Source organism: Bos grunniens, chromosome 18 (assembly GCF_055505025.1).
Source record: "Bos grunniens cultivar Pamir isolate PY7600 chromosome 18, Bosgru_T2T1.0, whole genome shotgun sequence".
NCBI classification, from domain to species: Eukaryota; Metazoa; Chordata; class Mammalia; order Artiodactyla; family Bovidae; genus Bos; species Bos grunniens.
This window is the reverse complement of record NC_141182.1, coordinates 56,844,075-56,977,703: the sequence shown is the minus strand read 5'-3', so window position 1 is coordinate 56,977,703 and position 133,629 is coordinate 56,844,075. Positions and strand designations below refer to the sequence as shown.

At 56.8% G+C, this 133,629-nt stretch overlaps 11 protein-coding genes and 2 long non-coding RNA genes across 39 annotated transcripts in view; 7 read left to right on the top strand and 6 right to left on the bottom strand.

The window, feature by feature from the left end:
- LRRC4B (leucine rich repeat containing 4B) overlaps positions 1-23,021 on the top strand; it is a 43,053-nt gene extending 20,032 nt beyond the window's left edge. For both annotated transcript variants that reach the window (XM_086353779.1, XM_086353778.1), the window contains exon 3: positions 20,459-23,021. In XM_086353779.1, coding sequence (XP_086209905.1) covers positions 20,459-22,309 — 1,851 coding nt within the window. In that variant the 3' untranslated portion in view covers positions 22,310-23,021. The remainder of the gene's footprint in view (positions 1-20,458) is intronic.
- A 2,722-nt stretch (positions 23,022-25,743) lies between these two features.
- Positions 25,744-28,530, top strand: ASPDH (aspartate dehydrogenase domain containing). 3 transcript variants are annotated; one of them, XM_086353911.1, is made up of 7 exons: positions 26,187-26,302; positions 26,678-26,822; positions 27,077-27,161; positions 27,250-27,399; positions 27,482-27,702; positions 27,772-27,926; positions 28,358-28,530. In XM_086353911.1, exons 1-7 carry the CDS (start codon positions 26,248-26,250, stop codon positions 28,399-28,401), a joined length of 855 nt encoding a protein of 284 aa, XP_086210037.1. In that variant the 5' UTR covers positions 26,187-26,247; the 3' UTR covers positions 28,402-28,530. The 3 variants fall into 3 exon arrangements, 2 of the variants coding, with proteins under 2 accessions (XP_086210036.1, XP_086210037.1); XM_086353910.1 differs by lacking the exon at positions 28,358-28,530 and having other exon boundaries at positions 25,744-26,302; positions 27,772-27,988; XR_015146343.1 differs by lacking the exon at positions 27,482-27,702 and having other exon boundaries at positions 27,703-27,926.
- A 353-nt stretch (positions 28,531-28,883) lies between these two features.
- On the top strand, positions 28,884-33,149 carry JOSD2 (Josephin domain containing 2). Of its 4 annotated transcripts, none has more exons than XM_086354042.1 (5): positions 28,884-29,020; positions 29,665-29,824; positions 31,367-31,492; positions 32,562-32,756; positions 32,867-33,149. In XM_086354042.1, the coding sequence occupies exons 2-5, from the start codon at positions 29,679-29,681 to the stop codon at positions 32,964-32,966; spliced, it is 567 nt and encodes a 188-aa protein (XP_086210168.1). In that variant the 5' UTR covers positions 28,884-29,020; positions 29,665-29,678; the 3' UTR covers positions 32,967-33,149. The 4 variants fall into 4 exon arrangements, with proteins under 4 accessions (XP_086210168.1, XP_086210171.1, XP_086210169.1 ...); XM_086354045.1 differs by having other exon boundaries at positions 29,665-29,901; XM_086354043.1 differs by having other exon boundaries at positions 29,662-29,824.
- LOC147354291 (uncharacterized) lies at positions 32,968-43,721 on the top strand. Its single transcript, XM_086353919.1, has 3 exons — positions 32,968-33,481; positions 41,257-43,135; positions 43,278-43,721. The coding sequence occupies exons 1-2, from the start codon at positions 33,300-33,302 to the stop codon at positions 42,629-42,631; spliced, it is 1,557 nt and encodes a 518-aa protein (XP_086210045.1). The 5' UTR covers positions 32,968-33,299; the 3' UTR covers positions 42,632-43,135; positions 43,278-43,721.
- A 3,275-nt stretch (positions 43,722-46,996) lies between these two features.
- EMC10 (ER membrane protein complex subunit 10) lies at positions 46,997-53,301 on the bottom strand. 6 transcript variants are annotated; one of them, XM_086353990.1, is made up of 8 exons: positions 53,149-53,301; positions 51,964-52,036; positions 50,955-51,064; positions 50,036-50,140; positions 49,471-49,673; positions 49,223-49,316; positions 48,384-48,470; positions 46,997-48,170 (listed from the first exon to the last, which is right to left on the bottom strand). In XM_086353990.1, the coding sequence occupies exons 1-7, from the start codon at positions 53,260-53,262 to the stop codon at positions 48,384-48,386; spliced, it is 786 nt and encodes a 261-aa protein (XP_086210116.1). In that variant the 5' UTR covers positions 53,263-53,301; the 3' UTR covers positions 46,997-48,170. The 6 variants fall into 6 exon arrangements, with proteins under 6 accessions (XP_086210116.1, XP_086210117.1, XP_086210118.1 ...); XM_086353991.1 differs by having other exon boundaries at positions 48,384-48,433; XM_086353992.1 differs by having other exon boundaries at positions 49,471-49,652.
- A 274-nt stretch (positions 53,302-53,575) lies between these two features.
- Positions 53,576-59,054, top strand: GARIN5A (golgi associated RAB2 interactor 5A). 9 transcript variants are annotated; one of them, XM_086354033.1, is made up of 5 exons: positions 53,576-53,663; positions 53,848-53,966; positions 54,322-54,452; positions 58,123-58,377; positions 58,877-59,054. In XM_086354033.1, exons 1-5 carry the CDS (start codon positions 53,594-53,596, stop codon positions 58,950-58,952), a joined length of 651 nt encoding a protein of 216 aa, XP_086210159.1. In that variant the 5' UTR covers positions 53,576-53,593; the 3' UTR covers positions 58,953-59,054. The 9 variants fall into 9 exon arrangements, with proteins under 9 accessions (XP_086210159.1, XP_086210160.1, XP_086210157.1 ...); XM_086354034.1 differs by having other exon boundaries at positions 58,107-58,377; XM_086354031.1 differs by having other exon boundaries at positions 54,286-54,452.
- Positions 59,055-59,706: 652 nt separating this feature from the next.
- On the bottom strand, positions 59,707-85,311 carry MYBPC2 (myosin binding protein C2). Of its 2 annotated transcripts, XM_086353744.1 has the most exons (28): positions 85,231-85,311; positions 84,022-84,114; positions 83,388-83,474; positions 83,097-83,245; positions 82,687-82,804; positions 81,599-81,647; positions 81,354-81,413; positions 78,911-79,104; positions 78,531-78,663; positions 76,873-76,997; positions 76,344-76,449; positions 75,042-75,214; positions 72,875-73,040; positions 71,563-71,669; positions 71,295-71,324; positions 70,404-70,543; positions 69,159-69,318; positions 68,952-69,056; positions 68,351-68,539; positions 67,765-67,899; positions 66,043-66,210; positions 65,796-65,884; positions 65,472-65,667; positions 65,094-65,233; positions 63,715-63,874; positions 63,193-63,329; positions 61,118-61,304; positions 59,707-59,829 (listed from the first exon to the last, which is right to left on the bottom strand). In XM_086353744.1, exons 1-28 carry the CDS (start codon positions 85,247-85,249, stop codon positions 59,819-59,821), a joined length of 3,426 nt encoding a protein of 1,141 aa, XP_086209870.1. In that variant the 5' UTR covers positions 85,250-85,311; the 3' UTR covers positions 59,707-59,818. The 2 variants fall into 2 exon arrangements, with proteins under 2 accessions (XP_086209870.1, XP_086209871.1); XM_086353745.1 differs by lacking the exons at positions 59,707-59,829; positions 61,118-61,304; positions 63,193-63,329; positions 63,715-63,874 and adding an exon at positions 64,233-64,460.
- Positions 85,312-86,975: 1,664 nt separating this feature from the next.
- Positions 86,976-94,700, bottom strand: SPIB (Spi-B transcription factor). Of its 2 annotated transcripts, XM_086353938.1 has the most exons (6): positions 93,826-94,700; positions 92,804-92,831; positions 91,221-91,293; positions 90,721-90,932; positions 90,209-90,359; positions 86,976-88,954 (listed from the first exon to the last, which is right to left on the bottom strand). In XM_086353938.1, exons 1-6 carry the CDS (start codon positions 93,846-93,848, stop codon positions 88,656-88,658), a joined length of 786 nt encoding a protein of 261 aa, XP_086210064.1. In that variant the 5' UTR covers positions 93,849-94,700; the 3' UTR covers positions 86,976-88,655. The 2 variants fall into 2 exon arrangements, with proteins under 2 accessions (XP_086210064.1, XP_086210063.1); XM_086353937.1 differs by lacking the exon at positions 93,826-94,700 and having other exon boundaries at positions 92,804-93,437.
- LOC147354287 (uncharacterized) lies at positions 88,641-89,608 on the top strand. The gene is made up of 2 exons (XR_015146374.1): positions 88,641-88,928; positions 89,195-89,608. It is a non-coding gene; the product is annotated as an uncharacterized LOC147354287 (long non-coding RNA).
- On the bottom strand, positions 94,688-116,480 carry POLD1 (DNA polymerase delta 1, catalytic subunit). Of its 5 annotated transcripts, none has more exons than XR_015146306.1 (27): positions 116,427-116,480; positions 109,683-109,882; positions 109,207-109,320; positions 107,064-107,210; positions 106,852-106,977; positions 106,590-106,758; positions 106,433-106,514; positions 106,219-106,348; positions 105,616-105,782; positions 105,141-105,245; positions 103,292-103,432; positions 103,103-103,213; positions 102,371-102,562; positions 102,185-102,273; positions 101,982-102,098; positions 101,703-101,816; positions 101,252-101,399; positions 98,851-98,946; positions 98,593-98,730; positions 97,577-97,752; positions 97,208-97,360; positions 96,708-97,064; positions 96,114-96,246; positions 95,911-96,024; positions 95,538-95,590; positions 95,361-95,458; positions 94,688-94,873 (listed from the first exon to the last, which is right to left on the bottom strand). XR_015146306.1 is itself a non-coding variant. In XM_086353748.1 (27 exons), exons 2-27 carry the CDS (start codon positions 109,879-109,881, stop codon positions 94,768-94,770), a joined length of 3,321 nt encoding a protein of 1,106 aa, XP_086209874.1. In that variant the 5' UTR covers positions 109,882-109,894; positions 116,427-116,480; the 3' UTR covers positions 94,688-94,767. The 5 variants fall into 5 exon arrangements, 3 of the variants coding, with proteins under 3 accessions (XP_086209874.1, XP_086209872.1, XP_086209873.1); XR_015146305.1 differs by having other exon boundaries at positions 96,106-96,246; positions 96,962-97,064; XM_086353748.1 differs by having other exon boundaries at positions 96,962-97,064; positions 109,683-109,894.
- Positions 116,481-119,167: 2,687 nt separating this feature from the next.
- On the bottom strand, positions 119,168-125,828 carry NR1H2 (nuclear receptor subfamily 1 group H member 2). Of its 2 annotated transcripts, XM_086353909.1 has the most exons (10): positions 125,712-125,828; positions 125,454-125,599; positions 124,810-124,871; positions 124,607-124,729; positions 124,004-124,294; positions 123,650-123,921; positions 123,283-123,462; positions 122,471-122,570; positions 119,987-120,195; positions 119,168-119,733 (listed from the first exon to the last, which is right to left on the bottom strand). In XM_086353909.1, exons 2-10 carry the CDS (start codon positions 125,504-125,506, stop codon positions 119,587-119,589), a joined length of 1,437 nt encoding a protein of 478 aa, XP_086210035.1. In that variant the 5' UTR covers positions 125,507-125,599; positions 125,712-125,828; the 3' UTR covers positions 119,168-119,586. The 2 variants fall into 2 exon arrangements, with proteins under 2 accessions (XP_086210035.1, XP_086210034.1); XM_086353908.1 differs by lacking the exon at positions 125,712-125,828 and having other exon boundaries at positions 125,456-125,598.
- A 25-nt stretch (positions 125,829-125,853) lies between these two features.
- On the top strand, positions 125,854-127,103 carry LOC147354283 (uncharacterized). Its single transcript, XR_015146388.1, has 2 exons — positions 125,854-125,946; positions 126,839-127,103. It is a non-coding gene; the product is annotated as an uncharacterized LOC147354283 (long non-coding RNA).
- Positions 127,104-127,406: 303 nt separating this feature from the next.
- LOC147354282 (aurora kinase C-like) lies at positions 127,407-130,576 on the bottom strand. The gene is made up of 6 exons (XM_086349402.1): positions 130,566-130,576; positions 129,694-129,873; positions 129,376-129,514; positions 128,456-128,580; positions 127,738-127,912; positions 127,407-127,427 (listed from the first exon to the last, which is right to left on the bottom strand). The coding sequence occupies exons 1-6, from the start codon at positions 130,574-130,576 to the stop codon at positions 127,407-127,409; spliced, it is 651 nt and encodes a 216-aa protein (XP_086205528.1).
- Positions 130,577-133,629: the final 3,053 nt, after the last annotated feature.

Sequence of the window (133,629 nt, the reverse complement as noted above, 5' to 3'; positions counted from 1 at the left end):
TGGCGCACCGATGCTGCCAGGCCCTTCCCTCTCCCTGGGCGGCTTCCACTCCAGGAGGGAAGGAAGGCACAGTCGACTGATGGCAGGCTGGGGGAGCTGGGAACTGGGAGCCTGAAGTGGGGAGGTGAGCACGTCAGGGATCCTGTCTGTGATGGAGCCACGGAGTACACGCCACAGAGGCCTCCCTGTGGTGGGAGCAGATTGCCATGGGGAGCTCGATGAAAAATTCCACCCCTCTAGCAGCTGCTGAGGGCATGTCCCCACCCAGGTGCCCCTACCCCCACCCCGCACAGGGCACTGACCTAGGACAGCCACCGAGCAGCACCATGCCCCAGCCTTGCCAGCTGCTAACTCCGCACACCCCGCCCATCCTCCCAGCAGCCTCCACGCAGGCCTGGCAGTGCCCTCTGCCTGCTGTTCAGTTGCTGAGCCGTATCTGACTCTCTGCAACCCTGTGGACTTCAGCACACCAGGCCTCCCTGGCCATCACCAGCTCCCGGAGCATGCTCAAACTCATGTCCATGGAGGCGGTGATGCCATCCAACCATCTCATCTTCTGTCATCCCCTTCTCCTTCCACCTTCAAGTCTTTCCCAGCATCAGGGTCTTTTCTAGTGAGTCGGCTCTCCGCATCAGGTGGCCACAGTCTTGGAGCCCTCTGCCTAAAATGCTCCAAAACCCCCTGGTCTCTGGAAAGAGTCCAGGCTCTTCTGCAACAACCGGTCACTCTCCCAGCCCTGAGAGGCTGCTCAGACCATCCCCTCGCCTGAACATGCCTCTCTTTGGGCCCTGAGGTCCCCCAGGCGAGCCTTCCCTCTGGATCCACAGCCCCTCAACATCCCTGGCCTTCCCCCTTAACGCTTCCATCATTGACTATCACCTGGTCGTCTTCCACGAGGGAGGCTGTAGTGTAGGTACTTGGGACACATCAGTGAGCAAAACCGACAGCCAGATGCTCCCTCCTAGCACCCGCATTCCAGGCCTCTGTCTAAAAGGAAATGTGTGTGCGTGCGAAGTAGCTTCAGGCATGTCTGATTCTTTGCGACGCCATGGACTGCAGCCTGCCAGGCTCCTCTGTCCATGGGATTCTCCAGGCACAAATACTGGAGTGGGTTGCCAAGCCCTCCTCCAGGGGATCTTCTCAACCCAGGAATCAAACCCACATCTCTTACATCTTCTGCATTGGCAGGCGGTTCTTTACCACTAGTACCACCTAGGAAGCCCAGGAGGAAATGTGCTTTGTGTTAAAGATGTTAAGGGCTGTGGGTAAGGAGGCTGGATGGGGGTGAGGGGGTGGTGGCTGCAGCTTTATAGGCACAGGGGTCAGGGCGGCCTCATGGAGAAGGTGACATTTGAGCAAATGTTTGTTTTCAGTTGTTTTGTTTGGCTGAGCTGTAGGGCTTGTGGGATCTTAGTTCTCTGACCAGGGATGGAACCTGAGCCCCCTCCAGTGGAAGCGTGGTGTCCTAACTGCTGAACCGGCAGGGAATTCCTTGAGCACATGTTTGGAGGAGGTGATGGTGGGAGCCTTGCGGGGGCGTTCTGGGCAGGGAGCAGCAGGTGCAAAGGCCCTGGGGTGGAGCCTGCCTGGTGTGTAGGAAAAACAGCCAGGAGACTGGCGTGGCCAGAGCGGAGTGAGCCACAAGAAGAGGGCGGGGGGTGAGGACAGAGAGCGGACAAAGGGGTCGCGTGGTCATGGTGAGCGCTTGGCTCTTCTCTGCCGGAGACAGGAGCCAGGGGAGGCTCTGAGCAGAGGACGTATGGGCCCTGACTTGGGTTTCTCTCTGGCCAAGGTGTGGGGACCCCAGAGGCAAGAGTGATGGCAGGCAGGCCTGTTCCAAGGCTGGTGCAGAGCTCAGGAGAGACAGGTTGGTGGCCCAGCACACTCCTGGACTGGTTGTGGTGGTAGTAGAGAGAAGCGGACAGATGCTGGGTCTGCTTGGAAGGTGGAGACCACAGAATTTTTCAGCCAAGTGGATCTGGGAAAAGCGGGGGAGAGGATGACTTTGTAGGTTTGAGTGGATCCCTTGGTTGGACTTGCCTGCTCACGTGTCTGTCACCCCCTCTCCCAGGCCCTGGCCACCAAACCATGTAACTCACACCCCTGTCAGATTATACATATATGAATTTATTACAAAAGTCATGCAAAGGTCTACAGCATCCATGGATTGCATATATTATAAAGCTTACACAAAAATGGCTACCGTTAAAGGATGGTGTTCATGTGTGCTCAGTCACATCCAACTCTTTTGTGACCCTAGCATGGACTGCAGCCCACCAGGCTCCTCTGTGCATGGGATTCTCCATGCAAGAATACTGGAGTGGGTTGCCATTTCCTTCTCCAGGGGGATCTTCCCAACCCAGGGCTCGAACCCTCACCTCCTGCATTGGCAGGTGGATTCTTTACCACACAGCCACCTGAGAAGCCCATTAAAGGATGGAAGGCATGTCTGTTTTTTTTTTTTTTTTTGGCTGAGCCATGTGTCATGTGGGATCTTAGTTCCCTGACCAGGGATCGAACCCACACCCCCTGCAGTGGAAGCTTGGAGTCGTAACCACTGACCACTAGGGAAGTCCCCAAGAATGGCAGGCATGTCTTGAAATCCTAACACTTTCATGTCTCACCCCTGGAGGTTCTTGTACCCCCTGCTCTGAAGAGCACTAACCCCTGACCCCAAACCACATGTTCCCTGAGGTCAGGGAATGTCCAGTCCACAAAAGCAGACGATTTGAAATGTTTGGTGGAATTGTACACCCTCGGTGGACACAGGCAGATAGCAGGAGAAGTGAGATCACCTTAATTACCAAATAGCTTTTTAATTATTCAGATTTTAAAAACTGAAATAACTCACCCTTAGTCCCACCACCTAGATATAAATAACTACTGTTTACATTTTATTTTAAAGCCGTCCTGGGTCTTTTCTGTGTCTATGTAAATGTGGTTTTAAATTATTTATTCTAGAAGAAACACAAATTAATTTAGGAAAACTAGGAAAGATATCTAAGTAAGAACACAGGGACAAAAGTCAAGTGTCATCCGACAACCACAGGTAACTGCCATTAACACGTGGTGTCTTTTCATTCAGAGGCTCAGCACGTGCCCCTCCGTGCGTAGGACAGGTTCAGGTCTCTAAAGAGAGATTTTGCTCTTATTTTTTAAAAGGAAAAATGGAATCACCCCATTTCATACTGGTTTGCAACTGACTTTGGGCACCTAGGAGTCTAACCATGAACATCTTTCTCCCTGATTCTGATACTTGTCTACTGTACGTTTGTGTCACGTCCGATTCTGCGACCCCGTGGACTGTAGCCCTCCTGGCTCCTCTGTCTATTATTTGTATTTTAACCACCATATTGGATTCCCATTCGTGGGCACCGGGTTGATTAACTCGTCCCTTCTTATTTCCAATGTTTTAACTGATGTAAGCAACACTGCAGTGAACATCCTCAGTGCTTGCTCTTTGTACCATTCTGGATTCTGCCTTGGGGATAAATCCCTAGAAGTGGGATGGTCAGGTCGGAGGCTGTGACCTCCCCAAACACACATGCACACACCCGAGGCCTGGCCCCCTAGAGGTGGCCGGGGTTGGGAGATTCAAGAGCCACCCCCTACCCCCGCTTGTCCGTGGTCACCTGCTTGTCATCTGGGCTCCCAGCCAGATGGTCACCTCCCTGAGGGCAGGGACTTCCCCGGCTCCCTTCTGCTTCCCCAGCACCCAGATCAGAGCCTGGCACACACTAGGTGCTCAGCAGGTGTTTGTCTGAGGATAGAAGGCCAGCCCCAGGGGACCCTCTGTGAGCTGTAGCAAGTCAGTCCTGCAGCCCCCTGCCCTGAGAACTGGGCGCAGCCCTCAGGTCCAGTTACCCGTTCCCACTTGCCCCAGCCTGCGGTCCAGTGAGGGCGAGAACCACACCGGGAGCGCAGTGCTCATGTAGCCAGGCCCTCGGAGATGCTTTTTGGCAAAGCCCTAGGGACTCACCTTCCCTCAGCCCCGATGCCACTCAGGCCGGGCGCATGCCCACCCTGGCCGGCTCAGGGATACCTCTGCTCCCCCGGATCCTCTTCCAGGTAGAAGCCATGCCTCTGAGTGGAGCTCAGCCAGCTCACCCCTTCCCAGCCCCAGCCGGCGGGGCGGGGGTCCTCCCTGGAACCACTCCCTCAGTCACAGCCTCGACCTCCTCTCCTCATCCCCTCTCTGCTCCCCTCCCCACCCCCACCAGAGCCGACCATCCGCGTGTGTTTACTCTGGATCTTTCTGCTTGTGTACGTTCTTGCAAAATGCTTATTGTTGCTTTGTGTGCATGCGTTGTTAATTTATGTAAATGAAGCTGCGTTATAGACGGCTTCCTTTGTCTCACTGTTTTCACCAGGCCTGGGTGGTTAAGAGCCTTCCACGTCGCTCTGTGTGTGTGTGTGTGTCTCTGTGTGTATACTCGGTTGCTTTAACTGCTGCAGAATTCCCTTGGTGGCCCCCCCAACCATTCCCCCCAGCCCCCAGGAAGCTTCAAGCTGTCCCCACCACAAGCCCTCCCTCAGGAGTCCCTTGGGGGCTGTGGCGGGATCATGTCTTCGGAATGCACGCCAGGGGGATTCAGAGGACATGATGCACTTGACCTCACAAAGTACGCTGACCCGCTCAGGCTTCTGGGGGCTGCCCTGGTCCCTCTGGGGGCCCACCATGAGGTCCTCTGGGCAACGTGTTTGGAGTCACTTGCCTGGGAAATACGCTTCCATCCTAAGGAGACACTCAGAGTTGTGCTGAAGGCTGGGTGGCCCAACAGCCAAAACACAGAAGCAGCCTGGGCTCCCGGTGATCAGACATCAGTTCAGTGAATCACTGAGCATCCTAACGACGGAATATCCACGCACCGATTTAAAATGGAGTTTCAGGGGCTTCCCTGGTGGCCCAGCAGTAAAGAATCCGCCTTGCAAGGCAGAGGACGTGGGTTCGATCCCTGTTCGGGGAACTAAGATCGCATATGCAGTGGAGCAACTAAACGCAAGCGTTGCCACTACTAAAGCCTGCACACTCCAGAGCCTTCACACAACTGCATAGTCCATGTGCCATATCAGAAGATCCTTCATGCGCAACTAAGACCCAACAGTGAGCTCCTGGAGCTGGTGATGGACAGGGAGGCCCGGCGTGCTGCTACCCATGGGGTCGCAAAGAGTCGGACACGACTGAGCGACTGAACTGAACTGAAGACCCAACAGAGCCACATAAATTAATAAAAGTTTAAAATGGAGTTTCGAAGACTACTGAAGGACACTGGGAAATGCTCAGAAGATCATATTGAACTTTTCAAAGAATGCAAGTAGTATGTCCAACGTGTCTTTAAAATTTAATTTAAAATTAAAACAAAATCCAGGGACCACCCAGATGTATTAACAGTGCCTGTTTTTTTTTTTTTTTGGCCATGCTGCAGCTTGTGAGATCTCAGCTCCCCAAACAGGGAGCGGCCCTGGGCTCACAACTGTAAAAGCACTGAGTCTTAACCACTGGATTGCCAGGGAATCCCTTTAATTTCTTCTTGATGTCTTCTTCATTCTCTAAATTTTCTACAGTGAGGGCATTTAATACTTTTTGTATCCGGGAAAAAAATGAACTTAAAAAATAACAAGTACAGGGCTTTCCTGGTGGTTCAGTGGTTAAGAATCCGCCTGCCCATGCAGGAGACTCGGGTTCGATCCCTGGTCCGGGAAGATCCCACACGCCTTGGAGCAACTAAGCCGGTGCGCCACAACTACTGAGCCTGTGCTCTAGATCCCGGGAGCTGCAACTACTGAGCCCTTCTGCCTAGAGCCCGTGCTCCGCAACAAGAGAAGTCACCGCAAGGAGAAGCCCAAGCACCGCACCTGGAATGTAGCCCCCGCTGCCAGCAACTAGAGAAGAATCCAGGCAGCAACCAAGACCCAGCAGAGCCCAAAATATATACAGCTGTTAAAAACAAAAATAAGTAGAAAATGTTGCACGAGCCGAAGGAAAAAGTCTACACTGGGATTTTCTCACCTTTCCCTGGAGAAGGGAGAAAGAACTAGAGTTTGTGGAAGATTTGCCCCAACTTGTTTGTTCCTGTAACAGTGGGATTGCGCCCATCTGATGGGTGCGGGAGCAGGGGCGCGGGCGGCTTGTGCCCCTGCTCGTCCAAGGTCACCCAAATTGTGGTGACCCCGACAGCTTGTCCCGGGTCCCAGGAGTCAGCCCAGAAAAGTGAGGCCCTGCCAGCCAGGCTTTGGTTTCAAGAAAGTCAGTCTGTTGCAAAGAAGAACCCACCGTGGCACGTGACCGAGGCGAGCACCAGAAATGGCTTTGCAGTTACGCACCAGTTTGCAATTTTCTGGGCAGTCAAGTCCTTACCAGCATCAGGAAACACAGGGGGTTTTTGACTGGATGGACTTTTCCCAGCCAGAGCTCTTGAAGGAAGGGAATGGTGAGCAGAGTGGGTGCAGAAGGACCCTCTCTGGAGGTCAGCAAGGGCAGGCTGGTGGGACTCCCCAACCTGGGTCACCGAGGCAGGAAGGGACAGCCAGCCTCAGGGGCCATGCCCAGGCTCCCAGGACTGCATGCCTAACTCAACCTCCCCAGCTTCCATCCTGACTCTCGTTTCCTCCTTCCTTCCCTTGGAAGCGCCCCCCAGAACCCTGGGTCATCCCATCGCCCCCCAGAACCCTGGGTCATCCCGTCGCCCCCCAGAACCCTGGGTCATCCCGTCACCCCCCCAGAACCCTGGGTCATCCCGTCGCCCCCCAGAACCCTGGGTCATCCCGTCGCCCCCCAGAACCCTGGGTGTTCCCATCACCCCCAAGAACCCTGGGTCTTCCCGTCGCCCCCCAGAACCCTAGGTCTTCCTGTCGCCCCCCAGAACCCTGGGTCTTCCCGTTGCCCCCAGAACCCTGGATCACCGCCCGAACCTGGGTCACCCTGTCGCCCCCCAGCACCCTGGGTCTTCCCGTCGCCCTCTCTGACACTTAGTTTCTGCATCTGTCAAGACAGGACTCTGGAAGCCTTGGAAGTCAGGAAGACTCTTCCTGACTTATTTTCATTTTGACATGTAACACCCACACAAGAAGAACATGGACGTGAATGTCCAGCTCAAAACGATCATCAGAAAGGGAAGGGCTGGGACTTCCCTGGTGGTCCAGTAGCTAAGAATCTGCCTGCCAACGCAGGGGACACGGGTTAGATCCCTGGTCTGGGAAGATCCCACGTGCCTCCGGACAACTAAGCCTGTGTGCCCCAACTACTGGGCCTGAGCTCTGGAGCCCGGGAGCCACAACTACCGAGGCCCGAGTGCCCTAGAGCCCGTGGTCCCAAAAAGAGAAGCCCGAGTACCTGCATCGGAGAGTAACCACCACTCTCTGCAGCTAGAGAGAGCCCGCATGTAGTAATGAAGACCCAGTGCAGCCAGAAATAAATAGATAAGTGGGAAAAAAAAAAAGGCTCCTTGCTTCCACTGCATGGGGTGAGGGTTTGATCCCTGGTCGGGGAATGAAGATCCCACACGCTGTGTGGCAGGCCAAAAAGTGAACGTTTTAAAAAAGAGAGAGAGAAGGGCCACATCAATGCCACCAGGACAAGAAACGGAACATAAAAAACCTCTGAATCCTCCCCCAGAGTCCTCACTCCGGGCAGCTACCCTCCTGCACGTCTGGCTGCTTCTGCTCCGCCAACCTGCTGAGATGCATCCCTGGGGTTTCCTGTGGCCATGGCTGCTCCCCTTTCCCTTCTGTATTGTTGGGTCATGTTCTATCCATTGCAGATACTTCAGTTCCGCTTTGCATTTCTGTTGATGGGCATTTGGCCACGCCAAGCAGCATGTGGGATCTTAGTTCCCAGACCAGGGATCGAACCCACACCCCCTGCATTGGCAGTGCAGACTCTTAACCACTGGACCACCAGGGAAGTCCTGTTAACGGGCATTTGGATTGTCTCCAGGTTAAGGCTCTCACAGGCTTCCTTGCTGGCTCAGCAGGTAAAGAATCAGCCCGCCAGTGCAGGAGTCATGAGGGGTATGGGTTCACTCCCTGGGTTGAGAAGATCCCTTGGAGGAGGGCATAGCAACCCACTCCTGTATTCTTGCCTAGAGAATCCCATGGACGGGGGAGCTTGGTGGGGTCCATGGGGTCGCACAGAGTCGGACACAGCTGAAGCCACTGAGCACACACGCAGAGTGAGAACTCTGCCTGCTTTTAAATTTAGTTTTTCCGAGTGGGTGGATGTGTGGGTGGAGCCCCTTCCCCATTTATCCCTTGAGAGTGGGCTGCCTGCCTCAGGCTGGGGTGGGAGGGGCGGCAAAGCTCTCTCAGACTCAGGTGTGTAGGTGAGCAGGCCCAGGAAATGATGCCACACACCTCGGGCCTCACGGGGCAAGTCCTGTGCCAGCGAGCTGGTCCACTTCTTTGAACATCGGATGCCCCGGTGTTCCCTCTGGTACCCACCCTGATGGAGGCAGAATCCTTCAGGACTCGGCCCCCACCCATCTCTCCCCTCTCCAGCCTCCTGCATCCTGGGCAGGACACTGGCCCTTCCTGCTCCCTCCTAGCTCAGCACCTTCACATGCGCTGTTCCCTTTCTCTGGAATGCTGTTCCACTCTGCCACTCACTTGGGCAACCCTGGCACTTAGGATGGTGGGGGACTGTTGAGATTTGACTCACGAGTCCTCTGACACATTGTGGAACCCACTGGAGCCTCAGTTTTGTCGTCAGCAAAATGGGGATAATGGTCCATCTTACAGCTGCCAAGAAATTCCATGTCTCTAACCTTTGGACCAGCACGTACTGAGCGCCTCTGTGTGCCGTGCGGTCTTGGGGGCCCTGGACTCAGTGCCTCAGCAGGTCTGATGAGGGAAGAGCGCCTGGTGCCTTAGTATGCACGCACACAGCCGATGAACAGTGTTGTGGTAGTTAGAGGTGAACGGCGAAGGGGCTCAGCCATACATACACGTGTCCATTCTCCCCCAAGCCCCCCGCCTCCCTTCCAGGCTTGGCTCCCTGTGTTCTACAGGAGGTCCCTGATCGACCCCAGAGCTTTATCCACCAGGCTGCAGGGTCGGCCTGTAAGATGGCTGGGCGGGGTCTGTCTGAGCACAGTGGCTGTCCGGGGAGCCGACACGTGGACGTCAGGCTGTCTCCTCTCCCGCCCTGGCCTGAGCACCCCCTGCTGCCCCATGTAGCCGTGGAGGGCCAGCCCAGGGAGCATGTTGAGAGGTTGGTTTCAGCTGCCCTCTCCCATGATGGTTCCTGGGGAACGGCAGGGGAGAGCTGCCCCTGCCTCCCTGGAGCCTCTCGGAGCCCCCGTTAGAGCAGTGCCTGGTACGGCCTGGAACCTCCTAGCAGGGACACACTGGTTGGATTTGTCGCTGGCAGTGAGGGAGTGGTGATGGAGAGGATGTTGCGTTCTGGGTGGCCCCTGGGCTGGGCCGTGTTGTTGTGATACGTGTCTGTTCTCGGTCCTCAGGGCCCGTGTCCCCATGTTCCAGAGGGGACTCGGGCCCCAGAAGGCTGAGTCTTAGGCCTGGGGGCGCTCAGTGAGCAAGATGAGAGCCCTCAGCGGCCCACACGCTTGCCCAGCTCTGGCCACATCCTCGCAGTCAGACAAATCCACACTGAAAATGGGAAGCGTGAGTCCCTGACCTCAGAGAGGTTGTCATAAAAGCAGTGGATACAGGAAAAAAGAAACAATTGGAAAAAAAAAAAAAAAAAAAACCCTGTGAATGTGGACTTCCCGGGCAGTCCAGTGGTTAAGACTCTGCGCTTCCGACACAGAGGGGTTCGAGTTCGATCCCTGGTTGGGAAACTAAGATCCCCCATGCCATGGGACAACTAGGCTCAAGTGCCCCAGCTACTGAGCCCGAGGGCCTCAAGTAAGACCCAACGCAGCCCGGGGCGGGGGGGGGGGGGAAGTGAACCTAAAATAATTAACGAGAAAAAAAAAACGGGAAGCTTACTAAATTTTTGTTTGCAGTTCATTACGTTCAAAACCTATAAAAGCGATTTATCTTCATAGTGTTCAGATGAACAATTCGTCTCATGATTCTCCAACCACAGTTAAATTTTTAATAAGGGATTTCTTGACAGTTTATTTTCTTAAAAATCCCAAAAGAATATGGTGGTTTTTTTTTTTTCTCCCCAACGTTAATAGCATTTATCTACCACTACTGAAGTGGAAAGTCCCCTAATTTATAGGCAAGGTTACAGGATGGAAGAAGCCGGGGGGAAAGTCCCCGGCGGGGAGGGAGGTGGTCAGGGATGAGACCACGTTCCCAGGCCGGCCTGACCGATGTTTGCATCCGTGACAGTTAGCACAGAGCCAGGATCATGGGTTGTGAGGTGGGGGGCGGGGGGCGGGAGGGCTTGGCAGGATGTCAGCGTTCCCTCGAGCCAGAGACGTCAGGCTCGGAGAGCAGGGGGATTTGCCTGCTGCGAGAAGCCAGTCCCCACCTTGTTCATCCCACTGTGTGTCAGTGGACACAAGGGTGAGCCGGCCCTTAGCATCAGAGAGGGTTTGGGGAGGGGTTTCAGATGGTGCTGGGTGAAGGGGCTGCAGGCCTGCCTCTCCCCTGCGGCCAGGGCGCCTCCCAAGATCTGTTTACACCATCACCACTTAAATGATCATTTGCATAATTAGTATGTTGGGTGTCTCAGGTCCCCTCTCAAGGTCGGGCTCTGGGAAGTCGGCTGTGGCTGTGTCTTCTCCCTGCTGGATTCCCAGAGCCCTGCACGGTGCTTGACACACAGCAGGCACTCAAAGAGTATCTTCCAAATGAGCAAGTTAGCATGTGGGTAACGTGAACAATGGATGGGCTCTGCAGCTCAGCGAATTGCGTTGGAACCCACAGAAGCCCAGCCCTCTCGGTTTAGGTGTGGGTGTGGCGGAGACCCGGTGTTTCCATTCAGGAGAAGCAGACACTGAGTCCTTGTTCTGCTACTCTGGAGCTGTGAGACTGAAGGCAAATGACTTTACCCTCGATGAACCTCCATGTCCTTAGCTGTAAACCGCCAAATGTGCAGAGAGAAGGCAAGGGCATGTGGTTGGTCATCTCCACGTGACAAGATTTCCACAAGGATCAAAGCAGATGACAACCTGAGTGCTTAGCACAGGGTCTGCTAAATGCAAAAGTGAAAGTGAAGTTGCTCAGTTGTGTCCGACTCTTTGCGACCCCATGGACTGTATCCCACCAGGCTCCTCCCTCCATGGGATTCTCCAGGCAAGAGTACTGGAGTGGGTTGCCATTTTCCTTCTCCAGGGGATCTTCCTGACTCAGGGATCGAACCTGGGTCTCCCGCATTCCAGGAGACACTTTACCTCTAAAGCCACTCAACAAATACTAGTTTCTCCGTTTGACTTGTTAGGAACCTGCTTTGGATGGTCCTTTGTTAGAGTCAGAGATGGGGTGAGCCTTGTATTCTCTGGAAGAAGAGGAGAGGAGTTGACTGGCTTTGATCTTTAGGTGGTTGTTCAGTCGCTCAGCTGTGTCTGACTCTGTGCCCCATGGACTGCAGCATGCCAGGCTTCCCTGTCTTTCACTATCTCTGGGAGTTTGCTCAAACTCATATCCATTGAATTGGTGATGCCATCCAACCATCTCATCCTCTGTTGTTCCCTTCTCCTGCACTCAATCTTTCCCAGCATCAGGGCCTTTTCCAATGAGTTGGCTCTTCCTATCAGGTGGCCAAAGTATTGCAGCTTCAGCTTTAGCTTCAGTCCTTCCAATGAATATTCAGGGTTGATTTCTTTAGGATTGACTGGTTTGCTCTCCTTGCTGTCCAAGGGACTCTCAAGAGTCTTCTCCAGCACCACAATTTGAAGGCATCAATTCTTCGACGCTCAGCCTTCTTTATGGTCCAACTCCCACATCCATTCATGACTACTGGAAAAACCATAGCTTTGACTCACACCATGGATGCTCTCCAAATGAGCCTTGTCCATTCTAAGCCTTGACTAAGGCTTGAACTGGGTGCAGAGAAGGCAGAAATGATTCAGATGGAGTCTACTCATGAAGACTCACAGCCCAGACAAGGAGACACATGCACTGAACCAGCATGATAAGGGTCTGCTAAGAGAATGCCTGTGATGAGTCAGTGAGCACAAGCCAAAGAGAGACTCCTGGCAGAAGGCGATTGGAATGTCCCAGGGAACTAGAAGCCCAGGTGGCGTTAATGGTAAAGAACCTGCCTGCCAGTGCAGGAGACATAAGAGACATAGATAGGTTCGATCCCTGGATCAGGAAGATGCCCTGGAAGAGGGCACGGCAACCCACTGCAGTATTCTTGCCTGGAGAATTCCACGGACAGAGGAGCCTGGCAGGCTGCAGTCCTTGGGGTCGCCAAGAGTTGGACATGACTGAAGCGACTGAGCAACCGTGGCAGGCATACCAGGTGGAGGGCACAGCCTGTGCGAAGGCAAAGAGGCCGGGCAAAGCATGGTGAGCATATAGAACCCCATATGTCTCCCTGTGGCCAGAGCAGGGGGGAGGCCAGTGGGGCAGGTCCAGAGCCTCTGATAGCAGGCTGAGGGTCACAGGGAGCCGTGGGAGGGCTGTGAGCAGGGATGTGGCAGGATGTGAACTGCACTTTAGACAGTTCTGGCAGCAGATGTAGAGAAAACGGACAGGGAAGAAGCCGGAAGCCCGGAGGTATGACAGTTGTTAACGGTCATCATCAGCCCATCAACAATTTAAAAATATGTATTACTGCCTGCTTGCCATGTCCCGGGCACTCCCTATCTTGTCCGAGCCTCACAACGCTGCAGGACCTGCAAGGAAAATGGTCTCAGAGACGTTAGGACACCTGGGCAATCGCGTACCGCTGCTGCTGCTGCTAGGTCTCGTCAGTTGTGTCCAACTCTGTGCGACCCCATAAACGGCAGCCCAACAGGCTCCTCTGTCCCTGGGATTCTCCAGGCAAGAACACTGGAGTGGGTTGCCATTTCCTTCTCCAATAGCACGCACCGCTGGTCAGCAGCAAAGCCAAGATTCGAACCAGCCAGCGCTGACTCCCACCCACAGCCCCCAGTCACCCTGCAGAGAAGAGGAGGGAGAAAAGACTGGAATCCCGTTACAAATAAAGGGACTCACTATTTAAAGCAAGCCTACAGTGCCTCCTCAGTAAACCCGGGCTTCCCTTCTCTGCCACACCCCCAGCCTGCAGCCTGCTTATTCCCGATGCTGCTGCTGAGTCGCTTCAGTCGTGTCCGACTCTGTGCGACCCCATAGACGGCAGCCCACTAGGCTCCTCTGTCCCTGGGATTCTCCAGGCAAGAACACTGGAGTGGGTTGCCATTTCCTTCTCCAATGCATGAAAGTGAAAAGTGAAAGTGAAGTCGCTCAGTCGTGCCCGACTCTTAGCGACTCCATGGACTGCAGCCCACCAGGCCCCTCCGTCCATGGGATTTTCCAGCCAAGAGTACTGGAGCGGGTTGCCCTTGAGTGCATCATTAAAGGGACTGGCGGGGAGACCCCCCCCAGCCCCGCCTGGGGAGTGCCCCTGCAGCTCCCGTCACACACCCCCTTCCCAGCACGAAGGGGACAAAGCACGTGGACCCGGAGCAGCCGCAGCCCTGGGCGGAGCCGGACGCACCTTTTGGACATGATGTGGTTTCAGTTGCTTTGTGCAGAGAACCAGGGAAACCTGGGCACACCTACCAGCTGTGGGCTTCCCCCAGGCCTGGTGAGCAGCCCTGCTGAGTCACTCGACCTTGCTGCGCTAACAGCATCGGCCCCACCGGGCTGGGCAGGACAAGCCGGGCTGGTGGTTGGGGGTGCCCAGCCCAGAGCCTGGCACTCATCACTGCAGCTCAGATGCTGCCTGCGCGTGCCAAGCCTTGTACTGAGCGAATCTCACCGAGCACCTCATGTCCTCCAGCCAGCTCTGCAGGCCTAGTGTTGAAGGTGCCCTTCCATGGAGAATGGTCCTCCTCCATTTGCTCCTTCAGAATTGCCCTATCCTGGCTCAATAAATAGGCAAAGGATGGATGAATGAATGAGAGACATTTGGGCTGGGTTCAAGAGGGTGGACCAGAAAGAGGGCTGATGAATGTGGAAGAATTGATGCTTTTGAACTGTGGTGCTGGAGAAGACATTGGAGAGTCCCTTGGACTGCAAGGAGATCAAACCAGTCCATCCTAAAGGAAACCAATCATTGGAAGGACTGATGCTGAAACTGAAGCTCCAGTCCTTTGGCTACCTGATGGGAAGAGCCAACTCATTGGAAGAGACCCTGATGCTGGGAAAGATTGAGGGCAAGTGGAGAAGGGGACGACAGAGGATGAGGTGGTTGGATGGCATCACCAATTCAATGGACATGAACTTGGGTGAACTCGGGGAGATGGTGAGGAACAGGGAGGCCTGGCATGCTGCAGTCCATTGGGGTCGCAAAGAGTCAGACACGACTGAGTGACTGAACAAGAAGAACAAGAGGGTCAGTTCAGTTCAGTCACTCAGTCGTGTATGACTCTTTGTGACCCCATGGACTGTAGCACAAGAGGGTGGGCAGGAGTTTTCTAGGTGGATGAAAAGGGAAGGGCATTCTGAGCAGGGTAAGAGTGTATGCAAAGGTGGAGTGCCTGTGAGATAGTTTTAGAAGTTGATACTGGCTGAAATGCAGCTGGAGTGATGGCTGCAGGTGAGGGGGCCAAGCCAGGCTTCCAAGGCAGGCTGAATCTCCCGGAGGGCACTGGGGAGCCATGGAGGGCTCTAGAGGAAGGCAGAGGCTGGGTCAGGTCCAGGTGTCGCAAGGCCCTGCAGATGGACTCAAGGGGAAGAGATTGGAGGCTGGGAAGGTTGAGACATAAGCTGGGCCATGGGAACAGAGGAGGCAAGAGACATTCAAAAGGGACAGAACTGGCTGGCTTGCTGGTTGACCAGCCCTAACATGGGAGGCTGTGGGCAATGCGGGGTGCAAAGCTACATTCCTGCTTTTGACTGGGAAGGCGGGCTGGAGGGGCCCTGCTGAGGACGGGGACCCCGGAAGGAATGGGGACAGGGTGGGGCATGTGGACAGATTTGCTGGGAACTAGGGAGGACCACAGGGCGTTGTGTGACTCAGACAGGGTGAGGGGGCGATGGGGCGGCTCCTAGAAATTCTTTTCATATACTTACTGGTTGGTTTGGTTGGCTGCACCTGGTCTTAGCTTCGGCACACGAACTCTTAGTTACGGCGTGAGGGATCTAGTTCCCCGAGCAGGGGTGGAACCCGGCCCCCGGCACTGGGAGCGTGGAGTCTTCGCCCCTGGACCACCGGGGAAGGCCTCCCAGGGGATCTTGCCGGCACCTGGGCCAGCAACCCGTGTTCTCAGTTTCTCAGTCTAAGCCCTCAAGTCTGACCTTTGACGAGTCCACCTCATTCTCTGCCTAGTGATTAGTAATGACTGCATATTACTGTTATTATTATTGTTGCTATTAATGGAAACAGCGACTAAAAGGCCTGCTTGGGGCTTTGCCAGCGTTTCCCAGGGCGATGAGGAAAGACAGCCTGTGAGAAGGGTTCTGTGGCTTTTATATTTGGGAAACTCAGAGTCGTTGAGCAAAGCAAAGGGCCAGCCAGTTTGATCGGGAAAGCTTTTTGTCATGCTGCTGTTTGGAAGCTCGCAGGATGGGCGGGTGAGAGAACACACTGGGCTCTTTCTGGGATCGCTTAGGGAAGGAAACCCAGGCTCCCGCGGCCCAAGTAGCAGGGCTGGGGCTCCAGGGCCCCCGAGAGCTGCCAGGCCAAGGCTTTCGGGCCCCCCTTCTTCTCAGCCCCGACTGCAGACACAGACCTGGCGGGCTGCAGGGTCCCCAGGCCAGCCCTCCCTAGCTGAGTCCAGGTCTAAAGGTGAGCCTGTTCACTGCAGGAAATGAGACGAGGCAGGAGCAGACGAGGCAGGAAAAGAAAAAACTGACCTTGTCAATTCTATCTCTGAAAGCAGGCGTAGCCCCAGGAAGAGATTCTAGGTGGGCACAGAAGTCAGGTTTTAGAAGCATATTCATGACGTGGGGAAGGCTCACGATATCCTATTATTGAGGGGAAAGGCAGGAACCAGCTGCTAAGGGCGTGACCTGTCAAACACACATCAGACCTCAAAGACTTAGTGTGGAAAGAGTGTAAAATAGGGGCTTCCCTGGTGGGTCAGTGGTAAAAGACCCCACCTGCCAATGCCGGAGACACAAGTTCGATCCCTGGTCCTGGAAGATCCCACATGTGGCGGAACAGCTAAGCCCATGGGCCACAACCATTGAGCCCGTGACCTAGAGCCTGTGCTCAACACCGAGAGACGCTACCACAATGAGAAGCTGGAGCATCGCAACTAGAGAGTAGCCCCCACTTTCTGCAACTAGAGAAAAAGCCCATGCAGCAATGAAGACCCAGCTCAGTAACAATAAATTTTAAAAAAAGATTGTAAAACATCTCATGTGTAAGTTCTCCCCTGGATTACATGTTGAAATCATAACGTTGCTGTTCAGTCACCAGTGAGTGTACGAAAGTTGCTCAGCCGTGTCCAACTCTTTGAGACCCTGTGGACTATACAGTCCATGGAATTCCCCAGGCCACAATACTGGAGTGGGTGGCCGTTCCCTTCTCCAGGGGATCTTCCCAACCCAGGGATCGAACCCAGGTCTCCTGCATTGCAAGCAGATTCCTTACCAGCTGAGCTACCAGGGAATCCACTTCAGTTGCTAAGTCGTGTCCAACTCTTTGCGACCCCATGGACTGCAGCACGCCAGGCTTCCTTGTCCTTCACCATCTCCAGGAGCTTGCTCAAACTCATGTCCATTGAGTCAGTTATGCCATCCAACCATCTCATCCTCCATTGTCCCCTTCTATCTTGGAACTATCAAGCTAATCAATCATTAAAATTGATTTCATCTGTCTTGGGTTTGTGGGTTTTTTTTTTAATGTGGCCTCTAGGAAACTGACAATTAAACATGTAGCAGGCATCATGTTTTTGTTGGGTCATGCCAGCAGGAATGGTGGCTCTTGTTTTATGATGATACCTGCACCAGGAATGACATTGTTCCTTATACTGGGGTGCCTCCCAGGTTAGAGTCTCTTTTTTTAAGTTTTTAAAGTGTTTTTCTACTTAAAAATAATTTTTCTTCATTAAAGAGAAAGCATAACTTAAGAAAAATAACTTAAGCCCATAATCCCCAGCTGCTGGAGTTCACCACTAAGAAATGGCTAGGGCATGTCCTTTGCAGCCTTTTCCTGCTGTGTATATGCACACACCCGGTCCCTTGGCTGCTTTTTTTTAAGTTCTATGAAGACATAAGCACACTGTCTGCTATTTAGGGTTCTCCATTATCCCCTTAGTATTCAAATGCAAGCATCTCCATGGCAAAACTAGGCTGCAGAAAAGCTGTCTGATGGCTGCGCAGTCTCCCATGCCTTGGTGTAACCAGCACGGTGATTGATGAGGAGAATCTGGTAAGATTAGATTGTGCGTCCCAAGCCCAGCCCTGCACTGCCCTTTCTGTGGTCCATCAACCTCCACCCTAACAGGTGGCAGCCGAGTGCAGGGGTGAAGAGCTGGGACTCTGGAGCCAGACAACCTCAGTCAGATCCCAGATCTGCCAGCCCCTCCTGTGCATCCCTGGGCCAGTCGCTGCGTCTCTCTGTGCTTCCACTTCCTCCCACTTTGCCCTTGTTTTGTCGCTCAATCGTTCCCACACTCTGCTACCCCACTGTGGCACACCAGGCCTCCCTGTCCATCACCAGCTCCTGGAGCCTGCTCAAACTCACATCCATCGAGTCGGTGATGCCACCCAACCATCTCATCCTCTGTCGTCCCCTTCTTGTCCTGCCTTCAATCTTTGTCAGCATTGGGGTCTTTTCCAAAGAGTCAGGTAGCCAAAGTATTGGAGCTTTAGCTTCAGCATCAGTCCTTCCAATGAATATTCAGGATTGATTTCCTTTAGGATTGACTGGTTTGATCTCCTTGCAGTCCAAAGGACTCTCAAGAGTCTTCTCCAGCGCCACAGTTCGAAAGCATCAATTCTTCAGCGCTCAGCCTTCTTTAGGGTCCAACTCTCACATCTGCACATGACTACTGGAAAAAATCCATGGCTTTGACTACATGAACCTTTGTGGGCAAAGTGATGTCTCTGCTTTTGAATACTCTGTCTAGGTTAGTCATAGCTTTCTTCCAAGGAACAAGCATCCTTTAATTTCATGGCTGCAGTCACTGTCCACAGTGATTTTGGAGCCCAAGAAAAGAAAATTTGTCACTGTTACCACTTTTTCCCCATCAATTTGCCATGAAGTGATGGGACTGGATGCCATGATCTTAGTTTTTTGCATGTTGGGTTTTAAGCCAGCTTTCCCACTCTCCTCTTTCACCCTCATCTTCCCACTTAGATGGAGATAATTCATAACCCCTCCTGTGACACCCTTGAGGCTGAATGTGTTTGGCCATCTGATATTAGAAAGGTATTCATATACAGCATATAGGTTTACAGCACCGCCAACGATCTCATACTTCTTAAATCTGGAATGTTTCTAGAGTGGAATGTTTGACTAGTCACAAGAAGGGGATCAATAAAAGCTTTAAACAGCTTCACATGAGTTCTGATCAGGTTTTGCCACCAAATGGGGTTTGGTGCCAAAGTTATTGAGAAACCTGGCTTTTGGAGCTCTATGGATTTCATAGTTGTTCTGTGGATTTCAGGGCGATTTGTTGGATTAACTGAGTTGTTGGCTGTAAAGCATTTAGAATAGCTTCTGGCACCCAAGAAGTATCTGATGCATGTTAGCTGCTGGCATAACTTTTTTTTTTTTTAATCTTTTGGCCATGCCATGCATCATGTGGAATCTTAGTCCCCCAACCAGAGACTGAACCCATGCCCCCTGCCTTGGCAGCACAGAGTCAACAACTGGACCACTAGGGAAGTCCCTAACTTCTTTTAACCTTTACTTTTTAGGCCATGCCACAAAGCTTGTGAAATTTTAGTTCCTTGACCAGGGACCAAACTGGAGCCCTTGGCAGTGAGAGCTTGGAGTTCTAATCACTGGACCACCAGGGAATTTCCTATATTTAATCTTTTTGATTAAATACTTTATATGGGATAAAATGCCTCCCATGTTACGGGTGGGCTTCCCTGGTGGCTAAGCTGGTAAAGAATCCGCCTGCAATGCTGGGGACCTGGGTTCAGTCCCTGGGTAGGGAAGATCCCCTGGAGAAGGAAATGGCAACCCACTTCAGTACTCTTGCCTGGAAAATTCCATGGACAGAGGAGCCTGGTAGGCTACAGTCCATGGGGTCACAGAGAGTCGGACACGACTGAGCGACTTCACTATGTTATGGGTACAGTTTGGGAACTTTTGCCAGTTTCATTCACCTTTGTAGCCCCCACCCCAACTAGGGACATTTCTATCAGCCCAGGAATCCTGTTCCCTCGTGGCCCTTGGCAGACTGTCCTCGCCCTGCCCAGGAACTTACACACACACGTGGAATGAACAGGGTTCTGTGGCACATGCTCCTTTGGGTCTGGCTGCTTTCACCCAACCTGATGCCCATGAAATCCATCCAAGTTGTGTCCAAAGTTTGTTATTTTTCCTTGCTGAGCCATCATGTCCCATCCTGCAGACACAGAGCATGGCTCCATCACCAGGTGATGGGCCCTGGTTCATTTCCAGCTTGGGCTGTAATGAACACAGATGCTGTGAGCACCCATCACAGGCTTTTGGATGGACATCTGCTGTCCTTTCTCATGGGGAAATACTTGGGAACTGGAGGGGCTGGGTCCCAGGTAACTAACTCTCTGTTTCACTTTATAAGAAGAAAGCCTCAAACTACTTTCCCCAGCGACCTCATGGTCTTACAGAAAAGATGGAGACATGGGGAGTCGTCGCCCGCGCCAGCACTCAGAGCTCTTTGATCCAGACATAGAGAACAGACTCCTGGTTGCCAAGGGGGAGGTGATGCATTGGGAGTTTGGGATTAGAAGATGCAAACGATTATATATAGAATGGATAAACAATGTTTTACTGTATAGCACAGGGAACTATATTCAATATCCTGTGATAAACCATCATGGAAAAGAATAGAAAAAGAATGTGTGTTGTATATATATGTGTATATATTTTCATATATATGAATATATACATGTATTTTTCATGTATATATAACTGAATCACTTTGGTTTACAACAGAAATAAACCAACCATGAAAAGTGTTAGTCATTCAGGGTGTTTGACTCTCAGCAACCCCCTGGACTATGTAGCCCACCAGGCTCCTCTGCCCATGGGCTTCTCCAGGCAAGAATACTGGACTGGGTTGCCATGCCCTTCTCCAGGGGATCTTCCCAACCCCGGGATCCAACCCAGGTCTCCAGCATTACAGGCAGATTGTTTACTGTCTGAGCCACCAAGGAAGCCCAAACCAACCATACTTCAATAAAATTAAAAAAAAAAAAAAAATCCTCTGTGGTCCACCCGGTTAGTGTCAGTATCACCGATGGTGTTTCCCCTCCCCCACCTCAGGTGATCCGGACGGACACGTTCAAGCACCTTCGGCACCTAGAGATCCTACAGCTGAGCAAGAACCTGGTTCGCAAGATCGAGGTGGGCGCCTTCAACGGGCTGCCCAGCCTCAACACCCTGGAACTGTTCGACAACCGGCTGACGACGGTGCCCACGCAGGCCTTCGAGTACCTGTCCAAGCTGCGTGAGCTCTGGCTGCGGAACAACCCCATCGAGAGCATCCCGTCGTACGCCTTCAACCGCGTGCCCTCGCTCCGCCGCCTCGACCTGGGCGAGCTCAAGCGGCTGGAGTACATCTCGGAGGCGGCCTTCGAAGGCCTGGTGAACCTGCGCTACCTCAACCTGGGCATGTGCAACCTCAAGGACATCCCCAACCTGACGGCCCTGGTGCGCCTGGAGGAGCTGGAGCTGTCTGGCAACCGGCTGGACCTCATCCGCCCGGGCTCCTTCCAGGGCCTGACCAGCCTGCGCAAGCTGTGGCTGATGCACGCCCAGGTGGCCACCATCGAGCGCAACGCCTTCGACGACCTCAAGTCGCTGGAGGAGCTCAACCTGTCCCACAACAACCTGATGTCGCTGCCCCACGACCTCTTCACGCCCCTGCACCGCCTGGAGCGCGTCCACCTCAACCACAACCCCTGGCACTGCAACTGCGACGTGCTGTGGCTCAGCTGGTGGCTCAAGGAGACGGTGCCCAGCAACACGACGTGCTGCGCGCGCTGCCACGCGCCCGCCGGCCTCAAAGGGCGCTACATCGGTGAGCTGGACCAGTCGCACTTCACCTGCTACGCGCCGGTCATCGTGGAGCCGCCCACGGACCTCAACGTCACCGAGGGCATGGCCGCCGAGCTCAAGTGCCGCACGGGCACGTCCATGACCTCCGTCAACTGGCTGACGCCCAACGGCACCCTCATGACCCACGGCTCGTACCGCGTGCGCATCTCCGTCCTCCACGACGGCACGCTCAACTTCACCAACGTCACTGTGCAGGACACGGGCCAGTATACCTGCATGGTGACGAACTCGGCCGGCAACACCACAGCCTCGGCCACACTCAACGTCTCGGCCGTGGACCCCGTGGCGGCTGGAAGTGCCGGCAGCGCGGGCGGCGGCGGTGGGGGCGGCCCCGGGGGCGGCCCCGGAGGCGGAGGCGGCGGCTATACCTACTTCACCACCGTGACGGTGGAGACCCTGGAGACGCAGCCTGGAGAGGAGGCTCTGCAGCCGCGCGGGACCGAGAAGGAGCCGCCGGGGCCCACGACAGATGGCGTCTGGGGCGGGGGCCGGCCCGGGGAGGGGGCAGGCCAGGCCTCCTCGTCCACCACGGCGCCCGCCCCGCGCTCCTCGAGGCCCACGGAGAAGGCGTTCACCGTGCCCATCACGGACGTGACGGAGAACGCCCTCAAGGACCTGGATGACGTCATGAAGACCACCAAGATCATCATCGGCTGCTTCGTGGCCATCACGTTCATGGCCGCCGTGATGCTCGTGGCCTTCTACAAGCTGCGCAGGCAGCACCAGCTGCACAAGCACCACGGGCCCACGCGCACGGTGGAGATCATCAACGTGGAGGACGAGCTGCCCGCCGCCTCCGCCGTGTCCGTGGCCGCCGCCGCCGCCGTGGCGGGCGGGGGCGGCGTGGGCGGGGACAGCCACCTGGCCCTGCCCGCGCTGGAGCGCGACCACCTCAACCACCACCACTACGTGGCGGCCGCCTTCAAGGCGCACTACAGCAGCAACCCCAGCGGCGGGGGCTGCGGGGGCAAGGGCCCGCCCGGCCTCAACTCCATCCACGAACCTCTGCTCTTCAAGAGCGGCTCCAAGGAGAACGTGCAAGAGACGCAGATCTGAAGCCGGGGTTGGGGGGTTGTGGGGGTTGCGGGGGTGGGCCCCTCCTAGGGGGGAGGGGCTGGGGCCGGACCGGGACCCTCCCCACAGCCCCAGCCCCGCACAGGGGAGGTTGGGGCAGGCAGCTCAAGGCCCCCCCCCCCGCGTCCGGACCCCAGGGCGGCTCTCCAAGCGAGGACACGGTGGGGCCCCGAAAATGGAGCCCCCCAGCGGTTCCGAGCCTCGCCCCACTCCCTGGCGATGGGAGGGGACGCAGGAGGGGAGTGGCCGGAAGCCTCCGCCTTTCCTCCTCGCTCTCCCGACCAACTGCTCCCGGCCCTCCGCCTTCCAGGGGAGAGAGGAGCTTTTTTGAAGGGCGTCCTCTCCTCGCCCCCAACAGCCCTCCTTTTACGGTTCATTTTTTGCAGTTTGACGCCTGTCCCCCACCCCCAGCCCTGCCCTGTCCTACCCCTAACCCCCTGGAAACTGAAGAGACAGCCACGCGGTCAGAGCCTCCGGACACCCTGGCCCTGCCCCGGGGGAGTCCACTCCCGGCCCTGGCCTCAGTGGGCCGGGGATGGGGCGGCGTCAGCCCGCCCCCCACCGTTATCCCCAACCCTCTCCTGCCCCACAGACTCTTTTGATACTGAAGGGAGGTTTGCGTCAACGACTACCTGCTCTGTAATTACTTTAAAAAAAAAAAAAAAACACGGAAAAAGTAAAAAATTTTTTGGTCATGGAAGCATGGAGGAGAGAGAGAAAAGGGAACATGGGTGGGCAGCTGAATGAGGAGATGGAAAACTCCGGGCCCCATCGGGAAGGTCAGCGGGGAGCTGGCGCCTCCAGGCGCTCTTAGACCCTTGCCCTTTCACCCCTACGGCCCCAGAGAAGGGCTGGGTCGCCCAGCGCACCTGGCATTGCGTCTAATCTCCTTGCACCTCTTAGGAGGCATGTTCTGGGGTCCTCTCCCCTCACCTCCCACCTCACAGCAGGAATCCGGGGGGGGGGGGGGGCGTGTTTCCTGCGGCTGCCCTTTCAAGGTACCACAGAGTGGGTGGCTCAGAACTACAGCAATTTAGTGTCTCAGTTCGGAGTCCAAAGTCAAGATAGGGGCAGAGCCATGCTCCCTCGTAGGGAAGGGTCCTTCTCCGCCCCTTCTGGCTTCTGGTGGCCCCAGATGTTCCTTGACTGGTGGCCAGTCTCCACAGGGCATTCTTCCCATTTCTCCACGTCACCTTTCCTCTATATCTGTGCCCAACTCCCCCCCTTCTATGAGGTTGTTGTTGTTTAGTCCCTGTGTCATGTCCAACTGTTTTGTGATCCCATGGACTGTAGCCCTCCAGGCTCCTCTGTCCGTGGGACTTCCCAGGCAAGAATACTGGAATGGGTTGCCACACGCTCCTGCAGGGGATCTTCCCGACTCAGGGATGGAGCCGGCATCTCCTGCTTGGCAGGCAGGTTCTTTACCACTGAGCCACTTGGGAACCCCTCTTTATGAAGACAGCAGCCAGACTGGATTGGGGACCACAGACTCCAGCATGATCAAGATCATCTGCAAAGATCCTATTTCCTGCTAAGGTCATATTCACAGCTCCTGGAGGCAAGGACACAATTCAGCTCATCACAGAGCCAAACCTGAGAGGGTCCATCTCCACTGCAAACCCATTGGAGACACTGCCTCCGGAGAAAGCCGGCAGGGGAGGGAAGGAGGGGCATGAAGGGTGCTCAAACTGCAGCTGGGGCCTGCTGGGCATGAGGGGTCTGCACTTCTGCCTGGTTAACTCAGAGGCACGAGGCAGAGTCCAGGCCGGGGGAGTAGGCGGGAGCTATGCTGTAGCTTCCCAGGTGGCACTAGTGGTAAAGAATCCGCCTGCCAGTGCAGGAGATGCAAGAGACGTGGGTTGGATCCCTGGTTGAAGAAGATCCCCTGGAGGAGGGCATGGCAACCCACTCCAGTATTCTTGTCTGGAGAAGCCCATGGACAGAGGAGCCTGGCCCGCCAGAACGCATGGGGTCACGAAGAGTCAGACACGATTGAAGTGATTTAGCAGGCTCGGACGCACGCTGTAGCTCAGGAGGGCAGAGGCCGCACACAGAGTCCTCGGAGAGATGAGAGCCAGCCAGTGGGAGCAAACGACAGAGGTTGGCCAGGCCAGCGGGCAGATGCTGGTGGGGCTGGAGGAGGCCAAGGTGCCAGCGTTTCAACCTCCAGTGGGTCCCTCAGGGCAGCTTTTGCATGCTGTGCAGATGAGCAGAGGCCAGTGGAAGCAGGATGAGGCACTGCTCCGGACAGACGTCGCTGCGCTCACACGGGGCTCGGCTCCAGCACTGGCTCGGGTCTCAGGCGCCTTTCTCCCCTGCGCCCACCCTGGTCCGCGAACAGGACAGGCCTGGCGCATGTGCAAAACGGCCGGGCCCCCGTGGCGTCCACGACTGCACCTGCGGCGCGAGGAGGGCTGGAAGCCCCCGAGACCCCACCCGGGCCCTGTGTGCTCCCAGAGGGCCTGGACTGGGGCCATGCTCTTGGCCCTCCGCCTCCTCCCTGCCTGTTTCTGAGCTACAGAATCTTATCTCTCCCCCACCTTGGGCTCTTAGGGCAAATTCTTCCCTTATCATCTGTGGCAGCCGCCTCTGCTGCAACGTGTCTGGGGTCCCCGGCCCTATTTGTCTAGCCTGTCTGCTGGGTACTCTCCTCTCGAGCGACGCCTGGCTCCCTCGCTCCCTCTTTCAGGCTCTCTTTTTCTCTCCTCTTTCTCTCTCTCTCCTCTTTCGGGGCCCTATCCTGGTTGCTATGGCAACACTGCAGCGGGTACCAGGTGGTGGTTGGGGGCAGGGAGCCGAGAGTGCCGCAGCCTCCGCCATTTCTGATGCCAGGCACCCTCGAGGCGCAGTGGCGGGGGCTCATGGTAGGGGGGCACTCGGGGCCTCCCCAGGCCTCGCAGGTTTCTCCTTGGCCATGGGAGGTGGCGACAGGGGAGGGGTGGGCATGAGAGTGAGGATATAAGGGCATCGTGGCTGGGGGTGGGGAGGATAAAAGGTGAGAAGTCAAGGTGAACAGAAGGATGAGCAGACTGGCAGGAGGCAGGTTTGTAGAGAGCCTGCGGGAATGGACCCCTTCCATGGGAGCTGGGAGTGGGTTGCGGGGTGGGGGTGAGGGGGGGTCGCTGAGGCTAAGACGAACGCAACTCCAGCTCCTGCTGCCTTGTAGAGAGATGGGCATGACCAGGCCAGGCCTCCCTCAGACTTTGCAGGAGATGAGGGCCTAGCCTAGCTGGGGACAGAATGGTAGCCAGCCCAGAGGAGGCAGGAGTGGGAGCTGGAGGGATGGCGATCCAGGAAAAGGTGGAGAGAGCGATAGGACAGAGAGAGACACGAGATGGAGACAGAGAACCAAGGGAGGAAAATGCTGAGGAGGAACGTTGACAAGAAACCCGGGTGCCAAGGCACCGGTGGTGGCTGGGTTTGGGGCAAGGATGGTGACTAGAAATACAGGAGAAGCAGCAAGGGGACAGACAGAGCCCAGAGTCCAGCGTCACCATCTCCTCTCCCCTGCTCCCAACCCTCTCTACCCCCAACCCAACCAGGATGCAGTTTCCATGACAACCTGGCTGGCCAGAAAGGGGGGCGGGGGACTGCAGAGGAAATTTTCCACATCAGCAGGAAGACAGGAGGATGTGAGGCAGAGAAAGAACAGGCTAGATGGGGGGGGGGGGGGGGGGGTGGCACGCACAACGCAGGGTCCTAGAACCCCAAACCATCTTGCCCACTGTCCCCAGGATCCTCCTTCTGCCCCCACGCAGCACCCCCTCACCCCCACCTTTGGGCCACTGCAGGGAAGGGGGAAGGTTCGGGAGAGGACCGAGGGTCAGAGTCCAAAGATCAGCCGCTGCCCAAACCTCTTGTGTGTGGTGAGAGGGGCAGCAGGCAGCAGAGTTCAGACGCAGACCACTGAATTCAAGGGCATGGCCCTCGACAGGGTCCCGAGGAAGGTGGGGATAGTGGGCTACGGCCGCCTCGGTGAGTCCTTGACTGTCTGGGGCCTCTCCCCCAGGTCTCTTTCTGGAGCCTCAAAAGCCTGTGTCCTCCACCAACATTCCTTTCATCTCTGTCTTGATCTGTGGCCTGGCTGATTCTGCCTAAGCATGTTCCACTCCCCACCATGGGGCTCCGGTCCCTCAGGGTCTCTGTCCTCCGACTCTTGATTCTCTGCCCTCCACCTGTTTTTGTGTACCCCCACCCCGGGTCCCTGTCCTCCTCTCTGGGTCCCTGTCCCCCTCTCTCTGGGTCCCTGTCCCCATCTCTCTGGGTCTCTGTCCCCTCTCCCTGAGTCCCTGTCCCCCTCTCTCTGGGTAGGTACATGTGCCCCCTCTGAGTCTCTTTGCTTCTCCCCAGGACAGTCCTTGGTCTCCCACTTGCTGACTCAGGGATCAGAACTGGGCCTAGAACTTGTTTTTGTCTGGAACCGTGACCCAGGACGAATGGCGGGGAGCATACCCCCTTCCCTCCAGCTCCAGAACCTTGCTGCTCTCGGGGAGAGGTCAGTGACCTCGCCAGCAGGACTCTCTTAAACTCTTATTCTGGCCTCCTTTAGGTGCTGTGTGCTCTCAGGCAAGGCCCTTACCCTCTCTGGTCCTCGCTCACCCAAACGTGAAACAGGACAAGCCTCCATCCTACTTCCCCTCCCAGGCCAGAGTGAAACATGACAGGCCTCCACAGACTCAGGGAACCTGGGGACTAGGGGGAGGTCCAATACCTCTTCAAGGCCTTCCCCGCCTCTCTCCTGTCTCCCAGGCACCCTGACCTTGTGGTGGAAGTGGCCCATCCGAAAATAATCCAGGAATCTGGGGCAGAAATCCTGCGCTATGCCAATCTCCTGGTGAGCCCCGCCTCTTCCGCCTTGACGCCACCCAACCCTAAAGTGGGATCCATCTCCTGACCTCAGCTCCCCACTTCATCTGCCCCAGGTGGGGTCCCCCTCAGCCCTGGCTGACCAGGCCACAGAGCGGCAGCTCCTGGAAGCCTCATATCGCTGGGGCCACGCTGTGTTCGTGGCCCGGGGGGCTCTGTGGGGCGCGGAGGACATCACCAGGTTGGACGAAGCCGGGGGCCTCCAGGTGAGTGCCCGGGGCACTCCCCGGGAATGAGAGGCGGCCAACAGGCACACCCAGGCTCCCTGACCCCAGCTCTCACTTCCAGAGCCTCCGTGTCACCATGGCCACACACCCTGATGGCTTCCGGCTCGAGGGACCCCTGGCTACAATGCGCAGTACCGGGCCTCGCGCTGTGCTCTATGAAGGCCCTGTTCGCGGGCTCTGCCCCCACGCCCCCCGAAACTCCAACACCATGGCGGCGGCTGCCCTGGCCGCCCCCAGCCTGGGCTTCGACCGTGTGATCGGGGTGCTTGTGGCTGATTTCAGGTGAGCGGAGCTGAGTAGAGGTCTGGGCTGGGGCCAGGCCAGCTAGACTGACCACCCTGCTTGCCCCAGCCTCAAGAACATGCACGTGGTGGATGTGGAGCTGAGCGGACCCCCGGGACCCACAGGCCAAAGCTTCGCTGTGCACACACACAGAGAGAACCCCGCAGAACCTGGCGCTGTCACCGGCTCTGCCACCGTCACCACCTTCTGGCGCAGCCTCGTGGGTACGGCCAGGCTCCTCCTGGGCACTAGCGGCCCCTCTCCCCAAGCCCCAGGCGGAGCTTGAGTCTCAGGCTTTCTGAGTCTGCAGTTCTGATTCCGTCTCTGTCGACTGATCTTTATTTCTGAGTCTCCTGAACCTTCTTCTCCACGACGTTGTCTTTATAGATCTCTCTCTCTCTCCAAGTCTCCTCTCCCAGACTCCGTGTCCCTGTCTCTCGGGGACTCTAGCATATATGTGAGTCTCTCCACCTGCCAGGTGTCTATCCCTCTTCCTCTAGGTTTTGGCCCCCCTCTGGGTCTCTGTTCCCCTCTGAGTCTCAGTCCCTCCCTCTAGGTCTTTCTCCGTCCCCACAGTGGTCTGTTCCTTCTTCCAGGTGTCTGTCACTCCTCATCTCTCTGTCTTAGCCTTTCATTCCCCGTATCTCCCTCGCAGGCTGCTGCCAGCTCCCCTCCAAGCCGGGGATCCATCTCTGCTGAGAAGCCTCCCCCTTCCCAAGAGGACTTCCTCATCTCATTATTTACCTCCCACCACCACCGACCCACTGCTGCCCTGGCCTCAGTGTCCCCAGACATCCCTCTGGTCTCAGTAAACATTGGAGGCTGTTCTCCCTGCGTGGTCTGGTGTTTGATCACTTTCCCTTCCGTGACATCACGCTGCGTCGTCACGCTAGGCATGACGCCAGCCCAGGGAACGGACGTACAGGGAAGTAACACCCCTAGAAGCTGTCGCGAGAGCCTCCTCACTACGTTTCCCAGAAGCTTCGGAGCGGCAGGAGGCGTGGAACCGTGAGAAGGAGAGGACCGATTTAGGGCACATTTCCGGGACTCTTCGAAGGGCCGACGGAAGTTGTAGTCCTGGGTTCTCGGGGCGACAGCGGACTTCCGGGCCACGCTTCCCGGACGTTCCACGAGGAGCTCTCGCTCTCGCCGGAGTCGCCGGGAATCGTAGTCCGGCTCGCGGGGGCCGCCGGGAGCTGTAGTCCGTCCCACCTGCCCAGTCAGCGCGGTGCCGCCCGCCCTGCGCTCTCGGAGCCCGGAGCCGCCGCCCAGGGGGATGCGGGAGCCCCCGGTTTGGGGGAACAGAGAGGCAGGCGGGGTGAGGGGCATTTCCAGGCAGCGGAGCGGGCGAGCGCCATGGTTGGGGTACAGGTCGGGGAGACAGCTCTGTTACTCGGTGTCCGGGGAGGGGGCCCTGTTGCCAGGTGACAGGAGGAGAGAACTCTGTTGGTTGGTGACAGGGGAGGGGGAGTCTTCTGTTGCTAGGCGACCAGAAGAGACCCTGTTACCTAGAGACGGGGAGGAGGCTTCCTCTATTGCTAAGTAACCAGAGGAGAGCCTGGTTACCTAGTAGGGGCCTTGGGGGGCGGGGGGAGAGGAGGCTCCTCTGTTGCTAGGTAACCAGAGAGGAAGCCTGTTACCTAGGGACAGGGGAGGGGAGTTCTCTGTTGCTAGGTGACCACCACAGGGACCCATTCACTTAGGGATGTGGCGGGGGCCGGGGCGGGGGTGGGGCGTGGGGGGCGGGGGGAGTGGTCCTCTGTTGCTAAGCGAGAGAAGAGAGAGCTTTTTTCCTAGAAATAGGGAATGGAGGTACTCTGTTGCCAGGAGATCGCCAGAGTCAGGGGCCCCTCAGGCTGCCCGAGCCCCGACTCAATGACGGTGGCCCCGAGGGCCTGCTGGCAGGTTGGGCTTCCAGATCCCAGACTCCTAAGCACCTTCTCCCCCCACCCCTCCAAGCAGGAGCCGAGGACGGCATGTCCCAGGCCCCAGGAGCTCAGCCAAGCCGGCCCTCCGTGTACCACGAACGGCAACGCCTGGAGCTCTGTGCCGTGCACGCCCTCAACAACGTCCTGCAGCAGCAGCTCTTCAGCCAGGAGGCTGCCGATGAGATCTGCAAGAGGTGACCATCACCCACCCCAACCCCTGGAGAAGCAGGGCTCATGGAGGCGGGGACACCCACCTGGGTCTCGGAGCAAAGCAAGGCCCGGGGCACAGCCCTGCGGCTTTCTGCTGCCCCATCCCCTGCCCGGCTGGACTCCGGGACTCAGAAACCAAGATGTTACCCAGGCGTCTGCTCACCCCGCTGACCTCAGCCCCTGACCAGGCCTCAGCCTTTTACCTAGGCCCCTATCCTCACTCTCTTCCCACCTCCCAGCTTCTGGTTTATCTCCTTCAGTCCCGGCTACACAAGGCTCCAACACTGCACCTGCCCCTCCCCAACTCCCAGGGCTCCCCCAGCACCCCTGGCAGAAGCCGCAGGCTCCGCCCCCAGCCTGATAACCAAAACCCTGTGTGCTGTGGTCCCCACCCGTCTCTGCAGCTTCTTATCTCACTGCTTGCTTCCAGACAAATGCCCTCTAGTCTCTGAATGAGCCCCACATGGTGCCTCTGGGCCTTTGCACAGGCTGTTCTTTCTGCCTGGCACGGCTCTCTCTTCTTGGCAGCCTGGAGTGTGCTGCCTCACTATTCAGTATTTCAAACATCACTTCTTTGTTATCTCTCTGCCTGAGCCCCTCCTCTCTGGCCCCACTGCCTTCTGGGCCCTCCCCTCAGCCTTCAGTCTCTCCCCTCCAGTCAGTCCCCCGTGTGATCCTACGCCCCGAGACGACCCTTTCTCCCCATCTCTTGCTCACAGCCCTCCCATGCCTCCGCCCCTGCCATCCTCAGGCCAGTCCCAGGCCCTCAGACTGATTATTTTAGAATGTATTCATCCCCTCCCATCATTCAGAACAGGAATCAATCAACTCTTTCATAGCTCAGCCATGCTGGAGACTCAGAGATGAGTCCACTGTGAGCCCCTGCCCTAAGGGAAGCCAGGGAAACAGATACACAGAGAAAGAATACACAGCTTTCCCCCTCTCCGGCCCCTCCCCCTGCCTTGCCCCCCAAAGGCCCGGAGACATAACAAAGTTGCCTTTGTCTCAAGGAGGCGGGGCCCAGAGACAAGTGGGCTGGGGGACAGCTGGAGAGAAGGCGGGGGGCAGGAGCACAGGAGATGTGCTGGGTCAGGTGGCTGCAAGGAATGGGGTGGGCATGGAGCCAGGAGGCCAGCAGGGCCCAGATCCTGCCAGGGACGCCTGGGGGCTGGGGTTCTCTCCTGGGGTGACGAGGGTGCCAGGGACGGCTGGGGCAAGGGCAGTGCTGGGTGTAGAAGGAGCCCCCAGGAGGGGTGAGATTGGAAGCTGGTGAGGGTCCAGGAGGAGGGCAAGGCCTGAGCAGAGCTGTGGGTGGGGGACAGGGTCTACTTCGCTGAAGACAGGATGAGAGAGTCGGGGGACAGGAGGAACATGGCTGGGGGTAATGAGTCGGCAAAGGGTTGAAGAGAGGGAAGAGTCCCATGGTGGGGTGACTCACGGACCCTGGGACGCTATGGCCCTGTGGTGGAGGGGGAGGCCTTCTCAGGAACCCCCAACTCAGGAGGCCCTGACCACCTCCCACTCAGGTTGGCCCCAGACTCCCGGCTGAACCCCCATCGCAGCCTCCTGGGCACCGGCAACTACGACGTCAACGTGATCATGGCTGCCCTGCAGGGGCAGGGCCTGGCTGCCGTGTGGTGGGACCGAAGGAGGTGCGGCCATAATGCTGCGTCATTATGGGGGTGGGTGCGGGGGGACGGTGGCTGCTGGGGCACGAAGCAGGGGGAGGGGACGGTGGATGGGAAGGAGGAAGAAGGGGCAGATGGGTGGAGGGTTTGCAGCGGTCGATAACGGGTGGCTGGCCCACTGAGGGCTCAGGAGGTAGTAGAGGGACAGTCAGGGCGTGAGCTGATGGATAGATGATAGGCAGATTGATGGGTAAGTGGACGGTGAATGGGTAGGTTGGGTGATGGGATATATGAATGGGTGGGTGGTTGAGTGAATGAAAGATAGATAAAGGATGGATCATTGATACGTGTGACGTGCTCAGTCAGCCGTATCCAACTCTGCGACCCCATGGACTGTAGCCTGCCATGCTCCTCTGTTCGTGGAATGTTCCAGGCAAGAGTAATGGAGTGGGTTGCCATTTCCTGCTCCAGGCCAACCCAGGGATCGAACCCGCATCTCTTGCGTCCCCTGCATTGGCAGGCAGATTCTTTACCCCTGAGCCACCTGGGAAGCCCTCAGTTGATAGGCAGTGGATACCAAACATCCAAGATGGTTGGTTGGATGGACGGATGGAAAGAGCAGATGAAGAGTTGGGTGGGTGGTGGAGGAGATGTTGGGCTGCCAGCTGGCTGGCTGCAGGTTGATTGCATTGGTAGGTGAATGAGTGGGTCAAGGAAGAGCATGGATGGTGGGTGACTGTTCTATGGCTAGGAGGCTTGGATGGGTGGGTGGTGCATAATGAATAGATGATGGGTAGAATCAGCGGTAGATGTGTCAGGAGTGGATGCGGAGAGTGGATGGTAGAGTTGTTGGGCAGGTGGTGCTTGGGGCTTGGCTGGGTGGGTGCATGACGCATGGGTAACAAATGGTCAGGCGGATGAGGGTGAAGGGTGACTTGTTGGGTGGGTGGCTGACTGGGAGGTCTGGGTGAGTGGCAGCAGGTAAGTGGAAGGAAGCAAAGGGTGGGCTGATGGAGGCGAGTCCCTGGGTGGGCTCCGGCGGGCACCCGCCCAGGCTCGGGGCTCTGATGGCGCGTCCCCGCCCGGCCCGCAGGCCCCTGTCCCAGCTGGCGCTGCCCCGGGTACTGGGGCTGATCCTGAACCTGCCCTCGCCCGTCTCGCTGGGGCTGCTGTCCCTGCCCCTGCGCCGGCGGCACTGGGTGGCCCTGCGCCAGGTGGACGGCGTCTACTACAACCTGGACTCCAAGCTGCGGGCGCCCGAGGTGCTGGGCGACGAGGACGGCGTCAGGTGAGGGGTGGGGGGCGCGGCTCCAGGGCCGGGGGCCATGGGGATGCGGCCTGTCCCCCGCTCCACACCCAACCCACCCCAGGCCTCAGCCTCCCCGTGTCTGCGCACAGGGCCTTCCTGGCGGCCGCGCTGGCTCAAGGTTTGTGCGAGGTGCTGCTGGTGGTAACCAAGGAGGTGGAGGAGCAGGGCTCCTGGCTGCAGGCAGACTGACCCCAGGAGGAGGGGCCCACGGCTGCCCGCCCGGAGCGGTCCCCGAGACCAGCCTTCCGAGCAAGCGCCGGGGCCGGGGCAGTACACCTCGTGGACTCAGCGGAGGCCCCGCCCCCTGCCCCGTACGCCCCGCCCCCTGCCCGGCCTCCTGCCGCTGCTGCCTCAATAAACCCGGTAATTTGCTCCCGGCCTGGCCCGTGTCTCACCTGGGACCCCTCTCCTTCAGTTTATCAGAGAGACCTAAGCGGGTTAGGCTACCTCCTGCGACGCACTCACCTCTCAGGACGTCGGTTTCCTCATGTGGGTGGGGCGGGGAAGCACAGGGGGAAAGCAATGCAATCCTTACCCTCTGAAGGCCCGAGGGGGAGACTAGGAACAAACAAATCGGTGCAGGCCAGAGAGTACGGGGAGATGAGCCCCACGAAGAAGGCGAGGGTTGACTTCTCAACGCCCAGCTTGTCCACCAACTGGCAGTCGTGGCCCCAAAAGACATCTCCGACCTCATCCAGGAACCTGTGAGTCTGGCTAATCCGCAGATCTCAAAGGCGGGAAATTGTCCTGCGTGGTCTGGGTCAGCCCAATATGATCCCGAGCATCCTTAAAAGTGAAGGAGGCAGTGGGACTTTCCTGGTGGTGGTGAAGTATGGTTAAGACTCTGCGCTTCCACTGCGGGGTTGGGGTTGGTTCAGTACCTAGTTGGGGAACTAAGATTCCACACACGGTGCAGTGCAGCCAAAAAAATTAAAAAAAAAAAAAAATGGAAGAGAGGCAGGAGAGGAGAATCACAGAAAGACGGGTGATGAAGATGCTATATGGGAGGCTTGCGGTGGGGGCTGGGGGTGTCTGAAGACAAGGGGGGGTCACGAGCCAGGAAACAGGCAGCCTCTAGGAGCTGGAAGTGTGAAAATAAAAGTGTTAGTCATGTCCCATGGACTGCAGCCTGCTGGGCTCCTCTGTCCCTAGAATTCTCCAGGCAAGAAAACTGGAGTGGGTTGCTGGTTCCTCCGCCAGGGGATCTCCCCGGCCCAGGGATCGAACCTGGGTCTCCCTCATTGCGGGCAGATTCTTAACTGATTGAGCTGAGGGGTCTTGGGCAAGGCTGGCTCTAGGAGGCTGGGGGTGGGGGGCTCTCCAGGGAGCCAGTGGGAAGGGGCCATTCCAGAATTAGAAACAGCCCCCAAGGAGACCTGGAATGTTAAGGGAGGAGATTTCTCCTGTATCTGTCTGAGGAGGTGATTAGAGATAAGGGTAGATCCTGGCAGGCCCACTGCCCACAGGGCCTCCAAGAGCAGCTGGACTTGACCCAGGGCGAGGCTGTGAGCAGGGGTTGGGCAGATCGGTCCTGGATTCAGAAAGACTTCTCTGGGGCCACATGGGGGCAGGCTGGAGGCCCAGGAGGAGGCTCCTCCCCGTGGGAGGAGACGAGGCTGAGCCAGGACCCTGAGGGCAGAACAGAAGTGACAAGAGGGTCAGGGCACCCTCTGGGGGTGAGGGAGCAGGCAGGGAAGGAGGGACCCCGGGGTCTGGCCCTGGGGGACCATGGGGCCACTCCAACAGACAGGACCCTGGGGTAGAGCGGCTGCGGGGGGCACACTGCCCTCGATGGGATGCAAGGGGTATGACAGGCTGGGTGACATCAGAAGAGGACCAGGGTCAGGGACTCAGGAGATGGCTCTAGGGGTCACGGGCCTGACCCAGGAGGCGTGAGCATAACGGCAAGAAGGAGGCAAATGTGGGGCACCTCATTAGGTGCCAAGCAGAAATGGGGGACCCAGAGGCACAGGGAGGCTGTGGGCAGGGAGAGGCAGGCAGGGCCCCAACTTGGGGTGTCTCCCTGCCCCTGCCTCAGGCTGCGCTCCACCCACGCAGTAGATTCATCCAAGGGGGTGGGGGGATACGAGGAGGAATGCGGGGAGCAAATGCTGGCAGGATGCAATGGCCCATGGTGATGGGGAGACTCGGGCTTGGTGGATTCTGGCTCCCAAGGCTTCAGAGGTCAAAGGGTAACTGGTAAAAGTGAAAGGTCAAGCTGCACAAGGAACCTCCCTGGTGGTCCAGTGGCTAAGACTCCAGGCTCCCAATGCCAGTGGGGGTGTGGGGGGCAGTGGAGGGGTGGGGTGGGGGTCAAGGTTCAATCCCTGGTCTCCTAGCAACTAAGAGTTCATATTCCACAGCTGAGACCTGGAGCAGCCAAACATATAAAACACGGTCAAGCAGCACATGCAGGAAAACTGCCAGGTTCCCAGGACACCCCAACTCTGGGGGTGCCCCCTGGGCCCCCACACTGCCCCCAAGTCTCTGATCTGGCCCCCCCTTGGTGCCCCTGTCTTGGGCTCTCTTTCCAGATGTCTCTCTCTCAGCCTCTGTCTGTCTGTCTCCCTGGGCCCTCTGTGACCCACTCCTCCGCCCCCTGCCTGTCGCCTGTCCCATCAGGTCCCAGACAGCCTGGCGGGGCTCCCTGAGTGTTTCTATTCCTGGGCCTGAGTGATCTTCCCAGGTGCCTTCTCCGCGGTGGCCTAATATGGTCTGAGGAGTGGGAGCCTTCAGGGCAGGGGGGTGGGATTCCCAGGGTGGGGACGGGTGGGGGCGTGGGGGTCCGGGCAGCCACCCTTCTCCTACTCCCAGCCCCACCTCAGGTGCTAACCCTTCCTGCTCTGCACAGGCTAGAGCACCAGCAGGCCAGGCCGGTGCATGTATTGAGCGCCTACTGTTTGCCCCTTAGGGTCGATGCAGGACCACCCAACACAGCCTCTCTGGCCCCCTCCTGCTGACCCCGCCACCCACCCTCACCCCCCGCCCCCGCTTCTCACAAGCCTGTTCCTTGTCCCCAGGATGCCCAGCCACGCTGGTCCCAGAGCTTCAAGTGCTCCTGGGGATCCCTGATGGCCCGTTAGGAGCGGCCCAGGCAGACCCACCGGGAGTCTCAGTGCCTACAGGGCTTCAGGAGAGGGGGAGGGGGCGGCAGGTGCAGGGGGAGGTGACAGCTGTCCCGCGCCCCCCCGAGCGCCGGGTGCCGACAGCTGAGGCTCGATTTAGCTCTCTGATCCCGGGTCTGGCCAGATAAGGCCTTGGTGGGTGCGGCCCCGCCCCCTGGGGCGCCCCTTAAATCACGGTCGGGCTGGGCCGGGGCGGCCGCCAGCGATGCCAGGTGAGAGGGACCGCGCTCCTTCCTGCCTCCCCACGTCCCACCCGCTCGGCGCTGCCCCTCTCTCCAGCTCTCTCCTCTCTCCCTGCGGCGCCCAGCTCTCTCCCTCTGCCTTTCTCTGTCTCTTCGCATCTCGGACCCCCGCTCCCGCTGCTATTTCTCCCCATCCCGTCCCCGACTACACCTCTGTCCTTCTCTTTCTCTCTACCCCGTCATCTCTCTGGGCTTTGTCTTCCCACGTCTCTCTCCTCTCTCTTCATCTCTCTCTCTCCCCCTCTCGCTCCCTTTGCACCGCGCAGCCGGCGGGTTCTCAGTTCCCTGACCAGGAATCCAGCCGGCACGCCCTGCCGCCCTGCCGTGGGATCCCGGAGTCTTAGCCCCTGGACCACCGGGGAAGTGCCCTCCCAGTCTCTTTCTTTCCGTTTCTTTGTCTCCGTGGCTTTCCCCTCTCTCTCTCGCTTTCTCTTTCTGTCCCCCGCCCAGCCCTTCTCTCTGCACCTCCGACCCTTCTGCCCATCCCTCTCCTGTCTCCCCGTCTGTCTCCCTCTCTCTCCTCGCTTCTCTCTTCGTCTCTCTCCATCTCTCCCTGCCTCTCCCCGTCTCTCTCCCTCCTCTCTCTGACCTCCCCTCTCCAGCGCCCCGATGGAGCCGCCCTGGGCCTCTGCCACAGTTTCTGCTGAATAAAGCTGTGTCTATCCTCACCTCTCCAACTCCTCTCGCCTCCTTTCCTTTCTCACCCCTCTGCCTCTGAGCTCAGCAACACCGCCCTGGGCCCTGATCCCGGGTACGGGTACCGGGGGCTGGGGTCGGGGTTCTTGCCTCCCAGAGAGACCACCAGAAACAGGGGCTGAGAGCCAGATGGAAGAGATGGGGAGAAAGGCAGAGAGATGTGTGCAGAGGGAGACCCAGAGACAGCAGGGGACGGACTCAGAGACAGAGGCAGACCGGCTGGGCGCCATGGACTCAGAGATGGGGAGGGCTGGTGAGGGTGCAAGACCCAGAGGCTCAGACAGTGAGACCCGGAGCGGCAGACACAGAGACTCAGAGGCTGACAGACCGCAGGCAATGCCCGCGTCTCCCAGACACAGCAGACGGGGCTGGTAGCCACCACCACCCCCACCTCCACCAGGCGGTGCCAGGCCCCAAACAATGGGCCCTTGTCTGACTGCATGGTCCTGGGGCAGCTGGGGCGGGGGCCACCAAAAGCCTGACTTCAGCCTCTACCTTCAGACCCCGCTACACTGCCTTCTGGCCTCTTCCTGCTGGGGTCTCCACCCCCTTGAGCCTGCTTTCTGCTCTGCAGGGGAAGGAGCCAGGCATTTATGGAGCATCTGCTGGATGCACCCGGAATGCCTCTGTGCCTGTCCTGACACCCTCTCGTCTCCTGACCCCTCCCCTTCCTCGGTGCCCTCTGCTTGTTCTTCCTGAACTTCCAGCTTTCTTCCTGGGAAGAGATGGGCATTTATTAAGTTCCTAGTGTTTGCCAGGCAGTTTCCACACACTGTCTCTGAACCCTCTACTCTCTTTGTTCTCCCATCCCTTCCACCCAGTTTCCTTTCCCTTCTTCCTGAATTGCCTGGTCTCTCCTGCAAGGAAATGGGCATGTATTGAGCACTTACTGTATGCTAGGGAATTTACAAACCCTGTCTCTTCTTACACTCTTTTCTTCCCCAATTCCTTTCTTCTCTCTCTATTCATTTCCTCTCCTTTCTGACTCTGCTTCCTCCTTGGGGAGGGAATGAACATATGCTGAGCACCTGCTGTGTGCCAGGCAGTTTACACACTTTCTCTCCCTTCCTCACACTCTCTTCCTCCCCTGTTTTTCCTCTATCCTCTCCTTGTCTTTCTGGGCTCTCTGCTCTCTTCCAAGGCAAGGGACACACATTTATTGAGCACCTATGGTATACCAAGCAATTGCTTGTTCTTTCTCCACTCTCCTCTCGCCCTCTCTTCTCCACTGACCTGTGGGCTTTGCTGTCCTGTGCTTCTTTCCGCTCTCTGCCAGGAGAGGAAATGGGCATTTATGGAGCACCGACTGTGTGCCTGGCAGTTTCCCTCCACTCCCCCTGCCCCTTGACTCTCCCTGTTCCTTCATCTCTGACTTCCCCTTTTTTCTGCTCTGTCTGCCCTTTCTTGGGGATGAAAAAGCAATATGAAGCACATATTGTATACCAGGGCTTCCCTTGTGGCTCAGCTGGTAAAGAATCTGCCTGCAATGCAGGAGACCTGGGTTCGATCCCTGGGTTGGGAAGATCCCCTGGAGAAGGGAAAGGCTACCCACTCCAGTATTCTGGCCTGGAGAATTCCATGGACTGTGTATCCATGGAGTCATGTATACCAGGCAATTAACACCACCCCCCCAGCTCATCTTCTCTTGCTTCTTTCTTCCTGCTCCTCTCCTTTTGCCACCTTCTCCCTTCCTGTGCTCTCTAAGCCCTCTCTGGGGAAGGGAACAGCATTCATTGAGCGCCTCCTCTTTGCCCCATGATTCGCCTGCGCTGCCTCCTCTGACATTGCCTCCACCCTTCTGCTCCATCCTGTCGCCTCCTTGGCCAGGCTTGCTTTACATGTGTCTTCTCTTTCCTCTTGCTGTCTCTCTCCTCCAAGAAAGAAAACGTGCATTTATTGAGCACCTCCTGTGTACATCACCTGCACAATAGCATGTCCTCTTCCTCATTTTCTCTCTTCTCCCCAGCTTCTTGCTCCAGCTTCTCCCCATCCTCTCTGCCCTGCTGCCTCTCTCCTGGGGCAGAACTGGGCATGTATGAGTGCCTGCTGTGTGCCACTGCTCCTATCAGCTGTCTGTCTGTGCTGGCTTGCCTCACAAGCCCTGCTCTCTCTTCTCTCACCCTCTTGGCTTGCTTTCCTCCTCCTGGTTGCCTCCTCTGTCCCTGCAGCCAGGGAGGGGAGTGGGTATTTATTAAGTGCCTACTGTATTCCCACTGCTTTACCTACACTGTCTCCTTCCATCACAGCTTCCATTTTCTCTGCTGGAGCTTCCTCTCTCCTCTCCTTTTCCTCCAGTCTTCATTCTCTTGGGAAGAGAACGAACACTTAAGAGCACCCACTATATGCCTGGCTCTTGCCACCCCTGGCCCTCTCTCCTCAGGCTGTGTTTCTTGCTCTCTTTTTCCTCCGTGGTGGTGGTTCCTTCATTTCTTTTCTGACCTGGCTTCTCTCTCCTGAAGAAGGGAATGAATGGGCATTAATTGAGCACCAACTGTGTGCCAGGCTTTTCATAAAGCACACTATCCCACCCCCCAACACTTGGCTGCCTCTTCTCTCCTCTCCTGCTCTTACTCTCCCCCAGAAAAGGGAAGGGGCACTAATTATGCACCAACTGTGTGCTGGGCTGCTGGGCGACTCACACTGCCACCTCTCCTTAGATCCTGTGTTCTCCCCCTCCCCCCTCCTCTCCTGTTCCTCTTCCTTCTCAGCAGTGGAAGCTCTCAATTTTCCAGACACAAGGGGTCTGGGCGCTGTAGAAAGGGCCCATCGTCTTCGCCTAGTGGTGCTGGGTGAGGCCAACTGATGAAAGATGGGGCTCCAACTGGATTTCCTCATTGGGGGAGGATGTATGGGTCATAACAGCCACTACCTGGGCTGGGGGTGGGGCTGAAGGAGACCAGGAGGGAAAAGCAGGGTAGAAAGTGCTCATTCTTCCCCTGGTGGTGAAGCTAGGTGGTTAGATCCCCGAGGTGCTACCTTCTTGGCGCCCACCCCCACCCCCGCCCTTGCCCTTCGGCTTCCTCCCCCTCCCCCACCCCAGGAAGCAGCTGAGGAAACTGAGGCTCTGAAGAGGGTGAAGCGGGTGGGCGAGAGAACTCTTGATTCTCTGAGTCCTGACTCACTGGGGGCCTGTGTCTCCTGCCACCGTGAGCCTGGCTGAGGGCCCTTCTCTCCTGGGGTCTGTCTCTCCTCTCTGCCTCTCCCTCTGACCTCTGTCTCTCTCTCCTCCCTGCCATTCTGTGTCTCATGCTCTCTGCCCCCCATCTTTTTTCTCCTTCTCGCCTGCTCCTCTGCCTCACAGTTTCTCAGCCTCGGTTTCTCTGACACACACACCTTCCTGCGTGAATCTCCCCCACGCTGGTTTCCTTTGCTCACACCCTCTTGATGAGGCCTTTCTCTTCAACCTCTCTTCCTTCTGCCTCTCCTCCCCTTTTACCCGTCTCTACCTCCCGTCCATTTGTCCGTCTCTCCACACAGGCCCGCCCCCAGGTCCCTCTCACCGCCATCTTTCACCCTGATCCTCAGTTTCCTCTTGAATTCACACACACACACACTGCTTCCCCCGCCCGCCCCCATCTCTCTTCCTTAAACCGTGTTCCTGTTCCCCTTTGGGCTCCCCTGGTGGTTCCGATGGTAAAGAGTCGGCCTGCAGTGCAGGAGACCAGGGTTCAACCCCTGGGTAGGAAAGATCCCCTGGAGGGGGGCACAGCAAGAACCCCAGGGACAGAGGAACCTGGCGGGCTAAGTCTGTAGGGTCACTAAGAGTCGGACACGACTGAGCGGCCAACACCCTCACTCTCGCCTCTTGCTGCAGCCTCTCCTGCTCTCGCCTCTCTCCCCACCATCTCTCCCCACGAGGCTCCCGCTGCCTTCCCGTCCTGTCCTCTCTTGCTCCCACTCGGTCTTCCCTGCATCTTCTTGTTTATTTGGCTGTGCCAGTCTTAGCTGCGGCACACGTGGGAACTCAGCTGCAGCAGGTGGGATTGGTTCCCTGACCGGGGATTGAGCCTGCGCCGCCCGCACAGGGCGCTCGGAGTCTCAGCCACTGGACGCTCGGGGAGGTCCCTCCCCGTGTCCTCTCTTCACTGGTCTCGTCCTCTCTTTCCTCCCCGCCTCCCCACCCCACCCCCACCTTCACCCCCCCCACTCCCTCCTGGCACTGCCCTGCTTTCCCTGGGGACAGCTGCCCACCACCCCCTCCCCTCAGCTGCCTCTCCCGCTCTCTCCCTCCCACACCTGCTCCCGCACAGCGGGTTGGCAGCCCCGCCGACTCCCACAGTGGGGAGGCCCCTCTGCTGACCCATGGGGCCGGACCGCGTGTCCCCGCGTGCTGGTGGTATTTTTATCCTGTCTCGGAACACACGGTCCTGTGATGAATGTTTCACAGTTTACGGAATTCATTTCATGTCCTGCCAGGTCCGGGACCATCAGCTGCACGTGTTCATCCGTCTGCAGCTCATCGTTACCCAGGCTGCGGGACACGGCCCCTGACCTGGCGCCTTATCCTTCGGGAGGTGGCAAAGCTTCCCTTCCTCCCTGTCCCTCTCTCTCTCTGTCTCTCCCTTTCCCTGTCTCTCTCTCTCCTTGTCTCTCTCCCCCTCTCTCTGTTTCTCTGTCTCTCTCTCTCTCTCTGTGTCTCTCCTTTTCCCTATCTCTCTCTCCCTCCCCCTCTCTCTGTCTCTCCCCATCTCTTTCTCTCCCTGTTTCTCTGTCTCCCTCTCTGTCTCTCCCTCTCTCCCTGTCTTTCTCTCTGCCTGTCTCTCTCTGTCTCTCCCTTTCCCTCTCTCTCTCTCTCCCTGTCTCTCTCCCCCTCTCTCTGTCTCTCCCCCTCTCTCTGTCTCTCCCTGTTTGTCTCTCTCTCTGTCCCTCTGTCTCTTTCTCAGTCTCTCCCTCTCTCCCTGTCTCCCTCTCTCTCTCTGTCTCTCTCTCCCTCTCTCTCTCTCTCCCCCCCACCCTGTCTCTCTCTCTGCCTGTCTCTCTCCCTCTTTCTCCCTGTCTCTCTCTCTCCCTCTGTCTCTCTCTCCCCATCTCTCTCTCTCCCTCTCTCCCTCTGTCTCTCTCTCCCTCTCTCCCTGTCTCTCTCTCTCCTTCTTTCTCTCTGCTCCATCTCTCTCTCCCTGTCTCTGTCTCTCTCCCCCACCCTCTCTCCCTGTCTCTCCCTGTCTCTGTCTCTCTCCCTGTCTCTCCACACACACCCACCCCCCGTCTCTTTCTCTCTGCCTCTCTCCCCACCCCACCCCCGTCTCTCTCTCTCCTCCCTCTGTCTCTGTCTCCCTGTCTCTCTCCCCACCCCCCGTCCCATCTCTCCCTCTCTCTCTCTCTCCCTGTCTCTCTCTCTCTCCCCCTGTCTCCCAGTCTCTCTCTGTCTCCCTGTCTCTCTCCCCGCCCTGTCTCTTACCCCTTCTCTCCCGGCCTCCTCCTAGGGTCTCCGCTCCATCCCCTCCTGCCCCGCTGGCCTCTCCTCTACTCACAGCCTCCTCCCTCCCCGCTCCGTCTCTCCCTCACCCCTCCTCTGCTCTCCGCTGGCTTCTCTCCCTGCCGGCTCCCCCTCCCGCCCGGGCTGCCCCTGCCCCGTCCCCTTCACCGGTCTCTCGAGGCTCTGCCGCAGCTCTCCCCCTGCCTGCCCCTCCTCTCCCTCTCCCCCTTCCCCGGGCTGCTCCTCCCCCTACCCCCTCCCCGCCCCCCACGGCTCCCTCCCCACCTGGCTTCTCCTTTCTCTCTTACTCCCCTCTTCCCTCGGGGCCTCCCTCGGGGTCTCCGTTCCCCGTTTCCACGCCGCTGTCCCCTCTGAGCTGCCCCTCTCCTGCATTTTCTCGCCTCCTCTCCCCTCTCCTCCTGCCCTCCCGCCTCCATCTCCCTTCTCCTCGCTCAGTCGCCTTCCTCACCTTCCTCTTTCCCTCTCTCCCCAGTGGCTCTTTCCTACCCCTCCCACCTTCCTGCCTCCTTCCTCTCTCCCCTCTCTGGATCTGTCATTTCTCTCTCCGTCTTGGGAGGCCCCTGCCCAGCGCCGCGTCCTCACCCCGCGGGCTCCTAGGGCTCCTCTCCCGCCCTTGGGACTCTCAGGTTGCCAAGTTCTGAGCTGATGGCCAAGTCGCCACCCCAGGGATCCCGGGGCAGGGCTGTCGAGCCGGAGTCCCCCCGAGCTGGAAGCACCTATGTGACACCCATTTTTTCTCTCTTTCCTTTCTGCCCCGGACTCTGCACGCTGCCTGGAGGGATCGAATCGGGCCCCCGCGCAGGGGAGCGAGGAACGGGCTCAGAGGAAGGAAGCAAGTTGCCTAAAGACGCACAGCACGTAGGTGGCGGGGCAGTTGACGAGGAAATCGGCCCCTTGACTCTGCTTAGCCCTGCATTCGGGTCTGAGCCTGGTGAGGAGGGGGCTGCCTCCCTCCCGCGCCGTTCTCCTCCCCAACCCTCCGCCGTCTTCCCCTCCTCAGGCGGCGTGGAGCACATGGGCAGCTGGGAGGACTTCACCCACCGCCGACTCCACCGACGAGGAAACAGGCGCCAGGTGTGCCTGAAGACCGGCATCCGCCATAACCGAGACCTTAAGGGAGCCTCGACGGCGTTGCCAGAGGACCGACGGCGCCCCCCGCAGGGCCCTCCCCTCCGCCAAGATGGCCCACGCTTGGCAGCGAGAGGTCCCAGGATCGATCACCGGAGAGGCTCTCTCGGACTGCGGTCGTCCATCGCCACCTACCGGCGGAAGACAAAACTGCAACGCAGCTCTAAAAGACACTAGGAATGGCGGCCCCAAAGGAAGACAGTGCCTGGGGGCGAGGCGGGGGCTGGAGCGGGCGGAGAGGAGAGGATTTGAAAAATTCTGTAAAAATTAAAAACTTTTCTACGCCTAACCAATATATAAACATCATACTCAGCAAGCTTCTTGGTATGCCAGCTTAGAGCTCCAACTGCATGCGTGTTTTCTTCATGGGTGGGTGGGTACTCTCCTGCGTGGTCATGGAGACGCACGTGTCAGTGCTTTCGGAAACGCAGGGGAGTGGGATTCAGTTTACACAATGTGCTGGGAAGCCTATTTCTAGGAATTGAGCCAATTGAGTTTCATTCCTCTACCATGACCTCGCTGAACGCAAGGTGGGTGCAAGCAAAGGTGAACGGCTGACAGACAGCCAAACATTGGTCCCTGGTCCTCACCTGGGGTCTCTCTGACTGGCTAAAGAAAGAAGCCTCTAGAGTTGTTTCCAGAAGCCACCTGATTCAATGCACAACTTGGGGTGGCAAACATTCTTTAAAAATATTAAAATCAACCTTATATGAATATATTTTAAAAGAATACTTGCCAAAGAACTATCTTGTGTGTGTTCTCAGTCATGTCCAATTGTTTCCAACTCCATGGAGCCCGCTGGGCTCCTCTGTCCATGGGATTTCCCAGGTAAGAATACTGGAGTGGGTTGCCATTTCCTTCTCCAAGGGATCTTCCTGACCCAGGGATCAAACCCATGTCTCTTTCATCTCCTGCACTGGCAGGCAGGCTCTTTATGGCTGAGCCAGCTGTTCTCAATAAGCCAGACGACAGTATGAAGGCATAGGTGCGGGGAGGGGTTTCCCCAGTACCAGGGAACAGGTGGCATTCTGTGGGGTAGGAAATTGGGGAGGGGCCTTCCCTCCACTGAGTATTTGCCTCATGGGTGCTCGTGCCTGTCTTAGACCAGACGTCAGGAGGCTGGGGTGAGGAAGCGGGAGGGAGAGAGGGAGGGCTGAGCTCGGTGGGGACAGAGAGGAAGGCGTGAGACAGGACAAGGAGGGGTGGGGTGTGGGGGTGGGAGAGGAGGGAAGGTGTCTGCAGTCTGGCCTGGGGACATCTAAGTAAATCAGGAACCAAGGCTGGGGTAGTGATTCACGAGGCAGAAGAGGAAGAGGAGACCAGAGGGCCTCACAGGCCAGGCTGAAGGCTGGGACTCTGTCCTGAGGGTGCTGGGAAGCCAAGGAGCAGGGGTGGCTCTGGGTCGGAAAGCCCTCCATGACGGGGAGGGCCTGGATGGGGCACAGTGGAGGCTGGGGAGGGGGTCTGGCTGCAGGAGAAGGGAGAAAGCAGGGAAGAACAATGGGCAGGCGGCCCAGCCCTCTGGTCTGAGGCTGGGGCTGAGGGCTGGCACCACTCACTGTGCATGTCCAACTCTGTGTGCATGCTAAGTCGCTTCAGTCGTGTCCAACGCTGTGTGACCTATGGACTGAAGCCTGCCAGGCTCCCCTGTCCATGGGATTCTCCAGGCAAGAAGACTGGAATGGGTTGCCGTGCCCTCCTCCAAGGGATCTTCCCAATCCAGGAATCGAACTCGTGTCTCTTATGTCTCCTGCATCTGCAGGTGGATTCTTTTACCTCTAGCGCCACCCAGATTCCTGGGTGACACAGACTCCCTCACCGGTCCCTGAGGCACAAGGGGAAGGAACCTGGGGTCTGGAGAACCTGGAGGGGAGTTGGGACTGGAGACGGGCTTGGGAGCCATCAGGAAGGGTTGCTCCCAACCTCCAATGTGAACGGGCAGCTGGTCTATGGAGGTGGGGGTGGGGGGTCCCACACACGAGTGGGGAGTCAAGCAGGAACATGGGGATCCCTGCAGCACCCAAAGGTCCATCGACAGACCAGTAGGATCTACTCAGAGCCAGGCACGAGGTGCAATGAGAACCACTCAGTATCAGACATGGAAACCTCCCTGACTTTTGTTGGGTGGTGGGGTGGGGGTGGGGAGCTGGGGTAACATATTTTTGCAAAAACTGTGTATTGTGACTGTGACTGTGTACACAGACTTGTGTACACAGACTTGCTTATTTCTGGAAGGAGTTTCTAAAGTCAGACGCAGGAGACTGAAAGCTCGGCTGCCCCCCATTGCAGGGAAGAGGTGCCAGGCTGGGCTGAGCAGAAGGTTCTAGGCATTGGATGCTGCAGAATCCTTTGGGTTTCGTTTGGTATCCCCAGATACCCTGATCAATCCAAAGAAAACAGTGACTGTGCTCTCCAGGGACGGGCAAGATTGAGAAGAGAGGTTTAACCAGGACAGATACCCAGGGAGCCAGCACCAGCTCGGATACTGACTAGAAAATGCCACAGAGTAACTCTGCCAGCTTGAGAGTGGCTGAAAAAGTCTAAGAAGAAAGTAATCAGATAAAGACCTTAGATCTCAGGTTACTAAAAAAAAAAAAATAACAAAATGGTCCAGCAAATGACTGGCAGGAGATCACAGCTGCGAATTATGCGAATTAAAGGATCAAGAGCAGTTTTGTGAACACTGCCCACGAAAGCATCAGTGACAGATGCGTCACATGGAGCAGGAGGGGAGAGTGCGGGTCAGTGTCTCCTACGGCCGAGAAAGAAACGCCAGTTAGAGCAACTCGGGGACCCTCTCAGCTCTTAAAGCTACCAAAAAAATGGGTAAACCAATAACCCCCAATGCTGGCAGGCGTGCGACAAAAGTCACACTTGAAAACACAGAGGCAGTGTTTCCCAGGCCTCTTGTCACTGGCCAGAGGGGTGGGCTCTGAGCTCCTGGAGCCGGGGGGAGCTGCAGCAGGATCAGAATCCAAGGGCATCAGAAGACAGAAGGCACATGGAGGTCTCAGCATCATCAGACGAGTCACAAGAGGAACTCAGAAACATAAACACCGCTGTGGAGCAAAGGACGCGAGCAGCTCTCAAAAACACCGACTGCGCCACCACGGTCTGCAGTCGTGTGTTTCGGTCAAGTGTGAGTTTTGTGAAAAAAGTAGGTGGAGGGTGGGCTGAATGAGCTCGGTGTCCCTTTTCTGGTGGCACACGGGGCACAAGGCCACTCTCTGGACATGGCAGAGGACAAAACCGCAGAAGACACTGACCTGGAGCACAACGGTGAGTGCAGCTCAGTGTACAATGCCCAACTTACTACTCTGGTTACAGAGGGCGGCGAACAGCCTTCCCGCTGGCTGGTGCTGGCAGTCACTCCAGGAGGGAAAATTACCTGATCGAGTCATCAGGGAGACTCCACCAAGCACCTTCCTTGGCCATTTGGTCTGCTCGTAAAAATGTCTCTAACCTGCCGTAGTAATTCTTTGAGTCACGCGTCTGCGGGAAGTCAAACTCACACCAGGGACAGGCAGGTGACAACCTTCGTCATCCCGCTATTTATAACCACATGAAGCAGGAGGCAAACTGAACGCTGAATATTTAGGGGACGCTTTAATAAACTGCTATACACACACCGTGGAGCCTGATGTCGCCGTTACCATGACAATGGCAGCCTTTTTTTTTTTTTGTGGCGTTTCTAAATCACATACCCAGCCACCGGCAGAATTCAGTAGCACCTGTACATCCTGACAGTCTCTTAGCCTAGTTAACAGCTGCGTTTGCCTGTTAAGTTGCAAGCTGCAACTTTCCCAAACGTTTACCTATTTCATTTATGTTGTCGATGTTTTTAAACAGACAGAAGGAGGAAGGGAGATAAATGGCAAGGACCCAGCAAAGTCCCAGGGCAACGACCAGCCGGGAAAGGGATTCTATACATCCACTGGCCCCTGACTCCACTGCTGGGTAGATCGCTCTGCTTTGACTTCCAACATCACTGGTTCAAGCCCCAGAGCCTCTGGAGGACCTGGCGTCCTAACAGCAGGAATTCTCAACTTCCACTAGAGCCGTGGGCAGATACAGGCCAGAGCAGGGGGAGCAAGGCTGTGCAGATGTGAAAAGGGGGGGCCCCAGGCCGGCCTACCCCTTCTCTGTGCCAGCTCTGGGCTTCGGGGAGCCCCAGGGTGCCCTCAAGACCACAGACAGAAGGCTGGTGTCCCAATCCAGTGTCAGACAAGGGGCATCCCCTGGCCTGGTGGGGTGACGAGACTAGACAAAGGCACGAAGGCCGGAGAGAATGAGGCATGTTCCCACCCCGCAGGGCTTGGGAGGGCGGGGTGAGGGGGCCGGACGTGAGGTCAGAGCCGGACCGGGAGCGTGGGCTCTACCCTGCGGCAAAGGGATACCGCAGGGGCTGCAGTGGGGCCATGGGGGAAGGTGGGGTGCAGCAGGGCCCAGAACCCAGCCACCCCCACACCCACAGTTAACTCCAAGCACAAGAGGGGAGGGACTCCTGGGGAGGAGGCGCCCTCTGACCCCCACGGGATGCAGAGATGGACGGTCCGGAGAGTCCCTCCTAAGATGATCAAGGGTGCGGGCATGCTGGGCAGGAAGGGCGTGCTCCGGGTGAAAGAGGGCAGGCAGCACCCCGGCCCCGTGCCCCTCATCGGCCGCTGCCTCCGCCGCCACCGCCGCCGCCGCCCCCGCCCTGGCCCCCGGCATCCGGCGCTCCCGACATCATGAGGAAGAGGACGACTGGGACGATGTACATCCACTGTGAGCCGGCGGCACGGGGGCGGATGGGCAGATGGACAGAGAGACAGAGAAGAGAGGTGAGGTAAGCGGTGGCCCAGCCAGCGTGGGGGAGGTGGGCGCGGCGTGAGGGGAGGCGTGGGGGGAGTGGGCCCGGGTCCCCTACTGCACTACGGGCTGGGGGAGGGCTGGGGGGCTGCGGGGAGCGGGGAGACGGGAGGGGGCAGGTCCTCACTCAGGCCTCGTGCGGCGGCGGTGCGGGCCCGGGGGCGGCAGGACGCAGGGCTGTGAGCAACACGGCCCCCCCCAGGATGAGATGCCACTGAGGGGGGCGGGGGCGCAGGTCAGGGCCAGCGGTGGCTGCGGTGTCCGGCGGCCGTCAGGGAGAGCGGGCCGGGCCGGGCGCGCCCTCGGCCTCTCCGGGCCGCGTTTCCAGCGACCAGCACGCTAACCGAGGCCTCGCTGGCTTCCGCGACCCCTGCCCTGGCCCGGGTGGGACGGCCTCCTCCAGCCCCAGCGTCACCAGCACCAACGACCCTCGGCTCCCAGGATCCTCCCCAGACCCTGCCACCCACCTCCCCAGCCTGACGGGTGGACCCCCCGCCCCAACTCCCTCCTTTCTAAACCTGTCCCTATGGGGGGACAGGGATCTCTCCCTTCCACCCCGCAGCCCCAGCGCAGCTCAGGCCCCCTCTCCTGTCCTCGGTTGGCATGGACCCCGCCCCTCCCTGACCACGCCCGCCCCGCCCCCGCACTCCCTCCAAACTGGACAGACACTGCCTGTGCTTGGTCTGACCCCGGCCAGGCACCCAGGGGGCTGGTCCCGGCTCCCCTCAGTGCCCAGCTCCGGGGCGGGCTGTTTTCTGAGACCGGATGCCCCGTGACCACCGCCAAGAGCAGACACCGGCGGGGGAGGGCCAGGGCGCGGGGCTCCAGCACTCAGCCCAGGGGCCAGGGAGACGAGCACAGAGACCTGCATACAGGAGGGGAGCCGAGCAGGACGGAGCAGGGCTCAGGATGGGAGGGAGAGGGCTGGTGGGAAAGGGCCCCAGGGGCGCGCAGAACCCCACTCACATATTTAGCGAAGAAGGACTTCTGCTCCTGGGGGTTCTTGGCCTTCTGGGCCTGCTCCATCTCCAGGCGCTCGATGAAAGCCGCTGTCTCAGGCCTGGGAAGGTAGGGGTAGAAGGAGGAGATGGGATGAGGGGCCCCTCCCTGCCCAGAGCCCCAGGCAGCCCAGAAGGGTCGTGGGAGGGGTGGGGTGGGAGGCTGGCCCGGCCTGGGGGGCCTGGCTCTGTCCCCTTCCCACACCCCCTGCTCACCCGGGTGCTGTGACTGGTGGCTGCAACTGCACAGAGGTGTTGAACAGCTCCAGGTCCACGTCCTCCACCTCGTGGCCCCGGCAGCCCCCGGGGTACGTCACCACCGACACGCCCACCACATTGCCGGCCACATCCACGTGCAGGGTCAGCTGGTCCGAGAGGTGAGACTCTACCAGGGAGCACTGGGGGAGGAGGGGAGGGGGCTGAGAGGAGGAGGGCCAGCAGGGGCTGCTGCCCAGGCTTCGCCCACACCAGCACCCCCTCACAACCCACGGGGCCTCTGAAGCATCTTTCAAAGCCCTCCACGAGACCCCCTCTCACCCCACCAATCTCAGGTGGAATCAGCAGCCTCTCCAGCGCCCACAAGGCCCTGAGCTGCCCCATCGGAGCCCCCGCCAACCGGACTGTCCCTCTCCAGCCCAGGAGACCCTCGAAGGCAGGACCAGGTCCAAGCCTTTCCCATCCTTAAACGCTGGGCCACGGACAATGGAGGCCGAACGGAAGGACCCGGGCTGGAGCGGTTCGGCAAAGCAAGGATGGGGCCGGGTCCTCGTCGCTGACTCACCGCAGGGACAAAGGAGGAGACGTAGCCACCGGCTTCTGGGCCATCAGGGGCCCCAGGCCGCCGCGGGACCCGGACACGGTACAGGCCGTTCAGTGCTGCCACGTCCTGCAAGGGCAGAGAGGAGGGGGTGGCAGTGAGCGAGGCAGCACCCAGCCCCCACCAAGTCTGCACCCCCATGGGGCCCCCCAGCCAGGAAAGCCCCTCCCCACTCCCTGGCCCAGCCAAGCCCAAGACTCCTCCCACTGGCCTGCCCCACTGGGCAAGGGGGGAGGGGGAGGGAAGACCACCAGGAGGAGAGCAGAGCCCGGCCCAGCGACGGAACAAGTCCCTGAGAACGCTGCCCCCAGATTTGGGTCCAGTCCCACACCCAGACTGTTATTCCTTTAGTTTTTTCTTTCTTTCTTGGGGTTGCCCCAAGTGGCTTCTGGGATCTTAGTTCCTGGCTGCGCATGGAACCTGGGCCCACTGCAGTGAAAGCGTGTAGTCTTAACCACCGAGGCACCAGGGAAGGCCCGGGACTCCCCAGTTCTATGAGCAGCAAATTTTCTCTGGGGGTGACAGGAATCACGTGGGCACCATACTGGTCCAGGTGGACCTCACCCTGCTATCTCCCACAGGGAGGGCACCCAGGGGCCCGCAGCTGCCCAGAATGAAGCCTGTGTCCCCAGCCTCCCCTACAGCTCCATCTGGCCAAAGGGACAGAGCAGCAGTGGACTGTGGCAGCTTTTGTGAGGTTCCCCCCAAAGTCAGCTAGCTGGTCCCTCCGCCTCGCCTTCCTCCCTTTCTCCACCCTGCTGTCCAGAGCCCCACCTGAGCCCAGTACCTCCCTGCACCCTCCCTAAGGAGGACCCGGAAGTACGCCCGCTGTGCTCCGAGGCACATGCCCCCCACTCCAGCAAAGCCAGGGTCCCCTCCTCACCCGGAGCCGGCCCCGCTCCTCCTCGTTGAGCTGCCGCTGCGATAAAGACAAGGTGCCGTCTTGCTGGTTCCAGAGCAGCGAGCCCCGCTTCCGGAAGTGGGCACTGTCATCTGGAGGGGGCAGGGGCACACCCGGACTCAGCGGGCCACCACGCCTGTCAGCCCTCGCAGTGACCAAGTCACCTCCCCACCTGAGCCCTCATTGTTCCACCTAAAAACTGGGGACACCACCACCGTGTCTTGCCCACGATAGGTGCCCGGACTCCAGAGCTCCTAAACCTGGCCTCCAACTTGCCAGGTGACCCAGGGTCGCTCACATAACCTATCTGGCCCTCAGCTTCCCCAGCTGCAGATCATGGTGTACAGAGCTTGGGCACTCCCAAGGCCAGGCTTTCTTGGGCAGATGCCAGGCTCTGACTGGAGAGGTCTGCAGAGGGTCCCAGCTTCAGTGGTTATCATGAATGCCCCCCCCGCCCCACCAGAGTCTGGGTCCTCAGACTGCATTATGAACCCCTGGGCTGCACTGACATCTATGGGAGTCTGGATGCCTGCATTAGCGCAGTTTAAGCTGGGCTTTAGAGCAGGTACTGGCTCTGTTATTCACTTGTAAAAGGACCTTGTCTGATGTCCCTCTGCACCTCGGTTTGCTCTTCTGGAAAATGGAGCTATCCCTAACCCCTCCTATTTGCATGACTAGTCTGAAGATGTCTGAGTTAATACAGGAGGAGCATTTACCCACAAGGGCAGGGCACGGGACAACTGGTCAGGAAAGGCTGCTCTGAGCTTATTACCACCACAGTGACCTTTCTGACACTGGCATTTTTCTTACCAGTATAGGGGTATTCAAAGACAGAGCTTCTATTCTTCCCCCATCCAACTCCCCCGTGTTAATGCAAACACACTCCCAAGTGCAAAGCTGTGAGTGAATGGACGACGTGTTTCACATGGGGAGGCACCTGAATTCACAGGGCAGTGGATAAGTGTCCAGGTCAGGACGTTGTTGGACTCACCGATCTCAAATGAGTGCTCCAGTAGCAGCCCCACGGTGCCGCAGCCCTCACCTTCTCGACCTTCCACCCCCACCTGCGAGTGATAAAAAGGGACCCACTTAAGGACCATCAGAGTCCTCAGACCGGCAGGATCCAGGAACCCCAGGACAGACAGACCCGTAGGCTGCTTGCTGGAAGAGCCTTATTTTCATACCCATATCCAAACACTGATGCATGCTCACGATTCCACCGGAATCTGACCATTTCATGAAAATTTATGATCTGGACGGGCCCCAGAAAACCAGAGCCTGCAAACCAGTTGCCTCATTTTCAAGGCAACTACCTCCAGGTCACTTTCACGCCTAGCATCATAAATATTCATGAGTTAAAGGATAGCCTTCCCAACCTAATATTCAAGTGACCTCGATGTCACCTTAAGCCTCAACAGTCACGATGCCGCCATCAAGCAAATTCAAGATTTCAGACCTTCCTTTTCTCCAGCTCTCCAAATTTCTCCTACCTCTGCATACTCAACTCTCCACCCTCAAGCCTGCGCTACCTAGTTCCAGATTTTAATCCTTGAGCTCAACACTCCGCCCACCCCACGCGTATGCGGGAGACGGAACTCCTGCATTCTCTCGAGAGCCCCCTCGCCATTTTCATTTTAGCCGCCCCGACGTCTGATTTGCCAAGATTCCACCCGGGCCACACCTCCTCAAGCATATTCATGACTGCGGATCCCAAGCGTTCGAAACTTAAAGTCTTGCCCCGATCTCCTCTTTGGGTGAAGCCGAGTTTTCACCGCACCAAGAGCCCTCGTGCCAAAATCCCAACCGAGCCCCGCCCCCTTATGCATATTCACGAGCTAGAGCCTTCCTATGGAGAGGGAAATGGCAACCCACTCCAGTGTTCTTGCCTGGAGAATCCCAAGGATGGGGGAGCCTGGTGGGCTGCCGTCTATGGGGTCGCACAGAGTCGGACACGACTGAAGCGACTTAGCAGCAGCAGCAGCAGCAGAACCTTCCTAACCTCTTGCTTTCTCCCAGGCCTCATGCATGCGCAGGACTGCAGCCTCGCTTTGAACGGTTTTCATCTCGCCTTCCCTCCCGGCCCTGCGCAGCCTCGTTCCCACCTTAACCGACCTAAAGACCCAAGACCACGATCGCCGGCGGCCCTGCCCTCTATGCAAAGCGAATAAGTACTCACTCCCCGCACAGCGGCTCCGGACCGGCAGCCACTACCCCGCGCCCGGCTGGGGGTTGCTGCCGCCACCAGCAAGAGGAGGAGCAGTCGAGTCGCCCCAGCGGCAGGGACGGACATCTCTGCCCCTTCCCTCCAGCCCAGAGGCTGGAGTCAGGCGGGCGCCGCGGAGCACGCCGGGAGAAACGGGCCGCATCCCGTCGCCCGTGCGCCTGCGCCGGCTCCTTGCGTCTGCGCACTAGCGCCCACCGGTTACCGGGGCCTGACGTCACTGGACGACCGCGGCTCCCTCCGGGCGTCCGGGTACCGCCCCCTCTGGTGACGTCACAACCGTGGACTTCCGACGTATCGGCGCCATCCGCCGCCCTATGACGTCACAGAGCCCGCGGCCCCGCCCCCGTTTTCTCCCTGGGCACCGCCCTCCGCTCCTCCCAAGGGGCGGGGCGTTGCGATGAAACGGGGCCACGAGCCTAAGCCGGCCTTCGGTGGAGCAGGTGAGGCGGGACCAGGCGTGATGGCAGGTGAGAAGTGGAACCGGGCCTGGAGGGGTTGGATTAGGTGTGGGAACCAGGTGAGGGATGGGGCCTGCGATGCGGAGACCGGTAGCCGGGAACCGCCTACCCTCCGCGCGGGGCTGTCCGCCCTGGTTAGGGGACACCTACCCAGCCTCTTGGAATAGATCTGAGAACTTCGCCGCTTCTGTAGAACGCCCCCTGGTTCCAGCCTGTCCCACGGGCCGGCCCGGACGGCTCCAGCGCCATCTCCTGAGCGGCGAATTCGACCAGCTGCGAGACTTCCCCATCTTTGAGAGCAACTTCGTGCAGGTGTGGAGCCCCAGGACCCTCTGAGCCCAAGCCTGGGCCCCGACCTCCAGACCTAGGGAACCTCTCCTCGCCTTACCGCCCATCTCCTGACCTCCACACCCCACGCCCGCCAATACCTCCAAACCTTTAGTTTCTCTATGACTGCTAACCGTTGATTCCCTCAGTCCATGTCCCTGACTTCATACCCAGGTGACTCGACCTTTGACCCCAAGATATCTGATCCTCTTCTTGATGGTTAATTTTATTGGTTCATGCCCCTTAATCCTACCAAAATTCCTGACCTCTGATCCCTCCCCAACCTTGCTCTCCGTTTATCCAGCTTCTAACCTCTGATGCCACCCCTCCCCCGGCCCAGGTGACCCGGTTAGGAGAAGTTGCCAACAAGGTCACCATGGGAGTGGCAGCCTCCAGTCCAGCCCTGGAACTCCCAGACCTGTTGCTTCTGGCGGGCCCTGCCAAGGAGAATGGACACCTGCAGCTCTTCGGGTGACTGCCCCCGCTCCCAGCCTACACTGTGTTCCTCCTCAGCTCTGGGCACCCTAGATTCCCTGAAACACCTCCTTTCACCCGGAAGACCCCCAGGGCCAGGAGCCATGGATGGCTGCCAGCCCTCTGTGGGCTACTGGTCCACCCAGGAGAACAACACAGGGCCATCCACAGGGATCAGCAGTCAGGGATAGATGGACATGAGGCGAACCCCATGGCCACATCCTGGTAGGGGTCAGGAGAGCGGCCATTTATGCAGCACCTACTGCATGGGTTTCCTTGGTGGCTCAGACGGTAAAGTGTCTGCCTGCAATGCGGGAGACCCGGGTCTGATCCCTGGGTTGGGAAGATCCTCTGGAGAAGGAAATGGCAACCCACTCCAGTACTCTTGCCTGGGAAATCCCGTGGATAGAGGAGCCTGGTAGGCTACAGTCCATGGAGTTGCAGAGTCAGACACAACTGAGCGACTTCACTTTCACTGAATGGCAGTTGTCCCATGGACCATGCACATTGTCTCGTCTCTGACCCCATACTCTCATAACCCCATCCTCAAAAAGAAAAACCGAGGCCCAGAGAGGCGAGCCACTTGGCCAGGGTCCTAGAGTGAGTCAGGGGTGGCCTGGATTGGAACTGCCTGCTCCTCACGACTGGCCCCCTGGATTCTGGAGCCTCAGGCCACTCTCTCCAAGCTGCCCCTGCAGGTCTTTGTGTTTTGTTTTGTTTTTTTCATTGAAAAAGTAATGCAAATACACTCTAAGGTACAAAACACACAGCACAAAATGCACCCTTCTCCTATCCTAGGCTCCTGCCTCCAGCTCCAGCTGCAAATACCAAAGCATTTACATGAGTAGAGTATATTTACAGAAACATTCTGCCAGTGGCTTTCTTTTGTTTTTTGACTGCATGTGTGCTAAGTCGTTTCAGTAATGTCTGACTCTGCAACGCTGTGGACTGTAGCCCACCAGGTTCCTCTGTCCATGGGATTCTCCAGGCAAGAATACTGAAGTGGATGGCCATGCCCTCCTTCAGGGTATCTTCCCAACACAGGAATCGAACGTGTGACTCTTAGGTCTCCTGCATTGGCAAGGGGGTTTTTTTACCACTAGCGCCACCTGCATTTCATAGTTAATGAAAGAAAGGGGGAAGGGAGGGAAGGAAGGAAGGAAGAATGGAGTCACATTGTCACATACACACAAACACACACACAGACACACAATCCTTTGTTTCCAGTTCTGAAATCCAAAAAGTTTTTTTTTTTTTTTCAACTCATTCAGTGATATAATCTGATTCTGACCCAAACGAACTTGAAGCTACTTACAGCCTTTATTTATCCGCCCTGGATAAGTTGAAAACATTTCACAAAGCAGTATTCTGATGCCAGAACCCTGTACTGAGACATTCTCTACCACCTCCCTTTACTTTTCAATATTAATTGTATCCCACCACTTGAGTCACGACTTGCAGTTGGAAGAATATCAGGGATGGTGCTGAGAAGGGCTCTTTGATCTCCTGGTAATCTCCTTCTGCACTCTCCCTTCTCCCACCATAAAACATACCACAGAAGTAAAATCATTGAGCTTGCTCTGCCAACTCAGTCTCCAGACTCACCCCCCTGCCCCTCATTTCTAACCAGCTCCCAGCCCTGGGTGATTCTGTGCGGGGATGGACAGGTCCTCTTTTGGACACACCATTCAACAAACTCCACCCCCTTGGACATCAAGCTTGCATCTGCCTCTTGCTGTGATTACCTAATAGGGAATGTCCTTGAATGAATGGCTGCCTTCAGACAGCTTGGGTTCATATCCTGGCTTCACCTCTTCTCTGCCTTTGGCTAAGTTTCCTACCCGTCTGGGTCTCAGTTTCCTCACCTGCAACATGGGGATAAGAGGAGAACCCACTTTCCAGGGCTGTCGGGGGATAAACTGAGTAAATGTTTGTGAAACACTTGGAACAGCACCTGGCACACAGTATGAGCTGTGAAAAAGTCAGCTGCTTTTCTTCCATTTGGGGACCATAATAACAGATCGAGTCGCCTACTGAGGGACACTGATGTGTCCTGTGCCTGGGGGTGACCACCAGTGCAGCAGGCAGGGCACATCCATGCACAGCCGGGAGGGTGTCAAGTCAGTTTCTGGAGATACATTGCTGGGCCTGAGGGGGCTGGTGTGTAGCTACCCAGTGTTGCTAAGAACCTTGGTACGACTTGGGTTCAAATTCCTGCTGTGTGATCTCTGCCAAATTATCCATCCTGTCCGGATTGTTTCCTCTGCTGCCTTTTTTGGACCTTGAGTTAGGCTGGGGGCCTGAGCGATTCATATATTCAAATACTCAGTGAGCATTCATTGAGCATGGACCGTGGGTCAGCTGCGGATACTAAGGAAACAGCAGTGAAAAAAATCACACCAAACCCTCTGCCCTCAAGCTCACCTTCTACTAGGAAGGCAGACAAAATAGATGTCAGTTTGTCCAGTGGCTGAGGTCTGTGGAGACAGATCAGAAGGGGGTGAAGGGTGGGCATGGGGAGGTCAGTGAGGGCAGATGTGGTTGTAAATAAGCAGGAGGTTGTAAACAGATCTTCTGAGAAGGTGCCTCTTGAGAAAACTATGAGATGAAGGGGCTGAGCCATGGGGATGGTTGGAGGAGGAAGATTTCGGGCAGAGGAAACAGCCTGTGCAAAGGTCCTGGGGTAGGACCAAGCCTGGCAGGTTTATGGAACAGTAAGACCAGTATGGCTGGAGACAGTAAACCAGGAGAAAGGGCGGGAGGGGAGGACGGAGAAGGCACAAAACAGCGCAGATCTTGCAGAGCCTAGCGGTCAAGACCAGGACTCCGTTTCCTCTGAGCCCTGGGAGCGATTTGAGCTAACTCTCCTGTTGATTTGGCTCCGAGGTAAAGAATCCACCTGTAATGCAGGAGACGCAGGAAACGCGGGTTCGATCCCTGTGTCGGGAAGATCCCCTGGAGGAGGAAATGGCAATCCATTCCAGTGTTCTTGCCTGGACAACCCTATGGACCAAGGAACCTGGCGGGCTACAGTTCATGGGTCCCAAAGAGTCGCACACGACTGAGTGCAGGCACCCATTTCACCCGGGTGCTGATTGGCGCCCTCTGGCGGCAGTGTGGGAAAAGACTGGGGTGAAAGCGGGAAATTGTGGAGAGACTTAGAAATGGTTGGATTTGGAGTATTAATATTAGTACATTTTAACGGTGGAGCCATCAGGACTTGGTAAGATCGGTTAAGGATGTCAAAAAGACGGATCAGGAGCGATTCGCACAATTTCTGGCTGAGCAAGTGGGAGGATATAGCGAAGACGAAGAAGAAGAGGAGCAGGTTTGGGGTTGGGCTTAGGTCAAGAATTGGGCTGTTGGATGTTACATGTGTCTGATGTCGATCCAACATCCAAATGTTAAATTCAAGCAAGCAGCTATCTATTCGAGTCTTGCGTTCAGGAGGGGGAAGACCAGCGGGAGACAAAGATGGGCTCCGTGTCTGGACGAAAGTTTGGGATAGATAAAATGCAAGAGGCAGAGAAAGTGACAAGACTCCTAAAAAAAAAAAAAAGACTCCTTCCGGGGGCGGAGAGGGGCGCTGGGGTGGGCACTGCTGGCGCCTGGGAGGGTCAGATGCTGAGGCTGCCCCTTCCGCCCACCCAGGCTGTTCCCCTTGCAGTTCGTCCAGCTCTTCGTCCACGACGAAAGCCGCTGGCAGCTCAAGGTCAAGTTCCGCACTGGCCGTGCCTTCTACCTGCAGTTGCGGGCCCCGCCCGAGAGCCGCGACCGCGAGTTCGGCCAGTGGGTGCGCCTGCTCTACCGCCTGCGCTTCCACTCGGCCCAGGGAGCCGTGCCTTTCACGCAGGACTACTCGGCGCTGGAGGACGACGAGGACGATGACGAAGACGAGGACCGCGATCTGCCAGCGGGAGAGGCGAGGAGGGGGAGGGGGGTGGGCGAGGCTCCTGGGTCGGAGGGAAGAGGGAGTTGAGGGCCTGGATCCCGGATCTGAGAGTGGAGGTGACCCAGAGCCCAGACTCCTGAGTCCTGAAAGGGTGTTCTGTCTCTGCTCAGAGTTCAGGAGGCTCTCAAAGCAGAGCAAGGTCCGCAGGGCCTTGATGCGCCAACAGAGATGGCAATGGTTTCCTAATGGGGCATCACCTACCCAGCCTCCCTCCGCTTGACCTAGCACGCTGGGATCTGGAGAGGGAATACCTAGGCCTTGAAGAGTCGGCCAGGCCAGTTCCCCCGAATGCCTGGGGAGGGGAAAGACACCAGTCTTCAAAGGGGACAGTGGAACCTAAGGGGCCTCTTCCTTGAGAACCCCCCTGCTCCCCACGCCTTCCCAGGAAGTACAAAGCGCCCACTCACCCATCCCCCAAACAGCAGATACATCCACAAAGCGTCTGAGACCAACTCTCTCTTGTACCCAGCTTCAAGCCATGGAAGCCAGACTTGACCCACAGATGTCTGAACTCTGGGGACTCTGACTCCTCCAACGTTCTTTGAGGTCACCAAAAGACCAGAGATCAAAGTGTCCCCTACCTTGGGGCCAGACAGATGAATTAATATTAAAGTTACTAAAGATTGGGCACTTAAGAACTAAGAAAACCGGGTCACGAGCACTTTCCCCATCGTCACCAATTCAACGTGGCGGAAGCAGCTCTTTCAGTAATGGCTCCTTGGGCCCCCGCAGGCACCATTCCAGCATGTCTACGCCCTAAGGGTAGCCCCTCCGAGTCAGTCCTTGGGTTCCTCTTTGACCTACTATGGCTGCCACTGTAGCCAGCCCGCCTCCTCCCCGCTCACAGTGGGTCCTCCCAAGAGGGCTGCCTCCAGAGGGTCTTGGGTCCCCCTGTGACTGTGCAGTTGCCATGGCAACATGGTGAAAGCGAAAGTTGCTAAGTCGTGTCAGACTCTTTGCGACCCCATGGACTTAGTCCATGGAATTCTCCAGGCCAGAATACTGGAGTGGGTAGCCTTTCCCTTCTCCAGGGGATCTTCCCAACCCAGGGTTCGAACCCAGGTCTCCCATATCGCAGGCAGGTTCTTTACCAGCTGAGCCACAAGGGAAGCAACATGGTAGCCTCCCTAAAGTAGCTGTTCCAAGATGGCGGCCTCAACATGGTCTGCTTCACCAGGGCTGCCTCGCGGTGGTGGTTGCCATTCCAACCTGGCTGCCCCACCGCCCACAATCAGGTGACTAAACCTCCGGGAGGAGGAAGGCCGGGCCACAGACTCAAGAAGGACAGACACACGGGTGTCAAGACAAGACTATTTCTCACTTATAATTCGGGAAAGGGAAACGTGTCTGGGAAGGTCTGGGTTAGGGCTCAGCAGCCAGTCAGTCATCTTGTTAGGTGGAGGACAGAGCTTCACTGTGGCACTGTTGGGGGGAAAGAGAAGAGGGTGGTAAGAATTCCTGTGCCCCCCGCCCCTGCCTAGCCTCTGCCCTTTAGATTCGCTTGGCCAGCGGGGGGGGGGGGTCAAGTTTTCCCTTCCCCACCCAGCTGGACACCAGGTTAACCCAACTTCATCCAGCCCTTGATTCCTGTAGTTTTAAACCCCAAGCTGGCATGTTCTGACTTCTGAGCAGCTGCTAGAGGCCAGCCCTCACTGGAATCCTGAAGAAGGCATATTTCTGAGCGGATTCAATAGTTGATAAGGGGACAGCAGAACCCTAGGAACTGGGTCGGCTGGGCAGGGCGGTGCTTTAAAATGACAGGCAGGAGGTGCGTGGAGAGTGGTCCCTTGTCTGCTGGGCTGTCATCAGAGCCGGGGGCGTCACGGCCGGGGAGGTACCCTGGAGGCCCATGTGAAAGTCGGCCGCCTCTGAGGGGACTTGGTGAGCGGCCTCCCCATCAAGTCTTGACTGGGGGATGTCTGTTGGATGGAAGCCCGAGGTGGGAGAGGCAATGGCATGTGCAAAGTCCCAGGGGCAGGAGAAAGCACAGCTGGTTTGTCCAACCCCCATGTTCAGTGTGGCTGGAAAACGGGGGGCGCCAGGAGGGGGGACCTGAGGCTGGAGAGGGGCTGGGGTGGCAGATTCAGGACTCTGACACCAGGCTGAAGGGTCCCAGGGCCGCTGGGGGAGCCCTAGGAGGGCTGTGCGCAGGTCAGCCGTGGGTACAGAGCGCCCTCTAGGGCCTGGAGGTGGAACTGGAAAGAGACGAGGCGGGGTAGGAGGCTGGGGTGGAATTCAGCAGGAAGAGGACAAAGGAGGCTGAGGCTGTGGGGCAGAGAGGCAGGGACGGGAGGCACAGAGCTTGGGGACAGGCCGTGGAAGGGGGCTGTCTTCCGGGCTCTCCCGGCCACCCCTCGCCCCGGTCCTCTGCCACTGCCCATGACGGTTTCGATGCTGTGTCCACACACCTCCCCAGCTACACCGGAAGCCTTAGTGATCATTTGCTAAGCTCTTCGCATCCTCATTCACCTCTTATTTGTCCTTCAGCTCCTCTGGAGAACCTCAGACTCCTGCCCAGGCGGGGTCAGGTGCCACCCCACCCCCAACACCCTGTGCTGCCTCTGTCCCCCCTACCTGGCAGTGTCCCTGCTGGGGCCTGAATCAGCTTCCCAATCGTACTCCTAGAGGGCGCAGGTCTGCCCCGCACCATCAGCTTTGTGGATGAGGGTCAGGTGGGTGGAGCATAAGGCCCCCCCACCCCCAGGCTCACCTCGGACTTCCAGCTTGCACTCGGCCAGGGCCTCCCCCAGCTCGTTGACAGCCCGACACGAGTAAGTCCCCGAGTCGAAGGGGGAGGGACGGCGGATGTTCAGCGTCAGGACCCCCTGCTGGTTAGTCATCAGGAACTTGGGATCTTCGCGGATCTCCATCTTGTTCTTCATCCAGACCACCTTGGGCTGTTGAGTGGAGCAGACAAGGAAGCCGCATGATGGAGGGTCCCCTGCGCGTTGGCACAACGGGGCCTTGGGAGGCAGTGTGGAGTCTCCTTTTGGCTCTCCCACCCCCTTATTTTGACTGGCTGATCATGGCTGGGTCACTTCTCTCTGACCCCCAGTCTCCTCTTCTGTAAGAGCAAGAGCTCCCCGTTGTGGTGGCCCACAGGGCCTATGTGATTTGGCCCCATCGGTCCTCTTCCCTCACCTCCCGCCCCCTCCCTCTCTCTGTCCAACCCATGGGCAGCCTTGCAGTTCCTCCGACCGGTCAGGCCCCGGAACAGCACCTGCCTGCCTTTGAGGTCTCCGCTCCCACGTCACTTCCGGGCCCTAGACTGGAACAGGAATGCCTACTTTACACTCTCACGACTGCCTGCGTTTCCCTAGCAGACCCTCCACGCTTTCTAATTTTCTTAAGTAATTGATTGATTTGGCTGCCTTGGGTCTTAGTTGCATCATGCGGGATCTTTTGCTGTGATACGCGGACTCTTGTTTCGGAGCGCAGGCTCAGTTCCTCCTTGGCAGGTGGGACCTTAGTCCCCCAACCAGGGATCGAATCCTCCTACCCTGAATTGTAAGGTGGATTCTTAGCCCATTGGACCACCAGGGAAGTCCCCACCCTTTGTCATTTCATTGTCAACCAGGTGGCACTAGTGGTAAAGAACCTGCCAGCCAACCCAGGAGATGTAAGAGATCTGGGTTCAGAGCCTGGGTTGGGAAAATCCCCTGGGAGAGGGCATGGGAACCCACTCCGGTATTCTTTACCATCCAAGCCCCCAGGGAAGCCCCCATTCCCATATTCTTGCTTGGAGAATCCCATGGACAGAGGAACTTAGCAGGCTACAGTCCATAAGGTTGCAAAGAGTCAGAAATGACTAAAGTGACTTAGCACGCACGCACATGTGACTTCAAAGGAATGGCCATCTTCCCCAATATAGAGGAACTCCTTGTTCAATTCACCAGCACATAGAAAGTCTCTGAAATATGTGTGTTGAAAGAATGAATGATGTAAATAAGCAAATGAAGTGAATGAATGAACTGAATAAATAAATGAATCAGTAGGGGAATGAATGAATAAATGGAGTTAGTGAATAAAACAGTAAACAGCAGTGATGAAATCCATGGTAGGCCTACTGGGGCTGATGCTAAAAACTGGAGTTAGACCAGGAGACGGCAAAATGTGTCAAAAGGGTCAGGCAGTCAATGATTTAGGCTTCCTGAGCTCTATGGTCTCTGGGCCAGAGACAACACACAAACCAGTGTGAACAGCCATGTTCCAATAACAAAAGGAAAAGAAAAAGGATTAAAAAATCTTATTTCAAGAAAGCAGTGGCAGGCAGATTTGGCCTGAGGGCCATAGTTTGCAGCCCCTGGTCTAGGTGGGCCCTTGGGAGTTAAAGACTGCAAGTATCAGCATTCCCAGACAGCAGCCTGGAAACTGGACAGGGCCTTGAAGTGTTAGAACCCCTCCACCCCAAAATTCCTGTTTTTGAGGGAAGTCGGAGTGTAACGAGCTGAGATTTGTGCTCTGGCTAGAGGAGAGAGACAGGAAGCGGGTGAAAAGCAAGCAAATCCTGGGGCTTCCCTGGTGGTCCAGTGGTTCAGACTCCGCACTACCACTGCAAGGGGCACAGGTTCAATTCCTGGTTTGGGAAGCTAGGATCCCCCCCATGCCATGTGGCACAGACGAAATTAACAAATACAAACAAAGGAAACACTTTTCACTAAAAGTAAATCCCATGAGCAGACGAGAGAGAACTCAGGGAGGAGAAGCCCATCGGTGGGAAGGCAAGGAGGCTTCACCTTGGAAGGTGAAGATGTTCCTCCAGGGTTACACACACACACACAGCACCTTCGGGTGGCCTCTCACGGCACAGTTGAGAGCTGCAGCATAACCAGCCACCACCACCCGGTCAGGTAGAGGCGTCAGGAACTTGGGGGGCGTTCGGAAGTCGTGCTCCTTGTACTCGGGCAATTTGAGGGTCATACCTGGGGGAGGGGAGATGCACCTGTGAGGGGACTAACCCTGACTGTCTCCGACCACCTCTCCTCCAGCACCAGGTGCCATCAACTCTGAGTCCAGGAGGGGGATGATCAGAGGAGTCAAGTGCAAACCCCAGAGAGGCTATGTATATGACAGATAACCAACAAGGCCCTATTGTATAGTATAGAGAATGCTACTCAATATTCTGTAATAACCTGCGTAGGAAAAGACTCTGAAAAATGATGAATATGTGTATATGTAGAACGGAATCACTTGGCTCTACACCTGAAACAAACACACCATATGTCAACTATACTCCAAAAAAAAAAAACAAACCCAGAGAGAGATGGGGGACCAGGACTGGCCCTGAGCCGGTGGGGGTGGCCAGACCTGTCTTGACGATCCGGGCTGTGTTCTTGGAAACGCCAGGCAAGTCGCTGAGCCCACAGACGTTTTCGCTGTAAACTCGGAAATAGTACTCGTTGCCCATGATGAGATCGGACACGGTGCAGGAGGTGTGCCGGTTGCGCTCATAAACTGTGAACCACTCCTGCAGCGTGGGGGACAGGGAGGGACCGGGAGGGTCAGGGACACGGACCCAGGAAGAGCGTCAGGAAAGCAGACGCCTCGCTCACAGAACCTGCCCTTCCCAGCAGCCCTGTTCACAGCCAGAGGGAGGCGGGAGCAACCCGGGTGCCCCTCAGCGGCTGAACGGACAAGCAAAACACGGTCCGTTCCAGCCAGGGACTGGTAGGGGAATTCCCTGGCGGTCCAGTGGTTAGGACTCTATGCTTCCACTGCAGCGGGGAACAGGTTCCATCCCTGGTTGGGGAACCAAGATTCCGCAAGCCAAGTGGTATGGCCAAAACTAACCAAATGAACATGGCACTCAGCCACGAAAAGCACTGAAGCACAGATACCAGCTACAACATGGATGAACCTGGAAAACATGATGTTGAGTTGAAAGGAGCCAGACACAAGGGCTCACAGCGTGTGACCATGTCCAGATGCGATGTCCGGGATGGGCAAATCCACAGAGACAGGATGCAGATGGGGGGCTGCCAGGGGCTGTGTGGGGGGGAAGAGGAGGGACTGCTTGATGGACACGGGGTTTCTGTTCCAGGTGATGGAAATGTCTTGGAATGAAATAGAGGGGGTGGTTGCACAACATTGGGAAGATGGGAAATCCCACTTAAAAATGTATGCATGCTAAGTTGTTTCAGGCATGTCCGATTCTTTGCGACCCCATCCATGGACTGTAGCCCGCCAGGCTCCTCTGTCCATGGGGATTCTCCAGGCAAGAATACTGGAGTGGGTTGTCATGCCCTTCTCCAGGGGATCTTCCCAACCCAGGGATCGAACTGGAGTCTCTTACATCTCCTGCCTTGGCAGGTGGGTTCTTTACTATTAGCACCACCTGGGAATTTTCGTTAGGTGAATTTTACCTCAATAGAAAGAAAAAGAAAACCTATTAGAGTTCCCCTGGTGGCCTAGTGGTTAAGACTCAACGATTTCACTGCTGTGGCCCAAGTTCAATCTCTGGTCAGGAAAATAAGATCCCACAAGCCACATGGTGCGGCCAAAAAAAAAAAAAAAAAACTATTATGCACTAAATCTCAGCTAAAAAGTCTTTCCTCGCGGCCTCCGGCCCATTCTCCCGGATCTCTCAGTGCCTCAGTTTTCCGCAGCTGGGAAATGGGAAGTCTGCTGTAACAATCTCCCTAGCTTTTCTCCCCTTACCCTCACACCGCCCCTGGCCCCTCGCTCACCATGGTTTTCTTGTCGGCTTTCTGGACAAAATACCCGGTGATCTCACTGTTGCCGTCATCCTTGGGGGGCTGCCACTCCACCAGCGCGTTGGTACCCCACACCTCCTTCACCATCACATTCTGCGGGGGCCCTGCCTTTTCTGGAGGATGGGTGGGCTGTTAGAAGTCAGCCCAAGCATCTCTAAATGTCCGGCGCCTCACTCCTCTGGGCCGCCCGCCCACCCCACCCTTGGCGGGTCTCAGGTTCCCCTCCCCCGGCATCCCGCAGGCATTTCCTCCCCTTCTGTCCCACCCTCCTCCGGTCCAACTTCTCCACTTTCCCGCGTCCGGGCTCATTCTCCTCTCCTCCCCTCCCCTCCCCGCCCGCGGGCCGCGCACCCACAACCCGGATGCAGACGGTGGCCGTGTCCTTCATATTCTCGATCTGCACCGTGAGCTCGTACTCCCCGGAGTCGGAGCGGGCCGCCTGGCGCACGAAGAACACCGTGTCGAAGTCGCTGGTGCGCACGTGCACGTGCGAGGTGTCTATGGGCGCCCCGCCCTTGGTCCACACCACCTGCGGCCGCGGCTTTCCCTGCCCGGGGAGGGGCGGGGTGGGGCGCGTGGGTCAGCCTGGGTCTGACCCGCAGGAGCTGACCCCTCCTCACCCCTGCGCCCCGCTCCGCGCCCCCCCCCACACCACCCACCCGCAGCTCGACGTACCTGGAAGGGGATGACCAGGTTGAGATGCTCCCCGACTTTGCGGACATAAGTCTGGCGGAGGTGGCGGGGTAGCCGGATTTTGGGTTGCTCTGAGGGTACAAACCCAGGGAGGGGCTCAGTGCCAGAGGAGGGTGCGGGGGGACGTCCCACGGAGGCACAGAGACCAGGGGAGACGAGCGGGTGGCCCTAGTGACCACACCAGCTTGGTCTTTCGGAGCGCAGGGTCGAGGGGTCAGGAGGTGCTCACCCACAATCTCCCGGATGGTGACCGGCTGGGCCAGGGTGGCCGGCTGGCTGCGGCCTGCGATGTTGACCCCAACCACGCGGAAGGTGATTTTGGCTCCTGTGGGGAGATTCTTCACAGTGAAGCCGCAGCGCTCCACGGGTTCTGTGTTAGCAGGGATCCACTCATCAGCTATGAGAGAGGAGCCAGGCTGGGGAGCCTCCTTCAGGACCTTCCTAGGGGCCCCCTCTGGTCTGTGTCCCTTCAGTGCCTCGGGGCCCCACCGCAATGCCTAACTGCAGCTGACATTTCTTGAGCTTGTCTCAGGACCAAGTCGGAGCTGATTACTGTTAGTTCATTAATTACTGCCTCCGCAGTTATCCCCATTTTAGAGGTGAGGAAACTGAGGGTCAGAGAGGGTAAAGACTTGGGAGTGGTAGTTAGAGAGGGCCCCCTCGGATTTCCTGCCTCTGTAATAGGTGACTTTCCATCTTGGTTTCTTTGCCATGGGTTGGTGAGCTAATATGGATCAGACCAAGAGTTGACAGGGTGAACTCTAACAAAGTAGATTCTGAAACACAGATGGGGAAGGGGAGGCCAAGGGGAGAGTGGAGCAAAGAGCACTGGAAAGAGAAAGGGAAGAAACTGACCAGAGTCCAAGCATCCATCATTCACGTGCATCCCCGGATGCGGTCATCACTGCATCCCATCAAGGTGGGAACTGGCTTTGCCATTTTTAGATGAGGAAGCAGAGGCTGAGATTTGCCCAAGGTCACACAGTTAAAAAGTGTAGGGTAGGGCCAGGACTGGAACCTACATCTGTCTGACTTAAGGTCTGGGATATGGCGTCACTGTCTTCCCTGTGAGAGGACCACGTTGGAGACATCCCCAGAGCCCAAGCACTGGGCCTGTCGTGGAGTCACGGAGCCATTGACGCCAAAGACGGCTCAGTTTGTTCAGTGAAGGTTGGAGGGCGAGATGTGTGGAAATATGGATGGATGCATGGATGGATAGATGGATGGACATATAGACAATAGATTGTTAGACGGTTAAATGGTCCTGTAGGCAAACAGAGGGATGGAAAGCAGGGAGGGAGAGAAGAAAGTGGCGAAGAGATAGATATAAGGATGAAAAATATGTAACTGGTTGGGTAGATAGCTGGATGATCCAAACAGTTTTCAGATAGATAGAGAGATGGCTGGATGGATGACTGGGTAGTGAAGAGGAAGGAAAGAAGGGAGGAGAGAAGGAAGGGAGAGGGAGAGAGAGAAGGAAAGGAAGGAGGGAGAAATAAGGGAGGAAAAGAAGAAAGGAAGGATGAAAGATTGGTGGGATGGGCAGATGAATGGATAAATAGATAGAACAGAGGAGAAGGGGGTGTAGGGAGCAGATAAGTACTTGGATGGATGGATGGATGGATGGAAGGTTGGGTGGGTGGGTAGATGAATGGATAAATAGAATTGAGGAAGGACAATAAACATTTGGAGGATGCGTAAAAGGTATTGCTGTACAGAGAATGTGTGTAGGAGAGGAAGAAAGGAAGTGGGTAAGGAGAGAGGGAGGGACAGAGGACAAGCTGGTCACTGGGGGCCTGGCTTGACCCATCCCATCCGGGACTGGAGCAAGCACAGACAGAAGGGTGGCTCACGACGCCAGAGATCTGCCCCATGAGCAGTCCCAGCCTGGACGCCCACTGGGGCTCTGCCTGCGTCACTGCCCCCCACCAGGCCAGACAGGGTGACTCACAGCCCTCCACGCAGTACTCGATCAGGTACCCATCGATGCCGCCCGCCCCGATCTTATCTGGGGGCCGCCACTTGAGGGTGGTGGTGGTGTCGGTCACGTCCTCCACAGTCAGGTGTTGCGGTTCACTCGTGGGCGCTGTAAGATTTCAGGGAAAGGGGGTGGCGTCAATGAGGACTCAGGGGTCAGAGCTGGAGTCTCTGGTCAGGAAAGGGGTCCATATGGTGACTCAGAGGTCAGCAAGCAAGGATGTGGCATTGCTGGTCTCGAAAACCAGGGATCCAGGGATCGTGAGGTCTCCAAGGGCAGGGATAAGTATTAGCGTGGTAGATCAGAGGTCAAGGACACATTCGGGAGACAGCATGGAGTCCAGGATCATAAACGTGAGTGGAGAATGTACTGGGTGGGGAAGAGGTCAGAAGGGTGCGTGGGGCTGGGGGGTCAAAGTCTTGAGTTGTTGGATGAGATGGGGCAGAAGTCAGCAGAGTTGAGAGACTGCAAGGCCTGGATGTAGGGTCCGAGATCAGTGACAGGTGGGGCATGGGTCAGGGGTGGGCAGGGACTCGGGGAGGGTGCAGAGAGGCATCACCAATAGGCATGAAGGGCTTGGTGTTCATGCTGGGCTGGGAGACCCCGATGACGTTGACGGCAAAGACTCGCATCTCGTAGAGGATGCCCTCGATCATGTTGGTGGACTCGTAGGTGGTCTCCGTGAAGACCTCGAAGTTCAGCTTCATCCAGCGCTGGGAGCCTTTCTTCTTCCGCTCCAGGAGGTATCCTGGAAGCCCCCCAAGGCAGAGAGAAGTGTAGGCAGTCATGGGGAGGCCTGGGGTCACAGGTCAGTCGGGGGGCAATCAAGGGCGCAGCAGAAGGTCACATGACCCAGAGAGGTCTGAGGCCATGAATGTTAGGGTCACAGAGCAGTTAGAGGTCACCCACGTAGGGCCAGGGATTGAGAAGGGTCACAGGTCATGAATCAGGGAGTCAGGAGTCACGGAAAATCCTCGGCTGTTAGCGAAAGCCAGGAGGAAAGGACGACGGGAAGGCAAAGGGGATGGTGAGATGCTGAAGACGGAAAACCACGTCTCCAAGGGTGGTCACTGAGGCTGCTGAGGACTCTTGGAGGTCAAGGAGAAGTCGGGGAGCGGGGGAGGTCAGCGGTCATGGACCTTTGGAAGACAGGCACTCACCAGTGACCGGCCGTCCCCCGTCGTACTTGGGGGGCTCCCAGACCAGGACGGCCCAGTCCTCTCCAACCGACGTGACACGCACCGCCTCCGGGGGGTCTGGGACATCTGGGCAGGGCAGGGGGCGGGGTCCAGGCAGGATGGTCAGAGGACCCCTCGGGGCCTTGGGGGACCACCCCCTGGCTCAGCCCCTGGGACCCCCGCGCTTACCCACAACCTTCAGTAAGATGGAGGCCACGTCCTCGCCCACGGGATTGGTGACCTTGATGGTGTAGCGACCCTCGTCGCCTCGCTCTGCGCTCTCGATCACGAAGCTGCTGATGTCGCCTCGCTGCTCGATGCGGACCCTGCCCTCGGTGCCTGTGAACACCTGAACACAACCGCCAGGTGGCCTCCGTCCACTTCTCTCCAGACCCAGATCGGCCTCTGCCCCTGCGCTGCTCAGCAGTCTGCAGGGGCTCCCCGTGGACCCAGCCGCAGAGGACCCGGTGGGCCCGCCCCCAGCCTCATCACCACCCCCTCGCCCTCCTCTCCCTCCAGCAAACACCACCCTTCATTAAACACACCAGACCGTCTCATCTCCAAGATGTTACAAAGCTGATCCCTGGGGCGTGCAATGCCCTGACCCACTTCTCGACCTGCTATATCATTACCCATCCTCTAGAACCCACCCAGAAGTCACCTCTCCTGGGAAGCCCTCTTGGATACCCTCAGCTTGGACACCCTCAGGAAGGGGTGCCCCAGCCCCTGAATCCTCATAGTTTCCAGTACCTCCCTTTATCTCAGCCCTAATCACCCTGGACTGTGACTCGCTGGGCACCGGTCTGCCTCTCTCCTCAAGTGAAGGCTCCAGGAAGGCAGGGGTTACGTGTGATTCCTGGTTGTATCCTCAGTGCCTGAGCACAGAACCTGGCATAGAGGGAACCTCGGGGCGGGGGAAGGGGGGGAACTTTGCTGAGTGAAGGAATGAATGAAGACTGAGTCAAGTCTCTCCATTTTACAGAAGAGGAAACTGAAGCCCAGAGGCGAGAAGAAAAACTGAACTGTCTCAGGGCCTGGAACATACAAGATGAAAATATTCATATGCACGCATAGATGGATGGGTGGATAGATGGATAAGTGGACTAATTCATGGATAAGTGGACAAATGAGTTGATTGTTGAATGAATTAATCAATTAATGAAAGATAGTTAGATGGATGAGTTGATGAATGGCTGGATTGACTGATGGATTAACGGGTTAATGGATGGGTGGATAGATGGAGTACCCATCATGTGCTGGGCCAGTACCATGTGATGAACAAATATAATCTCCAGTCTTCATCTCTCTGAAGAAGGAATCGTACTCATTTTACAGACAATGAGAGCGAAGCTCAGAGAGGGGAACCAGCTTGCCTAAAGCCACCCAGCAGGGCTGAGAGGGAGAGGTCAAGGCACTGGGGAGGCCGCACCACACCTCATCCTCCTTCATCCAGGTGGCAACAGGCCGGGGCTCCCCTGTGATGGACACGTCCATCCTCAGCTTGTTTCCGGCCACGACCACGATAGCATTTTCCGAGGTCTGCCCAGAGCAGTCCAGGTGGATTTTGGGTGGCTCTGGTGGCAGAGGAGAGAGTCTGGGCAACTTGGGAGTGGACAGCTAGGCCTCCTAACCCCTCCAGAGGACCTCCTGGGAAGCTGGGTTCCAACAGCCATAGAGAACCAGCGGTCCAGGCCCCCAGCTCCCTCTTCCCTCAGACCCAGGATCCAGACCCCCAGCCCCTCCCCGCTCAGACCTGGGGGTCAGGACCCCCAGCTCCCTCTTCCCTCAGACCCAGGATCCAGACCCCCAGCCCCTCCCCGCTCAGACCTGGGGGTCAGGACCCCCAGCCCCTCCCCCCTCAGACCCAGGGGTCCAGGCCCCCAGCCCCTCCCCCCTCAGACCCAGGGGTCCAGGCCCCCAGCCCCTCCTCCCTCAGACCCAGGAGTCCAGGCCCCCAGCCCCTCCTCCCTCTGACCCAGGAGTCCAGCCCCCAGCCCCTCCTCCCTCAGACCCAGGATCCAGACCCCAGCCCCTCCTGACTCAGACCCAGGGGTCCAGCCCCCAGCCCCTCCTCTCTCAGACCCAGGATCCAGACCCCAGCCCTTCCTCCTGAAGACCCAGGAGTCTAGCCCCTGGCCCCTCCTCCCTCAGACCCAGGATCCAGCCCCCGGCCCCTCCTCCCTCAGACCCAGGGGTCCAGCCCCCAGCCCCTCCTCCCTCTGACCCAGGGGTCCAGCCCCCAGCCCCTCCTCCCTCTGACCCAGGGGTCCAGCCCCCAGCCCCTCCTCCTCCTGCTTAAAGACCATAGCAGCCCCTGGTCCTTACCTTGCTTGGGGACATACTCCACCTTGATTTCTGGAGGATGAAGAAGACCAGATGGTTAGGTCTATGGGGCCCCTCATCCCCCCATCACACCCTGGAGGCAGAGGGGAGAGCCTGGCGTCACCCTGGGACCTGGGGGTGGGGGTGGATTCAGGCCCACGACATCCCACCTACCCTCTACCACCCCCCAATGTACAGTTAGGGCAACTCAATCCTGAAGAGGGGCATCTGAGATCCCCAGGGGAGGTGGGAAACCCAGAGGCACCCGCACCCAGGAATTTGAGCTTGGCCGAGAGGGACAGGGCATAGCCATCGGGCACAAACGTGTAGTCTCCCTCATCCTCGGGCCGGACGTCATCAATCACCAGCTTGTGGAACCTAGGGGAGGGCAGGGCAGAGGTCAGCCTAGGTCGTCCTGGGGACCACCGCGGAGAAACACGCTCCACGGCACAATCCACGTGCCCAACGCAACGCTAGTAACTGGAACCCAATCCCACTCTGCTCCTTACTAGCTGTGTGACCTTGGGCAAGTCACTTAGCCTCTCCCTGCCCCTGATTCTTCACCTATGAAGCAGGGGTAATGTTGACAGTCTACGAGGGGGTTGCTGTAAAGCATTCAGAAGACTCTCCAGCACTCCGTAACGCGTTAGCGTTGACTCTCGCCCTTGCTGACACCACCAGCACGCAGCAGTCCTTACACAGAACCCAGAGAAAGGCTACGTTCTGCCCAAAGCTGCTGTCGGGAGACCCACAGGGACACAGTGTTCCGCGGGCGGCACGGCGGCACTCGGCACCCGGCACCCTACAGATTACCAGGTGTCGATGTCAGGCATCCACATGCTATGTTTTGAATTCCCGTCCCGTTTCCCTAGCTAGACACCCTCCCCTCCAAAGTAGTTCCCCCCCTTTTTTTTTCTTTTAATGTTTTTGCTGCATCACATGGCATGTGGGATCTTAGTTCCCCAACCAGGGATCGAACCTGTGTCTCCTGCATTGAAAGCACAGAGTCTTAATCACTGGGAAGTGATTAATCACCAGGGAAATCCCTTCCCTGCCAAAGCCGACTGCAAACACGGCCACAGATTTCCCTCCCTGGAGTGGTAACCCCTGCAAGGAGAGCTCGCAGGTTGTGACCTCTTTTGTCCCATAGGACATGGTAGAAGCGACACAGGGACAGCGCAAGGCACTCAGAGGCCCTGTTCGCTTCTGCTCTCTCGTGGGACACCTGTGTCGGCCACAGGAATATGCCAGGACCAGCCTCCTGGGGGATGAGAGGTGCCACGGACCAGACGGGAGCAGCCCAGCTATCCTAGCTGAGACCCTGAGCGAGTCCAGGATGATGGCTATCCGAGATCAGCCAGCCTCCAGCCATGCCTGAGACTCACAATGAAATAAACTCCTGTTCTTTTTCTTTTGGCCGCACCACACAGCCTGTGGGATATCAGTACCCCAACCAGGGACTGAATCCAAGCCACTGCAGGGAAAGCACCGGGTCCTAACCACTGGACCACCAGGGAATTCCCTAAACCCTTGTTCTTTGAAACCGCAGGGTCTGCGGGCCACGTGCACAGCGCACTCCGTACCTCCCCGTGTGGGAGATGGTGATCCGTTTGCTGGGCCGCACCTCCACCCCGTTCTTGTACCACTTGCCCGTGACCTTCTCATCGGACACCTCACATTTGAACACGGCCTGTTCCGAGGCCTTCACCGTCAGGTCCGCAATGTCCTGCAGGACTTCCAGCTGTTTCTCTGGACGGGGAGGGAAGGAGATGGGGTCATCAAGGTCCAGTCTGTCCACGCAGGGATTCGCCAGCACCCACTATGGGCCAAGCACAGTCCCCGGCTCCGGGGACCCAGCCATGAAACAACCCAGAAAAAAAACCTGTAGGTTTCACGAGCTCACGTTCTAGTGGGGAAACAGATACTGAACGGAAAACACATAAACCAAAAACTGGAGGGAGTGACGGTTGCTTGGATGGCATCATCGACTCAGTGGACCTGAATTTGAGCAAACCCCAGGAGATACCGGAGGACAGGGAAGCCTGGCATGCTGCAGGTCAGACGTGACTTAACGACTGAACAATAACAACAAGAGGGAGAGACGAGGCCTGGGGGAAGGCAGGGAGGCTGCAGAAGGCCCCCAGGAAAGCAGGCACAAGAAAGCAGGCTTATCAACTTGGAAAATAGCCAGCAGGCTGGCGCGGAGTGAGGGAGGCAGACAAGGGAGATGAAGCAGGCAGGGTCAGACCCTGAGGGCCACAGACAAGGCTCTGCATTGACTCTGAGGGAGGTGGAAAGTGTTGCCAAGATGGCTGGGGTCTGACTTACTTTTTTTTTTTTTTAGTTTTAATTTTTTAAATAAAACAATGCATTTGTATGGCTTAAAAATAAAATGATAGGGGCTTCCCTGGTGGCTCAGTGGTGGGGAGGCTGCCTGCCAATGCGAGGACACAGGTTCAATCCCTGGTCTGGGAGGATCCTGCATGCCGTGGAGCAACCAAGCCCATGCCCCACGACTACTGAGCCTGTGCTCTAGAGCCCGGGAGCCACGACTACTGAGGCCCTTACATCCTCGAGCCTGTGCTCTGCAACAGGAGAAGCCACCACAGTGAGAAGCCCGCGCACTGCAAGTAGAGAAGAGCCCACGCAGCAGTGAAGACCCGCACAGCCCAAAAAATATAAATAAATACAGTTATGAAAAAAATAAAATGATAAGAGGATGTAAATATAGAGGGGGAGATTGCTCACCTCCCCACCGCCAACTGTACAGGGCTCTATGCAATCTCCAAATACATTATAGCCAGCTCACAGCCGTAAAAGCAAAGATGTGCATACAGTTTCTTTCCTCCTTCCTTCCCTTCCCTCTTTTCTTTCTTCCTTCCTTTCCTTCTTTCTTTTCTTTCCTCCCTCCTTCCCTCTCTCCCTTCCTTCCTCTTTCCCTTCCATACAAATAGCGGCATATTTGCTTCTTCACCTAACAATATATGTTGGAAACCCTTCCAAATCAACAGAGTTCTTTTTATGGCTACAGATGGATATATCATCTTTTATCTGGCCTATCAATGACTCAAGGTTTTTTGGTTTTAAGAATTACAGGGGACTCCCCTGGTGACTCAGTGGCTAAGACTCCATGCTTCCAATTCAGGGGCCCCATGTTCGATCCCTGGTCAGGAAACTAGATCCCACATGCTGCAACTAGAGTTCACACGCCACAACTAAAGATCCCGCATGTGACCATGAAGACCCAGTGCAGCAGGATAAATAAAATAAAAATATTTAAAAAAAAAAAAAAAAGAATTACAGGCTCACAGGAGTCGGGGTGGGGGTGGTGACATCTCTTGTAAATGTAGTCATCTGCACCAGAAATTGACATGGGTCCTATCCCGTGAGCTAGACCACAGAATGTGTCCCGTTTCCATCCTCTGACATTTTACAAGGATTGCTCTGGCTGGCATGGAGGTGGGGGCACAAGTGAACAAACAGAACGAACAATGTAGAGACTACTGCACCAGTCCAGGCATAAAGGGATGGAGACCTGGGCCAGGTGTGGGCAACGGAAGTGGAAGGAAATTGTCAGATTCAAAATATCCTTTGAAGGTGGAGCCCCCAGGATCTGCTGGTGAATCGCATGTAGGGTAGGAGGCAAAGGAGTCAGGGAGAGCGCCAAGACTTGGGGCTTGGGCACCTCGGAGCTGTGTGTTGAAGAACTCGCAGTGCGGCCCCTGCCCCATCCCCCGGGAGGCCCCGTACCTTCCACGATGAGCTCCGCCTCACACTGGCCGCCATTGGTCATGACCTGGTAGTGCCCCTTATCCTCCATGGTCACTTCCGAGTAGATGAGGATGTGACGCTTCCCATCCTTCTTGAGGCGGTACCTGGCCTTGAAGGAATCCTCCCGAGTCAGTTCCACGCCGTCTTTCAGCCTGGGGGGAGGGGGAAGTGAGGAATCCGTTTGGCCCAGAGTCTGGATGTCAGAGGTGAGTCAGGGGTCAGACAGTCCTGAGCAAGAATCGGGGGTCAGAAGGGAAATCAAGAAAAGGAGGCGAGAGAAAGGTTGACAGAGGTCTAGAGTAGATGGGTCACAGGTCAGAGGAGAAAAACAGGAAGAAGTGGTCACAGGCCACAGGACTTCGTTGGAGGTCAGGAGGCAGAAAATGAGGTCACAGTAGAGGTCAGAGTATAGAGGAAGTTCAGGGTCACCGAGATATGGCAGATATCATGGCCTCAGAAAATGGTGCTTCCCTGCCTGGGCCACTCCTCCCACCTCACTTCTACTTCCTCATCATTTGAATATCAGCTCAATTGTCACCTCCTCCAAGAAGCCTTCCCTGACCTCCTGAGTCCCTCTCTCCTATTTAAAAATGGTTACAGCATCAGTTATTGCTCCTCTGATATACTTGTCAAAATAGAACTGTGATAATTATTTGTGTGATGACTTGATTAATGCCTCTATCTGTCTCCAATACATACACACACACACATACACACACACCATGCCCCAGCAATTTGCCAGATCATAAACTGCATAAGGGCAGAAGCCATGTTGATATATTTTCTCCCCATTTTACCTCCAGTACTTTGAAGTGTGCCATCACACAGTAGGTGCTCTATAAATACTTGCTGGATGGGGGAATAGATGTAAGAATGGATAAATGGATGGATAGATGGGTGAGCGGGTGGATGGATGAGATGGATGGCTGAATCAGTGAGATGAATAGGGGGATGGATGGATGCAGGGTAGATAAATGGACAGACAGATGGATGGATGGATACATGAGTGAATGGACCAAATGACGGATAATTGGTTGAATGGGTGAATAAATAATTTAGTGAATCAGAAACAGCAAGGGTCCGGAAAAAGACCTGGAAGAGCAGAGGTCAGAAGTTTCAGGAAGAGGTCATGAGTGACGATCAGGATTTATAGGGAAAGGCTGAGGTCTCCCAGAAACCTGAGTAAAGGTCTGAAGCCTTCAAGAGAGATCCTAAAGACAGAAGCTGAGACGAAGACACTGTGGGCATCCGTATGGAGATCAGGGGTCAAGAGTCACTTACCACATGACTTGGGCACCCTCTTCTGACACCTCCACTGCCATTTCTACCCGATCGCCAACAAACACCTGCTGGTCCTCCAGGGGTGTGACAATCAAGACTGGGGGTTCTAGAAAGAGACTCACAGACTTAGAGAACAAACGTATGGTTCCCAGGGGGAAGGATGGGGAGCAGGAATAGTTAGGGAGTTTGGGATGGACATGTCCACACTGCTGTATTTAAAATGGATAACCGAGAAGGACCTACTGAATAGTACATGGAACTCTGCTCAATGTTATGTGGTAGCCTGGATGGCAGGGGAGTTTGGGGGAGAATGGATGCATGTACACGTAAGGCTGAGTCCCTTCACTGTTCACCTGAAGCTATTACAACATTGTTTGTTAATCTGCTATATCTCAATACAAAATAAAATGTTTTTTTAAAGACTCAGGATTCTGTGGGCATTGGGAGAGAGGGGTCAGTAGTCTCCTGGTAGCCCCACAAGAGGCCAGTAGCCCCACTGCCCAAGCTCACGCCCAAATCTCGGCCTCACCTTTGACGAAGAGCTCGGTGAAACACTTCTCGTCTTTGACGACGACCTCATAAGCAGCATCGTCCGCCAGCGTGCACTTGTTGATGGTGAGGATTCGCTTCTTACCGACATTCTCAAACACGTATCTGGTGCAAAAGTCTCAGCTCAACCCAGGGCACGGAGGGGATCCTCCATTCACCCATCTATTCTCAGGACAAACCATTCACTCTCAGAGCCAAGTTGTGTGGGAAAGGGGTTGATGGTCCAAGTTCTAGTATTTTAAAAACCACAGCAGAAACGCTAACTGTCCACGCATATCGACCTTCTTCCATTTAGCAGCGGCACACAGCAACCCGCCTAAAGGACTACATTTCCCAGACTCCTTTGCAGCTAGGATGGCCACACTGCTGAGCTTGGACCAACAGAATGTGAGTGGAGGAGATGGGCATAACTGCTAGGTTATCCCTAATTTTGTGATGCTTGTTCTAGACTTCTCTCCTTCTCTCTTCCTATCTGATAGATACAATTGTGCCCATGACCCAGTTTCAATCATGCAGATGAGGACAAGACCATAAGAAATTGTGTAGCCAAAAATGTGGAACCTGGATCTAGATCAATCAGCTAGAAACATCATCTTTCTCTCTAAACTACCGTGTTCTGGGGACGCTTCGTTATAGCAAGTTAACCTGCATCTTAATTAACATAACTTTTCATCACATCCCAAATGCTCATGATGAGAAATGTACAAAACACAGCCAAGGGAAAATTAATAAAAGTAGAACCCATCTCCATAATTGTTCTGCCAAGAGATACTTGCTACAAACATTTTGACCTCTGTCTTTTTGATCTTTTTATATAAAATCTATACATAGATTTACATTTTGTGTAGCAGAAATGAGAGCTCTTCTTCTGCACATAACACTAGCCTTCAACAGCTTCCCATGTTAGTGTCAACTTTAGAATCTTTTTTAGTGACAGCACAGCACTTTAATATGGAATTGTATGCTTTGGTTGTTTTCCATTTTTTGCTACAGCAGCAAACGATCCAGTGAACATCCCTGCAGCTAAATATGCATAACCATGATTAGGCCCTTAGGAAAAATACCTAGCATTGGACAATCTAAAAGTGAACACACTACCCTTCTGGAGATTTGCCAATATACATCCCCACCACCACCATCTGTGGGCCAGTTTTCCTGTGTCTTCTCCAGCACTAGGTTTTATCATTTTCTAAAGTCTCTGTCCAACTGGAGAGCAGAAAGACCACTGCTTTTTGTTTTGTTTTCTGGTTTCCTAGCCCTGAGGCATGTGGGAACTTAGCTCCCCTACCAGGGATCCGAACCCACACCCCTTGCAGCAGAAGGCGAAGTATTAACCCCTAAACCACCAGGGAAGTCCCAAGACCACTGTTTTTGTTTGTGTTATTATTATAGGTGATGGTGTTTGTGTTTGCAAGGTCGAATATGTACTTAGTGTATCAGCCATTTGGGTTTCTTCTAACTGAATTCCTGTTCTTCACTGCCTTTGTCTATTTTTCTACCCAGGTATCAATATCTGTACTTTTCATATGGATGAAGGAGTGCCCTTTCTGGGTTAAGAGTAGCCAGTCTTATTTCTGGACTCTTCCTCTCTCTGGGACTTGGATTCCCCCCAACCTGGGCTCTACCCCCGACACATACTTGCTACTTGGTTTGATTTCCTGGCCGTTCTTGAACCACTTGAGGGGAAGGTCTGGGTCGCTGATTTCTACCACCAGCTTGATCTTGTTGCCTCTGTCCACTTGGTAGGCTGGATCCAGCTTCTTTGTGAAGGCTGGAGATGGAGGGATGCGAGTGGGACGGAGCTGAGATGTTCTCAGTGCTCTGAGCCATCAAGGCTCCCTCCCCAGACCACCAAGGTCAAAAACCCTCTTATGAACTTGGAGGCCCCTGAGAACAGGGCTCTCTGTTACTTCTCAGAGTGGGACCTCCCAAAGATAAGTCCAGGGTCCGACCATTGGCTGCCCACAATGCTGGAGTCCCCGTGGGGAGGGCCCTTCTCCCCTCAGACCAGCACTGACCTGCGCTCTTCTTGACCTCGACCTTGGCCTTCTTGAGCCGCTTCAGCATGCCCCGGAGGTCAGTGATGCCGTACTGGAAGGCGATCCTCTCATACTCGCTCTTCTTTGCCCCTTTCAGGAGCTCCCAAATCTCTGGCGGGATGCCGAGGTCATCATCATCTTTCTTCTTTTTCTTCTCCTCCTCAACCACCTGCCTGAAGGTGGGGAGAACAGGTCGGGGGCACCAGGGGAGTGAGGAGGTGAGGGTCTCCCCCTGCCTCCTCCTCCCACTTTCTGTGTCACTTGCCCTCTCTGTGCCTGTTATTCCTTATCCTGTCCCACCTGGTCCATCGCCCAGCCTCCTTCCTCCCTGGCCTCCTGACCTCATCCCATCTCTTCCCCTCTAGTCTGTTCCCTCCTTGGCCCCCGAGGGCTATTTCTGAACCCTTACATCAGATGCCATCCTTTCTCTATTCAAAACTCCTCCGTGGCTCCCCACTGCTCTAAGAAGGAAACCCCAGCTTCTCAGCCTCGCAATCACAACCTCACCCTCTGACCCATCCCCACTCCCCCCACTACCCAAACCACCCTGCTTGCCTTTTCCTGAATGCTCTGGACTTGCTCCTGCCTCCCTGAGCCTTTGCACAAAATGTTTCCCTGCCTGGATGACCTCTCCCCCTGCCCTTCATCCCACAAGACCTAGCACCAGAGTTCCCTCCTCCAGAGGCACTCCCTATACTCTCAGGATAGCAGTTGCCCTCACTCTGGGCTCTCACAAGGCCCTCGTGGGACCGTCTCTCCGACCACACTAAACAGTCCTGGTCTGTGTCCGTGTCTGCTGGACCAGACCCATCTTCCCAAGGCAATGAGCGACCCAACATCAGGGAACCAGTCAAACTTCTCTCTCTCCCCTGATCTCAGCTCAGGGCCTGGTAGACAGGAGGCCTCAGAAGATGTTTGATGAGTGAGAGAGTGAGTAGATTTCTGGAAAGAAGGAAGGAAGGGAATGGAACAAATGAAGGACAGATGAGTGGGCAAATTTGGGGACATGTGACTATCTGGATTGATGTGCAGAGCATTAAATGGGGGACTGATACTGGGTGGAGAGGTCCATGGATGGTTAGGCTGATGGATGAACAGGTCAATGGATGGGTGGATTGGCAGAGAATGGATGGCATTAAGATAGGTGGATGGGTTGATGGAGAACGGCTGAGTGAGTCGGGACGAGCTGGCTGGGTGAACGTGTTGATGGAAGATGGCTGGGAAGATGGATGTCTGGGTAAAGACAAACAGATAAATCTATTAGTAGGTAGAATTGTTGGGGATTTCATTATGGGGATTGATGAGTGAATGGAAGGATGGATATATGGACCAGCAGATAATGAATAACTGAGTGACTGGACAAGCATCATGTTGAATTATATAAAATGGCCAATATTCAATCTTTTTTTTACCTACACAATAGCAATTGCATACAGATGAGTCTTGGAGAAGGAAATGGCAACCCACTCCAGTATTCTTGCCTGGGAAAATCCCATGGACAGAGGAGCCTGGTGGGCTACAGTCCATGGGGTCGCAAAGAGTAGGACATGACTGAGCGATTAAGCATACAGCACATAGATGAGCCTAACGGAGTGATCTGGCAGATGCATGTGCCATTGAAGAGCTGAACAGTTGATAGAGGGAGGCCTGGCTAGATGAGGAGGTAAATGAGTTAGGATGGGTGGATAAGATGTTGGACTCAGTTGAAAGAGAGATGCTGGTGCAGATAGAGTCACAAATGGGAAGGTGGATGTAGGGTAGATGATGGATGGTGGAAGGGTGGATAGACAGATGCCTCAATAGGTGGGGAAGTGGAGGATGGAGTCGGTGGGTGAAGGATGAATGAATGGGTCAATGAATGGGGGGCTGAGTGTAATGGCCAATGCATGGGTGGACAGACGGGAAGATGGTGAGTAGATGAATGGATATGTGGGCAGAGGAATGGGCAATGGGTATGTAGGTGGATAAGTGGATTCGTCGGTGGATAAATAGGTAGCTGGTTGGATGAACAGAGCAGTGGGCAGACTGATGAGTGGGAAGGTTGATTAGTAGATGGATAGATAAGTAGCCGGTTGGATGGCTGGATGAATGAATGGACTGGTGGGGAGGTGAGTGGACAGGTGGATGAATAGGTGAATCAGAGCCTGAGTGGACAGGAAGGTAGATGTGAGGGTGATGGCTTAGAGGGTGGGTAGGCAAGCAAACTGATGGGCAGATGATTGATTGGGTGGGGTTGAAGGTACAGGTGTGGGTGGATGGGTGGATGGACAGGTGGCAGGGTGGTAGGGGGTGGGTAGATGGAAGTGGAGTGGAGTCCCAGGATAGCAGTGGAGAAGCAAGGGGGGCAGGGGAACCTCACCCACCATCTTTCTCCTCCTTCAGCCCCCATCTCCCCGTTCCATGCCAGACAGAGTGGACTCACCTCTTCTTCAACAGTCCACTGAAATCCAGCTCACCCGCAGTGTCTGACTTTGCTTCACCCCTGTGGCCATTGAAAGGGAGTGTGGACCTCATTAAAGTCCCAACTCTCAGGCTCACCCTGGATCCCCACTCCTAGGCTTCCCTGATCCTCCCCGTCTCCCACAGCTGCCCCCCAAGGGAGACCCTCCCATGGTCCTTGGCACCAGGTCACACCCCTGCTGCTTCCCAGGGTCCAGGGTCACTTACGATCGCTTGAAGCTCTCTAGACTCTGCCCAGCGGAGTCCTGACGGGGCGCTGGGGAGGGGTGATGGGGGAAGAGAGGATGAGCTTGGAGGCAAAGCCTGATCTAAGACCAAGAGTGCCCCTCCCTCCAGGCCTGCACAGCCTCCTCCAGGCCTGTACAACCTCACCCAGGCCCCTTTCCCTCCATCTCGTGGGCCAGCACACCCTCTCTATCAGACGTGGACACCCTCTGCTTGTAGACTCATTTCCCTGCCATGAACCACCCTCTCTCAGCAGCCTGTATCCCCCAGCTGAGCCTTCTCCCCAGGTGGGCGCAACCTCAGCACCTGTGCCCTCCATATTTAAGCTCCCCCACCACCTGAGCTGAAGACTCCTCAAAATCTGTACACCCTCAGAGCTCCACACACATGCCCCCAAAGCTGTGTAACTTCCCATCAATCCTGTACACCCCCACCCTCAACCCATTCACCCTTAGACTCACATGAAATAAACAATAGACAATAAAATGGAAAATACATTTGAAAAACAAAACTTGGGACACTCTCACTTCTCAAACCCTTACTACCACTCTCTCAAGCCTGTATGTTGTGACCCTGGAATCTACATAACTCACCTCCTAAGCCTCACATGCACATCTCCAAACCCTGAACCTTTTCACCCCCAAATCTACACCTCAACAGGCTCTAGGATGGTAGACTCTCTCCCCAATTTTGAATGGCTTCCTTGGTGGCTCAAGTGGTAAAGCGTCTGCCTGCAATGCAGAAGACCCAGGTACAATCCCTGAATCGGGAAGATCCCCTGGAGAAAGAAATAGCAACCCACTCCAGTATTCCTGCCTGGAGAAGCCCATGGATGGAGGAGCCTGGCGGGCTACCGTCCACGGGGTCACAAAGGGTCAGACACAACTGAGCAACTAATACTTTCACTTCCCTTCCAGGTTTGAATACCCTGATCCCTGCCTCTGTGCTCCATCCGCCAAAAACCAGTGCCCACCTCACCCCCACCTCTACACTCTATCCCTACACCTGGCTAGCAGATCCGCCCCCTTACCCAGACCCAAGACCCTTGGCCCCCACCCCCACCAGCATACCCTCCACATCGATGTTGAAGGCACAGCTGTCACAGAAGTCCTTGGCTTTGACCTCTATGCGGTAATCCCCGCGGTCCCCCAGTACCACCTTCGTGATGTGCAGCTCTATCGTGTACACCTGGGGGCCAGGCCAGGGGTGCCAGTGCATGCGATGACCCTCGGTGCCACCCCATGCCCCTACAGCCCACCTCACCACTCTCCAAGTTCTCCCAGGAAGGGCCAGCTGTCTCCTCCCATGCCTGGACAATCTTGACCTCTGGGGGCCCACATCCCTGACCCTGAGAGCTCTCGGGGGCATGCACACCCCGTGCCCAAATGCAGCCTGCTCCTACGGGAACATTCTCCCCCTCTTGCCCCGCACAACCTCCAGCCCTGCCCCCCACGCCCTCGCCTCCCCATGGGGTCCTCACATTGCTGGCGGCGTCGTGGGACTCCTTGAAGGAGAATCGGGCACCGCTCTTGCTGCCCAGCTCCAACCACTTCCCCTTGAACCACTTGACGGCCGGTTTGGCCGGCAGCTCTTTCCCATTCAACTTGGCCACGATCACAGTATCCTTTCCTGGGAGGAGGGGGGAATGGGGTGGCAAAGGAACCGTAAGACCCTACAAAGCGGACTGGGACGCTGGTAGCCTCCGGCCCCACCTCCCTCAGACCCAGGAGCCCTCAGACCCCCACCCCCTCCTCGCCTAGGCGCCCCTCACCAGTCTCCACCGACACGGAGTCTGGCTTCTTCAGGAAAACGCCGGTGGGCTCCTCCGCGGTGGGAGACTGGTCTTCGGGTGGGGCTTCTGCTCAGGAGATAAGATCCGGGGTTATGGCGGGGGTGTCTGAGGCGGGCCGGGGAAGGGGGAGGCAGGCCACTTTGGGAGCGGGGTTTAGAGCGAATGATGGGACCTTCTTCTGCTCGGCATCAAAAAGACCCTGGAGGCAAAATGGCTTTTCCTGACCTGGGAGAGACCAACTGTCATTCAGGTGTGTGGGTGTCCAGACTCCCCAACCCGTTTGGGCCTCAATTTCCCCATCTGAGATCCGGATGGTCTTAAACCGGGGCTTTAAAAGGGTAGGAGAGGTGTCAGGACGGGCTGGGGCCGTTCAGAGCTGGGCGGGACTTGCGGACGGATCGGCCAGTTGCTGGAGGCTTGACGGCCAGGCTGAGGGGCTAGGCTCCGCCTTGGAAGCGCTGGGGAGCCCTGCAGGGCTGTGAGTAGGGGAGGGCGGTCAGCCCCGGAGCTGTGGGGAAGACGGACCGAAGGAGAGGGCGGGGAGGTACCACCCGCGAGGCTGCGGATGAGCCGCCAGGTTCCGCTCGGCCCGCGGGAGCGCCATCTATCTCACCTGTAGGGGGCGCTGCAGGGGCCTCTTGAGGGGTCGCTTCCTTGGGAGCCGGCTTGGCAGCAGCATCTTTGCCCGCTGGGGCCTTTTTGGCCGCTGTGAGGCAGAAGACATTCCCGGTTGAGCACGCGCTCCGTCTTCTCTTCCAGAACCCCGGAGCGCAGGCCCCCGGGCCCCGCCTCCTTCAGATCCTGGAGTCCAGCCGTCCAGGTGTAAATTTATCTCTAATCCGAGAGTCTGTGGATCCGGTTTCTCCTTCCCCTCCCCGGGGAAGGTCTTGCCTTGTCCACCCGGGCCACCCAGCTCTGACCTTTTAGGTCTTGACGGTATAATTAGCTCTTCCTCTGGGCTGGAAATCAGATACTGGTGCTGACCACAGCATCTTTCACACGCCCTGCCTGCTGGCGCCCGGCCCGCCAGGACCCCAGCTGCAGCGAGGGGCTGGACACCCACCCTTCAGCCTGGTTGGCCTGGTACCAAACGACTGGACGTCCCAGGAGGAAGGGTCCTCTCTGGAGGCTTGTATCTCCTCCGTTCACTGCTTCATAGAGAGGAAGCCCCATCCCATTCGCATATAAAAAAATGCTCTCCAGTCCCATTCAAAGAAGGGCCCCGAAAACTGTACACAGAGAAAGGCTCTCCAGCCTCTGTATGGAGAAGGTCCCCTAATTCCTATACCGGGAAGCCCCACACCCCATCGAAAGGAGGTGCCCTCATCTTTGTACAGAGAACTCGCCTTACCACGCAGACCGGGACCCTTAATAACTAGACACGCAAGGACCGGACCTCATCTCCCTGAAGAAAAAGGTCCCAATCTGCACTCACAGAAGTGACCCCAGGTCCTTTCCCAGAAGACCGCATCCTCAAATGTAAAGGACCCAATCACCCCGCCAAAACCCTGCAGTCTCCAACCGCAGGACTTCCATCCCAGTGGAGGAAGAGGGACACTGGTTCACAGAGAATCTCCACGTGCACCCAGAGATAAGCCCCCAGCTCCCTGCAGAGAAAGGAACCCCCACCACCACAAAGGGAAAGGGAATCACCCTCCACACATACACCTAACTCAGGTATGGGACCCTCCCCTCCCACACAGGGAAGGGCTCCCCTCCCCAATGGGAGAAGACACCCCATTCTCCCGGCCCCACGGAGGGAGGAGACCCCAATGAAAACAGGGCTGCGTCTCCACAGAGGGAAGGAGTTCCCCCAAGCCACCTGGTTTTGCCTCAGGCATGTCGTGGGACCTCCTCCTGCTCCTCCGACCGCAGCGGTGTCCCGATGGGCCCTAGGGAGGACAGGTGGACCCCCCCGGGGGGGGGGCCTTTAAGGAGTCGGGAGACTCCCAGGAGGCTCCGGGAGGCATAGACGCGCCTCTCCACCCCACCCTCCCCTGCCGCCCCACATTCCGCCTGTGTGTTTTAAAAGGCGAGAAATAACAGCTGGACAAGGAGAGGTGGCCGAATGCCAGGTCCCCAGGGAGAAGGGGGGCTGGGCTTCCGACACCTGGGTCTAAGGGAGGATGTGCGGCAGGCGGGGACTCCTGGGTTCTGAGGAAGGTGGGGGCCTGGACTCCTGAGTCCGGGTGCAGAACCGACCCGGAGTCCAGATTCTTGGATCCCAGAGAAAGGAGGATGAGGGCCTGGACTCTTAGGTCCTGGACGGAGGGACAGGAAGGGACTGGGGTTTGAAGTGGACCAGGACTCTGAGCCAGGACTCTGGCATGGGGGTGGGGGTGGGGGGGTGGGGGCGGGGCGCGTAGGGATGGTGGGGAAGATAGGGTCTAGAAAACCATTCTTAGTATCTGCAAGGCAGGCGTTTTCGGGAAACCAGAGCCGGGAGGGAGAGTCCGGTTTCCCAGCGTAGGCAGGATGGCCGCAGAGGAGGCGTGAGGGGGTGGGGGGCGGGCACTGAGGCTCGGGGACTCCGGAGTCCCGCCCCCCCCCCCCACCGGCGCGGGCCTACACACAGGTTTGGGGCCCTGGCCGCCTGGGACCCCTCCTGGGGCCGCGCCCTGCCGGATCCCCGCCGTGGTTCCCGGAGCGGGCGCGGCGGGCACCGGACGCTGGGGAGGGGGCGGGTGCCCCAGCGGGGGCGGGTGGGGAGACCGGGAAGGCCCTGGAGGGCTGCCCGGACGTTGGCTCTCTTCCCGGCAGGGGGACCTGCGGCTTTCTGCATGGGGGTGGTGGTGGCTGGACGCTGTGCAGGGGGAGGCGAAGGAGACGAGGAGGGGACCGCGGGAGGGGAGCGTCTTGGGACGCCAGGTGTCTGGGGGGAGGAAGGCGAGGTGGGCGCGAGAGAAGAGGGGAAGGGTATGGAAGCTTCAAAAGTGGAGGACGGGCGGGCAAGTAACGCCGGCGGAAAGACCCTGGAGTGAGGGAAGACTAGTCGGTCCCGGCTATTTTCCTGTCCATCGTCACCTCCCGCACCCCCCCCCCCCGCCCGCCCCAATCCTTTTCCAAAACCCCCTAAGAGCCGGAAACGTCCCCGCCTTCTCAGAGCTCCTAGCCAACCCAGAGGCAGCTTCCGGATGACGCCACGGGTTGCCAGGCAAACTGCTACGCGGCTCCAGCGGGCCCCGCTGGTGGGTGGAGCGCACGGAGCCTGGAGGGCAGCTCCGCCAGCCCGAGGGCTGTATCCAGCGAGACTGGGACAGAGATCTAGAGGAAGAGGGCAGAAGTTCAGAAGGGGGAGGGGGGACAGAAACCCAGAAGGATAGGGAACCAGGGAGAGGGTGGAGAAGAATTCCGATCATCAGAGAGTCGGAGACAAAAATTGAATCGAACCACCAGTGCCTGCATTTCAAGCCCTTGCCGCGGCCTTCAAGGCTCAGTCTGGTCTGACTCTAATTGCTTCTTGCATCTCCTCTTATCTCCCCCGACGCTGCCCCGGTGTCTCTGAGGGTCAGCAGGCCTTGGTGGATGGGCAGCATCACAGTCCTTGACACAGGGTCCCAAGAGGTCTGTCTACCTTGATGTATTTTATTTTATACCACACTTGGGGTAATGATAGTTTTTGCAAAAGGTACCTCATTTGCAAGAGGAGGCCCCCATAAGACACTTTGTCCCTGGCAACACCCCTCCCACCCAGCCGCACCCCTCCCCGGAGGGGGCGCTCCCAGCCCCGGGCTCTGCTATCAGCCGCTATGTGCCCCCTTCAAGGACCTCTTCCTTCTCTGGGTCCTTGATGCTCCTTCCTGTCTTCCTTCTGGCCATCAGTGAGTGGATGGGCAGATTTCAGGTGATGCGTCAAAGGCTTGACAGGGCTGCAAAGGACTTCCGAGATCTTCCTCCTTCTCTCCCTTTCCACAGAAGGGCCAAACTGGCCCAGAAGCAGCAAGTCTTTCTGGTCACCCTAGATCCCCCAGTCGCTCAGGCTCAAGGACTGACTAGGGCCTCTGGCTTCTTAGCCCGCAGCCTGTGACACCCCCATGGGTTCCAATCAGAGCTCATCTGGGCTTCACCTCAATGCTGGATTCACACAAAAATGGTTGGGGTCAATGGACGACTGAAACAAGCCACGGGGTATGACAGCCAGGGGCGATGGGGACTTGAGATCGGAAAACATAGTCCCCATTAGACATGGCCGCCACCCTGTTCCAGCCTCTCCACACAGAAAAGCTGGTCCACCTGCTGATGGACTGCACAAAGTCTCTGGTTAGAACCGACATGGGGGGTTTACCAAGGTCACACAGAAATCAAGGAGTGGCCAGAATGATCCCCAGTATGGCCTTAAGGAGGGTTTCCCCGGAGAGGGAGGGTCCCCATGAGAACTCAAGGGCTGTTGGTGGGGTCCCCAAAGGGGTGTATCAGATGAGGATCCCAGAAGGGCCTCAGAGGTGATCAGAGGATTCCAGACAAACAAGGGCATCCCAGGAGACATGGCCCAGACACAAGGTTCACTGAGGTCTACCCCCCCAAACCTGACAATGGTGTTTTCAGACATGACAAAAGGATCCCAGAGGCACCCATCATGTGATTGGAGATTTTCAGACATTAAAAAGTGACAGCAGGGTGGTTCCAGAGAATTAGGGGATCTCAAAGATGACAAAGGAATTTGGAGGCACAGATAGAAAGAGAGAGTCACAGATGGGCATAGAGACACGCAAGCAAACGGTCCCCACAACCCCACCCCCAGGGACCCAGACATAACTAGGAGATTTCAGATTTGACAGGAGGGACTCAGACCTGAGAGGGGATCCCAGAGAGACCCTGGACAGGGCTTAGGGTTGCAGGCAGAGCCCTCCATCTGGTGTGATGATCTCTAGGTTCACCCTCCCCTAGATGAGATTTGAGGGATTGCAGGCATCACAAGGGGATCCCAGAGAAGTTCCTGGGATTCTGGAAGCACTTTGCCCTGCCCCGCCCCTCTACACAGACACGTAGTATAGTCGACTCCGGGTCTTCTGACCCAAGACATGAAGATCTTGGGGCCCCTGGACATGACAAGGGAATCCCAAAGGGGCCCCAGACACGATAAGGGGGGGATCCCAGAGGGGCCCCGGGCTGGGCTTAGGGATTGTGGCAGCAGCCCGCCCCCCGCACCAGTGTGGGGGGTCCATGGGTCCTATGACCCAGGGTGCGGGAACGCCCACGTGACACAGGCGTGGAGCCCCTGAGGGCCCCCGAGAGGCCGCCCCGGGCTCAGGCCCGGCGGGCGGCGGGCAGCAGCGCACTGTCAAACTGGTAGGTGAGCTTGCGCTTGACCTTGCGGATCTCGCCGGTCTTGGCGTAGTTGCGCAGGGCGCGCGCCAGCTTCTGGTAGGTCATGCGCTTGCGGTTGCCCTTCTGCTGGCCCCAGCGGCGCGCCAGGAGCTCCTTGTGCTTCGAGGAGAATTGGAAGACCCCGGCGCCCGGCTCCACCCACCACACGCACTCGCGCATGTCTCCGCGCGTCAGCAGCCCCAGCAGGAACTGGTACAGGCGCAGCTTCTTGCGGGCCCCTGCAGCGGGTGCGGGGCGGTTAACGGAAGCATCCTTCAGGGCCCCACCCCGCGCCCTCCCCGGTCCGGAACCGCCAAGCCCCTACCTCCCCATCAAGAGAAGTGGGATGAGGGAGGTGGCTGCTGGGTCACCGTGCCTGGCTCCCTCTATGCCACCCCTCCCATCCGGGGTAAGTTGCTCCCCCTTCCTGAAGTTGTCACCCCAGAACCCCTGTCTCCCATCCCTGCTTTGCTTTTCAGGCTGTGTGCCTATCCTGTGCCTGCTCGGTGGTCAGAATGTATCTGTGGAGCGCACGGATGAATCTGCCAAATGGGTTGGCAGTGCTCCTCAAAGGCTTCTAACAGCTGACTAGTGAAGAGATCTGGAGTTGGTTTGAATCTTCCTGGCCATTTCTTCAGCCTCAGGCCTCGCAGCATGTCAGCTCGAGAGACTGGGATCCTGGGAGAGGCCAAGGGCTTTAACTCCTGGGCTTCTAGAAGCAGCAAGGGGCCCACAGAACTGGCCATGGGAGGATGGGGGCCTGTGGCAATTCATAGCAGGCATTAGATACAAGAACCCCACCTCTGCCACTTTCCAGCTGTGTGGTGTTGGGGTGGTGACTTAACCTCTCTGAGCTGGTGTTTCCTCAGTTATATAAATGAGGCTTGTGTGTGTCTGTGTTTTACTTTTACCAGTCTTTATGAAGCACGTGGTACCCACGGGCTGCGCTATGCACAGTACAATTACGAGCTCATTTAATCTTCATCAAAACCCCACAAGACAGGGATGATGATAACAAAGCCCATTTTACAGATGGGAAACTGAGGCCCAGATAGGGAAAGTGACTAATAATTCCAGCTTGCAGGGGTTGCGAGTAATGGAGGTCAGGCACAGGGGCAGAAACAGAGGTTGACTAGGTGGGAGCTGATATTGTAATGGTTTCTGTTGCTCTTGTGTCCGTAATGATGGTGAAGATTCATTGAGTACTGACTCTGTGCCAAGCATTGCTACCTCGTTGACACTTACGATCCCCCAAACCCTCCTAGCCACCAGGAATAGATACTATTAGTGTTTTCGTCCCATTGTACAGATAGGAGACCAAGGCACATAGAGGCGGTTGCCCAAGGCAGCACAGCCAGCAGATGGCAGATCTGGAAACTGCCCTCAGCACTGGAGTATGTACTGTAGGTGCTCGGGCAGACATGGTTCCCTTAACTCCCCCACTCCCCCCACCACCAGGTGGAGTCCCTCGCACCCCACTGGCTCCCACATACCTGCCTCGGATCCCCTGCCTTCCGGGCCAGCCACAAGGACCTCATCCGACTCGCTGTCCGAGACCTCCAGGGCGGGACTGTCCAACAGGAGGTCCTCCTCCTCTGAGAGCACGGGGCTGGGGTAGGGGGCGTACGCCGGGGGGCCCAGGGTCTGCGGAAGGTCAGGGTTACCCATAGCCAGGGGGGCTCCCTTCTCTGCCTCCCTCTGCTTCGGTCCCTTCGCTTCTTCCCAGGCCCTGGCTGTGGGCTCCCTGCTCCGCTCACAGCCTGCCCTCGGGCTCACTTCCGATCTCCATGGCATGGCCAGGGACACCCAGGCCACCTCCCTGAGAGCCTCCCGCTCCTTGACACACGTCTGCACCTCTGGTGGCTGGCTTGTGTGATGGAGTAATAATACCATTTAACCCGAGTCATCAGAGGGGTTAAGGGTTCCCTATGCGCTCGGGTTCTGATGCGGTGCCGGGCACCTCAATCAAAGGATGGGGAACTTCCGCGGTCTCCCCGGCCCTCACCTGGCTTGGGAAGTCTTCCGTGGGGTACGCCGGGAAGCCAGGTCCCGGGGCCTCCAGGCTGGGGGCCGGGTCCAGGCTCCCCACGGGGCTGTAGGTTGAGGGGCCATAGCAAAGCTGGACACCCTGGGGTTGGCCGAAGGTGGCCACAGCCGGGTCGAAGGTTTCATAGGAGGCGCCTGGGACGGCGGGACTGAGGCCATAGCTCCACAGGTCTAGGGGGAAGGGCGCAGGATTAGAAGCCAAGAGGTCTGGCCTCGGGCCCCTCCCCCTCGAAGCCCCTGCCAGCACAGAGGGGCTATTGTGGGCTGTGCAAATCTGTGACCCCAGGATTTGCATGGGCGAGCGGGTGCATGGGAGAGGAAAGGGGAGGAGGTCTGGAGGCCGGGGGCTAACCTTGTCCTGCTGGGCCAGCTGACAGCTCCCCTGGGCCTCAGCTCCCCCATCTGTGAAACGGGCCCAAGGGGTGGGGCGGGGAGGGGGGCTGGGCCAGGGTCACTCACCAGGCGCCCCCTCTGAGTCCGGGTAGCTGGAGTGCTTGCAGCTGTCCAGATCGTAGAAGACCCCATCCGGGTACTGATAGAAGTGGGGGAGGAAGAGGGGTCACCCAGGCTGCAGGGAAGACCCCACCCACCCCGGACCAGGCAGGAGACTCTGACAGGCTGGGAGAGGGCGAGAAAGAGAGGCCAGGCACCAGAGACAGGGGCACCGAGATGGGAGGTAGACACAGCACAGCAGAACACACAAAGACCCAGACACACACACACACACAGAGCGAGAGACACGGGCAGAGACACAGAAACACAGAGACCAGGCTCTCTGACAGACAGCAGCCAGCTCCCACTAAGGGTGTGGGCTTCCGGGAACCCCAGCACCTCGCCAGTACACAGTCATAGCAGCTGAGGAGGGTGGAGAATTCCCCCAGGCTTGCCTGCCTCAGGGCCGGGGGCACAGGGGGTGAAGGGTAAGAGGCACGGAAGCGTTTTTAACAGAGGGAAAGAAGCTCTCGACCCTTCTTTTATCCACCTCCACATCGCTTCAATTCACCCCAAGAGCTGAGTGTTGCTTTAGCAGTGAAAATCTAAAACTAGAGATATGTCATCCTGGTCTTAGGGCTAGGTATTTACCCACCAGATCTGGAAACGTTAAGTCCACAAAAGAGCCTTGTTCAAGAACAATCAGGGCAGCTTTAGTAACAGCCCCAAACGGGAAACAGCCTGAGTGCCCAGGGACAGGAGAACGCACGAGAACTGTGGTGTCGTCCTGAGACAGAGTACTATACAACAAAGAAGAAGGACCCATGTCTGACACACACTTTAGGTCACGTGAAGGAAGCCAGACCCAAAGGGGGCCACTGTGCATAAAGCTCAGAACCAAACAAGACTAATCTGTGGTGGAAAGTATCAGAGGGGGCTATTGACTGCGCAGGGACATGACAGAATCTTCTAGAGTAATGGCAATGTTCTATATCTTCATACAGTTTGTGGTTACACAGGTGTGCACATAAGTGAAAACCTCACTGAGCTGTCCACAAGACTTGTCACTTTTCTGACTTGTAAGGCAAACCTCAATTAAAAAAAAAAAAAAACTCTTCAAGCTGGAGGAGTGTGGGATGCGCTGGGGAAGGGGCACCCGCAGGGGTTTCCTTCAAGCATATGTATGGGGTTTTATTTCTTGGAGTAGGTTGTGGGTTTATGGGGAGTGGGGTGTAGTATTCTGCGTGTCTGAAATAGTTTCGACTCAATTTTTGAAAATATATGAAATCAAGCAGAGAAGGGAAGAAGGAAGAAGTAGATTTACTGAACGTGGGATGCATGGAGGAAGAGACGCAAAGTAAAAGACACAAAGACCTACTCCTCCCCATTGGAGGAAGTGGACCAGGGTCTGAGAGAAGGAAAGAGATATTAGAAAAATCATCTGTGATGGCAGGGGGTGGGGAAAACGGAGCTTGGGGATAGCAATGAAAAGTCAGAAAGACAAAGGGACAGGAAGAAGCAGAGGGGGAAACTGAGGCAGGAAGGTCGCGATGGGCCACGTGGGTCTCCCCCGACCCCAGCCCTAGCTGACCCCCAGGACCCCGACTCACCAGACAGCTGAAGTGTGGCCCGTCGAGCCTGGAGGGGGAGAGACACAAGGGCATGTCAGGGGCGTCTTCAGCCTCCTGGCTCTCGAAGTGGTTGGGGGATGGATAGGGGGCAGGCGGCTGCAGCTGTGACCACCGCAGCCGGTCCGCGGCTGCGTGTCTCCGTGTGGGACCAGCCCCACCACACTCACCCCCACTCTCCCACCGGGACAGGAAGTGGGGGGCGGAGGCCAGGCAAATGTTCCCCCCTCCCCTGGGATTTGCATAGACAGAGGCCGGGCGGGGGCAGGGAAAGTGAAGGAGAGAAAGTCCCCGGAGAGAAGATGTGGGTGCCCGAGGGCGGGTGGGGGTGGGGAGGGGGCCTCGGTGAGCGAGTCCGTTCAATGGGTCCATCTTGGACCAGAGGCGAAAGACAACGGGAGAGGCGTGTGGATGGAGATGGGAAAATACAGAAGAGGCTCTGCCGAGGCGAAGGGAGGAGAGGAGGGAAGGGAGAAAGGTGTGGAGAGGTGTTCACGCTTGGGCTGCAGGAGGTATTTATTAAGCCCCAGAAATGGGTGGGGAATAGACAGGCAGACAGATGGAGAGATGAGACAGACAAAAAGACACAGCGAGGGAGCAAGAGGCAGTAAACAAGAGACCCACAAACAGAAAAGATGTGGCCCGCGGCACAGGCTGCAGACACAGGAGTCGGGGATGCAGTGAGACCTGGAGGAAGACAGGGACGGAGGCCAAGGGCCACTTGGGAGGACACCAGGGTGGAGAGAAGCAAGCGCCCCAAGGGAGAGAGATCCTCTTTTCTCTCCTCAGGGGTCCAGCGGAGACATGGTGGGATGCAGGAGGGAATCGAGGTGGCAGAGGCAAAGAGATCCAGGAGGGGGAGTGGACCCCAGCCCCTCCCACCCTCCTGCCTCCTGGGTGGGGCAGAGACCACCACCTCAGGGGGGAGGCCTGGTGGCAGAGGGGTCAAAGGTGAGGGGCAGGGCAGGGGTTCTGAGTCCCGGTTTTGGAGGGCCCCCACTTACTGTGCAGCCTCTAGGGTGAGCATGGTGGTGCTTGCTGCCGCCTGCAGCCACCACCCCTATTTATACCTTGGCCCAGCCCCCAGGGTTGGGGGGGGCAGGGGTGCCGGCTGGCTGTGAGCTCAGCCCTCCTCGAAAATCCCCTCAGGGAGGGGGTCGGGGAGGGGGCTGGATTGCACAACCCCTTGATCACGTGGCAGGGAGGGTGGGCCCAGGGGCTGTCTGGATTTGGGGATCCCCAGGGTTGGGGTGGGGGTGCTGGCCCTGAGGAGTGGAGATGGGAGAAGCATTGGCTTTGGCGGGACCCTGAGAAAGTAAAAGTCAAGGGGTCTTATGGTCAGGGGGCGTGTGTGTGGGGTGTCTCTGGATGGAGGAGCCGGGGGGAGTGGGTTGCTGGGGGGCACGCAGAGACTGACATCAGGTGAGAGCACTCGGGTGTCAGAGGCAGGGGAGCAGGGGCTCCCAGAGTGGACGTGAATTCAGCAGGGGTCCCTGAGGAAGAAACTCAGTCCTGAAGCCGGTGGGGACCCCGAGGTGGAAACACTGTGGGTGTGTGACCTGAGAGGGGGGGTCCCCAGGTCGTTCCGGGGAGCGGGAGCCTCCTACCGGGGGCTGCCCCAGGCGTGGAGGAAGCAGGTCAGCACCTGGAAGGCGGGGCCCACAGAGGCTCTGTTGGCTGGGGTCTGGTGGGGGCGCTCAGGAGGGGCGGGGAGATCCGATCCAGCCCAGGGGTCTTGCAACGGACGGTGAAGGGGCCCATGGGGGCCTCCTGGGGGTCGGGGCATCCCACTCAGTGAAGCGAGGCCACCTGAGCCAGGGCTCATGACGGTGGACCACGACCCCCCAGAGACCACAAGATACCACGGAACAAAAGGCCTGAGCTTTATTAATTCCCCGTCTGTCCCCCCCGCGCCCCCAAGGTGGGAAGTTCGTTGAGGTCAGAGGTCACCAAGCCTCTGGGCCGGGGGGTCCAAAGCGCCGCAGCAGCCGCTCCTGGTCCTCCAGGTCCTTCCGCACCTTCTTGCGCATGTAGAAGATGGGACAGTCCCGGCTGTGGGCCGGGCGGAGGTCAGGGCCCGCGGCGGGGCAGGGGCTGTTCCCAGGACTTTGGCCCCTGTATGCTGCCCACCCGGCGCCCGCCCATCAGGGGCTGTTTGCTCAGCGGGCCCGGGGGGGTGGCGGGGAGCCGGTAACAGAGGGTGCTCGCGCGGGCCAGCCGTATATCACCTGGCACCTGGCGTGGGAACCCGCCCCGCCCACCCGTTCCCTGGGGAAAGCCCGGCCCGCCCTGGGGGAGGGGGCCGAGACCCTGCGTGTGCTTCTGTGTGACGGTGTGTGCGTGTGGCCATTTCCCGGGCGTACTGGGTGCCCGGCCCTCCCCGCTCGGCAGCCCCCCAGCCCCGCCCCAGGGAGGCTGGGACGGGTGTACTGGCCCATCGTGCAGGCCTGGACACTGAGGGTCAGGGAGACCCTCACAGCTGGAAGGGGATGTGTTGGGGGGAACCTGGGGGGCTGCACTGGGCCGGCCGGCCGCCCACCTGGTGCAGATGACGTCCTCGTGCAGGCTGCCCTGGCAGCGCTGGCACTGCGTCCACAGGCGTGAGAATCGCTCCTCCAGGGCACTCAGGTGGGACACCTGAGGGCAGCAGGGGCTGAGCGGGCGCCTGGCCCCGCCCAACCCCCAGCTGCCCGGCCCACCTCCCCTGACCCCTCACCTCCTTCTGGTACAGCTCTGACTCCCGGGGCTGGCAGAACTTGCACACGGCTCCTGGGATGAGGGTGGCGGCGGGCGGGGGTGGGGGGCCGGTCAGCACAGGGGAGCTGGGGCTGAGCCAGGGCCTGGGCCGCCCCATCCCCGCCCGCTGCCCATCCCGGCTTCTGAAAGTCCCCACAGACGAGAGAACAAGGGAGCAAGTGTGTGGAGAAAACTCCCTGGGGAACTCCCGGGGTAGGGGGCCCGGGACCCTCCTGGGGGCGCCTGCAGACGGGAGCCCCACCCAAGGGCCACGCCAGCTTGCGGGGCTGGTGCCGGGGCCCTCGGGTGACGGCGGAGACGGGAGGGCCAGGGGGCTGGGGTCCTGTGCTCACCCTGGTGGCTGAGGACAGTGCGGCAGCCGATGCAGCAGTTCCGGCGTTTGGCGAAGGCCAGGAGGCCGCCCACCTTGCCCGTGAGCACCGTCTTGCAGCGAGTGTGGTCCCCGCCTGCAGGTGAGGGCAGGCGGTAGGCCGGGTGCCCGACCCTGACCCCCGTACCCTCACCTGCCCCGGGGTCCCCCACCCCACCCCCGTACGCAGCAGCACAGCCTCGGCACGGCCCTCGCCCAGGATGGGCTCGAAGATGCGCAGGAGCGGCTTGGCGAGCTGCTGCTCCAGGTAGTACTGCGTGTCGATGGGCAGGCTGTGCTCCAGTACGAACAGGGGGTCCTGTGGGCAGAGCAGGGCGCCGTCACACCTGGGGACGCAGTGGAGGGGCCCCGGAGGGGCTGAGGCACTGGGGTCCCAGGAGTCGCAGAGGCTGGGGGGGGTCCTTCAGTCATGAGTTGGGGTAATGCTGAGTGGCAGTCGCTAACCCAGGCTAGGATGGGGTCAGAGGTCATGGGGAGTCCCTGGTCACAGGCTCAGTGACCCACAGGTAGAAGCTCTCAGGTAGCCAAGGAAGGGTCAGAGAGCACGGTGGGGGCAGGAGGCAGGAAGATGGAACTGGAGGCTGGAAGCCCAGGTCTAAAGTGATGGGGCAGGAACTGGGGACTGCGGAGGGGGTTGTGGGGTCAGGGGTCACTAGACATCCAGGTAGAATGCAGGAGGGTGTGAATCCCAGGGAAGGACAAGCTGGAGAGCCGGGACCAAGAAGCCAGAGCCACAGAAACAGGCAACGCAACACGCACTCTCGCCGTGTGCAGGGAGGCTGCGCCCCCTTCTCCAGGAGGGGTCAGAATAGCGCGGAGGTGGGGGGGCCCTTCCAGAGGGTTCGGGGAAGCCTGAGAGCAAAGCATCACGGAGCCAACTCCCAGGGGTGTGATGGGGGCGGTTCTCAAGGTCCCCGCGGGGCCGCGGAGAGGAACACCCTCCCACCCTGCCTGGAAAGCAGAAGTGAGAGCTCGGAGAGCTGGGCAGAGCGCGCAGCCCAGGTGGGCCTGACCTCGGACTTCATGTAGGCGGCCACGCCCTTGGCAGCGCTGATGATCACGTAGGGGACGCGGTCGCCCAGGCTGGGCGCGCTCCCGGGGTCCCGCTTCCTCATCCTGCGGGGAGACCGGGGCGGCGGGCCCGGGTGAGGACAGGTGGGCCGGGTTGGGGCGGGCGGGGGGGCTAGGAAGTGGCTGGCCCAGCTGGCGGGTGAGGGGCTATTTCTGGCCGCCCCCGCCCCTTCCCGGGCTGGGCGCACCTCTCGGCCAGCTCCACGTGGGCCTGCTTGCCCGCGTAATCGGCGGCAGCGCGAGTCAGCTCCTTGGTAATGACCAGCTGCGAGATGTCAATGCGATTACACAGCAGATCGGAGATGACGTCCTGTGCATGAGCCACGGCGCCCGAGGGGTCTCTGCAGAGGGGCGGCTGTCAGCGGAACTCGGGGTGCGTGCCAGGGGTGAGGAGGGGCCCTGCCCGGCCGCCGGCTGCCAGGGGGCAGAAACGGGGCCGGAACCCGCAGCTGCCCGACCCCACACTCTTTCCATAGCGCCGCCACCGAAGGGCTGTGCCTAACACCTGTGTCCCCAAGGGAGGAGGGGCTGGGGGCCGGGTGGGGGTCCCCACGCACCGGTCGATGAGCAGGCGGCGGAGGGAGGCGGTGACGAGGTTGGCCACCAGGGGGCAGTTGTCCCTGCGCACGGCCTCCAGGCCCTTGCAGTCCATGCGGTCGTGGGCGTCCGGCCGGGAGGAGAAGAGCAGGCCTGCATAGCGCTTCTTGCTGATGAGCAGGTAGGGGAAGTAGACCTGGGGAAAGTCGCCACGGGCTGAGGCCCTGGGACTGTGGGTGCCGGCGCCCATTCCTGAGACTTCCCCAGAAACGGGACAGTCAGGGATGGTCCCGGGGATGTGGGATTGGGTCACTGGGGAAGATGGACCCTAAGACTCCAGCATCTCAGCTCGAGGGGCTGTGGTGGTGGGGTGGGGGTGGGGGGCAACCTCAGCATTCCAGGGACCTTCCCCAAATCGGAAATAGACTGGAATAAACCTAGACCCTAAAACCCAAGATCCAGACACGGGGGTGAAGTCTGGAGGGCCCCAAATGGAGGCCTGAAACAGACCGGAGGCAGGCAGGGGAGACAGGCAGCACCCCCTGAAAAAGAGGAGACTGGCAGGGAGTGACCTCCCCAGATGGACAGGCTCCAAATCTGAGAGCAAGTGTACCCCAAGGCCTGACCCCAGCACCCCAATCCAGGAATCTCCTGGTCAGGGGCCCCCAATGGACAGGGCTGCCCCCCCAAAGACCTAAAAACCAGAGATGCTCCAAGGCTGACAGCATCTTTAGGAAACAAACACCGTCTTTCATAGCAAAGCCCAAGGCTGTGGAGGTTTCTAAAACCAAAGTCCTGAACTCAGGAGGATCCAGGCAGCAAACAAAATACCTCAAAAGTGGGGCTTATGAACTCAAAGAATGGGACACCCAGTTCAGAGCGCCCGGAAATAGAGACCCGGGGAACACAGGGTGCCCAGACGCTGACATAGCAGGAGAACCCCACACAAATGCAGACATCCTGAGACTCAGAGACCCTCCCCCCAAAGTGGCAAGACACATCTGTCCACTCCAAGCACTGGGAGCCCCCCACTTACTTTCTCAAACTCTAGCCGGATGGGCGAGGGGAAGTGGCCGGACACCCAGTCTGCAGCCTCCCGTCCCAAAGCCATCGCCTCAGCCACGGATGAGACGCCGAAGCGGCACATGACCGAGTCTGTGTCACCATACACCACCTGGGGAGGGGCGCGTGTGACCCGGAGGGGTGGGGAGGTGCTGGGCGGCCCCTGCACTCCCCATGCCAGCTCCGGGCGGGCCTGTCTTGGGCAGCAGCGGGCAGGCAACAGGCCCCTGACCTTGGCGCTGGTGCTGTAGCCGTTTTCCACCGTGTACTTGGTCTCCACAAGCTGCTTTGTCTTCTCAATCATCTGGCGCCCGAACCCGGTGACACTCTGTTGGGGAGAGAATCACGCAGAGTGAGGGCCCAGAGGCCGTCCGCAGGATCCAGGTATGAGCATGGGTGAGCCACTATCTCTCTGGGCCTCAGCTTCCAAATCTGCAAAATGGGGTACTGAGCTGTTCCTTCATGGAGGTCCTTAGAGGAGGGCCTGATCGGCAGCAAATACTGGCGGAAAGGCCAGTGCCAGAAGAGACCATCAGCTCAGTGCGTCTCCAGAGAGGTGCTGAGACATCTGGTGACATTCCTGGTCCCATTCCCCCATCCTTGGGCAATCAGAAATGTCCCCCACAAAGATAGGGGGCTGTACCAGGGCCAGGGGGAGACCATTCCTTTCCAAATAAGGAAACTGAATTTGGGGAAGGAGGAGGGACACACTAAGGAGAAACACACATGACTTCTGTTCTTGTTTGGATCCAGCCAGAAAACCTTTGTGTTTAACTGGAGCGAACAGGCCATTTATGTTTAGTGTAATTACTGATTATATCTGAGCTTAAATCTACCATCCAACTGTCTTCTATTTGTTCCACCCATTCGATTTTCCTTCTAACTTTTTTCTGAAATGACTCAGTACTCTTTTTCTTCCACTCTCTGGCCTTCATAAGCTTAAGAGACAGAATAGGAAAAGACGCTAAGAAACAGACATAACTGAGACAGAGAGAAGGGGCTGAGAGGAAAACGACAAGAGAGACAGGGCCAGGAAGCGGCAGCAGTGATGAGGAAGTGCCAGGGGAAAAGCCCAGCCACATCTTCCTGCCTGGCCTCCCCTAGGGAGCTGCAACCTGATGCCCAAGCATCCACTGCTTTCCACCGAGGAGGCTGGGAGAGGCCCCGGGGATTAGGAAGGGCCAGAAAGAGTGGTAAGGCTGATCTACCACAAGAGATTAACCTCGCTCAAACAGAGGTCTGGCTCTTGGCTGGCTCCTGGGAGGGAACCTCGAAGCCCTTGGCATGTCCTGCCTGACAAATGTCTTTGTTCATCTGGGACCTTGGGTCACACCAAGTGATCTAATGTGATTTATGGTGGGGGCCTTGGGCCACACCGTATCACCTTGACCTCTAGAGGGACTGGAGACTGAGTACCAGTCACATGGTGTACTCCATGCACCTGACCCTCAATAAAAACCCAGGCCACCAAGGCTCGGGTGAACTTCCTTGATGGGCAGTACCACATGTGCGTCAATATGGGGAGGAAGAAGAGCTGTCCGCAGGACTCCCCTGGGAAAGGCAAGTGGAAGCTTCCGCCTGGTCTCCCCTGGACTCTGCCCCATGTGCCTTTCCCTTGGCTGCTTTTAACCCCTATGCTTTCACTGTAATAAATCATAACCATGAGTATAACAGCTTTTCTGAGTCTGAATCCTTCTAGTGAATCACTGGATCTGAGGGTGGGCGTGGAGGCCCCTGAACTACACCTGATCCCAGCTCGGCAGAACCTCAGAGAGTCAGGCCCGCTGTGGTCTTGCTGTGGGTTTGTTTTTCTGCCTGAGCAGTAAACAGCCCCCACAGGATGCTGCTGTGGGCACGTCTGCCCACGCTTCCTCTCGGAGCAGAGCACTGTCCCAATGCCGGCCGAGCGTCCTCGCCGGGGTCCTCACTCAGGCACAGGACGGGGGACCCGCGCGCCTGTCCATATGGTGACTGAGGACATAAAGTCAAATGCCCGCGCCTGACTGTGCTGCTGGGTGACCCCCAGCCTCAGTGGTCCGGGCTTTTATTGGGGGTCAAGTGCCTGGAGCACCATGTGACTGACCTCAGTTACTCAGTCTCCAGTCCCTCCAGAGGGCAAGGGGATACAGTGTGGCCCAAGGCCCCTGACAGAGGGGCCCCTGTTCTCCCATCAGGAGGGGGAAGGGAAGGTGCTCTCTACTCTGCCACCCCGATGGGGACCAGCACAGCAGGTGGGATAGGGTAGCAACTGCCAGGGACACGAGGCTGCCAAGTGACTGAGGGACAGGTGGAAAGAACAAGCCAAACTGGGCCCCTCCCTTCATTCCTCTGCCCGCCCCGCCCTGCCCCTCCCTCCCCAACTGCTTTCCTGTACACATTTACTTCCGTTGCCATCGGTGTCCCCACAAGGCTGGACACTAGGGCAGGAACTCTCACCCGGTGTCATCGGCTAGACCCACAAGGCCCAGCCCACAGGGAACGGTCAGCAAGTGTTCTGCTGAACCAATCACGTAGGCATCCACTCTCCAAGAGGCCGGTGGGCTGGGGCGATCCCGGCCCTGACCTCCACCACACTGAGCCCTGGTTCTCCCCAAGAAGGGGTGTCTGCCCTCCACCTGCCGCTGTGCACTCACCTGTGAGATTTCCAGGCACGGGAGCCTGCCCACCTGGGCGCCAGTGAAGCCGTACACAGAGTTAGCACTCACTTTCAGCGCCAGCTGGCGCCCGTCCAACACTTGCCGCCGTAGGGGGTCTGTCTCCTTGGCCAGCTCGGCCTTGGCCCTGGGAAGAGAAAGGAGGACGTGGGGACCAAAGGCCACTCGAGGGCCATCCCAGGCCTCACGGGGAGACAAGAGGGCTGGGTCAGGGTGCTTTTCTGAAAAGGGGTGCCACGTACAGTTGTGCAGGTTGCACACTGCATGGAGTTGCCTAGCAGAGGGGCTGGTGGGAGCTGCCTGCAGTGAGTGACTTGTTCTAGTTGAGGCGCAGCTGCAGCGACATGCGCTGGTGAGGGACAGGGATTCCAGGCCACTTCAACAAGCCTGAGCTCAGAGCAGGGTGGGTGGGGGGAGCTCGAGGGCCCACCTCTTCCGGGCGCTGAGCAGGTTTTCCAGGATCTGGGGGAGCAGCCCCTTCCGCACCGATGCCTTCACAAACTCGTCCCCCGTGGGCGTCTTGATGAACTGATCCTCGGTCAGGCTGGATGGGAGATGGTGGGGGTGACGCCCGGCCCTCCTCTTCATCCCTTAGGATGCCCCTACCTCTTGCCAGTCCCCTCCCCTCCCCACTAGCTCTGGGTCTCTGGCCCCACTCTGGCCGGTCCCTGGCAGTCTCCGGGTACACGTGGTGAGTGAGGCGCCATACCCCAGTTTCTGGGCGGCCCCGGGCCGCAGGAGTGTGGTGTAGCACAGGTTGTGGGCCATCATGATGGACGGGTACAGCGAGGAGAAGTCCAAGGTGGCGATGGGAACGTCGTAGTACCTGGGGGCACGGGGCGGGGGGAGTCAGGGCTGGGCACCCCCTTGCACCCACAAGCCCTGGACCCCTGATCCCTCCGCGGGCCTCACCCTTTCAGTGGCTCGATGACCGTGGCCCCGGTATAGTCCTCACCACCCTCCGTCTTCACCACGGGCATCAGCAGCCCCTGGCGCATGGCCTAGGAAGGGAGAAGGCGGGACCCAAGTGTTGGGGGTGAGCAGGGCCTCTCGGTGGGGAGCGCGGTGGCCCGGCCGCCCCAGGCTCTGCCTGCTGACCTGTCGCAGCAGCTGGGACACGACCTTGACCTGCTGGCCGCGGCTGAGCAAGTAGCTGAGGGGCACGCCGGTGACGCGCGCCATCTCCATGGCGTTCACCAGCACCATGAGCCGCTCCAGCAGCCGCAGGGGCAGGAAGGCGTCCTTGAGGCAGTACACGGCCAGGCGGCGGCGCGTCTGGTCGTTACCGTTCTGGGTACAGGGACAGGGGTCAGGGGGGCGACAGGGTGGAAGGGAGGAGGGTGCGGTCTGAGAGGCTAGTGTGGACTAGGAAGGGCAGGGCAGTGGAACAGAGGTCGTCATGCCAGAGGTCACAGGAATGGCTAGGGATACAGTTCCCATCTGCAGAGGGAGGTCAGAGGTCAAGGGCAGGAGGTGAAGGGAAAGGTCAGGAGAACAGGCACAGGATGTCCAAGACCAGGAAGGTAAGAGGGAGACAGGGCCTGCGGAGGTGAGGGGCGGGGTCTGAGGGGACAGGAGGCGGGGTCTGAGGGCATGAGAGGAGGGGTCTGAGGACATTGGAGGCGGGGTCTGAGGGCTTGGGAGGCGAGGTCTGAGGACGCGGGAGGTGGGGTCTGAGGGCCTAAGAGGCGGGGTCTGAGGGCTCGGGAGGTGGGGTCTGAGCGCCTGGGCGGTGTGGTGGAGGCGGGGTCTGAGGGCCTGGGAGGCGGGGTCTGAGGGCTTTGGAGGCAGGGTTTGAGGACGCGGGAGCGGGGTCAGGGGCACACGCACCTGCAGGTCTGTGATGATGCTGTGCTGCACGTCCTCCTTCTGCTCGCCCAGGAAGTGGAAGCTCACGGCATTGAGCGTGTAGGACCGGAGCTTGTACTCCCGCAGCAGCACCTGCGGCAGGCGGGCAGGTTGGGCGGCGGCCCTGGGGAAGTGGCCCTGCGAGGGCGGCCCCTCCCGGCCCAGCCGTACCTGCAGCATGTCCATCTGCACGCGGCCCACCATGCTGACCACCTTGCTGTCCCGCCGGCCAGTCTGCCTGGACTGGAAGGACGACTCCCGGATGTTGGAGCGGAGGCCAATCACACGGCCCAGCAAGGGGAAGCCTGGCACCTGGGGGCACAGCACACAGGGAGGGCGGAGGCTGGGGGGATCTGCAGGGCTGAGCCACAGGAGCAGTGACCACATCACCCACAACACCCGCTGCGGTGCCGTCCTTTGCCTGCTGAGAGCCCTGTGGACTAGGGCAGCTCTAGGGCATAAGGACCCTCAGGGACAGGCAGGCACGAACTGGAGGCTGGACAGAAAGTGTTAGAGGGGCCTGGGACTATGGGGGTGAAGGGGGCAAGGATGGTGCCCAGGGGCTGGGGGGCTGCACCCGGATGGGGAGGCGGAGGAGGAACAGACTTGGGGACAATGCTGAGCTTGCCGGGGAAGCAGTGGGTGCACGGGGTGGGGGGGCCTGGGGGTTGACCAGGTGGAAGCACAAGCAGGGGCCAGCGTGGAGAGCTAGGTCTGTACCAGGGACAGTGAACTGGGGGGACCAGGCATGGAGGACAGGCCTGAGCTGGGGTGGGAGCGGAGGGCAAGGGAGGGAAGCAGAGACTGGAGTATAAACACCAGGCTGACAGGGGTGGGCTTCTCCCTGGAGACGCTGGGGAGCCCTGAGTGTGGTTGTTCGCTCTTTCCATTATCAAACTGGCCAAATGTATAGAAAAGGAAGAAAACAAGAAATCAACCCTGAATATCCACTGAAAGGACTGATGCTTAAGATGAAATTCCAATACTTTGGCCACCTGATGTGAAGAGCCGACTCACTGGAAAACACCCTGATGCTAAGAAAGACTGAGGGCAGGAGGAGAAGGGGGTGACAGAGGATAAGATGGTTGGATGGCATCACTGACTTAGTGGACATTGAGTTTTGAGCAAACTCAGGGAAATGGAGGACAGGGAAGCTTGGCGCGCTACAGTCCATGGGGTCACAAAGAATCAGACACAACTGAGCAACCGAACAGCACAATACACCTGTTAAGAGCTGAAGTGTGTCTGCCTAAAAGATGCTGAAGTCGTAACTCCTGGAGCTCTGAATGTGACCTCATTTGGAAACTGAGTCTTTGCCGGTAAGCAAGTTAAGATGAGGTCTAGGTGGCCCTGATCCAATGTGACTGTGGTCTTTAAAAAAAAGGGGACACTGGCGCGCAGAGGGGAGAGCTGGGGAGAGTGCCAGGTATACCCCACAGTGTCTGAGGCAGCAGGAAGCTAGGAGAGAGGCCTCAGAAGGAACCAACCCTGTGACACTCTGGCCTTCCAGCCTCCAGACTGAGAGACCACACACGACTGTGAGCTTCGGACCCCACAAACCCTCACGCCCCCATGCCCATACCAGGTTCAAGCATCAAGGTTTTGCCACCAACTTCCTGTTTTCCTTAAGTTTTTGCTGACATATTTTAAAGCCTAGAGAACAAGGCACTGCACTCGTGCTTTGGTCTGCCCTTCCAAATACCCAAGCCTTTGCTCTTTATTTTTGGCCGCACTGCCCAGCACGAGGGATCCGAGTCCCCTGACCACGTACTGAACCCACACCTGCTGCAGCGGAAGCGCAGACTCCTAACCACTGGACCTCCAGGGCAGTCCCACATGAGCCTTTCCTTACTTAACTACCTCGCCTCTGTGAAAGCCACAGGAACCTTCTGGGCTTTCAGAAGGCCAGGGACGGGGCCAGAGCTGGGGTTTCCAGGAGGCCTCTGGAGCCGCTGGGCAGTGGCCCACAGCCTGAGCCCCCAGTGGGGTGTCAGGGCAGCTTCCCCCGAACCTGCCATACCTTGAGGGTCTGGGCCCGGGAGATGAGGTAGGGAAGGTCAAAGTTCTGGATATTGTAGCCGGTGATCACATCGGGATCCATGATGCGGATGAAGGTCGACCAGGCCTGAGGTGGGAGCACGCAGGGTCACCCAGGCTGACATCCTGGTCAACCCCCCACCGTGGGTCCTCCCCAGTCCTGGGACGTTCTGGAAGCCCCCAGGAGCAGCACTAGAGCCCTCCCACCCATGGAAGGAAGACTGGGCAGGTGCCTCTGAAAATAAGGAATCCAGAGGGGGAAACGGCTCAGGAAACAGCCTGGGGGGGGGGGCGCGGGCGCGGCGTGTGTGTGTGTGTGTGCGCGCCTGGGGGGGGGGGCCGGCGCGGCGCGCGCGCGCGCGTGTGTGTGTGTGTGTGTGTGTGTGGTGGGGAAGGGGAGGGGCGGTAGGGGCAGGGGGAGCTGAGGAAAAGGAGATGGGGCATGGAATGAGAGCCACCTGGAGCAGGTCCTCCTCCCGCTCGTAGCTCTGCACCTTGGCGCCCAGGATGGGGGCGCAGGGCCGCAGGGTGAGCGCCAGGCGCAGGAAGGGCTCCGGCTCGCCCCAGCGCAGGCCCAGTGAGCAGATCTGGATCACGGGGTCCCGCTCGGGCTCAGGGAAGATGCCTGCACGGGGGAGAGGAGGGAGGCAGGGCACCAACTCCTGACGCTCCCTCGTGACTCACCGGGTGGGCGCACCTCTGCATCCCACCAGGCCTGACCCATGCGGTCCCCACTGCCCGCAGACCCTGCAGGATCCACCCTGGCTCCCACACTGCCTGCTTCTCCCAGCCCTCACAGACTGGGCGGGTCCTGCCCCAGGGCCTCTGCACTGGCTGCCCTCCCCACCCCCATGCCCTGCCCGTCCCTCTTCACAAGGCCTGCCCCCTCACCCTGGAGGCCTCCCCCGCCCCGCGGCCCCACCCTCCTTTGCGTTGCATCCAGTTGTGCCTTTACTCCCTTCTCCCTGAGTGAGCTCAAGAAGCGCAGGGACTCCTGGGAGACGGGCCCATCACTGATGTAGGGAAAGAGGGAGGGAGGACTCCAGGCCCCGGGGACAAACCTTTGCGGCCAGCGCACTCGATGTCGAAGCTGAGCACGCGCAGAGGGGCGATTCGCTGCCACTCTCCTTCCGGCGGGTGGCTGATCACGTCTGACCACAGCACGTCGGCCTCCAGCTGACACAGAGTGGCCTATGGGGAAGAAGTAGGTCAGCGGTTACAGGGTTCCGGCTCTGTGTCCCTCCAGCCCAAACTCAGCCCCGGAGACCCCCATACCTTCCCCTCCGGCCTCAGGATGTATTTCCCCGCTGGGAGCTCCAGCCAGTTGCAGCCCACGATGTCCGTGTCCACCATGAACCTTCAGGGGGATGAGGGTCAGTGGGCAGAGGCAGGTGGAGGGGGCGAGGTGGGAGAAGTGAGGTGGGGGACATACCGGATCTCAAAGTCAACGTTGGCCTCGTAGGGCGCAAAGCTGGGGGTGCCGAGGCCGGCCAGGCGGATGCCCTGCTCCAGGAGGCGGCGGGCAGGTGCCATGAGGCGGGGCAGTGCCAAGGTGATACGCAGAAACGGGGAGGGGCCGTGCCCATGGTACCCGAACATGCCTGTGGGCAGAGGGGACTGGCATCGGCTTGCGGAACCCCTGCCGGCCCAGAACCTCCACCCCCGACCGCCGCGACCCCCGGGGCGGCGCTCACTCTCCCGGGAGCACAGCTCTACCGCCAGCACGGCCGGCCCGGTGAGCTCCTTGCCCCCGCGCTGGTCCCGGCTGATGGCTGCACTCAGCTCCCGCTGCAGCTCGCTCAGGTGCTCAGGTCCAAAACCTGGGGTATGGGAGAGCCGGTCAGATGTGCAGGGGATCCTCGGGTGGCCGGGACGAGGAGGGGTCTTTGGGGTCGGGGTCACTCACCGGGGGGCGCTGGGGTGTAGAAGTAGGGTGCAAAGCCGTGGATGTGGCAGCAGACGGAGACCCCCTCGTCGGTGACCCCGAAGGCGCGGAGGATGGGAACCGAGCCCTGGGATGGCGGGGGCGCCCCAGGCAGGGGCCGCGCTGGGGCTGGGGGAGGGGGGAACACAGGTAAGTGGGGGCTGCCCCCTAAGACCCCTCAAAAGTGTGCCTGCCTCCCTCCTGGTTTCTGTTCCCATCCTTTCCCCCCACACAGCTAGAGGAGCACCCGACTTTCTTTTGCAAATGAAATGTTTCCTTTTCAAAAGTGGAATCAACTTTGCGTGGGCAGCGTTATGAGCTTTAACGCTGGGATAGATTCGTGTAACCACCGCCAAAAATGGGGTACAAGACGGTCCCATCACTCAAACAGCTCCCTCGATCTGCCCCTTGGTAATCACACCTGCCTCCAGCCCGCCCCTCCCCAGCACCACCGGTGTGTTCCTTGTCATCCTGATTTTGTCTTTTTGAGACCATCCACAGAATGGAGTCATTCAGTACGTAACCCTCCAGGTCCAGCTTCTTGCACCCGGGCTGACATCTCTGGCACCCGTCCCTGTCAAGCTTGTCAGTGATTTGTTTCCTTTATTGCAGAGAAGCACTGCATGGTGTGTTATCCATTCACCCGCCACAGGACATGTGGTATTCCCATTTTTGGGTGGCTAAGAGCTATCAACATCCGTGGTTTTTTTTTGAATGTAGGTGTTTGCTTCTCTCTGGTAAATATCTTTCAGGCAGAATTGCCAGGCCCTATGGTAAGAGTAGGTTTAAGCCTGATCTCTCAATAAAGCTCAGGGCAAAAACCATAAACTTAACTACCACAGGAAAAACTGTAAAGGGCTAGGTTGAACCCCGTAAGATTCTTCCAGGCTGCTTCCCAGCGCGGTCGCATCAGGCCATGGCCTCACTGAGCGCACGGCTTCCCGACACTCCATACCCTCGCCTGCACTTGGTGTCGTCTGCGTATTTGACTTCAGCCTCTCTCACAGGTGTGTGTTCGTGTCTCACGGTGGCTGTCATTTACATTCACCCGACAGCCGATGACACAGTATCACCTCACGTGCACATCTGCCCCTGTAGATCCTCTAGTGAATTGTCCGAGATTTTTGTCCACTTCTGAACTCTCTCTGAATGTTCTTTATTTGCAGCACCGGTCCTGCCGGACATACAGACTGCAAACGTTTCCTCCCCACCTGTAGCTTGTCTTTACTTTCCCGCTCAGAGCCTTCAAAATGCAAGTAGGAGCTTGGACGTGCACGTGCGCTGCGCGGTCAGTCGCTCAGTCGTGTCTGACTCTTTGCGACCCCATGGACTGTAGCCCGCCAGGATCCTCTGTCCACGGGATTTCCCAGGCAAGAATACTGGAGTGGGCTGCCATTCCCTTCTCCAGGGGATCTTCCGGATCTAGGGATCAAACCTGCATCTCCTGCATTGGCAGGTGGGTTCTTTACCACTAGTGAGTGCCCCTGGAGCTTGGATGGGGTCTCTCCATTGCCAAGGACAGGCCAGCTCACTCAGAGTGGAGAGCTAAGGTCCTCGCTGGCCCCTCGCTGCCTCACTGACCTCCTGGCTGCTCCTTAAACGTTATCAGCCCTGCTCCCTCCTTGGGGTCCTCTGCCCAGAGTCCCGTTTTCCCAGACAACCCCACGACTCCTCATCACCTCCTCAGAGGGGCCTTCCCAAAGCTCCAAGAGGCAAGGTCCAGCACCCCCTCCCTACTTGATGCTCCTCTGTGACCCTCACCACTGCCAGTGTTCCACTTCCTTTCTTGTTCTGCCTCTCCTTCTAGAAAGTGAGCCTCGGGGAGCAGCGACCTGGTCTGCATGGTACAGGGCCTGCCTCAGTGCGGATGCTTGGTTGTTCCCGACTGACGGGATAAATGAATGGAAACCACACCACACGCCTCTCCCTTCTGCGAGGAGCCAGCCCCTTCAGGCCTCAGTTAGAAGATACCTCTTCCTCCAGGACGCCCCCCTCCCTGCCCCGACCTGTCCCTCCCTCTCAGACCCCTGGGCGGGGACCCTTTGTGTCCCTCTCTTCCCACACAGCCAGAGTGGCTGACCCGGCCCCACCTCCCACACACCAGGCCTCTGATCCCTAAACTTACCCACGTAATGGTCGATCTCCAACTGCTGGAAGATGAGAGGCTCCATCTGGGGGTCCAAGGCGGGTGGGGCAGGCCGAAGCCAGCGGGCATCTATGGCCGTTGGGGAGAATTGCCCTGGATGGGGGGAGGGAAGCGGGGCTCCATGGAGTCGTGGTCCTGCTTCAGAAACAAGTAACTGCCTTCCTGGCTCTGCTCCTGTCCCCTTAAGCAGCATCCCATTTGGGAAAGAAAGGTGGAGGCGGTGGTCTGGATCAGGTGGGACACTCCAGGGGGATCGAGGGGTCAAGGGTCAAGGTTAGAAGCGACAGGAAACAGAGGTGGCCTGCTAAAAGCCAAAGATCAGCCCCTTGTGGAACTCGAAGCAAGCCAGGGGCTGAGAGTTAAAAGTTATAGGTCAGCTCCACGGTTCCGAGATGTGACAGGTATGGGGTCCCCACAGGGGTGGGGCGCAGGGGGGCCCCTGCTCCGAGTCTCACCGTCCGCCGCCTCCAGGGCCGACTGCAGCTCCTCCTCCTCCTGCTCCTGCAGCCTGCGCTCTGCTTCCATCTCCTCCATCAGCGCCAGCTCCTCCTCGAACTGCGAGGGCCGGTATGCCTCATCCTCATCCCAGAGGCCCCCACGGGCCCGCTTTGGGGGCACCCCAGGCCCCGGGCCTGGTCGCCGCTTACCATCCATCCTGTGGGGCAAGCTGGGGTGAGGTGAGGGTTGCTGTCTTCTCCATGGCCTCCCATGCACCCACCATGACCGTGAGCCTTTAAAAAAATCTCGAGTAGGGAATTCCCTGGGGGTCCAGTGGTTAGGATGCCACATTTGCACTGCTACGGGTGGGGGTTCAATCCCTGGTCGGAGAACTAAGATCCCACAAGCTGTGCCGTACAGCCAAAAAATTTTAAGAAAGAACAGACTATGCTCATCCATGATGCTAAAAGTCTGGCTAGTGGCTGTTTCTGGGGTGGGGGAGATTGACTGGGAAGGGGTATGAGGTTGTTCTGCAGGGTGGTGGAAGTGTACTGCACGGCCAGCTGTATGGTTGAGACCTGTGCATTTCACCACGTGTAAACTGCACCTCAAGTAAAAGCATAAAAAGTGGGGAGGCTGCAATTCCACATCCAGGGGTTTATGCTACAGATATACTATCACCTAATGAAAAACTGCATTTACAAGGTTATTTCCGGCAGCATTGTTTGCAGTCCCAAAAGACTGGAAACCACCTAAATGTCCTCCCCTGGGGGACTGTTTAAATAAGTTACATGAATTCTGTTCCCTGGAATATTATACAGCTATATAAAGGAATGAGGAAGCTCTCTATGAACTGACAGAGGACTCTCAAAGACCCATTGTTAGGTAGAGAAAGCAAAGTACAGAATGGTGTACTTAAGAGAGCTTTTGTACTAAAAAAAAAAAAATTCTAAGAAAATGAAAATGTTTGCCCTGACTCTAATCAGTAGGAAATAATCAAACCAAAAGTAAAGACTGGCCTGCAAGATGGAATCTTCAAAAAATGTCCAAGTCATGAAGGGGGAGGAAAAAAGATCAGGAAACTATTTTAGATTAAAGGAGAGACTATGTCGTCATGACAACTAGATGAATCACTAGTGGGATCTCTAGTGTGATTCCAGGTCAGATCTTGGATTTAAAAAGTGGAAATAACTCTGAAGGGTATCGCTGGAACTGCACAAACTGAGTAATTGTCTGAGATAACAGTATCGCTTCATAGAGAATGGCCTGATTCTCATTATCCTGTAGTATCATGATGGCTACAACCTGTACGTAGTTCAGCAAAAAAAAAAAAAAGTGTACGTGCATCAAGATACAGCAAAATGAGGCAGCACATTCACAACTGACAAATCCACAAAGGGTTCATGGGTGTTCACTGTACTTGTCTTGGGATGTCTCTGCAGGCTTGGAATTTTTTTAAATTAAAAGTTGGAGGAAGGGACTGCAGAGGGCACGGACTCAATCTCTGGTCAGAAACTATGATCCATAGTTGGGGCCAAAAAAAGAAAAAGCTGGAGAGAAACACATAAAAGAAAAATAACATGTATACAAGGTGGTGGGGAAATATATCAAAGATGTTGCTTTTTCACGCATAATTGTGGCAGATAGTAATAAACTGGCAACACTGGCTTTCTGGGGGGCTGGGGTGGGGAGATACTTTGACCAAGATCTCATTCACATACCATATGATTCATGCATTTTAAGCGTACAGTTCAGTGGTTTTCAGTATATTCAGAACTTGGGCAACCTTGACCGCAGTCCATCTTAGAACACCGTCATCACACAAAACAGACCCTCTCCACTCAGTGCATCTCCCGCCCTCCCCCAAAGCACCACTGATCTGCTTTGTCTAGATGATTGGCCTGTTCTGTGCATTTCCTAGAAATGGAATCCTGCGTATGGCTTCTTTCCCTGAGAATGTTTTCAAGGTCCACTCCCGTTCTAGCACGGATCCGGGCTTCGTTCCTTTTTATGCCTGAGTACTTCCCCACCGCGTGGCTATCCCACGTTGTGCTCACCCGTGAGGGTCGTCTGCACCTTTGGGCTCTTCTGAATGCTGCTGCTGTGACCGTGCAAACACGGGTTTTCGATGAGGAGGAAAAATCTGAACCGACTCTCCTGTGCCCTCCACGTGTAACTGTGCAGACACGCGGTCTGATCTCAGAAGGAACGAGCCTGGAGCCCTTTGCTCCAGCCATGCGAGTAGCCAGAGGGATGCGGAGAGTTAGGACCCGAGGGAGATGCCCGGGTGAGGCAGAGGAAGCTGAGAGGTTGCCAGGAGCCCTGCGGAGTGGCCAGACCTGGCTTGTCAGGGGGAGGAAGAAGAGGGCCAACTGGCTGCCCTGGGTCACTGGGCTGTGGCCAGGGGGTACGATGGGGGGCAGCTGTCACCGGAGCAAAACCTAGGGTCCTGGACTAGTCTCCTATCCCAGGCGCTGTCAGGCAAGCCAGCATGAGAAGGAAGGGGTCCCTGGGTGTCCCCCTCTCAGGGGTGCGGGGCAGAGCTTGGCACCTTTCTGGGTGCTTCAGCAGCAAATACTGAACAGCAAGTGAATCCAGCATTAGCCGCAACGAGTGCCTGCTCTAGGTCACACACCCATTTCTCTGTGACACTCACTCCCTGGAGGTTGTCATCCCATCCCACCCACCCTCACCGCTTTTTTTTTGCTACACCACAAAACATATGTGATCTTAGTTCCCTGACCTGGGACTGAACCCACGACTCCCTGCATTGGAAGAGCGGAATCTTAACCACCAGACCACCAGGGGATGGCTTTAAATGCCATCTCTTAGCTTTTGTGTCTCCCACCCAGACCTCAGCTGGGGCTCCAGGCTGACAGATCTGAGTGCCCACTATGGCGACGTCCCTTCAGGCACCCCAGACTCCAAAGCCAGGCTCCTGATCTTCCCCCAAACCTGCTCCTCGCACCCCACAGTCTCCCCTGATTCGGTACAGCTCCCGGCAAGTCAACAACCTTGGAGTCACCCCAACTTCTCTCTTCCCTTCAGACCACACGCTCACTCCATCAGCAAACTTATTTATCAGCTCTGCCTTTCAATGGAAAGGCGTTGCACTGTTCTCAGCAAGCCCTCTACACCCCCGCTCAGCCCCAGCTCCCAGGCTGGTCTCTCTGGCTCCCTAAGATGGTTGGCCTCTATTTTGTGCATTGCTGTTTGTCTGGCTCCCCCTGCTGGAAAATAAGCTCAGCTTGGGCTGGGATGCAGTATCCTTCACTGAAGAATCACGGGTGTCAGTAACAGTGTCTGGCCCATAGAGGACACCCAAGGAATATCTGTTGAATGAATAGCCTTGCCTGCTCCCCATCTCCCTCCTTCCACCTGGCCCCCTTCAGTGTTTTCTCCACTCAGCAACCAAAGAGATTGTATATGTCAGATCGTCCCACCCCTGCTCTGCTCAGAGCCTGTCCCTGGGTCTTGCCTCATGCACAGTTAAAACAAAAGTCCTCATCATGGCCCCCAAGACCCTGCACAACTGCCCCCACCTACTCTTTCAGGGACACCACCCCCGCCCTCTCTCCCTTGCTCACTCCAGCCACTTGCCTCCTCTCTGTTCCTCAAACACTCCAGGCTTGCTCCTACCCCAGAGCTTTGCACAAGCTGTTCCTGCTGCCCAACCAAATGCTCTTTTCCAGACATCCCCATGGCTCTCTCCTCCCCACCTTCAGGTCTTTGTTTCAATTTCACCTTCTCAGCGAGGCCGGCTTCAAAATACAGCCCCTGGGACCTCCCCGGCAGGCCAGTGGTTAGAGACTCTGCACTTCTACTGCAGGGGGCGAGTTCAATTCCTAGTCAGGGAACTCCCACATGCCAAGGTGCCACCAGAAAAAGAGATACATAAAAATTTGAAAAGACAGCCCCGCTGCCCCCTCCTGACACTCTCTAACTCCTTCCCTAGCTTTATTTTTCTTGCTGGCCTCTGTCGCTGTCTGCTGCACTGTATCAGATCATTAAGAGTTCTCAAAGCGTGGTGCCCTGCACCTGCAGCTTCTGGTGGGAACTGGTGGGAATGGAAGCTGTCAGGCCCCACCCCAGACCTACTGAGTCAGGGCCTCTGGAGGTGGGCCCAGCCACCCGAGTAGGATAGAGCCCTCCAGGGCCTCCGAAGCTGCTCAAGCCTGAGCACCACTGCCTATTCATTTTGCTTACTGTCTGTTCCCTGTGAGGAGAATGGAAATACTGCAAAAGCTGGGATTTCACCTTCTGTTTCCTGCTACATCTCATGTTCCCAGGAGAGAGGCTGAGGCCGAGTGCACACCCAATAAATATGTTCTGCTGCTGCTGCTGCTAAGTCGCTTCAGTCGTGTCCGACTCTGTGTGACCCCATAGACGGCAGCCTACCAGGATCCTCCGTCCCTGGGATTCTCCAGGCAAGAACGCTGGAGTGGGTTGCCATTGCCTTCTCCGAATACGTTCTGAATGCAGGACCAAGGAAAGAACTTTCACCAAAGAATTTTCACCAAAGCTTCTGAGGCAAGTGCTGCTATTAACTCTCCAACACAGTGACTGGCACGGAGGCCCAGAGATATGAAACCACCTTCAAGCCTGAGGTGACACAGCTAGCTCAGAGGGGCAGAGCCAGGGTTCCAATCCAAGCAGACTGGCTCCAGGGCCCCACTAGTGATGAGCGCTCCAGACTGTCGGCCTCCGGGGGTGCCAGAAGCGATATGGGGGTGAACTGCCCTCTGCCCAGCGGGGGAGACAGGACAGACTCATCTGCTTGCTCACCCTGTATCCGGGCTCACACACATCTGTCAAAGGATGAATTAAATAACGACAAATGGATCTATTCACTCCTGCCCCCCTGAAAACTCCACACCTTTCATGCTTTGGCCAGGTCCCACCTCTGGGCCTCCTGACTCCTGCTGCCCTCGTCCTGGGCTGTGGATCACCTGGGCTTGTGTCTGGCTCCCTCACCAGAAAGGGAACTCTTGAGGGCGGGGCAGGGCTGAGGCTGCTCTGGGTCCCCAGGATCACCCAGCATGGGGCCTGGTCTTGGGAGATGTTTGCGGGATGAAATCTCCCTTTTTCTTAGTCACCTAACTCCTCTGCACCCTCTGAAACTCAGTTCTGGTTGAGTTCCTCCTCACTGATCAGCGGCCCCTAGGGGCTCCCACTGCACCTTGGGGGCATTTCCATTACTGCACAAGCTGTGACAACTTCCAGCTGAAAGGTCCTCAAAACACAGGGGTCAGGGGCTGCCTCCAGTCTGGGTCCCCAGCATCACCTAGCAGAGTGCCTGCGATGCAGGCCACTTTGAGTTGTGTCGGTTTAGACTCTTCTCTGGTGTCACCAACTCCACGAGTCCATCCTGTGAACCCTCATTTTCTTCTCTTAGCTCCCAAAGACTAGTGCCGCCTCTGTTTAGTTCAGAGAGCTCTGGCTTGAGATTCCTGTCCTTCTTCCAACCAAACTGAATTATCACTAGCTCCCCAGTGCCCAGAAAAGGCCCTGAGTAGGGCAGGAACGGCCTGGGTGGGGAAGTGCAGGAAGGAGGGGGAGAAAGGGCAACAAGAGGTTCCTGGAGTGGGTGTGGCCATGAACCTGAGTCACTGACATCACCCTGCCCACTGGCACCACCTAAGCTCTGCCCTCAGGGTGGCACCCCCAAACCTGCTCCCCCTCAGCTCCCCCTCTCCAGCCTGTTGCTCAAACAAGCCCCATGATCCTGGGCTCCCCTTCCCAACACTCACCTTGGTGTGTTCAGACTCCAGAAACAACCTATGCCTGATGGATTCTCCCCACTTGCACTGCAGGCTCAGCCACCTAGCATTCCCCCTTGCCTCCTAACTGGCCTCTCCTCCTTCCACTCTCACCCCTGCTACAACCCCATCTTCAATCAGCAGTCAGAGTTTTTTTAAAACGCAGGGGAAGATCAAGTTGCTGTGATGCTCAAAACCTCCCCGGCTCCCTACTGAACCTACAGTAAAAGTTAAAGAGAACACCGAGATTTACAAAACCCTATAGGATCTGGTTCCCCACCATGTCTCCAGCCTCACTCTTCCCTACAAGTTACAAGGAAGCCAAGCCCCTTCCTACTTCAAGGTCTTTTTACTGGATGGCCAGCGCCCCGCCAACCACCACGTCCAGAACATTTTTTCCGGGGCTCGCTTCTCTCTCAAATGTCACTTCCCCAGAGGGACTACTCCTGTTCACTCTAGAAATAAAAAAGCAGACTACTCTGTTTTACTTTCCTTGGGGTTACGAATCACAAGCTGACAACATTGGTTTGTCGTCATTACTTACTACTTGTCTACTCTCGGTCTGCCCCTGGGAAAGAGGCTTTCTCTGAATTATTTAGGTTGTAGCCTCGACTCCTAGGGCAGTGCTGGGCACAGTGTACTCAGTATCTAGAGAATAAAAGATGACACCATGCCATCACGTGCACCATCGAGAACCCAATGCCTCCGGGACCCGTTACTCCAAAGACTCCCCAGTGTGCGTCCCCCTAGTCCCCGGCGCCCAGCGCCAGCGCCCCCGCAGGCCGAGGGGACGCCCCTACCCCGTCATCTGCCCCCGCGTAAGCGCCCACGGCCACTGGCCTCTGCCCCTCCTCCGCGCGCCCCCTAATTAAGGGGATCCCTCCCGCCGCCATGCCCCACGCGAGCTCTCACAACCCTCTCTCAGGCCCACGGACTCGGCTCCCCAAGCCTTCTTCCAGGCCAGGCCAAGTCCTCTGCAATTCCCCTTCTCCCGTAACTCACCCGCTTCAAACAGTGTTTCCCGCCACAGCCCACGCCGCCGTGACCCCTGACTCCGGCGCGCGCAGGCCCAGAGGCGCGGCGCGCGGAGCCGGACCACGCCCCTCCCACCCAAATAGGGGAGACCACGCCCCTCCCCCTTTCTGGGGCGTAGGCCACGCCCCCTTCATCCAACTTGGATGGTGGTCTAGTCCCCTTGCTGACGTATCCTCGCCAAGTCACGCCCCCTCTGACGCAAGTGGCTCGAAGCTACGCCCCCTTCCTCACCGCCGGGTTGAGACCCAGTGGTCTCTGCGCACGCGCAGCGGCTCTGGGCGCCAGCCCTCCCTTCGACCCTCCCCGCTCTAAGGTGCTGGGCGCGCACCCTCCACCCCACCCGCGTCCTGGCCGAGGCCTTGTCGGGAGGACCGCCTGGACAGTTTGTCGGGAGGACCGCCTGGACAGTGTTCCTCCTTCAGCCCGCAACCTGACCTTTTCCCTCCCGATAGAGGCTGGCCTATGCGCGCTCAGATCCTGGCCAGGTTGGTTCTCCTGTCTGGTGCGGCCTCAGCTTCCCCATCTGTAAACTGGACTCTGCGCAGGGCAGGCATATCTCTAGAGCGAGAGGCACTCTGCTTGGGATAGGACGATCGCATGTAACTATTCTCACTTCCCCCGTTCCCTCTCCCCTCTCTACGAAAGTATATTTTTCAGTACCCCACCCACCCCTCCAGACAACACCCTCTTCACCCTGGACTGGGACTGTCCATTCAGCTCACCTCGATGTCCCCTCACGGCCTGGCGCAGGAGAAGAAATTAGAACTCCACTGCCTTTCCTTTGAGCTCATCTAGGCCTCTTTTGAGGCCTTGCCTCACTTCCTACTCATCTCCCACATTGTCCCGTGCTGCCCCCATTCCCTTACCTCTGTCAGTCCCTGCTCAGCCCCCCATGACCAGCCCTGGCTAGTGGTCAACTCCAAGGAGGGACTTTACCTTATTTATTTGATTTGATTTTTGGCCGTGTGGCCTAGCTTGCAAAATCTTACTTCCTGACCAGGTATTGAACTCAGTTTCTGGCAGTGAAAGCATAGAGTTCCAACTACTAGACCACCAGGGAACTCCCTAATACAATTTGTAAAGGTCCATTTACAATTATTACAAAATACTGGCTATTATTGTCCATGTTGTACAACACATCCTTGAGCCTACCTTACACCCATAGTTTTTACCTCCCACTCCTCCACCCGTTGTCCCTCCCGCAACTGGTAACCACTAGTTTGTTCAGTCTGTCAATCTGCTTCTTTTCTGTTATAGTCCCTGCTGCTGCTGCTGCTAAGTTGCTTCAGTCGTGTCAGACTGTGCGACCCCATTTCCTTCTCCAGTCATGAAAGTGAAAAGTGAAAGTGAAGTTGCTCAGTCATGGCCGACTCTTAGTGACCTCATGGACTGCAGCCTTCCAGGCTCTTCCGTCCATGGGATTTTCCAGGCAAGAGTACTGGAGTGGGGTGCCATTGCCTTTTGTTGTATTTAGATTCCGTATGTGAATGATACACAGTATATGTCTTTCTCTGTCTTATTTCACTTGGCATGATGCCCTCCATAGAGAAGGAAATGGCAACCCACTCAAGTATTCTTGCCTGGAGAATCCCAGGAACGGAGGAGCCTGGTGGGCTGCTGTCTCTGGGGTCTCACAGAGTTGTGTACGACTGAAGCCACTTAGCAGCAGCAGCAGCAGTGCCCTCCAAGTCCATCCATGTTGCTGCAGATAGCAAAATTTCACTCTCTCATGACTGAACAGTATCCCATTCTCTATGTATGTATGACACCTTCTTCCATTCATCTGCCGATGAACTCTTAGGTCGCTTCCGTATCTTGGCAGTTGTAAATAATATTGCTACCAACATTGAGGTGCGTGTATCCTTTCAAATTTAGTGTTTGGGGTTTTTTGACTATATATCCAGGGGTGGGATTGCTGAGTCCTGTGACAGAGTTCTAGTTTTAGCTTTTTCTATTCGACCCCAACGAATGGCATGTGGGATCTTAGTTCCCCAGCCAGGCACTGAACCCAGGTCCTCAGAGTCCTAACCACTGGACTGCCAAGGAATTCCTCTAATTTTAGTGTTTTGAGAAACTGCCATACTGTTTTCCATGATGGCTGCAGAGAGACTTTATCGTGTTCACAGATGTTTCCACTGCCTAAGAGTGTATTTGGCACAGAGTAAATGCTGCATGGGGCTTCCCTGGTGGCTCATATGGTAAAGAATCTGCCTGCAATGCGGGAGACCTGGGTTCGATCCCTGGGTTAGGAAGATCCCATGGAGGAGGGCATGGCAACCCACTCCAGTATTCCTGCCTGGAGAATCCCCATGGACAGAGGAGCCTGGCGGGCTACAGTCCATGAGGTCACAGAGTTGGACACAACTCAGCGACTAACCACAGCACAGCACAAATGCTCCATACGTATCTGTTGCAAGAATAACATCTGTGTCCTGAGAATGGCCAGCACAGTGCCTGGCCCACAAAGCAGCCTCAGCCAATACTTGCTGATTGAATGAAACCCCCATGCCCTCCTCCACTTAAATCCTCCCTGACCTTCAGGAGCAGGCTCCAACCACCAGATGACCCTGAGGTTGTCAGGGCCTCTCCTGGGCCCCCAGAGCGCCTAGTCATATCACCCTGAACCCTCCCTAGTCCAGCACCTTCGTTTGGTGTCCACGAAGACCCTGGCAGCCCATTCCTACCTCAGACTCATTCTGAATCAGAGCAAGTTTCTAGTCATACTTTATTTTCCTGTTTTTTTTTTTTTTTTTTTTAGTTTTTATTAAATAAAAGGACCAGAGTGGGGAGCCTGTGGTCTCTCGGGCTGTGGGAGAGCCACAGGCCCTCCTGCCTCTGTTCAAGGTGCACTGCATGGTAGGCTTGAGGTGTAAGCTGGGCAGGGAGGGCAGCTGGGAGTGCTGGGAGAGGTCAGAGGTCAGGACCCATGACCCCCTCCAGCCCTCCCAGGAAGACTCAGTGGGGCAGGCAAGGAGGCTCCTGGATCCCGACTGGGGCTCATCCTGAGGACTGGCGGGGGGCCAAGGCTTTAGCTCCAAGCCGCAGGGCGGGAGCCCAGACCCGGCCCAGTCCCTTCCTACCCCAGTGTCCAGTCATTGGGGGTGTGCAGGGCGGTGGGGCAGGCCCCTCACTCGTGGACGTCCCAGATCTCAGACAGCAAAGGTGGCAGCTTCTTGTCCTGGAGCCGCAGGGCGAAGACCTGCTCCGAGTGCACGGAGCTGAGCGTGCGCAGGCTCACAAGCTTCATCAGCATGCGGGGGAAGCGCAGCTGGTCCTGCAAGGAGACAGGAGGGGGTGGGCGTGGGGCGGCCCACCTGGCCCAGCAGGAGGGCCCCCTGACCCCGGAGAGACAGTGTGGGGCCCCTGGGCGTGGACTTGGCCTGACTCCTTGATGAGGGGACAGGGGCCTCGAGGACAGGCTGCTGAGAGGACACTGATCAGAACTCAGCTGCTGGGGCGAGCCAGGGACGTAGGAAGCCGACCCTACATGGGTCTAGGTTTCCTCTGGAGGGTCTGGGCTCCGGTACCTGTGGCCTCTTGATGCGGGTGTAAGACAACAGTGCGTCCACGTAGGGCTGCTGCAGGGCCTCCACCCGGCTGGGCTCCTGCACATTGGGCCGGTCGGCTGAGAAGATGTTGATGGCGATGAGCAGGGCGTACTCGGCGTCGTCCAGGCCCAGTCGCCTCATGGCCCGCGAGAACTCGAAGATGGGGTTGATGAATTCCACCTGCAGGCCTGTGGAAGCAGGAGACAGGCTCTGATGAACACTCTGACCCTAAAACTGGCCCCCATGCCTGGCTACTGGCATTGCCCACCATCAGCAGAGCGAGGGAAACAGCAGCAGGTAGAGAGTGCCGGTCACCCTGTAACCATCAACGGTTTGGCATGTCGTGGGTATGCCGTATGTCTCGCCTGAATGAAGCAATGAGTAATAAGTGTGAACATTTATTCAGAAGTTTCTACCACCCCATCACCCCCTTCACTTCCTTCCTGGCCTTCCTGGTACCTCTCCTCTGGAAAAGGAAAGATGTTTAATCCCAGGTCACCTTACATCACCCCGAGGTGGCATCCCCTGCTCTCGCATTGAAGCTGAACTCATTTCCAGGTGTGACTCATTCATGCATCAAACTTGATTGAGCACCCACTGCACGTCAGGTCCCGGGCAGAGACATTTGTAAGCCAAAGCCCCCTGCTCTCGTGGCACTTGCATTTGGGGCTTGAAGGAACAAATAGACAAGTCTGCAAGGACGCCATCCACCCTGTGAGATGATTCTAGTTCTGTGGATTGAGGTAATGCAGGGGAGGGTAACAGGGAGAGAATCACATCCATATCTTAGACATGAGGGTCACTGCAAGGGGACTGTTGGAAGGCCTCCCTAGCTGCAGGGTGTCCAACACCAAAGAGGGGAGGGAGGGAGTTACCAGGCTGTTTGAGTGTTCCAGGGAGGGTGCTCCCAGTCTGTTTTGCCTGGGACTAGGCTTCCTAGGCCCTGGGACTTTTGAGTATTAAAGCACAGGAGACTTGCCTCGTGGCAGAGTGGGTAAGAATCCACATGCCAATGCAGGGGACACAGGTTTGATCCCTGGTCCAGGAAGATACCACATGCTGCAGGGCAACTAAACCCACGCACTGCAACTACGGAGCCCAACTGCCTGGAGCCCGTGACACACGCAACGAGAAGCCCGCGCACAGCGACTAGCGAGAGCTCACACAAGCAACAAAGACCCAGCGCAGCTAAAACGAATTAATTTTTAAAAAAATAAGAAAAGCTTGGAAGGTCCCATGCAAACTAGGACAAGAAGGGTCAACCCAGTTCTGGAAAGAGGGACCAGCAAACAAGCTGTGAGGCGACAGCACATTTGGTGGGTTCAAACAACAGGGAAGCCAGTGTGGCTGGAGGAGGGTGAGGGGAGGCTGGGAGATGAGGGCGGGGAGGAATGAGGCCACGCCCTGCAGGGCCTGCGGGCCAGGTGAGGACTCGGGCTTTTCTCCCAGTGTGATGGGAGCCATGGATGGTGCCGAGCACAGGAGAGACGTGAGCTAACGCGGTTGTTAACTGGATCCTTCCAATGACTGTGTGAACAAACCCACCAGGCTGGGGTGGAGGTAGAAGCCCAGCAAGGGGCTCTGCAATGTTCCCGGAAGGGCCAACTGAGGCCTGGACTGTGGCAGTGGCAGAGGATGGGGCGGTAGGGGGAACCAACCTCTGCTCCAGCCCCATCTCACTGTGCTGCAGCTGCCCGAACCTCCCTATCGCTCCTTCACACCACCCACTCTTCCCCACCCCAGGACCTCTGCACATGCTGAGACCCCTGCCAGAAACACTCTCCCAACCCCTAGTGCTCCCCTGCCAAGCTTATACTCAAAGGGTTACTGGGACTGCCCTGGGTATTGGGAGAGCCGGGAAATAAGAGGAAGGAAAGATGGAGTGAGGAGCAGATGTCCAGGAGTACAGAGAAGTGCCCCATGGAGAGATGACAGGAGAAAGCAGGACTCTCTGAGAACGCCCAGAGGCGGAGAGACTGAGGCCCTACACTTGCGTTTCCTGGTAACTAACACTACTCCCCACCTCCCTTTTCCTCTGGTCCCACTGAGCCACACAATCTCCAGAACCCCATCGCCTCGGTTACACCCCTAGGGAAGTGCTCTTGGAGGGTAGGGATCAGGGCTGCCCTGTACAGCTGGGGAGGTTGTGCATTTCCCAGTGGACTGAGATCTAGCCTCTGTCACATGAGACCAGGGCTGGGGAGGAAAAAGTGTCTTTCCTTAATTCCTACCAAGATGCCCTGTATTACAGCACATGCCCCTCTGTCGCACCCTGCACCATGTCCCCCTGTGCAGAGTCAGGGCTCAATAACCTCACTGTGCTCTTAGCTCTCACTGTGAGGTGGGTGGGCTCAGCCCTCACCCTAGTTGGAAGGTGAAGAGATGGAAGCTCAGACAGGGATGTGAGGCCCTGGGTCTCCTGGCCAGCAGGGACCCCACTGCCCAGCCTGCACTTGGCCGTACCCGCGCGGTGGAAGTCATCCTTGCTATAGGTGAAGTCCTTTAGGAAGGTGATGCACTCAGTCTCGTGGTTGTAGCGTCTGGCCGTCTCCAGCAGCATGATCTGAGGGCGGCGGAGGGGACAGGAGTGAGGAGCAGATGTCCAGGAGTACAGAGAAGTGCCCCATGGAGAGATGACGGGAGAAAGCAGAAACCCTGTGGCCCCTCAGCCCGTCCTTCCTCTGCTGGCCTGAATGGGGGGGCCCGATCTTGCTGGGATCATCCCCTGCCCGTCTCCACCCCGCCCCATCATCTCTCAGCCACAGGGCTGCAGCCAGCACGCTGGACGCTCCAAGCTCTCTCCCTTCCCCAGGTTTGGCACCCCCAGCCTTCTCCGCTCAGGACACTCTCCCCAGGTGCTTACGGGGCACAGGGCAGAGCTTTCTTTCAGTCTGCTCCGTTCGCCGCCATGCCCCCAGCACTTGGAATAGGGCCTAGCATACACTAGACACTCAGCACTTACTCATTACCACGATTTTGGTTCAAACATCAACTCCCTGAACAAGCCTTGTCAGCATGTTCCCTGAAGTGTGGCCGTCCAACCCAACCCTCAATTATTCTCCATCTCAGGCCCTGTTTCTCTCCTCGCCTCATAGGAGGCTCTGATGACTTATTTAGCATTTGAGGGTTCTCCTGGAGAATACCACCCCCACTAGGGCAATGCCTAGAGTCTGCTTTGTGCCTATGCTCCTGACATCTCTCCTGGGGTTTATCTCAGGACTTCTTCTAGAGCAGGATGGAACGGCCTCTCTGAGGCTGGGCAGGCTGGCCGTTACCTCGATGGTAGAGGCCTTCAGGAGAGCGATCTGGTCTTCACGACCGAGCTGCAAGAAGCCAGGCACCTGCTTGGCGAAGTCCACGATCTCCTGCACGGAGATGATGGCCAGCTCCGTGAAGTGGGCGAAACGCTGCTGGCGAGCATCACGGGACTGCGGGTCTGCACCCAAGGGCCAGGGCTGGGGACACGGGGGGTGGGAGGAGCAGGCAGGTTACTATCAGGACATCTCCCATGAGCCCAAGGCTACCCCGTCTCAAAGCGCCTGTTCTCTGGAGCCTCATTCTCTCCCTGTGCCCTGGACTGTGGCCCTGTCAACTTGAGCGCGCTGGGTGCATTGTCCCTCGAGGCTGTGGAAGGGGCCGTACCGTGACTTTGGGCTGGTCGGAGAAGGAGCGCTTATTGCACTGCAGCTGGGCCGCCACCAACTGCTGGATCATTAGTTCCTGAGCAGCTGTTAACTGGACACCTTCACCTTCTCCAGAGCCCTGGCCACCCCCGTCGGACCCTCCAGGGGAGGCCCCAGGCCCAGAGGCTGGGCTGCTGCTGCTGACTCCCGGCCCCGTGGGTGACGACTGCTGCTGCTGCTGCTGCTGCTTCCGAATCTTCTTCTTCCGGATCTGTTCTTTGGAGAGGACGCCTGGTGGGGCGACACAGGCCTCAGCAGAGGTCCCAGAGCTGGGCAGGGGCCGGCCTGGCCCTGCTCCCTCCCCAGGACTCACACTGCTCCCGCATCCCTGCCTCCTTGCATTTCCGCAGCCGGCATTGCTGGCACTTGCGCCGCATGAACGCGTCCATCTGGCAGGTGCCACCGCCCCGGCAGGCGTAGCGCCCGGCCCCTCCTCGGATCACACTTCGGCGGAAGAAGCCCTTGCAGCCTTCACAGCTGAGCACGTTGTAGTGGAAGCCAGAGGCTGTGTCCCCGCACACTTGGCACAGCTCATCGCCCAGCATCTTTGGAGCTGGGCCCTTCTTTCGCTTGCGCTCCGGCTCCTCTGCTGTGTCTAGGATGACTGGCATGGGTGGACAGAAGCCATGAGACAGAACCACAGGGATAAACAGCAGCCAGAGGGACAGATCCATGAGAGATCAGAGGCAACAAATCAGAGTTGGAGGGGGACCCACAGAGATGGTGATTCGGAGGGAAAGATGTGTTTCCGTGAATCCCAAAGAATGGGTCAAAATAAGAGGTACCAAGAACAGAAAAAAAAAAATCAGCAAGACACTGGGGCTGGCCATCCCCATTTCTGATCTTTCTCTCCTTCTAGATTCCTCTCTGAGCCTCCGTATCAACTCCCAACCCATGTCCCTGGACCCTGTCTCACCCACAACGGAGGCTGAGTCGGCCCCATCAGTGCTTGGGACATCAGGAGCCGCCCCTCCAGGGCATGGTTCAGGACCATCCTCCTTTCCCCCAGGTGAAGAAGAGGGAGTGCTGGGGCCATTTCCTGGGAGGAGACACAGTGAGTTTCGGCTGACAATAACCTGATGGGAGAATAGCTGTGTTGGGGAAGGGGGGGTCACTCACCAGGCAAGGGGGTGTCCACGGAATTCGTGGTGGGGGTGGACATGGTGGGGTCACGGAGCAGCCTGCAGATACAGGGGGTCGGAGAGTCTTGTGGAACCAGGGAGGGTCAGAGTAGGCCAGCCATAGGTCTTAATAAGGGGACCTCTCTTTCCTCCATCTCTCACACTCTTCCCCTACTTCGTGCAGACCCCACCCCCAGTCTCTGCCAGCCTACAGACCCTCCTATCCAGTTCTAATAGGGCCCGCCCCCTTTCTGCTCCAGGACAGCCTTCGGCTGGGTCTCAAGCCCCGCCCTCCCCTAGTGTCAGCCCCCCTCTTTTAGGCTCCATCCACTCCAGACCTCGCCCACCGGATTTTTCCAGAAACTATCCCTTCGGCTTCGAGGGCTCCGCCCTCACTTCCTCTTTCCCCTCCAGCTTCACCCCACCTCCGCCGAGGAAGCACCCCCATCTCTCCTTCGGACCCCAGCTCCGTCCATAATGCTCCGCCCACATTATTTCCTTCTAGACCCCGCCCCATCTGCGCCCATCACGGCCCCCCGACCTCCTCCCATCATGCTCCGCCCACATCTTTTCCACCCAGGCCCCGCCCCATCTGCGTCCATCAAGGCACCCCGACCTCCTCCCAACATGCCCCGCCCTCACACCTCTCTCCAGGTCCCGCCCCTCTCAGAACAGCAGTGGGAGGCGGGGCTCATGGCTGCGCGCGAGGGTCTCGTGGGCGGCCTCTCTTGGGGGTGGGGGGGTCCCCTACTCCCGTTGCCTTGGAAACAGCCGGGAGTTGGCGCGAACTAGGAGGGGAGAGGGTGGAAGGAGAGAAGGGGGCTGAGCCAAGCAGCGCGGGGAACGCCGGGAAGCCCCAGGCCCAGGGCTCCTCCCGCGTCGCCCCACACTTGAGTGCACCTGCTTCCGTCCCCTTGCTCTGCCTTCTTTTCCTTCTTCTCCGTAGCCCCTGGCACGCCGCCGCGACTGAGTTCCCCTCAAAAGTAACTTCGCCACTTCTTCCGGCAACCCCACCGTGCGTCACTTCCGGGAGTGGGCGGGTAGTCGGGGTGACGAAATTCCGGTTCGTCCAGGGATAGCGTAATGGGCTGCCCCGCGTCGGAGTCGTGGACCCACCGGAAGTTTGCGTTTCCGGGTAACTAGGATGAGGGCGGGCGGAAGAGTTCCTGACTCATTCAGTCAAATGTTGGGCAGTAGGGCGGCGTGAAAGTCAGTCGCTCAGTCGTGCGTGTCCCCACTCTTTGCGACCCCATGGACTGCAGCTCACCAGGCTCCTCTGTCCATGCAATTCTCCAGGCCAGAATACTAGAGTAGATACTCGTTTTCTTCTCCAGGGGATCTTCCCAGCCCAGGGATTGAACCCAGGTCTCACGCGTTGCAGGCGGATTCTTTACCGTCTGAGCCACCAGGGCGGCGTGGTGAGTCCCAAATCTTCCCGCCCCGCCCTGCGTGGCCTTAAACTCTGCCTAATATGTCTCTCGCTCGAGGGCCAAAGGTTTACTCGGCATCACCTCCCCAGCTGCGGCTCCTTTAGGCACACGGCTGATTAAAAGCATATTTGTCATTTTTAAGTTGTGTTAAGTTTTCTGATTTTGGAGGAGAGCTGCTTACTGGTTTCAAATAAGTGAAATTACCAACCTAGACCTAGTAAAAGCATATTTTAAAAATAATTTGGTGGGACTTCTCCGGTGGTCCAGTGGCTAGGATTCCAGGCTCCTAGTTCAGGGGGCCTGGGTTCGATCCCTTCTAGGGGAACCTGTTCCCATACGCCACTAAGGCACAATGCCGCCAAATAAATATATTAAAAACACATCCAACTTGCAATGCAGGGAATGAGGGTCCCATCCCTGGTCAGGGAACTAGGATCCCAGTGCAGGGGGCAGGGGCAGGAGATACTAAGCCCACGTGTTACAGAGCCTTCCTGCCACCACAGAGCCAACGCCTGACGAAAAGATCCAGCATGATGTAATGAAGATCTCAACTGAGACCCAACGCAGTCAAATAAATTTTCTTTTTTTTTTTTTAAGAAAGAGACCTGGTACAAGATGATTCAGCTTTGGATTTCCCTGGTGGCACAGGGGGTAAGAATCTGCCTGCCAGTGCAAGGCACACCGGTTCTATCCCTGGTCTGGGAAGATTCTATGCAGAGGACCAACTAAGCTCATGGGCCACAACTACTGAAGCCAGCATACCACATCAAGTGCAGCCCCTGCTCGTGGAAACTAGAGAAAGCCCATCCTAAGCAACAATGACCCAGCACAGCCAAAAATAAATAAAATTATTTGGCCTTTATTAGTGGTAAAAGTCGCTCAGTCATGTCCGACTCTTTGAGATTCCATGGACTATACAGTCTGTGGAATTCTCCAGGTCAGAATACTGGAGTGAGTAGCCTTTCCCTTCTCTAGGGAATCTTCCCAACCCAGGGATTGAACCCAGGTCTCCCGCATTGCAGGCGGATTCTTTACCAGCTGAGCCACAAGGGAAGCCGTTATTAACTAGCATGATACATCTTACACGTGAAGAAACAAAAGACAGAAGAGATACCAGAGCCAGGGTGTTCCACAAGCAATCACAAAAGAATAGGGATGGACAGGGCTAAGGAAGCCATTTGAGCAGCTGGGGGCAGCACCCTCCGAGAGTGAGCCTGGACCCACGGGTGCTTCAAGACCTGCGCCAAGGGCTGCCGCTCTGAGGGCTGGTATCTGAGAAGCCTGGAGATCAGGTCCCAAGCCCTCAAAGGTATTGATGCAGGAAATCTTACATCTACCTGATGAGGCCAGAGAAGAAAGAGAAGTATGGTTAGTTTCCTTGGTCCATTCAAGGCACTGGCCGGGATCATAGTAAACCAGCTTTGTGTGTGCCCCAGGCTCCCAGCCGCCCCTTACCCCCAGCTCCTGCACGAATGCCCAGAGTGTGGCCATCCCACCTTGAGGATGTGTCTGTAGGTCTCACTATGGGAGGTGCTCTCGAAGGGTGGATTTCCCACCAGCAGCTCGTAGCAGAGCACCCCTAGGCACCATAGATCTACCTTCTCATGGTATATTCTCCCCTCAATCATTTCTGGGGGCAAGTAGTCCAGCGTCCCACACATCGTCTTTCTCCTAGAGAAAGGAACATTAAGCGGAGGCTCAGTAGAAGGGACACGATCCTTCCCCAGCATCCAGTCCTGGGCAATCTCCTGTCAAGCACAGGAACTTGGAAACACCAAGTTTTCCTATGAATTAAGGTTGAGAAGGCAAGTCCTGGGACCAACAATCCCATATTCTGAGATTCTTCCTACAATTATTTAGCTCATGATCCAGGAAGTTTTGGAACAAACTGATGGTCCACCAAGAGGGACCAAGTAAATTAATTACAGTTTATTGATAGAGTAAAATTCCCGGAATTATGGCACAATCATTCTTAATGTACTTACACGGAAACTTATTGGTAAAATTTTATGTAAACCTTAAAAAATAGAAGATATAGTCGAACCACCTTCTTTCAGTCTACAAATACTTGTTAAAATATGCATTTCAAAAGGCAGCATTGAAATACAAACCCAGGTTTGTAGCTGGGTCTTACATGTGAAATGAATTAAATTGGATCATTCTTAACTGGCCAGGGTGCCACCACCTGTCCTACCTTAGGGAGTGTGCACAGACCAGCCAAAGTCTGCCATCTTCACCTCACCCATGAGCCGCAGCAGCAGTTTCTCTGGCTTCATATCCCTGTGAATCACCTTCTTTTCATGGCAGTAGGTCAGAGCATCTGCCAACTCCTCCATTACCTGTGTGAGCAAAGAAAAAGCAGTCTGGAAATGAAGCCGGCCATGGGGTGATGACGGCTGTCATTCCCACCCAGAGGTCCTCCAAAAATCCCTAGCTTTCTAAGTCAGTTTCATTCATTTATTCAGTGAAGTCCCCCACAGCCTTTCATGTTTCTTTCCACAAGGTAATGCAGTTAGATTCTGTTGTTTACAACCAAAGAACACAAACTTATACACACTACTTATTAACATCCTGGGGGTAATTATTCAGTTCAGTTGCTCAGTCGTGTCTTGACTCTTTGCAACCCCATGGACTGCAGCATGCCAGGCCTCCCTGTCCATCGCCAACTCCCGGTGTTCACTCAAATTGAGTCAGTGATGCCATAGGGTATCCAAAAGTAAAATTGTAGGATATAAGAGTCGCTATGTAAAATTGATAGAAAAAAGCAATTCAGGACTTCCCTGGTGGGTCCAGTGGTAAAGAATCCACCTGCCAATGCAGGGGACACAGTTTCGAGTCCTCATCCAGGAAGAGTCCACAAGCCACAGGGCAACTAAGCCAGTGCGCCACAACTGCTGAGCCTACGCACCCTAGAGCCCATGCTTCACAAGAGAAACCACTGCAATGAGAAGCTGGTGCAAGTAAAGTCCCACATGGCAACAAAGACCCTGCACAGCCATAAATCAATTCATTAATTCATAAAAGTTTTTTTTTTCAAAGGAAGCAATCTGAACCTTCATGAAAGCCATAGGCAGTGACCCCCATCAGCCCATAGGAAACTCATGAACCCTAGCCCTCAGCCTCCTCTGCCTCACCGTGGCTGTGCGCGGTTCATCAAACGCGTGGCTGTTTTGTAGCTCCTTGTAGAGCTCACCCCTTGGAGCATATTCTAGAATCAGGTACACCCGGCGCGCATCATGGAAGTAGTTGTACAGGTGCAGGATATTGTGCTGTCTGGGGGACAAAGGAGGAAGGGTCAAGACTCCTCCCTGAGGCCCAATTCATGATGCTATTACAAGTGACTGGTCACACAAAGGGGCAAATTGTGCTGGGGCCAGGAGAGTAATAGCTCCATCTGGAAGTCTGTGAGGGAAAACGCATGGGAATCTCATTCATACAGAGACTGTCCTTACTGTAGGTGCGCCTGGATTTCAATTTCCCTGCGCAGCTGATATTCCAGTCCTTCCTTTTCTATCTGGGACTTGAAGAGGACTTTCAGGGCCACAATGAAATGGCAAGCCATGTACACATTCCCGAAGTTTCCCTTGCCGAGAGGACCCCTGATTTCAAAATCAGCAATTGTGTAATGCCGCCTGAGAGGAGAGAAAGAAAAGAGCCTCAATTTAGGAGGTGGGTGGAGAGTCGGGGATCCTTCACGCTCGCCTGTGTTCTTTAGCTTTTGCCTCCCCGGACCCCTTTTCCTTCTCAAGGGCCCAGCCCGGGTGTCTAGTCAACAACTGTCAGTCCTGTGAGGCAACACTTGACACGCGCAGGTTGCTTTTCATCTCCGGATCCCACTTCCCTTCCTCTTCCAGATTCAAACCAAAGGCACTCACACGATAGGGGTGCTGGGCCCCATTTGACCTGTTGCAGCTACTAAGAAAAACAAAGAAAAGAGAGGTCATACTGTCTTCTGTGCACGCCCATCCCCAACAGCTGACACCAGACCTTTCCTCTAAACCCTCTTTGTCTGGTCCTTTCACCTGCGGGCTGACCCCTGCTCGACTTCCTAGCAGCTTTTCGGTGGCTCTTGACAAGAGATGGTGGTGAGAAGGGCGCCTTCCTGAGCCTTGTGGAGCTGGGTATCCAGGCAGGAGAACACTCAGGATGAGCTTCTTCCATTCCCGACCTGCTCGCACACAGAGAGGTGCCGGTGGCTGAGCGGACACCGCCTGGAGATTCCACTGGGGAGCATCAGCACACTCTTTATATTAAGGGCTCCAGCCCCATTGGCTGAGTAGGTTGGCTTCCATTGGTTGAAATATCTGAGGCTTAGGCAGTGTACCCTCCGTCCATAGTTCGTCAGGCACTCTATCTATCAGATCTAGGCCCTTAAATCTATTTCTCACTTCCACTGTATAATCATAAGGGATTTGATTTAGGTCATACCTGAATGGTCTAGTGGTTTTCCCTACTTTCTTCAATTTAAGTCTGAATTTGGCAATAAGGAGTTCATGGTCTGAGCCACAGTCAGCTCCTGGTCTTGTTTTTGCTGACTGTATAGAGCTTCTCCATCTTTGGCTGCAAAGAATATAATCAATCTGATTTTGGTGTTGACCATCTGGTGATGTCCATGTATAGAGTCTTCTCTTACGTTTTTGGAAGAGGGTGTTTGTTATGACCAGTGCATTTTCTTGGCAAAACTCTATTAGTCTTTGCCCTGCTTCATTCCGTATTCCAAGGCCAAATTTGCCTGTTACTCCAGGTGTTTCTTGACTTCCTACTTTTTCATTCCAGTCCCCTATAATGAAAAGGACATCTTTTTTGGGTGTTAGTTCTAAAAGGTCTCGTAGGTCTTCATAGACCTCTTCAACTTCAGCTTCTTCAGTGTTATTGGTTGGGGCATAGACTTGGATTACTGTGATATTGAATGGTTTGCCTTGGAAACGAACATAGATCATTCTGTCGTTTTTGAGATTGCATCCAAGTACTGCATTTCGGACTCTTTTGTTGACCATGATGGCCACTCCATTTCTTCTGAGGGATTCCTGCCCGCAGTAGTAGATATAATGGTCATCTGAGTTAAATTCACCCATTCCAGTCCATTTCAGTTCACTGATTCCTAGAATGTCGACATTCACTCTTGCCATCTCTTGTTTGACCACTTCCAATTTGTACAGGAGACAGGGATCAAGACCATTGTACACTGACATTGTACAGAAGACAGGGATCAAGACCATTCTCATAGAAAAGAAAAGCAAAAAAGCAAAATGGCTGTCTGGGGAGGCCTTACAAATAGCTGTGAAAAGAAGAGAAGCGAAAAGCAAAGGAGAAAAGGAAAGATATAAACATCTAAATGCAGAGTTCCAAAGAATAGCAAGAAGAGATAAGAAAGCCTTCAGCAATCAATGCAAAGAAATAGAGGAAAACAACAGAATGGGAAAGACTAGGGATCTCTTCAAGAAAATCAGAGATACCAAAGGAACATTTTATGCAAAGATGAGCTTGATAAAGGACAGAAATGGTATGGACCTAACAGAAGCAGAAGATATTAAGGAGAGATGGCAAGAATACACAGAAGAACTGTACAAAAAAGATCTTCACAACCCAGATAATCACGATGATGTGATCACTGACCTAGAGCTAGACATCCTGAAATGTGAAGTCAAGTGGGCCTTAAAAAGCATCACTACGAACAAAGCTAGTGGAGGTGATGGAATTCCAGTTGAGCTCTTCCAAATCCTGAAAGATGATGCGGTGAAAGTGATGCACTCAATATGCCAGCAAATTTGGAAAACTCAGCAGTGGCCACAGGACTGGAAAAGGTCAGTTTTCATTCCAATCCCAAAGAAAGGCAATGCCAAAGAATGCTCAAACTACCGCACAATTGCACTCATCTCACACGCTAGTAAAGTAATGCTCAAAATTCTCCAAGCCAGGCTTCAACAATATGTGAACCGTGAACTTCCTGATGTTCAAGCTGGTTTTAGAAAAGGCAGAGGAACCAGAGATCAAATTGCCAACATCTGCTGGATCATGGAAAAAGCAAGAGAGTTCCAGAAAAACACCTATTTCTGCTTTATTGACTATGCCAAAGCCTTTGACTGTGTGGATCACAATAAACTGTGGAAAATTCTGAAAGAGATGGGAATAGCAGATCACCTGGTCTGCCTCATGAGAAATTTGTATGCAGGTCAGGAAGCAACAGTTAGAACTGGACATGGAACAACAGACTGGTTCCAAATAGGAAAAGGAGGCTGTATATTGTCACCCTGTTTATTTAACTTATATGCAGAGTACATCATGAGAAACGCTGGACTGGAAGAAACACAAGCTGGAATCAAGATTGCCGGGAGAAATCTCAATAACCTCAGATATGCAGATGACACCACCCTTATGGCAGAAAGTGAAGAGGAACTAAAAAGCCTCTTGATGAAAGTGAAAGTGGAGAGTGAAAAAGTTGGCTTAAAGCTCAACATTCAGAAAACGAAGATCATGGCATCCGGTCCCACCACTTCATGGGAAATAGATGGGGAAACGGTGGAAACAGTGTCAGACTTTATTTTTCTGGGCTCCAAAATCACTACAGATGGTGACTGCAGCCATAAAATTAAAAGACGCTTACTCCTTGGAAGGAAAGTTATGACCAACCTAGACAGTGTATTCAAAAGCAGAGACATTACTTTGCCAACAAAGGTTCATCTAGTCAAGGCTATGGTTTTTCCTGTGGTCATGTATGGATGTGAGAGTTGGACTGTGAAGAAGGCTGAGCGCCGAAGAATTGATGCTTTTCAACTGTGGTGTTGGAGAAGACTCTTGAGAGTCCATTGGACTGCAAGGAGATCCAACCAGTCCATTCTGAAGGAGATCAGCCCTGGGATTTCTTTGGAAGGAATGATGCTAAAGCTGAAACTCCAGTACTCTGGCCACCTCATGAGAAGAGTTGACTCATTGGAAAAGACTCTGATGCTGGGATTGATTGGGGGCAGGAGAAGAAGGGGACGACAGAGGATGAGGTGGCTGGATGGCATCACTGACTCGATGGACGTGAGTCTCAGTGAACTCCGGGAGTTGGTGATGGACAGGGAGGCCTGGCATGCTGTGATTCATGTGGTCACAAAGAGTCGGACACGACTGAGCGACTGATCTGATCTCTGATCTGAGGCAGAGTACCCAATGGAAGGGGTAGGAATAAAAGCTTCCCCCTGCCCTGTGATTTGGGGGCGGGACTGAGGGAGCTGGACCAATGAGAGGACAGGGCGCGGAGACTGGAAGGCGGGCCCGAGGCACAAAGACAGGAGTGGAGAGAGTGGGAGAAAGAGAGGACCGGCTTGGAGAGGCTGTGATGTGAACACGTTAGTCGCTCAGTCGTGTCCAACTCTTTTCGACCCCATGGACTGTAGCCCACC

Bases quoted from the DNA above. Each gene is read 5' to 3' on its own strand.
- MYBPC2 (XM_086353744.1), bottom strand. The intron at 82,805-83,096 runs GTGAGGACCCCA...CCTGGCCCCCAG, and splicing joins CCCACGACGCCGCCAGCAAT to GTGTACACGATAGAGCTGCA. The intron at 65,668-65,795 runs GTACGTCGAGCT...CTCCCCGGGCAG, and splicing joins ACCTGGTCATCCCCTTCCAG to GGAAAGCCGCGGCCGCAGGT.
- EMC10 (XM_086353988.1), bottom strand. From the start codon at position 53,262: ATGTCCGTCCCTGCCGCTGGGGCGACTCGACTGCTCCTCCTCTTGCTG. The intron at 50,141-50,954 runs GTGAGGAGGGGA...CTGCCCTTGCAG, and splicing joins AGGAGCGGGGCCGGCTCCGG to GACGTGGCAGCACTGAACGG. The intron at 49,674-50,035 runs GTGAGTCAGCGA...TCCTCCTCTCAG, and splicing joins TCTCCTCCTTTGTCCCTGCG to CCCCCTCCCCTCCTCCCCCA.
- GARIN5A (XM_086354026.1), top strand. From the start codon at position 53,721: ATGGGGCCTGCGATGCGGAGACCGGTAGCCGGGAACCGCCTACCCTCC. The intron at 53,967-54,285 runs GTGTGGAGCCCC...CCGTTTATCCAG, and splicing joins TTGAGAGCAACTTCGTGCAG to CTTCTAACCTCTGATGCCAC. The intron at 58,378-58,876 runs GCGAGGAGGGGG...TCTTGTACCCAG, and splicing joins GCGATCTGCCAGCGGGAGAG to CTTCAAGCCATGGAAGCCAG.
- ASPDH (XM_086353910.1), top strand. From the start codon at position 25,759: ATGGTGACTAGAAATACAGGAGAAGCAGCAAGGGGACAGACAGAGCCC. The intron at 26,303-26,677 runs GTGAGTCCTTGA...GCTTCTCCCCAG, and splicing joins AGTGGGCTACGGCCGCCTCG to GACAGTCCTTGGTCTCCCAC. The intron at 27,162-27,249 runs GTGAGCCCCGCC...CATCTGCCCCAG, and splicing joins TGCGCTATGCCAATCTCCTG to GTGGGGTCCCCCTCAGCCCT.
- POLD1 (XM_086353748.1), bottom strand. From the start codon at position 109,881: ATGGATGGTAAGCGGCGACCAGGCCCGGGGCCTGGGGTGCCCCCAAAG. The intron at 102,099-102,184 runs GTGAGGCCCGCG...CCGTGCCCCCAG, and splicing joins GTCATCGAGCCACTGAAAGG to GTACTACGACGTTCCCATCG. The intron at 95,591-95,910 runs GTGAGCACAGGA...CCCTCATCCCAG, and splicing joins CACTGTCCTCAGCCACCAGG to GAGCCGTGTGCAAGTTCTGC.
- LOC147354282 (XM_086349402.1), bottom strand. The intron at 129,515-129,693 runs GTAAGGACAGTC...TTTGTCCCCCAG, and splicing joins GAAATCCAGGCGCACCTACA to ACAGCACAATATCCTGCACC. The intron at 128,581-129,375 runs GTGAGGCAGAGG...TTGCTCACACAG, and splicing joins ATGAACCGCGCACAGCCACG to GTAATGGAGGAGTTGGCAGA.
- JOSD2 (XM_086354042.1), top strand. From the start codon at position 29,679: ATGTCCCAGGCCCCAGGAGCTCAGCCAAGCCGGCCCTCCGTGTACCAC. The intron at 31,493-32,561 runs GTGCGGCCATAA...CCCGGCCCGCAG, and splicing joins GTGTGGTGGGACCGAAGGAG to GCCCCTGTCCCAGCTGGCGC. The intron at 32,757-32,866 runs GTGAGGGGTGGG...GTCTGCGCACAG, and splicing joins GGCGACGAGGACGGCGTCAG to GGCCTTCCTGGCGGCCGCGC.
- SPIB (XM_086353937.1), bottom strand. From the start codon at position 93,193: ATGGACCCATTGAACGGACTCGCTCACCGAGGCCCCCTCCCCACCCCC. The intron at 90,933-91,220 runs GTGAGTGACCCT...CCTTCCCCCTAG, and splicing joins GGACTCAGAGGGGGCGCCTG to ACCTGTGGAGCTATGGCCTC. The intron at 90,360-90,720 runs GTGAGGGCCGGG...GACCTTCCGCAG, and splicing joins CGGAAGACTTCCCAAGCCAG to ACCCTGGGCCCCCCGGCGTA.
- LOC147354291 (XM_086353919.1), top strand. From the start codon at position 33,300: ATGCAATCCTTACCCTCTGAAGGCCCGAGGGGGAGACTAGGAACAAAC. The intron at 33,482-41,256 runs GTGAGTCTGGCT...ATGTCCTGCCAG, and splicing joins CCGACCTCATCCAGGAACCT to GTCCGGGACCATCAGCTGCA.
- NR1H2 (XM_086353909.1), bottom strand. From the start codon at position 125,506: ATGAGCCCCGCCTCCCACTGCTGTTCTGAGAGGGGCGGGACCTGGAGA. The intron at 123,922-124,003 runs GTGAGTCCTGGG...TCGCCCCACCAG, and splicing joins GGCAGGGATGCGGGAGCAGT to GCGTCCTCTCCAAAGAACAG. The intron at 119,734-119,986 runs GTACCGGAGCCC...GTCTCCTTGCAG, and splicing joins CCCGCATCAAGAGGCCACAG to GACCAGCTGCGCTTCCCCCG.